Source organism: Typha angustifolia, chromosome 5 (genome assembly GCF_048772165.1).
Source record: "Typha angustifolia cultivar Huaian chromosome 5, ASM4877216v1, whole genome shotgun sequence".
NCBI lineage: Eukaryota > Viridiplantae > Streptophyta > Magnoliopsida > Poales > Typhaceae > Typha > Typha angustifolia.
The window spans coordinates 4,382,046-4,503,941 of record NC_133243.1 but is presented as its reverse complement, the minus strand read 5'-3'; the positions used below and the strand labels follow the sequence as shown (position 1 = coordinate 4,503,941).

Below are 121,896 nucleotides of genomic sequence, written 5' to 3'. Positions count from 1 at the left end.
TATTTTAAAAAGTCACAAACTAGTACAAGTACTTATAACCAAGGTGGAATCATTATTTTTCTTCAAATTTAACTGAGTGTCATAGTTATTTTGATTATTTAGCGATATTATTTTAAAAACCTGCATATTTTGTCGAATAAACACGATAGGGTATTATTATAACCCAATTTGGAATGGATCTAATTGATTTGGTTAGGTCCATTTTTATTTTTACACTTAGTTGAGTCTAGTCATGTATTAGTTGAGTCTAGTCATGTATTTCTACACTTAGTTGGTTTCGGTTACTCATGTTATAGGTCTTAGAGTTAGTTGGCTAGTCATAAGTAGCCACCAAAAGAGTGTAGTAAGCACTTAACATGGGACATTAGTGATTTTACTTTAGTTTTTTTTTTCCTAACTAGCTCTATTTACTCTTCTCTTATTCTCTCTAGCTCTTCACCCCCCTCATCTAGCAGTCAGCGGCACCCAAGGACAACCAGAGCTCTAGCAGCTGCTCCTCACCCTCTCTCATAGGAACTTTATTTTACACCTAAAATCAGATATCTTCCTCCCACCCTTCTTTTAGAGTAATAAATTTTTCTTTCGTTCTACACCTTAGCTCAGCTCTCATCATCTACAGTCCTACACCGTAATTATACCTAACACTCCACCACCACCTACCCTACCGGCGCCACCACATCACTATCGGCCTATCATCACCATCCCACACATAGGAGTTCGTGCCTTCATCCACGGACCCCTTAAAAATCAGTTTTAAACTTTATCCCGTGGCTTTGTTTATTTTAACCTCTGACCACTTATTTAGCAATATCACTTTATCTAGCTATCTGATTCTAAGATATTAGATTCGTTAGAAAGCTCTTTTCCATAGCTACAATAAAAATATCAAAATCTCACGTCAATCCAATAATTAGATCCTCTAAAAAATCTCTCAAAAGCTACGTCTTACTTGTGAGCTGAAACAGGTTGTATCGAGAAATAACAATAAATTATATTGTCACTATCTAGATAGTGATATTGACAATTCCAAATGTTTATTACACGACAAAATTAACAAAAAAAACTTAAATTTGCTATTAAATAATATTTTTAGCAATAATATATCATAGTTTTTACTTATGTTAATGACTAAAAACTATAATTTTTACAGCGTAACTTCATGTAGGTTGATTTGATTTAGTCTAAACATATTGCTAAATGTGGGTTAATACATCAATCATATGTATCCGATGACTTTAATTACACTAAAATCCTATATTCTCATATATTTTCTTTTAGTTGCAATTGAAGTCATCAGATGCGTACAATTGATACATTATAACTCATCTAATAGTGCACTTAGATAGACTCGTACATATCAGTCTCACTAAAATCATACTCTATTTTGAGTATACATATGTGTTTAAAATATAATTTTAGAAAGACTGACAATAATATTTTTTGATTAGTTGTATTTCATAATATTTTATTTATAATATAAGTGTTTGGTTGATTATATTTTATAATAGTATTTGGTTAATTATATTTCATAATATAGTTATATATAATAATATTTTATATCATCTTTATTAAAATTATATTTATTTATTTATTTAGATACCTATCTCTTTCACACTTAAATAATACATTTTCACCGAATTCTCTCTTTTTTCCTCTTTTCTCTCTAAATTCATTCTAGGTAAGAGCTCGTATTGTTTCATAGTATTAGAGTTTTCCAATTTCTATGAACTCTTTTATCCATTAAATCACTTCTCATTTAATAATTTTTTTTTCTCAAACAATATCGAAAAATACAAAAAATCAAGAAGCCTACATAAATTGAGTGATAAATTGTTTACTTCATCATGAAGTCTCTTCTTTTTTTCTCTCTTTAACTATCTAGTAAATAAAATCTCAATTTATGATCCATCGTGAGTTTGAATAGGAGAGGTGGGTATTAAAGTTATATAGTTTTACTAGTCAATTTTTACATCGTGATATCAATCTTAATTTAATTGATGATTATCTTTTTTAATTTTTTATTGAAAAGTATTTTATATTTGACAAGTCATTAGAAAAATCACTAAAGTAATATATCTGAATCACGAGAGAAATATCTTTTATATAAAATTATAATATAAAGAACATTTATCATGTGTTTGCTACATCATCTTTGATGAAAGTATCTATCATTTTAACACAAGAAAATAAAAAAATTTACGCAACAGATATTCTTTACATTATTATGAAAAAAGTATTACTCATCTAAAATAAACTCATACGCATTATTGAAATTTTACTAATAAATAAGATACTTTAACAAAAAAAATATTATCTTTATCTTAGTAAAACTGTTATAATTTTTTATGCATTTAAATTTAATTTAATTTAATATTTAATATTTTTATTTTTATTAATTAAAATTCTTTGACTAAGTAGACGGAATAATATAAAGTCACTTTTCTTAAGTAGAAGGCCATGTCTTAATTATAGTTCACTTATAGAGGTCTTAATATACTCATATTTTATCACTAGGGTGTTAACTTTTAAATATCTTGATAACATAGTTAGAATCAATTACATAAAATGTTTCAAGCTTTATAAATTTCTTACTTCAAATTTTTGTGACATGAATTTTATATATAGGTCCTTTTTTATGACTATCAATACCAATTATATGATGGAGTAGACACATAAATTAGATATTTTATAAGTCAATCACCCTAAGAAATAAACCATAAATGAGTTATAATTTATTATCTTCTATGAATGAATTTACGTTCACGAGTATTCGAACCAGTAGCCTCTTACCGCTGGTTGGCACATCTCTACCACTACACTATAATGATGAAGTATTTTTTTATTTTTCAAATATCAATATTGTCGTAGTATATTCCTTTAAAAAAATTTATATAATAACTCTTAAAGAATAAATAATGATAAAGCTACTTTATGGCGTCCAAAATACAAACTTAAAGCCATGATTTTTAAAATATAATTAAAATTTCATTTATTCTCTCTCAACTTTTAATTCAAATTTTTTATGTGTCAAATATATATATATATATATATAAGCTAAACACTTTTGAATAGTCATTCAAAATTTATGTTAAATGATCTTGAATTAATAGAAGCATATGTGAAATATAATTTATAGAAAAATATAAAATTTCTTAAAGAAAATTAATAGTCATGAACAGTACAAAATTTTTAGCACTATAAAGAATTTATATAGTTATACAAAGAATTTGATAATCTATAAAGTAGAGAAAGGAATAGTGTTACTTAAACTATATTTTCATGGAGATAATATGAGAGAAAATGAAAGAGAAAATGAGAGAAAAAAAAGTTGATTGCCTCCTTTTAGATATGTGAGAGAAAATAAAAGACATCTTTAGTCTAATTTAAAAAATAAAAGTAATCATTGAACGATCATTTTGCTTTCACTTTATTTGCTCTTAAAAATTTTCTATAAGAGAAAATAACTCTTATAATTTTATATTCCTCTTATTCTCTTCACACATAATTTAATCACGAGGATAAAAGTTATTTGTTGCATTTAAGAGCTCATGAGTTCAAGTCTTCTAATAACCTCTTATGAAATGATGTAAAATTAAGTATATATTCACTCCTCATATTTACACTTGTAGGAGATTTATGTAATAAAATATTCATATGAGGATATTGATACTTAGATGATGATATGATGAATCCTATTAAGATAGAACGGGGAGATCTTACCTTTATTTAATTAATTAAAAATCTTATATTATCTTACTAGAAAATAATTATGAAAATATGATAATATGCTAAAGGTAAATTTTAAAAATATTTTTCTCTCTCTTTTTTACTTTTTAAAAGATAATCATATAAGATATATAGTTTGGCACTTAGTTTGCGTTCACTGAATGTACAACAATTTATTCTTTACTATGACTTAAATCTCAATAAAGATTACACTCAAAATTTTAGTTAAATTTTTTTGTGCATCTCTTTACTATTATAAACCCATTAAATTAAAAAACTCAAATGATGAATGATTATAATAATCTCACATTGTTTCATGAACTATCCTCCTTAATTTCTATAAATAATATTCTATTAGTTTAGTTAAAACTTACATCTTTTATATTACATATACAACACTATGCAAATAGATGGTTCATTTTATAATTGTAATTCTCAAAAGTTTAGAATTTTATTATCTATTGAATAAAATCGAATTAGTATTTAAGGACAAATCCTATAACACTTTGTTTTCTAGTAAGATATTTTTATATTAAGAGATGAGATTTCGGGGCTCGTTATTTATTTCCATATGCTCCCCTATAAAATCTTAATTGACATTTTCTCTATTTGCTCTCATCACATTCAATGATCGTTAGCTTCGGTGAGAGACATCGTTCTTCATTAGGAGGAGGTGTGTTTCTTTCGCATCCTCTCTTATTTAGGGTTCGATTTTTTAGTCATAACTAATGTCCTATCTTCTCATATGAGTCAGCTATATATATGGATAACTAGAAAAGATTTAAAAATGTGTCCAATAATCTTGCCAATAATATTTATATATTAGTATCAAAATGTAGGTACAAAAGAAAATAACAATAATTTTGAAAAAAGGGATTAAAAAATTTAATTATTTGACATAAAATTATATAATTTATTAACCCAAGTGACTAATAGTATTTATTTCTTTATCTAATAAAGCATATTTTATTACTCACCTATTCATATGCACTAAGATAAATAATAGTTCAAAAGCTTAGTAGCCTATTTGTTTGTGTCAAACACAAGCACAAGTTATTATACTTTATTTTTACAATAGTATATGAGCATAAAATTATTTAAATCAATATTTAAGAAATATTTGAGAAAGCTAAATTAGAATCCATATAAAAAATAGTAAGAAATGATAATATTTTGATCTGTTAAATATAATGATAAATATACATTTTTATTTCCTAGACATGAATATGGGTTTAAATTTAAGTCAATATCTAGCAACTGAATATAAAAATCATATTACTTGGATGAAAATATACTTTCAACACTTTGCAATGTTCTTATAAATGCTACCAATATATGAAATATGCCAGATTTATAATAAACAATTTTACTTAAACATTAACCACAACTTTTTAATATATTGTTATTTTTAATCATATTATTTACAACAGTCTAATGCATTATATATTTACTTCTGCCGCATATGATATTCTACTCAAATAATATCCTTTCTCTAAAAAATTAGTGTGCTAACATACTAAGTAGCCCATCCTTAAATTAAATGTTGGCTATGTCGCTGATACAATCTAAATAATTTTTAGTCCTAATGAGTATCTATTGCACTTTGAATTTTAGTTGACTACCAGCCATGTATAGAAGTTAAATAGATCCATACAATTTCTTCTTATCTAATTTGCAACTTGATATAAGCTTCCAGATCTATTAGATCGTATCAATTTCCTACACAGCAGATCTGGAGCGGATCAAAGTTCTTGTACACCATTCAATCTTCCACATTGGAGGTGACATCACATCTGGCCTTTTCTAACTCATATTCGTATGGCCAAGACTGGAAACAGCATTTATGGCCGAGATTCTCGTTTTTTTATCCGTTTTAGATACGATATTATCCGTTTTAAACTTCACGCGTACGAGACTTTAACCGGTCACGGTATCTCGCCGAGTTCATCATAAATAATATATCTCAGTAAGACCTTGACAGCATGGAGCAGCGAGAGAGTTTTCTCGAAACTATGTGTCGATATATCGTACTATATATCGCGCTAGAGACAAAACTAAGTGCAGCAAAAGGCAAGCATTTCTCTTTCTCACGACTCACGAGTAGAGAGAGAGAGACGTGTCCCGTGAAAAGAGATGCTTTTCTAATATTTTGGAATGGAAGGCACGGGAGAGAAATTGAAGATATTGACATATCTCGCGAATAACTCGCGGACTTGATAGCGAAATATCACGTGGAATTTGAGAGAAAGCCTTCGCGATGTCCAGCTTCTAGACTTGCGATAAGGAATGTCTCGATTTCAACGAATCACGGGATTATCATCGCTTATTACCAGTTTAGAGCAGGAAAAAACCGCGCTATGTTTCGAGGAGATAATTTCTCGTAGCGCGAGTCAATTACCAAATCATCACCTAATCGCGTGTTTACTAACCAATTGTGATATGCAACCTCGATGATCCAAAATCCTCTCAGACCGGACAGGCAACACCGTAACGTCCACGTGTCGAGTTAGTAGTGAAGAAAATGATACCTTTGCGTTTGAAACAAGGCAGCCGATGGACATATGCTTATTAGGCATACCGATAATGGTGACAAAACGTCGCCGGTACGTGGGCTCCGCCGAGGGTAATAGGCTTATCAGTTTGAATGATAGCTTATCAGAATGAGCTAATAAGTTGTACGTCGTATCGCATTCACGACTTGCTCCTCTCCCTATAAATTCGACACCGCTGCATCGCTAATGGGATATTTTTTTTTTCTCTTCTATTTCTCGCTATTATTCAAATCCCACCAATTAATTATTCGTAGAGCTCGCCGCTTCCTGGTCTTCGCATCTCTCCTCTCTCGACTTTTCTCCGATCGATCTCTCTTGCCCTAACTTGAGGTAAAGCTTCGACCTTTCCGTCGCCTTTTCCTCGAATTTTCGAGTAAAGATTCGTCTCCTTTGTCCTCTTTCTTGCTTGGATCGCTCATCTTTTCATCGGAGCCCTAGATTTTGGGCACTGGTTCCAGATCTCGGTCGTGAAGCGAAGAAGAGGTTTCTCGGGGGCGTTCTTTGTTCTGGTTTGAATTGGGATGTGGATGATGAGGAATTCTTGTTTTTATTGTGATTTTGATCTTCGATGTGGTTTAGTATAGGGACGCCTGGTGAAAATTTTGGAGCTTTTTGTTGAGATCTGCTGATTTGTATCCTCTCCGTTTGAAAATTTAGGGTTTTGAGGCGGCAGGATGTCGTCTCTTAGTAGGGAGCTGGTTTTCTTGATCCTGCAATTCCTTGACGAGGAGAAATTTAAAGAGACGGTTCACAAGTGAGGTTTCTTTGCTGAAAGTTTGACGCTTTAAATTGTAATTTGCTTTTCCTTTTGGAGATGGAGGTTACTTTCTTGCTTTGCTAATGTCTTGCAGGCTTGAGCAAGAATCGGGCTTTTACTTCAATATGAAGTATTTTGAAGATGAGGTGCAGAATGGGAACTGGGATGAGGTGGAGCGGTACCTCGGGGGTTTCACCAAGGTTGATGACAACCGGTATTCAATGAAGATCTTCTTCGAAATCCGGAAACAGAAGTATCTCGAGTCATTGGATAAGTAAGAAAAAAACTTGAGCTTTTATGTTGTAAACACCTATAAGTTTCTCTGTTGTAAAGGCCTATAGTTTTCTCTTTTAAACTTGTAATGCATAACGAATCTTCTGACCCTGTACTTATGTGCAAAATGTTTATTGAAACTCTTTACTCTAGGCATGATCGGGCAAAGGCAGTTGATATTCTTGTAAAGGATTTGAAAGTCTTTGCATCGTTTAATGAGGAGTTATTCAAAGAAATCACACAACTTTTGACTTTAGAGAATTTCAGGTAAGGAATAATATATTGGCTACATCCCTATTGCTTCTTTTATTGTATGGCTGGTTGATGTATGGTAATACACGCTGCCTTGTTCAGAGAAAATGAGCAGCTTTCCAAGTATGGAGATACGAAATCAGCAAGGGCCATAATGCTTGTTGAGCTAAAGAAGCTGATTGAAGCGAATCCTCTATTCCGTGACAAATTGCAGTTTCCTAATCTAAAGAGTTCTAGATTGCGTACTCTTATCAATCAGAGGTAATATTTGAAGGAAGCTACTTCAGATTTTGTATTCTTAGGCCTCGTTTATTTTTTGAATAAGGTCAATTCTAGAATAATTATTCCTCTTTGTTATTCCCAAATGAGGTCTTTATTCTACGAATAAATATTTTTATGTTCATTTGTATTCTGAAATAAGGGTGTAATAATTATCTTTGATGTGATGTAAAGTGAAAGAGAAAAATAAAAAAATGTGTTGTTTTTTATGAAATTACCTTGATACAATTTGATTTGATATAAAGTAGGTTGATGTGATATATGTCAAGAGTAAATTAGTAATTGAGTTAGTGTGTGGTATAAAATGTTATTTTGATGAATAGTATTCGTATTATAGAATAATATTATTATGATGTTTAGCTGTTATTATGAAATAAGGAATTGCATTCCAAAATAAGAAAAAAGTTATTCCTAAAATGAACGGGTACTTAATGCTTTTAGTGCTTTCCTTTTAATTATCTGATGATAATCTATTTCTTGAAAAGCAGATACATGTTAAATTAAATATGTTCAGACTTCAGACACGACAGATAGAAAACTGATCTTAGTATTAGAGTTGTTTTGCTTATATACTCAACAAAGAAAATAGGTCTGGGAGAGATTGAATTTTTTTTTTCCAGAGTTATAGTATGCTGACAATGATCAGCTAGATTTGGCTTGTCAATTTCATTTTGAATCAAGGAAGTTCTTCCGCCATAGTTGAGAGGAGGTTTTTTAATTACCAAATCACTTTATTACTTTTTACCCTGATTTTCTTTTTGGAAGTAACTCTCTGATATTGTTAAGCACACATCTCTACTTTTCAAGCTATCTTAATTCAATTATCTAATTCATTTATACAACTTATTCTAGATAGTGAAATAAATATGCCGCTGGAATTGTCTGTCTGGCCTATTTTCCTCATATAACACATTAACACATAGCACATACTTGAATTCATTTCGATGGAAGCTTAAGAAGGTCTGGTGTCCATTGATATACTAAGTGACAAAAAGAGAAACTATGTCATATCTGCATGTTTTTGATCTGCTCAAAAGGCCTTTGTAAGCCAAATGTCCATTTGGGAACTGAATTACTAGGTCAAATGTTACCTATTTAATGGAAAAGTGGAAGCATGAGAAAAGTTTTGAAATAGCATTGGATGAAGGAACTGAAAGGACAAACATATGCTTTGAATTTAACTGCCCAATTATTATTATTTTTTATTCTTGAAACAACTTCCTAACTTGGCCCTATCTTTTGCATTATCTGGGTGTCTTAAAACTTCATCTTTAACTAGGCTGATCTAGTTGCTCCATATTCTTTTGCTTCCCTGTGGCGAGCCTGACTTGCTTGTGGTTAATTTGCATAATAAACTGACTGATCACCCTTTAAAAGGGTCCACAAATATTCTAATACTGGGTGGAAATGGGGCATCTAACCCATGGAGAGAATCCCATTTTTATTGGGAGTCCTATTATAATTTTTATTGCTTCTGTAAGTGACCCCATTCATGTCCTGTCTGAGTTGTAATCCTTGCCAATTAAGGCTCCCAATTCTTACTCAGTCCAACACCTCAAGAGCAGATAAATACTGTACATCAATGGTCCTAAAATCCAGAAAATTTGAGCTTGAAATCTCTAAAGGACTCACTTTTCTCTTTTTGTCTGTCCATATGGCCTATTCTAGGTTCTCTATACTCTTGTTTCTTTCTACTCTGCCATGATCTATTTTCTTCCTTTACTCTATTGTCCTATTCTCTTTCTTCTGCTTTCTTCTCCTCTTGCCTCGTGCTGCTTGCCTGCTTCTCTTCCGCCCTTCTTTTTATCCAATAACTGCTGTTTCCATCGTGCTGACATTCTGGTGATATTCTGGGGAGAACCAAGTTTCTTTGATTCCTCAAATGTCGAGAGAGAGGTTTAATTAAGTCCAGAAATTACCCATTACTAAGCCCGATAGCCAAAATCTAAACCCAAATCATTGTCTTTTGAAGCCTTCTTCGTGACATTAGCAATTTAGCATGCCGTAGTTCTAAAACTGCAGGGAAGGCTTTCTTCAATCCCGAGGGCTAACACTCAATTTTATTTTAATAGTTTCTTCAATCTGTTGTCTTTCCAATTTAAACTTGTTTTTCTGTTATGTATTGTATTCTGAGTGTTTTTCTTAATCTATTATCTGTGGCAGTTTAAACTGGCAGCATCAGCTTTGCAAAAATCCTAGGCCAAATCCAGATATTAAAACCCTTTTTGTGGATCATACTTGTGGCCAACCAAATGGTGCCCTTGCTCCATCACCATCAAACAACCCACTCCTTGGACCCATACCCAAAGCAGGAGGTTTTCCTCCATTAGGTGCACATGGGGTAATTAACATGATTATATGTATAAACTAACTTGTGCTTTTTCCTCCTCGATTTCAAGATTTTTACCTTGAGTACTTGATTTATGGTTGTTTCAGCCTTTCCAGCCTACACCTACACCAGTTCCTACACAATTGGCTGGTTGGATGACGAATCCTCCAGCTGTAACTTATCCTGCCGTTTCTGGTGGGGCTATTGGTCTTGGTGCTCCTGCAAATCCTGGTAATTTGATTTGCTTATTTGGATTAGAATTTTTTGTCAGACGTTGATATAAGTTAACATCATCTGGTAAAATGGGTTAGTGGTTGAATTTAATTGTTTTTGATGATTCCTGAAGCTGCTATACTGAAGCATCCTAGAACACCAAACACCAACCCTGCTGTAGATTATCCATCGGCAGATTCTGATCATGTATCAAAAAGAACTAGGCCTATTGGAATTTCCGATGAGGTATTCTTACTCTCTGTTCCAACTTATGACCATTTTAGTTTGCCTGACCAGTTATTCTTATCTAATTAAGTTGATATGGACTTGATTGAGCTGTTCTGACGGTATTGTTGTATCAACACTTAATTCAGGTAAATCTACCGGTAAATATATTGCCAGTAACTTATCCTCAGAGTCATGGTCAGGCTATGTACACACCAGATGACTTGCCCAAAACTGTTGCACGGACACTAAACCAGGGATCAACCCCCATGAGCATGGATTTTCATCCAATGCATCAAACAATTCTTCTTGGTATGATTTCCTGAACTAGCATTTGTTGCTTCACTTCACTATATTTGGTTCCTTGAACACTTTATTCAACAACAGCTTGTATAAGCTAACATTCAGCTTTTGTTTCTGGCATGCTTTAGTTGGTACAAACGTTGGTGACATTGGGCTATGGGATGTCGGTACCAGGGAGAGATTAATCTTGCGGAATTTTAAGGTTTGGGAACTTGGACAGTGTTCTATGACTTTCCAGGTTTGTCAAATTACTTTGACATGTTTATAATGAAATATGAAACTTCTTTATTGCATCATTTCTTTTATATTAGTCCAATAAAGATAAACAGTATGCCATGGAACTCAGGCTGCTCTTGTCAAAGATCCTAGCGTGTCGGTTAACCGCATAATATGGAGCCCTGATGGCTCCTTGTTTGGTAAGCTTATATAAAGTCAGGCTTCCTTTTGAGAGACTACCTCATTCTTACAATAACAGTTCCTCCGCTACCCTAGGTGTTGCTTATTCAAGGCATATTGTACAAATATACTCTTATCATGGTGGTGATGATATAAGGCAGCACTTAGAGGTAAACCTGTACCAGTCACATGCTGATTCCTTCAAATTCCCTACTGCTCTACAGTTTGATAGCTTATTCTGTTGTTTGATTGCTTCTGCAATGTTAATGTACAGATTGATGCTCATGCTGGTGGCGTCAATGACATTGCATTTGCTCATCCCAATAAGCAGCTATGCATAATAACCTGCGGTGATGACAAGACAATTAAGGTTTTGTTTTGATATGTGATAGACTCAGTATAATCTGCATACAATTACACTATGACAGCGTTACTGATGTACGATTGTAATTATGTTAGGTGTGGGATGCAACCAATGGAACGAAACAGTATACATTTGAAGGTCATGATGCACCTGTTTATTCTGTTTGTCCACATTACAAAGAGAACATTCAGGTACTAATCAATGAATTATCATATTATAAGTTAGAGACCAAATTTGTTTTATTGCAATATTAGCTTTTTAACATTGGTTGTACTTTAAAGCCCCATTAATTTTTCCCCATGTTTATGCAGTTCATTTTCTCAACTGCATTAGATGGAAAGATAAAGGCATGGTTGTATGACAATTTAGGATCTCGAGTGGATTATGATGCTCCTGGGCATTGGTGTACTACAATGGCTTACAGTGCTGATGGTTCCAGGTTCTATTCACATTGTTTATGCTTGTAGTCTTTTTAGGAGATTCTGTGATCCCTTTACATTCTTGTTTACTTATATTTTCGCTTGCATATTGCAGGCTCTTCTCCTGTGGAACCAGCAAAGAAGGAGAATCATTCATCGTGGAATGGAATGAGAGTGAGGGAGCTGTGAAGAGAACATATCAAGGATTTCGAAAACGATCTTTGGGTGTTGTGCAATTTGATACAACCAAAAACCGATTTTTAGCTGCTGGCGATGAGTTTTTAATCAAGTTCTGGGATATGGATAGCATTAATCTTTTGACAACAATTGATGCTGAAGGTGGCCTACCAGTAAGTATTTCTTTTGTGAAAGACCATTGTATTTTAATTAGCTTCCATAGGAAGCAGGAAAAAAGTATGACCTTTTGCTTTTCATTGTGGCCTTCTCATTATTAGGCAAGTCCAAGAATACGCTTCAACAAAGAAGGTACACTGTTGGCTGTTTCTACACATGATAATGGGATCAAGATCTTGGCCAATGCTGACGGACTTCGTATGTTGCGCGCATTTGAAAATCGTTCTTTTGATGCTTCCAGGACTGTTTCAGAGGTAGTGTCAAAGGTAAGCCATTATTTTCATCAAATTGTGCCTGACCTAACACATAGGAGGACAAACATGATCTATGTTTCGTCATGCAGCCTATAATAAGTCCAATGACTGCTGCTGCTGCTGCTGCTGCTGCTGCTGTCGCAACAAGTTCAGGAATAGCAGATAGAGCTATTCCTCCAGTATCTATAAGTGCAATGGTCTGTTGACATTTATAATCTGTTATTTGCTAAGTTAGTTTGAACTATCTTTGCTGCATCTTTGTACACTATTTTCTTATACATGTTCATGAAGTTCCACACACTCTGCTGTTCACTAACTATGAATCAAATCTACTAGAATGGAGACAACAGAAATTCGGTGGATGTGAAACCTAGAATAACTGATGAGTCAATGGACAAAGCAAGGATCTGGAAGCTCACTGAAATCACTGAAGCAACTCAGTGTAGATCATTAAGGCTTGTGGATAACTTGAGGACAAGCAAGGTAATGCTTCACTGATGCGAATTTTCTCTTTTCCTTTACCACATGTATCTAATCTGCAGCATAGTTTCTACCCTTCATGATGTAGTGCAACACATAAGATTGAACCATTTCTAACTTTCTCTTTACCTTTCATTCTTACATATTTAGGCATTTCTTGTTGAAAGTTGAATTTTGGTCCCCAATTATATTTAGTGGTAGTTTTAATCTATCATGCATAAAGTTCTCCATGAATATTTGCTACATATATGTTTAATTTGTTTAATGTGTTTACTTCATATTAATGAACAAATGTATTTAGAAACTGGGAGCAAGTGAACTTTCAGCAATAGTATATCTTATTATTAGAAAATTTTAACAGGATGAAGCTCTGATCCATTATAAAAATGTTGATCTCAAACCTATAGTTGAACACTTGAAATCAAAGCAGAAAATAAGGAGTATTCAGGTTTAAACTAAGAAAGAACTTGTTAGATGTTCCATATTCAGCTTTAGTATTGCTGATCAATAATTCCATTTTCTCTCTTTTGGGTCTTTTCCTTTTCACAAGGAGTCCTGCCTTCCGTGATTGTTGGTTTTGTGGTTTAGTTCAATTTTTACAGTGTAATGAGCTTCAAGTTTTCTGTAAAAGTTGTTCAATCAAATTAGAGTTTTATCTGTTCTCATAGTGTTCTTCAATGAAATGCAAACACATAAATGGACAATGATACTATATATATGAGAAATTAAGCTGGAGTTCTGTAACTTCTGTTAGCTAATTTTCCCTTTCTCACTTCTCTTCTTGTCCATCTCTCTCTCTTTTCTTCTATTTGTCTCTGCCTCCTCCTTTTTCCTGTACCTGTTTTCCTCTTCCTGTTCTACCATTGCTGTTTACCTTTTCTTCTTCAAAGTAGTGGGGTATTCCATTTTGGGAAAACCATCTAAATTATTCTTATGTGTGGTGGGAATTGACATATATAAGTTGGAACACTTTTTCTTTTTCTTTTTCAATTTTTATTTTTATTTTAAGCATTTTGTTAACTATATTGGATGACAAATGGCATAGGAGAAAATAAAGAAAGTGATATTTGTTAGAAGTCTAGTTCAATATAACTCACTTGGACAGAATTACTTGGAAGATTGTTCACATAAACTATTATCTGATTGGAGAATGATTTAGACTTGTCTTTAAAATCATCTTTCCAGCCTTCACCTGAAGTCAATAAATCCAAGTGTCATAATATAATCCCGCTTGCGGCAGTATCTGTGAAACATATCTAACTGTTGGTCCTCCTGCCTGAATTCTGTAATCAAAGACATCTGGTTTCTGGCCATATCCAATCAGTTTGAGGATGGTCTTTTTATTATTGGGATGGGCCTACCAATTCTTTTTTAAGGTGATGTAGCATTTTCTTTGGCTAGATAAATATGTTTCATCTAAAATGTTTCATATCATATCTGTTGTGGCTTCTGCTGGCCATATTTCTGTCTGCTCCTATATGAAGAGGCCAATGGATAAATTTCTTATCTTAAATGACAGATTGCTGATCAGTTCTGTGAGTTTTCTGTAGCAAGTGCAAGATTTCTTGGTTGATTTTGTTGAATCAACATTTTTGGTTTTATTCTGGTTAACTCCAGGGTTATCAAGTCCCATGTGATGTAGGACTCCGGGGGTATCAATCCCCATGTGATCTAGGACAGATATAGGGAAGAGATGATTTCAGTAAAGAGCAACTCAAGAGAAGAAAAGATATAGATTTCAATAGTAAAATCGGAACATAGATTAGAAAAACAAGGAAGGCACACAATAAAATGTTTCAGATCTTAAATGTGATGAAAAGTTGTTCATGCAGACTGCTATGGAATCATACTGACTGCTACAGTACTAATGGTACTTCTACTGTTCTACAGTATTGAAACCCAAGTAAATCCTTTTCCTGGTTTTTACAGTGAAGAATTAAAGAAAATAATAGCAAGGAAAAAGATAGGTAGTGAAGAAAGAGAATAAATAAGGAACAAAAGAATGGAGCCTCACACTAATAAGGTGTGGATAAGAAACTCTAAACAAACTCAAATTCCTAGTCAGATCAGGTCAAAAGAGACCTTACCCATATAGGTACTAACGAGACCTAACTAAGTTCTAACTTATTGATTCAAATTGAGCCTAAAACATACTCATATAAAAGCTACAAAAATACATGAAATTAGGTCAAATAAATGACATAAATTAGAAAATAGCTCATACAAACTTGATCGTAACTAAACTTGACTCCGAAGACATCCAAAATCAACAAGACCTAACTAACTTCTAACTTACTGGTTCAAATTGAGCCTAAAAAATACTCAAATATAAAAGCTACAAAAATACATGAAATTAGGTCAAATAAATGACGAAAATGAGAAAATAGCCCGTACAAACTTGATCGTAACTAAACTTGACTCTGAAGACATCCAAAATCAACTATAGATTCACTAATCTGGAATATGTCATCTGCTTTTATGCTCTGTGTCAGTGACACTATGCTGCTGTTTTGGCCTTCAGTTCGATTGCTGTAACTCCTTTCTCATCAAGTACAGCTTTAATTATTATATCTTGAGATGCATCATTGGTATCAAACATGTTATGTATTATTTAAGGTTAACTTTGTCTAGGTAAGACGCAATGTAAATTCACATATGAGGCTATACAATTTATTGGTTCAGTCTAAGTTATGGAAAGTCCATCTTTAGGTTATTATCTTGCTTCTGTCTGAATATTTGGATCAAGTGAAACTACATAGGTGATATATTTCAGATTTACTAAACTTCAAAAGATAACTGGGGCAATCAGCCAATAGCCCAATATTAAGACCACAGCCTGTTATTCAAAGTGATAATAATGTATTCATTGCCCTTCTTTTCTGTGTGGATGGCTCCTTAATGCTCAGAGATGATCAAAAGGACATTTCCTCTTAAAATCTACCGTCTTTTTTATTCGTATTGTAGATTCTTTCCATGATCCAGTGCAACATTAGAGCTTTTGCTCAGAGATGATCAAAAGGACACTTCCTCTCAAAATCTACCATCTTTCTTCTTATTGTAGATTCTTTCCATGATCCAGTGCAACATTAGAGCTTTTGCTCCTTTGTTACACTGTTAACTATTTTTTCAGTTAGATTACTTTACCTGCTAATTAGCCTGAACAGATCTCATGACAGGCAGGCCCTTCATATCTTGATTTTCCTGGAGCCAGGATTTTACCATCAGGATTTTCACAGAACAGACAGTAGTTCGAAAATTTTAGGGATATCAGCAATTCTCTCTGGAAACATCTTGTGGCTAGCTAACTCCATATTATTATGTTGGTTTAGATTAAGATTGGTTGATACCTTTCTCATTTTCTTGTAAACTTTAATCTGAAGTTTTAGCTGTCATATACCTATTTTCTAATTAAAGATTTATTGTCAATACTCAATACATCATTTCTGTAAATGTGTTTATTGACTTGTAAGACAAAGCTATCAGACTCAAAGTACTTCATATATTTCTTCCTTAAATATGTCTGTTTTGTACTCTAGCACTCCAAAGCTGTCCTGCTTATTCCTAACCATGTATTCGCTGTACTATATATTTTGATTAATATGCTAGGTAAGGATTGCCTTGCCAGAGACATGGGATGTGTCAACCTTTGGCATTATATGTACTGGTAGCTAGTTGACATGTCGAATAAATAATATTTGACATTTTCAGGGCCTTAAAATAGGTATTAAGAACTAAATGAAAATTCTTCACCTCTAGATATTAGTTAGCACTTAGCACATGCAATTGGATTCTGATCTCATGGTTTTCCCTAATCGTTTTTCGATTTTCTAAGTTGGGCAAGAAACTTAGGAAAAAACGATTTTTCCCTTTTATTTCTAAAATTTAAAGAGATGAAAGAGGCCTCAAGTTAGGTTTATTTAAAATAAGATATGCTCAATTCTTAGTGGCACTGATCGGTATGAGTGGCCATGGAGTATCTAGATAAGTACATGTGGTTTTGATTAGTCAATTTGGTCTTAGAAAATGAATATCTTATTCTTTCGGCATGTTAGCCATCAAAGTTTGAGTTTCCTATCTTACTCTAAAAGAAATGTTTGACTATTCTCAAAAGAATACTATAACTGCAGATATCGAGATTAATTTATACAAATTCTGGTGTTGCAATCTTGGCTTTGGCGTCGAATGCCATTCATTTACTTTGGAAGTGGCCTCGTAATGAACGTAATTCGAGTGGAAAGGTGAACATTTATTTGTTTGTATAGTTGAGATTTACATGGCAAAGTTTTATGTAATACTGATCAAAACTTCTGTGTCCTTTGTTTACAGGCAACAGCAAGTGTTTCTCCTCAATTATGGCAACCACCGAGTGGCATACTAATGACCAATGACATAACTGACACGAATCCTGAAGAAGCAGTTCCCTGCTTTGCTTTGTCCAAGAATGATTCTTATGTCATGTCTGCTTCGGGTGGAAAGATCTCATTGTTCAATATGATGACCTTTAAGGTATGTAGAACTATCAGGTAACATGTTAGGGTTTTGTATATAAGATTGCCTTCTGATTTCTGCTTGGCGAGTGCAGACAATGACAACATTCATGCCTCCACCACCGGCAGCAACATTTCTTGCATTCCATCCTCAGGACAACAACATAATTGCCATAGGAATGGATGACTCTACGATCCAAATTTATAATGTTCGAGTTGATGAGGTATTTTGGAGTGTCTATGAACCAAGGTTGATATATCAAGTGAATAAGCACCAGTGAAAATATAAACTGGACATCCTTTTGCAGGTTAAGAGCAAACTTAGAGGTCACTCAAAGAGGATTACTGGTCTTGCCTTCTCGAATGTGTTAAATGTGCTGGTCTCTTCTGGAGCTGATGCTCAGGTTTTGACTGAACCTTCAATCAACAACCACCTAGATTATTATTAGCATTGCTTTGCTGTCCAGCCCCCGATACAAGCATATATCTCTGATTGTACAGCTACTATGCTGAGTTCTCTGATAGGTACTTAATCATATTTCTTGTTGCAGATTTGTGTGTGGAGCACTGATGGGTGGGAGAAGCAAAGGAGCAGGTCTTTACAGATACCTTCTGGTCGTACCACTTCCAACATTTCAGACACACGAGTTCAGTTCCATCAAGATCAAATACACTTTCTTGCTGTTCATGAGACCCAGATTGCTATATATGAAACAAATAAGCTGGAGTGTGTGAAACAGGTTGTTTATTCATCCATGCAAGTTTATAATAAGAACTATCAACTAGATTTGGCTGACCAGTGGTACTTTTTTTTTTCTTCTTTTCCTTCAGTGGGTTCCTCCAGAGAATGCTTCACGAATCTCGCATGCCACATTCTCATGCGACAGTCAGCTGATATATGCCAGTTTTCTGGATGCTACTGTGTGCATATTTAGTGCATCAAACCTCAGATTGCGTTGTCGAATTCTTCCAGCTGCTTACCTTCCATCTAATGTCAGGTACTTAATCAACATAAGATTGATATTCATAGTAGTTATTAGTTACTAGGGTGGCGGTGCTGTCTGACACTGCTTCTCCAGGAGGGGCAACATTGATATTGGGCCTTGCCCCCCTAGTTTCCCTCTAGCAGTCTTGTTACTGATTTGCCTGTTTTATTTGCCAGAACAACTGTTCATCCACTGGTGATTGCTGCACATCCGCTGGAGCCAAACCAATTTGCATTGGGTCTGACAGACGGCGGTGTCCATGTGCTGGAGCCGTTAGAATCTGAAGGGAAGTGGGGAGTAGCTCCACCTGCTGAGAATGGATCAGCAAGCAGCATGTCAACACCGCCACCTGCTGGGGCATCAAGTTCTGATCAGCCGCAGAGATGACTAAGCTGCAAGCACGATCTTTAACCCCTTTACCCTTGTTTTTACCATTAGTGGTTAAGGAGTTGCTAACCAAGGTATATGCTGAAAATGTCAGTCAAGTATATGGAGTTTTTATCAGTTCTCAATTTTAATGACAACCTATATTTCCTTCTTTCTCAATCTGCAGTTGGACCTTGAAACATATAGCCTCTCGAAGAGCAGGTGTAGATGCAGATGGCTAAGATGATTATAATGTAGCAAGGTCTTGCTCATCTAGGTGTAGTTGGATTTCTTTTTTTTCTTTTTACTTTTTTCTTTTGTGGATCAGGTCGAGGAAGTAAACGGTGGTAGTATCATCATGTTTTTCTGTTTGTTTCCTGTGAAAAATTTCCTTTAGCATGAAGAAGAAAACATTAGCATGGAGTTTGTTTAGAAAGTGTGATTTGTCCTAATCTTCTAGCATAAAATATTTATAATCTTTATATAGCCCTCTTGTATTGTCTCTTTTGTTGCATTACAAATCATTGCAAAGAATTCTTGTGCAGCTAGATGATGTTCTTCAAGAGTCGGGCAATCTGTTGCCTTGTTTTACTTTTGTATTCCTTTTCCCTCTTTTGCCATCTCAAGTGGAAAAGGATAATAGCCAAAGGGAATGTGCAATTGATGACCTATATCTAGATAACTCGACTGTCTCACTTGTGGAGCGTTTACTGTGTTTCTCCTTGAATTTATCTCTGTTTTGACTTCAGAGACCTTAGTCTCTCCAATTGGCCTTTTTTTAATCCCTCTTCTTTGTTCTCCTTTTGTCAATGTTAGAACATGCCTAATTTGAACCCTCTCCAATCAATTAATTAGGGTTCAAATTTTTACATTCTTTTTTGTCATAAATTGCACCAAGTGCACTTTCATTATAGTTTGTCTAGTTGTTCAATCTAATTATTTGTGATTATTGAGGAGGGTTAGCCTTACTATCAAATTTATAGCCTATTAGCTCTTGAATTATATAAAAAAGAAAAAGAAAAAGGAGGAGGAAATATTTCTTGATTGGAAGATGTTGATCAAGTAGAACTTCCATGAAGCAACTTAAGATTCCATAGAGTATGCTACTTTTCCTGGAGCATACCTTCTCTTTTGGTGACTTTGAGATATTTGTGTTGGAAGACTCATTAAAATGGGGTTTTGCGCTTCTACTACACTTCATTTTTGCATGGATATCCTTTATGGAGCATTTGTACTGGTGCAAAAATAAATGTATTCAGTTTTAAAAGCTCAATATTGTCATTGCTAAAATCTTTTATGTTTCATTTTGACTGCTTATGTTAGGGTGTCAAAATATACGAGCAGCTTGGCTCAAATAAAAAGTAAGACAAAACTAATTCTGAGAGAACCTGATCCGAAGTCGGCTCGCTTAGACGGACTTAATAAGTTTAAAAATATTATATATATAGTATATACTATGTATAATTTGTAATCATTAGATCAAGCCTGAGTTGAAGCCGGCTCATTTATAACCATTAGCATTAGCTTAGCTCGAAATGAGATCAGCTAATTTCCTTTTTTTTAAATAAGAAAAAGCTTAATATGAATTTTCTATAATATCCTGAAAGCCCTAAAAAAACATCTAAAAGCTATTTATTTCAATGATTTGGAACAAACCAGTCCAATATGCATTGAATTTTTGCTGGGTCAGCAGACAATTTGAAAAGAGATCTATGCCCCAAATAATCTAGCTGACTAAGTGCTATGAGCCTATGGCACATTCAGGTTTGTTTGCATAAAAGGAATGATAAAACTTGCTTGAGATGGTCTAGGTGTGCAAATAAGTTGAAATGTAATATGTCATAAAAGAAGTACTGGAACAAACCTCCTAATAAAAGGCTGAAATTATGTTAAAAGTAAATTTTTGTAAACAGGGATTAAACTATATTTGTACTAGAACAAACCTTCTATAAAGTTTAAGATTTCAAAGGAAAATTGATGCGAACCGATTCAAATCGGATCACATCAAAGGGAGATTAGGCTCAATGGATTGAGTTTAATTATCTTATTTGGTTATTTGGTTTAGTTAGAGTCTTAGCAGATTAGAATTTTATTTAATTAGCTAAATTCAGCTCTGTGCAGTTTTGAAAAAATATTCACAAAATATTTTATCAGATATCGAAATTATATCAAACCAGTTAGATAAGATCGTTAATCTCCAGATCTACAACTTTGGTATTCACGACTTCTCCAAATTTAGGATTTATCTGTGGCAAAACGAAGGTCCATTTATTTTAGACTTTTTGATTTAATCTCTATATATAGGGTCTTGTGACTTGTATTTTAGGCATGCTTGGAATGAAAGATTAATTGGCTTTTGGCCACGGTCTCGTCTAGCTTCTAATCTCTCTCTACCGCCGATCCCCCTAATCCCGTAGAGCAGGCCTACTTCTCCTTCTTTGTCTCTTTATCTTAAACTGTCTCTACCTCCCGTATGATTTTTACCACAGTTACTGAGCAATCATAGTCTTCAACCTCTATCGCATCTACATCCGCAAACCACCATTATCTATTGCCCAGCCACCTCCATGAACTACTTGGCCTTCACTCCATTATCACCTCACCTCTATCCTATACCTAAGAATCTGTGCCTTCACCTGCAGATCACAAATCCTATGCCAAACCGCTACGAATCGGATTAGGTCGGTTCGTAACAGAATTATGTAAAAAAAACAATAAAGCCACCTTATCTCTCTCAACTTTTATTTTATATCCTTAATCTATCTTAAGACTTTTTCTCTGGGTACATATCTATTTAACAAAAATATGATCATTTAAGTAATTTTATTATCTCTGTTAATAACATTTCTATCTGCATTCTAGTCAAAAGTGACAGGAAAGCCCATGGAGAGTTTTTGACCATACTAACTCCTCCCTTATAGTTGACTTATAAATATGAAACTAGATAGTCTTTGCTAGTCTAGTTAGGATCATCCAGCTCAGCAAAATCATTAAATCAAATGGCTATTTTAATTAGTAAATTGCTAAATGGAATAATGAGTTATATGAAAAATGCTTTCCTAAATAAGTCGCTTAAGATTGCTTTTCTTAATAAGTCAGTTTACTTGGTAAGTGAATTATATTAGTTACGGACTAAGTAAGTCGCTTATACGTAGTCAGGACTAATTATTTTAACATAAGTCACTTATCCGATCAGCAATTTATTGAGAAAAATAATTTCTAAATGAGTCGTTGACTTAATACATAATTTATTAGTGAAAACCGAATGGATCTCAATTCAATTCGACACCATAAACATTCACTTAAGTTTATATTAATGTTTATAAGCCAACTATTGTTGTTCTAAATTTTTGAGAAAAATGTAGTATGATTATAAACTTGCTTATATAAATAAAGTTTAGGATAGTAATATAATTTTTATTTAAATATAGGAAGTAAATATATTTGATGTAATTATATAAAAGCTCAAATCAAATGGCCTTGACTAAGCTCGACAACCCTAGGTCGATTTAGTAACGGGCTATATGGGCTAGGGTTTTGCTTGCCCATCTCGACTCGAGCGCCCAGCCCGACTAGCTCTCTTGTAGCTCGATCCATCAAGCTTGCTCATCTGTCTGTCTAATAGTTATTTAATTTCACATTTGAAATTTGGTAATTGAAGATTAGTTTATAAGTGTTTCCAGATGAAAGCTAACCAAAATGTTTTACTAGTATAGTAACATTGTTAATATGTTTTTGAGAAGACCCGTGGTCAGTATGTTCTGCTAGAGCTCGATATCTCACGGATTAGTGGATAACATATTGAAATATTCTAGCCCATCCGAATTTGCTCCGACTACACAGAATGATGGGCAAACTGACAAAGAGAAGCCCGGTTGTCCCGAAAAATCCGAAAAGTCCGACCCGAACCTAGCCCTAGCCGAGCCATGCGAGTTCTATGATCAAACTTTATAGGGCATAGAACACCATACACATATTACCCTATTACACCCCTAACTTCTAGACAAAACCGTTAAAAGGACTTCACTAATTAGGATAAGGTCCCTCTAAAACCCTCGCTCTCATTTCCCCCCATCCTCTCACTCGCTTTCTCTCTCGTCTTCTCTGCCATGGCCGCAGTCTCCTCCGACTTGGCCACCGCCTTCTTCGGCTTCGCCAAGCGTGGCGCCGCCATCTCCCTCCGGCCCCGCTCCTCGTTCCTCCATCTGCAGTCGCGAGGCGTCTTCGCCGCTGTTCCTTCCCGCGCCTTTGCCATCGATGTGGCCAATCGGACGGCGGTCATCGGATTCGACCGGCTCGTTAGGTCTGCGTCCTATTCGCGGCGGTTCGCCGCGTCCGCTGCCGCGACGGAGGAGGGCGCCGACCTCACGACGAAGATCCCGCCCGATGATCGCATTCCGGCCACCATCATCACCGGTTTCCTCGGGTCGGGAAAGGTGAGTGATTTTGCTCGTAAAGGATGTGTGATGAATGTTTTACTATGGTGTAAGTTTTGATTTGAGGTGAAAAGGCGACAACTTTGATTGGATTGTGATTTTTTTTTCCCTAGTCCTATTTCTTGTGTAACGTGATGCTTGGGTGCATTGGCGCGTTTGGGCTAGGAATTAGTATTAGTATTTTGTGTATCATTTTGAGCTTGCAAATGAGTTATTACGCTGTTTCTTACCTTTTCATGTGATTAGTATTCCGATGTAATTTATGTTTCTTCATTGTGCTAACTGATATGCTTCTCCATTGACAGACGACTTTGTTGAATCATATCCTGACTGCTCAGCATGGAAAGCGCATAGCAGTAATTGAGAATGAGGTACTAATCTATGTGTTTCTTAAATTTTGAAGTCCAAACTTTATGCAATATATTGCTGATCTCTCTCTCTCTCTGTCAATTAATTAGTCGCATGATTTTTTTTTTGTTCTGATTAGTTGCATGAATAGCTAATGACTTACATGTGTATTAACAAACATCAGAATTTTAAACCTACTTTATTTTATACACTTATATTGAGTAATGGCCGATTGGCATCTAGTCATCTATAACTTCCTGCTACAACTTAGTTTACTGGACAATAATAAATGGCATTGTTTGCAGTTTATCTGAATCATGCACACAGCATGATAATTATTAGCGGTTGGATCTTAATAACAAATAGGAGACAGCAATGTTAGTAGAAGTTTGTAAAATATTTGAAATCTTACCGTGTTACTTGCTAGTCACTACTAAGTCAGTACTCAGTACAATCTTTTATAAAATAGATATAGTCAAATATGAGTTTCTTCAATTGACTCGAGTCTAGAGAAGAAGAAAGGTGGTGCAATGCTTGTCTGGTTATAGCAATCACCATTGCCAAATAAAGGATGAGGAAGAATGATCTCATGAAACATTACCTTTCCCTTTTAATTTGGGTAGAGTAATCTTTTTCGCTTTTATTGGAGGAAGCATGGACTTAAAGCAGTTACAGACTGTTTCTATAGTTCCTCTCCATTCTAGGATCCTCCTAAAACACTATTGTTGACTTCAACAATGCATTGAAGGCATACTGACTTCTTGAATAATAAAAGATTAATATAAGAAACTTGGTACTCTTTTACTATGGCAAAGTCGTAATTACTGTAGTTTTCTTTTCTTTTGTGGGATCCTTCCAAATCACGATCATTTAGTTGAACAGTGAATTGAGGGCTGATGTCTTGATAGAATAGAAATAGTTTCATACCCAAGGACTCAACTATGGTAAACGTGCCATCTTACTCTATCCTTTTTTAGCCCTAGTGAATGAAGGTCAACATTTTGATTCATGTTTGCCATTGTGCTTATTTATTTTTGCTATGGGATCTGTAAATGTGCTTTCCATGTTAGACTAGTAGATAGTCTTTATATTTTATTTTAACTTCTTTGTTTCTTTTACAGTATGGAGAAATTGATATTGACGGTTCTTTAGTTGCTGCTAAAACTACTGGAGCTGAAGATATTATTATGCTAAATAATGGTTGTCTTTGCTGTACTGTGAGGGGTGATCTTGTACGGATGATTGGAGAATTGGTTGACAAGAAGAAAGGAAAGTTTGATCATATTGTCATTGAAACTACAGGTACATCTCACACATTTCCTTTTGTTGCAATATCTGATTTACATATTTTGATTGATTCATTTTTGCTGTTCCTTTTAATGTATGTAGTTTTTGTTTCTTTTTCCAGCATGTCTATATCATCAAAATCAACAAAGCAAGTGATTGACTCTTTTTTATGAATTTTCTTTAGTCATCATGTTCACGTATCTCTATTTGTCAGCTTTTTTATTATGCTTTTTAAATTTTGTTTACTAGATGCATGAACCAGTAGGGCGGCACATGCTTTATATATCATTTCAGTTGCACCTTGCAACAATCCCTTCTATGCAGTTTTTTTTACTGCAGTTATCCATACTAAAATGAAAAATTCTGAGGCTATTTTTTATCTTGAGCCATCCTTTGTCTTCGTTGATTTCTCACAGACTTGTTGGTTGTAAGTCCATAACATATATTAATAGAACTTCATGTAGTAATGTAGTTATCCTTAGCCCTAATAGGGTCTTCAGTCTTCTTGATTTTCTTCCTTCAGCCAGTTTGTTCTATATTTTTTTTTGCAAAGGCAGCTAATGTTTTTTTTTTGGTGACAATTAGGTTGTACTGCTTCAGATATGTTAATAATGAGTTTTTATCTTTCCTCTATTTGCATTTTATTCTTCGGGATACCCGTATGGACTTAAGATCATCAAATGACTTAGAAACATCTTTAGACTGTTTTCTAGTCATTAGTTACCTACTGTATGTGTATGATAGGTGATGGTGTTCAGATGGTGAATACGTAGTGTGAGACAGAAGTTGTCAAATGAGCTGAGGAGGGTCCCCTTTGGGCAATTTTCTTTCATTATCAATTAGATTTAAGGACTACTTGCTAATTATTCTAATTATTCCATAAAATTTGAAGGTCAAAAGAATTTGCTTTATAAGGAATCATTAAGACCTTTTACCTAGTGGTCATAATATTTGACCAACCAATTGTGATGTTAAATTCAGATTCAAGAAATAAGAAAGACTAATAATCTAGGTATCAACAAATAATGCAAAGGAAAGTGAAGCATATACAATCATTTTCTTATGCGGCTCAAACATAAGCGTTTCAATGGATCCTATTCATCGTGTAGACCAAGATTATAGGGGAAAGTCAATGAAATTTCTTTCTGCTTTTGTTTATCAGAGACAATATGCTTGAACCTTCTGTCTAAATCTGAAAATATCTAAGAAGTACAACAAGTACAAGAAGCTCTATTTAGCCATTGAACAAATAACAAACATGATGAGGGCCATTCTAGTTGTTTTTAACTTATATATTTCTGCAGCTTTGTTAATTATTGTAGGCCTCAATCAAGTATCCATTGTTGTACTAAAGATTATATGATGGTAAGGAAGTACATCCAAACAAAAACTCTTCCGTATGTCATTTTCCCACGAGAGCCCAAATACTTTATCTAGAATGTAATTTTGCAAAAAAGGAAAAAGAAAAAAAAAGAGAATTTAATTTTGCAACTAATCTGGGAGATATGATGGGTCCATCTTGTCGTGATATCAGTGCTCTTGCTTGTGACACATTACTTTGCTTTTAGATTAGGAATTTGTTTTTCCATATTCCTTTTGACGACATCAAAGAATATAAATATTACTCTTATTTTCGTTTTGCTACCTTCAAGTGCAGGATTATGATCATGGTTTTCTTTTTCCCTACAAATTTTGGCCATAGTGCTGTTACCTTGAATAGATTTTCTAATGCATAATGTTGTACTTAACATTTTACTTGGCTAGTGTGTTTCATGGACTTTCCTTACTATGAATGTTCCTCACTAGTGCATTTTTTAAGTTTTGCAGGTCTAGCAAATCCAGCACCTATTATTCAGACATTCTATGCCGAGGATAAAATTTTCAATGATGTGAAGTTGGATGGTGTTGTTACTTTGGTTGATGCAAAACATGCAGATTTCCATTTGGACGAGATAAAGCCCAAAGGCATAGTCAATGAGGCTGTTGAGCAAATTGCATATGCTGACAGAATTATAGTGAACAAGGTATATTTTAATTGGTAATTGTAAAATATTTGTTTCATGTGCTTATTGGATTGAGGTAACTCATTTACGTTTTTGAAGTGGCCATAGTTTAGCATGATTGTCATGATTTCTTGTTGCTGCTTGTTGTAATGATGGGTCAGTCTTTTGTTTATAGTAGGGCCCTATCAACATTTTGATGTATGAGTATTTGTAGGATAGCCTTTTGTGCTATAGATATGTAGATCCTACTAAGCAAGAACTTCATTTTGTCCAATGACTAAATCACTTAATGTTAGCATTGACTGGAATTCTAAAATATGCTTTACGAGTTGGCTTTGGAAGTTGTTTGCTAGGCAACTATTACTGAAATCCATCCATTTTTGCCTCAATCTTTATAGTTTATACTCGTAACTTTTAACAATTTTTAGCTCCATCTATTGTGGTGCACCTCGAATACTGGAATTATTCAGTGCATAGAGGTCAACATTAATACAGAATTCATGATATGCATGATGTACTGATATTGTGCTTCTGGTTCACAATATCCAAACCAGTGATTATGTGAAAGCTAATTGTTTCTTGAGTACTTACTTTCTTTTCTTGTTTACAAGTATTACTATCTGATAGTCATACAATTTTTCTCAATTCTCATATAACTCAAACTTCTATATTTAGCTTATGAAGAGAATGCAAATATGCATTATATATCCAGAAGTTGAGGTATTATGACTATGTTCTAATTATTATGCAAGTTAGGAAAGTATTCATGCAGAGCTGGTTTGCTTTATATCTTAAAATCATATAATCTACATGGTCGTTGAAGAAGCTTTATAAAGCTACTTAAGTGCCAAAAGTAATGGAAGTACCATGTATATGTAGATATCATCTGGAGTAGATTGAGGAGATATTTGTTAGGGAGATCAAGAGTTGTGACTTGATGCTAACAACCCCTTCTGCGCTAAATCTGTTTGAGCAAAGAAATGCTGGACTAATTGAAAGATAGATATTCATTGTTTTGGAGCTACAATTATGAGAACTGAAGTTGTCCTTTTCAAGGAAAAGAAGTACACAATGGCTGTGTCATCAATCAGTTGCTTATCCTTTCCACAAAGAATCAAACCATCATCTAGTAAAGAGGTTGGCATAAGGTGCTGAATGTGCTTCCTACTTGATGCTAACTCCTATCTTCTTGAGGACACTAAGAAATAGCAAAAATTTCAGAACCAAACAAATTTCTTCTCACAGTTCTATCAGTTCCTATCTTGACCTTTCTTATGTTGATAATTCAATTAGGTTCTTTATAAAGCTTTTGAGTGTCAACATGCTATATTATGGTGATCTGACTCTTTGGTTTCTGTTGCTGTAGATTGACCTTGTCGGCGAGCCTGCGGTCTCCTCATTAATCCAGCGGATAAGGGTTAGCTACAGCTTGCACCGGCTTGTGTTTCTTTTATGGAATTTCATACACTTCATATTAATTATCTTGCTTTGATGAATTCAGAATATCAATCGCATGGCTCATTTAAAGAGTGCAGAATATGGTAGAGTTGATTTGGACTATGTTCTTGGGATTGGAGGCTTTGATCTGGAGAGGTTTTATTCCTTATATTTCTTGCTTTTACTATTCTACAGAGAAATAAGTTTTTCTAGCTGAATTTATTGTCAAGGCCACCAAACTATTAGATATTTTTTGGCCTTTGGCTTCTCTTATGCCCTAATATGTGTTGTTGATACTTGATAGCATATGTATATAGCTGGCACCAAGTAATTGTTGGGACAAGAGGTTTGTTGTTGCTAAACATATTAATGGCTATATAGGTTCTGTTGTTGCCAACACTTTTCTTCGTAAAAAACCCTCTGTTGCCAATACTTCATAAGAAACCCTGTTGTTGCCGACACTTTTCTTCTTAACAAAGCCTTGTGCATCGGACAGCTTTAGCATGTTGTGCCACAATTATTTGGAGGTTCTTATTATTCTAATTTGAAAGGTGAAACGAAGTCATCAGTGAAGAAGCTGCAGTAGTTCTAGTTATTCCTATCGTGTATCCCAGTTTTATAAATCTGATAAAATCTTTTATCTAACATGTTTTATTTCATGGATATGCATTTTGAATTTGATGTGACCATGATTTCCAAAAAATAAAATAAAAAATAAATGAATTCTTTATGGCAGTCATTTCTTAATTTGTGACAAAGCCAATGAGGGAGTCAGTAGTTTCTCCACATGGGTGCATGTAGAAGCTGCATCCCCATTTTCTCTGAATTAGAACTAATGGTTATTCCATTATGTATCCTGTTTTTGAATTCGTGGCATGAGTCAATGATTCGGTAAGTATTTCATCCCAGGATTGAGAGTGTTGTCAATGCTGAAGGTTCACATGAAGACCACCCAAAGCATGAACATGATCATGATCATGACCACCATCATGACCATCATCATCACCATGAGGATCATGACCATCACCATGGTAGGTGCATCTTTATTTATTTAATGAACTATTTGTTATTGGATGTGAATGCAACTTGAATGCATGAATCTCTTTAACTATGCTTGTGCTAACTATGTTAGTAACTTAGTATAGTGATTTTCAAGTTGCAATTGCATCATTTATGTAGTCATCTAATCATTATGTGCTGTTTCTTCATGGCTTACAAGTTCTGCTATGTTGTGTGATATCAGTGTTATTACATTATGAAAATTTATGATTGACAATAGTAATTGTAAGAATGATCTTTAGGAAATTTTCTTTTGACTAGGCTTTATGTTGGCCATTGTTTTTGTTAATTTTGGAAGTAGTTTCCTTAGATTCTCTCTTAGTGCAATGTTTTACTTAATCTTTTGAGTTTCTTTCTTCTCAGTTTTTGACAAAATGAAAATTTATCATTTGATGAATGACAAGTTACTCTATGACTGTAACACTTGCGCTTCATCAAAATAAAACCATAATACTTGCAATGACAAAATCTGTGTAGACATGGATGGGCTTATTATACGTAATAGCTGACATAGTTTCTATATGAAATTTGTTTCTCCCCTCTGCTTGTACTCTTTCAAGTATATTACCCTGTTCTATGAACAATAAACTATTTTTCAATCTCTTAATATTTCCATGACTTTAAACTGGAACTAAGAAGGTTAAAGTGGATGCTACCAACTTAGCTAAACAAAATTCCATGGGAAGCTCCACCTTTTTGTAGTATTACTAAGATGTCAATATAGCTGATTCTTCAGGTTTAATCAGTGTCGTGTTTGTTCTGAGAAACCCTTAACCTGCACAAGGAAGCTAGAAAAGTGACTGAAGTTATCTTAGACAGTCCAACCCACAGAACAAAACCCTTAACCTGAACAAGGAAGCTAGAAAGTGACTGAAATTTTGTCTAGACAGTCCAACCCAATCTGGCAACTTGGTTCAAAATGAGTAATTATTCAAATAGGAGGCTTTTTGACAGGGAAGGGAAGGCCAAAAACATGGAAGTAGTAAGAAACAGAATCGTAGCACTTATTTGATGGAGACTCTTGTATTAGATGGAGTTGAATGGAGGAAAATGATCCATATGGCTGGCCCAGAATAGTTGGAACTTGGAACTGAAGGCATGGTTATTGTTCATCTGTTTGTTTCTTATGTGAACATGCAAGCATGGCTTAAGTCTGATTCCCACCTCATGACTCCTATAGCTGGTCCCAAATAGGACTGAAGGTTTGGTTGTGTATGCACGCGTGTTCTCTTTCTTGGGTGGAATGGCAAGCACAGTATAATTCTCAACCCATTTTATCATGCAATAATAGTCTGATTAACTATCTTAGAGTTAGGTTAACTTCAATCTTGTCTGATTTATTTACCGTGAATTGATTTTGATATATGATTTTAACCTAGTATTAGAAATGCTGTGGCCCTATATTCTGTTCTGTCTAGTTTTCTGATATGAAGTTTGTAAATCCTACTTGGCAGCGAGATGCTTGCTATCTAGGTCCCTAGGAAGGTAACATGAGTTGGCAGCTGATTGTGAAACTATGCATGTTCTTTGATGGACTTGCTTGCGTTTTAGCACTATGTAATAACTATGTAATAACTATGTAATAAAACATGATATTTTGGGGAAAGTGTGGCCTACTAGCCATGGATAGCGACAGTCATGCAACTATTCATGAATTATTAGCTCAGTCATGGTTTATTTCTTCCACTTGGTTGCTGGAGTAAAATCTTGACTAGCCTATAATAATTACATGGAGAGTACATTTTTAGCTATTGCAAGTCTGGAGAATATTTTCATCCAAATGTTTTATCCATCTTCAGCATCCAGCCCTGCAGTCATGTCTACCACATTTTCATGCATCGGGTTGATAGCAACAAAGGACAGTTGAACCTTCTTGAATGCAATTGCAAGCCGATGACTAGGGAACTAATATCAACTCTATAATATTCCTAGCTATTCTGTGAACAAGTCCATCAATAATTGTACTTGGTCTTTGAAGAAGGCCATGAGATTTCATTTTATGCAAGGGCCTTGTACTGTTGACTAGAAAGCTGATCATATAGATGTCTGAAGCATCATTGTGCCCCTACAGGCTATGCTAGATATCATTTGCCTATATACAACCACACTTTAAGACATGCAAACACTTCATTTTTATTAGTAGGAGTGTGGGCGGCTAGGCACAATATATTTCACAGACAGATTCACTGTAATATTATTTAGTACCATGAGGCAATGCTTATCATATCATGTAGTTGTGCAATCACCTCACACTTATATAGCAAAATGATTCAAATATTTGTTGCAGATCATCATAGTGGTTCTCACGAGCATGATCATATCCATGATCCTGGTGTATCTTCTGTAAGCATTGTTTGTGAAGGGAACTTGGATCTGGATAAGGTACCACTTTTAAACTGTCTTCTGCTGCTTTAGTTTTTGCAATGTCATGAGAAAGAAATTTTATTTAGGTATAGTATGGAGAAGTGTGCATCTTAGCTGACTTGTACTGCTATATTGTACTACATGAAACTTATGTTACTCTACCTCATCTACTGCAGGCTAATATGTGGTTAGGAACATTATTGATGGAACGTAGTGATGACATATATCGGATGAAAGGGCTCCTATCCGTCAGTGGCATGCCTGAGAGATTTGTCTTTCAGGTCAGCTTTATTGTTTATTTTTTGTGATTTGTCATTGGTAAAGGCTACTTTTCTTTTGCCTAGTTGCTATATTGTAGGAGAAACTGTTTGAAATTCAAACAGAGATCTCTTTGGTTTTAGAATATCTTATTTGGTTAAAATTGCTAAACTCTAGGAGACCCGGTTGTTGGTTTTTGTTAGATTAGTTTTGTTATAGATTAAATTTGGAAAGATTCTAATAAGGTTAAGTTGCGATTTGATGGAATTCCGAAAACAAGGAGAAAAATTATGAATCTATCTTGTAGGGGATTCCATGTTTATCTCTTCCTCTCATTTTCGTCTCTTTTTCTCTTCCCCTTCTCCTTCCTCTTTTCTTCCTCCTATTCTTCTCCTTTTCTCTTTCCTTTCATCATATTATCTTTTGTGGTGGAATCTACACCTTCTCTTATTCCGTAAACGAGCCGGCTCAAGCTTAGACTCGGCTCGATATTAATTTCGAGCCTTAGAATTGGGCTTAGGCTTGGCTCAGCTCAACTTGAGCTGAGCCTTCTGCTCGAGCCTGAAATGAGCCTATCATTAAGCCTTATTTAAGCCAATCCAGATCAAGCTGGACCAAGCTAGATCGAGCCTAAGCCGGGCCAAAGAAGAAGAAGAACAAGAAGATCGAAGCCCGCGGGACGGCGCCGAGAGACCCGTCGAAGAGTTGCGTGGCGAAGGTGCTGATCCACCTCGATCCGCTAGTAATTTGCCGGCACCACGGCAGCTTGACAAGGCGGCACTACGACGGCTTGTCGTTGCCGAAGGAGGAGGCAGCACTGGCAGAGGAGGCGGGGATGTGGAAATGGGATTTGGGGATTAGGGATTTTTCGCACTCCTTTTATACCGAGCCTATCGAGCCGAGCCTGAGCGAGCCGGCTTCAGCTCAGACTTGGCTCGATATTAATTTCGAGCCGGTTTTGGCGGCACGGGCTCGGCTCATCTCTAACTGAGTCGAGCTGGACTCAAGCTTCAACCGAGCCAGAGCTGAGCCCAAGCCGCTCGTTTAAATTGACAGCCCTACCCACAAGTCTAATGGATTACCTCCCTTTCCCCTATAGCCAGGTGGTTTGTCTTCTATCTCTCTTATCACTAGTGATTCTAGTATGGAGAAACATACTTGGAGGCAGAAAAGAGATTCATTAAGGTTGTCTTTTTTTCTTCGACATGATCTATGTACATCTTTTATTTTTTCTCATCCTTAAGGCCATATCAGTATTTTAGTGTGGTTTTGTGATTAGTAGGGCTGCCAGAATGCTGAAACATTCATTTCTTAATGTGAAACATAAAACATTTGATATTTCTGCATTTTTATCCGGTACACTAGTATGCATCCAACATAGCTTATGGATGCCTAGAATGTACAAATTTTGGCTGCACGGATATTCCAATAATTACTTTTGATGTAGTTCAAGGGTGAGAGAAAAGAAAATAATCTTTCCAGTCACAACCATATCTTTTAAGCACTTAACATTGTTGTCAGATTCATGTTTCTGAGCCCAGCTCTCTGGATGAACTTTTCTATTTCTAACTTGTTCTTGTTTCTGATGCTAGATTTTGCTTATTAAATGCTCGAAACCATGTTAACTAGGTCTTGGAACAATTTTCATTACGTTGCAGCCCAGGTAGGCCTAGCTAGGCTCTTGTTTTTTTTTGAACCACACACTAGTTTTAGATATATTCTGATAGTAAGAAAGCTTCTTTTGAGTGGCTAAGGGTGTGAGTTCATATTAGGGGGTTGCAATTCACAAGTTCTTGATATGAGAGACAATGAGAGTGGCACGTGCAATCAATGGGTCATTGTGGTACTCCGACCAAATTGCACGGCCTTTCCTTCAAACCATGGTTTCCAAAATCGGCCGATTCAGATCCTGACCCGAAATGGGATCGGCCGGATCAGCCGAAACAAATATTTTTAAAGATTTAGATCGAGTCTAAAATAGATTTGATCTAGGAAACATTAATCATTGATATCTCCAGCTGTTTTCTTTTTAAGTTTTTAGTTTTTACTCTCTATCTCTTACACTTTCTTCCCACCCTTCACACTTCACTGAGCTTATCTAGTGGCCAATCTAATGAGTGCTTTTCTCTTTTTAATTTTGTCTCTCATTTCTCTACTCTTCTTCTCGCCCACTCTTTTAACTCTTCATTTTTTTTATTTCTGCAAAATAATTGTGAAGAAAGAGATCTCTCTCTTCATCTCACTTTTGTAGTAGTAATTTATAAGCATAAAAACTTATCAAATTTAGTTCATAATTCATTATAGTTTTAAGTGAGTTTCTTTTCTTTATTTTATGACTCCATATATAACTAATTTTAAAATTTAAAATTTTGTTACTGTTTCTAAATTTTTAAAATTTTTCTGTATTTTAAATAATATCTAAAATTTTAAGTAATTAAAAAATAGTTTGATTTAATATGGATAGCTGATATGACCGATACAATCGATACGATTAATATGTGAAAATCCGCATCCTACATAACCTAAATAAGTGGCAGCATTAAAAAAGTTTCATGTAATATGCTGTTGATGGTGGTTTGGAGAAATATCAGTCTGCTGTGCTCTGTATAATTTGTTGCACTACGCAAACTTGCGTAAACTATTTATGCTGCTATGATTTTCTTCTTTTCATCTATCAGATTAATCTGCTTGTGTCATTCAGTTCCAATCTTTCTTCTACTATGTGCAGGGAGTACATGACATTTTCCAGGGATCTCCTGATAGATTATGGGGAGCAGATGAACCTCGAATCAACAAGATTGTATTCATAGGGAAGAATCTAGATGTGCAAGAATTGGAGAAGGGGTTCAAAGGTTGTTTATTGTGATGAAGACGCTGTACCAGAAGCTTCAATACTTGAGAATGTAAAGCTTGCTGAATTTCGCGCAGCTAACACTAATCCAATTAGAACCACTTTTTGGGATCTCTCTGCCACTCAAAACTACATGAAGGAAAAGCTTAAGACATAAGATGTATCTCTCCTTTTGATCTATGTTGAGAATTACAATACAACTTGTATACAAAGAGGCCACTATGATCATAACATGCTGATTTTGATGTCATGCAGAATGATCTATTTACGGGCTTCTTATTAGGCCCAATAGTGAACATACACATACAATTAGACCTTTTTCTTATTTATGTATCAATCTCTGGCTTTCATATTCAATTTAGCATGTATACTTATTTTATAGTTGATACATATTTTGTTATAACAGAGACAAGGGGGAAAAAAAAGACAAATGACTTTCTTTTAGGCAAAAGTCAGATGAAATGCTTATTTGCACTGAATTTTTGGGTTTGACATATTTTAACAGGTCTAACAAGTGAAATTCAATCAGACAGGTGGAGATTTTATTTTTTGATGAGATCAAAATATTGGTGGACATGGACTCAAAAGTTTTTTTTTTCATCATTCAAGAGCTCATATTTTAGATACATATTGTACAGTGAGTTATACTCCAAATTGATATATTGCTGAGTTATTGTTTCAAACTAAATGCTATGATATATGCAGAACTATTTTTTTAAAATTTTTTTTAACTTTCCTTCACTTCTTCCTGCATAAGGTGGGGATCAACTATTGCACAGCTATGATATGGCTGAGTGATCAAGCTTAAACTATTGAATCAACTAGATTTGGCCACTTAATTGGCTCCATCACTTACACTTAATGTGAGCCAACAAAGATCTATGGGGTTGATACAATCAAAAAGCTGAGAGTAGAGAGTAGACAGGTCAAAGTAGACATTTATTCTGTGACATATATTATTATCTTTGATCTTGTTGAAATTAAAGTTACCAACTTGGGAGTATATTAATAACCTGTAGCAATGATCATACAACTAAATTAAGTGCTATTGCTTTTGTAGACAATTAGGTTGACTGGGCACAGAACTCAAATCACACTTTTGTACACATTTAGAACTATGTTTCCCAAATGCTTAGTAAAAGGTATAAAAAAGAGATTATTATATTTATGCCTCTTAAATTATTTCCATTTTCACAAAGACCTTTAACCCTCCAAAATATCTCTTATGTTAATTGCCCATTAGTTTTTTCTAATAAATATTACGCGACGGGCACTCGATCAATTTTAATAAAAAAAATTAAAGGTAAAATATTTAGATAATTGAGGGTCAAAATGTTAATAAATAAATTTATAAACGGTTTTATATACTTCAAAGATCTAGGTATAATTAACCTTAAAAAATGGCAAGCAAAAAGAGACCATTTCCTATTTTTCGACCTGAAATTAAGCTCACTGTCAAGCATAAATAAAAAGGTGGTCAACATTTGGACCACCCAATAATTAAAGCTTTCCAAACTCTGATAACATTATTGTGTCTAGTTTTTTTGACCAAAATAGCCTCATTTTTTAAATACCGAAATAGATTACCCTTAAACTTATTTACCTAATGGGGTATAATTTACTGTAGCTCTAATAAAAACGGCTCATCAGATAATTTTTTCCCTAAATTATAGAAATACTAAGTTATTTATATACATAAAACGCTGAACAGATCAGCATTTTAGGATAAGATAAAATAGTTGAGCTGATCAGCGTTTTTGCCTAAGAGAAAAATGCTGATTTTAGAGCTGCAGCAAATTATACTTTGTTTGGTAAATAAATTTGAGGATAGTCTATTTTAGTAAAAAAATTTTAGAAGGGCTAGTTTTGTCAAAAACTCTTATTGTGTCAACTATAAGTAATATATATATATATATATATATATATATATATATATATATATATATATATATATATTTGTTGAAATTAGTTATAAGTACTAATTAATAATTAGTTCATACAAGTTGAGAGATTGGACAATAGATGTCGGCCTTTTTGGTTAATGACATGATGGATTAGGCCATCCACTACATAAGATAGAAAGGATCTCAAGCCAAGAATCTTTGTATATATAATAGTGATTATTTGAATAATTTAATAGGAAAATTTGCAAAAAAGAAAAAGAAAAAATCTTTGTATATATTAACTAGCTTATACTTTTTCTTTAAATTTATCAAAAATATCAACAAAAAGAAAAGAAAAGAAAAGCTTGAGTAACCTTAAACTCACATTAGCTCAATAGAATGGAAATATTCTGTATCTCACCATCTTATTATATAGAAATAGTTTGATTAACTATAGAATTTTAAACATATTAACTTAAATAAAATGAATTATTTTTGTTCAGTTAAGTAATGTGAGTCTTAGTTAAGTTAAATAAAATGAAATGTTTGTCACCGTCAATTTGTTATTCATTTTTCTCCATATTTTATAGAATTATTTATAATTAAATAAATCGGGTGCAATCCAATTATGAGATAATAGAATAAGTCACGAAACATTTAAGAATAAATAAACTTTCAACAGAAGTGGAAACTTAACGGTGTTCCAACTAAAACGGTGTCGTTGAGATTTAAACATGAGTATATTAATAGGAACCCTTTTAAGTACTATCCTATTAGCAAAGAATTGATATATTTGGTTTGTTGATCTAGAAAAGTTTACAAGTAAATCTAATCAATAAACTAACCCCATGATCCTAACAATCTCTTACAAAGATATTGATACAAATTAGCACCTAGTAGACCCTTATGATCTGATCTCTTATAATCTCTTGGCAGATTAAGACTTATAGCATCTCAAATCTAATTACTTTTCTTGCAGGCCACTTTGTCTTTCCTGATGGTTTGCAAAGAGAGATGCATATGTTTGATTAATAGCCTCAATGAGGAGATCAAGCAAGATAACTTTTCTCCATTAAATCTTGGGAGAGGTTTCATGGAGGAGTATTCACTTTAAGCTCATGATTGCTGCTTACACCCAAAGGAGATTGTTTTTTTTTCTTTAAAATCTCTCCATAAATTAAGCTTGTGATTCTTTTGGTCAAGGATACTTTTGGGTATTTGCCCATAGCTTCTTTCATTTGTTTGGCATTGGATTTGCCATGATTCTAGCCTTCATATACAATTAAATTGTATAAATATTGTGCCATTAATTTATCCTAATGTCAAAAGGAAGGTTCAACTTAATATTATTCATCTATGAGTAAAGTATTATTTTAAAATATTAGTTAGAAGACCATGCTTAAAATCATGACCACTTGGATTGAGAGAGCACCATAATAACCATTTAAATGCATGTGTAAACTTTACATCACATAACATGCCAAAGTTTTAAGTTTAGATCTTGTATTCACCTAGATCTGTTATAGTCTTATAGATCACCATTTAATATCATATGTGGCTTCAAAAGTGGTGGGTGGTCCAGGATTCCCTAACCACTCTGTTATCCATTAGGAAATAGACAAGAGAGAAGAAGAGACTTGATAACAACCATTGCCACAATCGTTCTGCTACAGAACTAACATCTGGCTTTCTAAGCTTTTATTACCTTCTAAAGTTTCCCACAAAGAACATATACTCTTTCTTCTCTTTCTTCTTCTTCTTCTTCTTATAAATGTACCTTTGGAAGCCTCTAAAGTAGCTGCTTGTTAGTGAATAGTTATTAAAACTCAGTGAGCATTTCTGTTGGGAAAACTTAGTCTCTAGCAATTAAGCACCACCAGGATCTCTCCAATTGTCAGAGGAACTTTTGAGTTGGATAAGGGATCAAATCAAACTCACAGGAGAGGATATAATGCACATCCTTATCCAATCTAAAAACTAAATTATAATATGGGTCCCAATTCCAAAAGAAAGAGAGAGAGAGAGAGAGAGAGAGAGAGAGAGAGTGAGGGATTAAAGAAAAAAGTTAGATGGCCTAACTGGAAAGAAAAGAAGGCCACCAAGTTTGGTTCTTGGATGGACATAACAATGAGTGTGACAGATGTGGGGGAGTGGGGAGGATCATTTGCTGCTTCAAGAAGTGGTGGTTGTTAGGCTCTCAATTGTTCACCAATGTTTGCCATAGGGTTTCATGTCCTCTCCCAGATGACCCCTTGGATTCAATTAGAGTTGCTCTTAAGCATTTAAGCCATGGCTCTTTGGATTCCCCCCAAATGTGAAAATAAAGGAGGAGAAATTAGAATGCCTTACCAGACAGGATATTGAGTCAGGCAGGGTCGGGTTACTAGATTATTGGTTCAACCGGTAGTTCACGTGGATTACTGATTTTTTTTAAAAAATTTAAATAATGTATAAATAGACCTAAATAATTCTAAAAATAAATAAGTATATATAAAAGTAGTATAATTGTATGTATATCCCTCAAAATAAATATTATTTATATAGATAAACCTCATGGTTATTTTTAAGTTAAGTTATTTAATATAAAAAGATAAAAATACTATTAAGATCTTGAAAATAAGAATAAGGATATTTTTATCTTTCTATATTTAAAATGTTCAAATTTTAGTGGTAGTTTATTCCAAATAGTATTCACACAAAAAATAAGGAATTTAAAAGGCATATATGCAAAATATTTGTATTTTGAGAGATAAACATGTAAATATTAACTTTAGATATATAGAAACTTTTCAAGAGTATATGTGCAAAAAATACTAATTTAAATTAAATATTTTTAAAATTTTAGGGCTAAAATACTATTAGGATATAGATAGAATAATCAAATATTAAGGATAATGATGTAATTTTACAAAAATAGTTAACCCAGCTAGTTTGCCAAAAATCAGTTGGGTTGCACAATTCACTGTTTCAATCACCGGGTCAATGATTTTTACTAGGTTAATTGCTTATCCGGTGTAATAACAAAAACGAATTAATTTAGTGGTCGGTTCATCGGTCCAACAACCCGATCTAATCCGATTCTAATAACTATGTGCCTTACTTTATCTTGCACCCACATATATCTTGGAAAATGATTTATATCATTAGGTTTAGAGCTTCTTATGGGAAATTAGTTCTACAATAACCTTTTTGCATTATGCTCATTGCTTGCTTGCTTTTAAGTGATTGTTCTCTTAACTTGTAGAGTGACTTGAGCTGGATTAACAGCTATATGAGAGCTTCTATTAATAATATAACAATTCCCAACTGTCGTTCTTTTAATACATAGATTTAAGGTACATATTACTGAATCATTATCTAACAACTTAAGCTTTTGAATAAATTCTTTATTTAATAAATAAACAGCTAAGAAAGCTCTAAGTTTTACATTTGGTAGGGAATAAAGACCTTACTATTTTAATTTCCTAGGATTGTTGAAGAATGTAAAGATAAGTTGCCATCCTTCTATAAAGAAGTGCACATAGATTTCCTTAGATGTGATTTACCCAAGGTTTCTTCAATTACATTAAGTAGACTAAAAGTTATTAAATTACAAGCAAGTCATCCAAACACACACATTAATTAATGATCACAAATATCCTCTCGCAATCTTAAGTTAAAAGCCTACCTAGGTAGAGGAAGATCACTTTTTTCATCTGGATATTAAAATGATGAAATGACTTGAATAACTCTACTCCCGCTGAGTAAATATAAACCGGAAGAGAAATTTTAGAGCAGTTTAACGGTATAAAAGTAAATTCCGGGAGGGTAAAAAGTACCGGGGCATCGTTAACTTTGGATGAAAATTCTAATAATTGCAATCCAATCAAAAGTTCGCAAGGTCTATTGATATTAAAAGAAAAGTTCAACGAGTACACTGATTTTAATTTCCATTTTACGTCGCCCTACAGGAACCTTCAATGTAACAGTATTTGTCGCCCTAAATCTACTTACTACTTCATCAACAATGATAATAATTACACATCAAACAGTACTGCAAGAAAGAAAAGGAAAGGAAAGGAGAATCTTTTCTTCTAGCTATCACTCATTTATGATCAAACTGGTTGCTAAACAACAAGCCAACACTCTTAGATGCCCTCCAAACTATTCTTCTAACAAAACAAAACACTAGTGGTTGCACAATGCTGAGATTGCTTAGTTGTTGCTGGTCTTCTTGGATCCTTCTGGTTGGTATCAAATTCTCAATGGTGGCTTAGTTTGCAAGAAAGAGAGAATGCTTGTAGTTTTTAGTCTTTTTTTTGGATTAATTACATTTAAACGCGCAAATTATCATCATCTTTCTAACAAGTTAAAACGAAGAATAACATCAAATGATCATCTTACTATCAAAATTTCCTCTCTTTCAGAGATATTTATGTAGTTAAAAGTGAAGTAATTTAGGATGTTTTTGTGAACTTTGTTTGCACGCATGGTTTTGGCTTTGTCCATTTCTTGGAATGAAGGAAGGAAGCTTAGATTGCAATCCAATTATAATGATGAAATGCTACAGAGAATATATTTTATATATATATATATATATATATATAGATTGCATGCAAATCTTTCATTCATTCAGTAGTATTGATGTAATGAGTTTGGTATGATGTCTCCTTCTCTTGTCTACCAATTACCAACTCCCTTACTCTGCACAACAAGCAACTCATTAATGACACCAACTGCTCTGAATGCTATCTTTCTCGAATACTACATCAATATGTACTCCTCCTCTAGGTGTTGATTTCTTGGGGAATTTATAAAGAAAACCTACTTTATTTTTTATTTTATTTTAATAATTGTCATAGAATAATTATTCTTGGTCTCAATTTTCACCATTTTCTATATAAATCATCTGACTTTTTTTAACACATAGACACTCTTGAATTATTGAAAATATCTCGTATCCTGGCATCGTACATGGAAAAATTGAGAAAACTAAGCTATCTCCCTAAGAAGATCAATAATATTCTGGTAAATTAAACCCCCGAAAATTGGAAATAGAAAAAACTAGAACTGTCACCTCCCGGTCTGCTGTAGTCAGCCTCACGATGTGCCTGACTAGCTAGTTTGCCGTCTCCATGGCTTTCCCTTATGCCAGCCCCTCCTCATCAAGGCTTGAGAGTGCCGATCTTCGCTCGGGTCGACTCCGAGGCTCTACCCTAGTTTTTCATTAGTTCCTCTTTTATTATTCTTCTCTCTAAAATGTAAGGGTAAATATGTCATATAGCTAGCATCTCATGTGACTTACACGTGATAATTAATGGATGCAAAAGATAAGTCTATTTTGCATTTATTTCCTTAAAATATCCGAATATTAGTTTAATTATCAATTATCATATAGATGATGAGTTAATGTAACCGCCCGCCTTTTCTCACCCCTCTCTCCCTCTTTTTCCTATCAATAAATATAATTAGGAGGGCTCTTCTGATAAAATTTATATAGTAATTAAATTAAACTCAAAAGTGTTCTTAAGGAACAAAAGCAAGGATAAACGATTAGGGTGTATTCTAAACTTCCCTAATTTAATTCTAGGGGGTTTTGCGTATATATTTTTTAAAAATCTCTTATTTACTTTATACCCCTTTAAAATTGATATCAAACATATTTACTCGGTTACTTATCAAGTTAAATCTCAACAATTTAATATAAAAAGATAAATATACTCTTAACTAAGAGAAATTGATAAATAAACTAATAATACTTTTAGCTTTTTATGTCTAAATTATTAAAATTTTAACGGTAAATTTTTTTAATATATTTTGAGGGGTATATGTATAAATATCAATTTTAGAGGGGCATCTAAGCAAAAAAAAAAAAAACTTTCTCTTCTATATCTACTCTTGATATTTTAATCTCATTGAGATAAAATCCAAGTTATTTAAAATTAGAACCTTCGAACAACCTCTTTATATATATATATATATATTTATAAATATATTTCTAAATAAATAATCATTTAATATTCCAAACTATGGATCGAAGAAGATCGAATCCTCCATAAACCTTCTTATAAGAAGTTTCTAGAAGAGCCTGTCAGAATACTTTTATTCCGCAGTTGCCAGGGCTGCTGCTTATTCTATCCGGAAAACTTATCCGTTTCATAATATTATAACAAGATTAAAATAATTATATAAAATAAAATGAGGGTCTATATGAAAATAAGTAATAGTTAGAGATCTAACTACATACAATAAACTATACCTTATCCTTATTCCGATTTTTATCCAACCTTCTCTCCAACCCCACACCTTCACATGCTTCCCACTGGCATCCATTAGTCCTCGTAAATGCCAAGCGCTATTCATCCCTCTCTCTCTCTCTCTCTCTCCCACATGCACCGCCTGAGAACTTATTCTTCTATCTATGTTTATCCGGGTAATAGGACGAGAATAACTATTCCCAATATTTATTACCCCCCCTTGTCCTTATTGATAGGTACCAACTACGTTACAGTGTCCCAGAGGTACACTTTGTGGGCCAAGCTGGGGGTGCAGTAACCCCCAACCGTTACCTCTGTTCAAACGCCGGTTTCACTGCAGGCATTGCATTTTACACCTTGTATTTTAGGAAATTACGATTCATTTTCTTAGAGAGATAGAAAAAGGGCATTTTTTTGAACATCAGACAAAATAATCTGTCGTTGATATCTTTTCATTAGTTGAGGATTAATTTAGAATGTTTTGGGGAATAAAGTTTATAAATATTAAAAGGTGGAATGCGTATTGTAAATTCTTAAAAGTACAGGGTGTGGAATGTAATTGTACCATTAAAAAAAAGCTAGTAGGTCCGGTGACCGCCGGTTGGTATAATGGATAAATGACAGTAGTGTAGTTTACTCTTCTCCTTCACCTCACCCAGAGTTCTTCCCCTCTGCCCCCCTCCTTTGCCAACCTCTCTAGATTCCAAGCTTTCCCCACCAAACCAAATAAAGCCCATTCCTTTCCTCCCCTTTCCTACTCTTCTTTAGAAGGTGAGATTGGTTAGCTTCAACATGGTGGTCTTCGTTCTGGGCGTGTTTTGGCTCTAAAGGCATTACCTTTTTGACTATCTTTCTTGTGTCGAAGAAGAGGAAGGGAGAGAGAGAGAGAGCGAGAGAGATGGGTGGGCTTCTTCTCCAGATTCTGGGCTTTTGTTTCTGGGCATTCATGTGGTTGGCTGGGTCGGTCACCGTGAACCCAAGTGGAGGTGGAGCCAACGATGCCGGCGAGGCAGCCGTCGTCGTCGACGGGAGGTACACCATCGCAACGACGGACGACGACTTTGTCTGTGCCACATTGGATTGGTGGCCGCCGGAGAAGTGTGATTATGGGACTTGTAGCTGGGGACTTGCCTCCATGCTCAATTTGGTATGTTTTGGTTAATTTGAGTGGTAGAACTGATTGCAGGAAGGAAGTAGTCATCAATTTGAACAAGTTTTGATTTTTTCTACTTCATTTTCTATTAAGCTGAGATCTTTATTACAAGTTCTGATAAACTGTGTGAAATTTTAAGTTTCTTTTTACTAAGATCTGGGCATTTCATTCTGGAGGTGTTACAAGGTTAATGCTCCTTTTTGTCTGATACCATCATATGATTATCCATTTGTACCTTCAATTCCAGCTTGTTTCACTTATTCCTTGTTTCTTTTTCTTCATATGTATGGCAATTTCCAGTGCATTGGTTGGGATATAGATAACTCGCAGAGGATTAATTCTGAATAACTTATCCGATTTAAGATTGATAAAAGAAAATTTTGTGGGGCCATAACTTTTCCATGTGTCTAGATCTGCTAAATGATAATGTCCATTTGAAATAATTAATGCATATCTTTAACCATATGAAAGCTCATGTTCATTTTAATTAGTCCTGATTTATGTTTCAGTTACTGAAAAGAAAATGCTGATAGAACTATATACTGCTCATTGATATGGAATACTTTTGACCATGGTTCTTCATTTGTAATATGTGAATTCACCATTTTTTCTAATAATTAAGCTGATAAAGTACGCGGATTTAGTCTTTTCTGGCACACCCTCACATCTATGCTTGGTAAATTTTAATAGGAGCAGGATGTAAATTTTAGTTAAGCTGGTGGAGGTTTTGAATTCTAGTTGTCAACCGACTCGACATGATTTGAAGCTAAAAGTCTCATGCTCTCTAAGCCATCTTAATTCACTGTCTTCTCTGAAAGTTTAAGCTAACGGAGAACGGTGGCTTTTGACCGTTTCTACTCCATCATTCTCATTATATTAGTCTCTGAGTTCTACAGAGAAAAGTAATTTAAAACATGGTGATTGACACAGGTGTTTCTTTTCTTTTATCCTTCCTGCAGAATCTTTCCAGCAACATTCTACTGAATGCTGTCAAAGGCAAGCAATCTTTCGATACCACCCTTAATGCTCCTATGGGTTTTGGTTGTTAGCTCAAGGTATGAGCCTGACTAGCTTCTTTTCTTGGCAAATTCTTACAACTTTTGCAGCATTTTCTCCTCTGAAGCTTCGTCTTGGGGGTTCTTTGCAAGATAAGGTCATCTATGGCACAGGGGGCCAGCCATGTACTCCATTTGTGAAGAACACTTCTGAGATGTTTGGGTTTTCTCAAGGTTGCTTACCTATGAAAAGATGGGATGAGCTCAATGACTTCTTCAAAAAAGCCGAGTACGTTAGATGCATACCTTGTAAAAATTTTCTCATGAAAGTTTAGTTGCCAATTTTTCTCATGGAAGTTTACTTGCCAATGACATCTAAACAACAGGGCTGTAATTATCTTTGGTTTGAATGCTCTAAATGGACGGGTTCCTATGTCAGATGGTTCACTAGGAGGGCCTTGGAATTCCACCAATGCAGCATCTTTTATTCGATATACCGTTAACATGGGTTACTCTATCCATGGATGGGAGCTTGGTAAGATTCTTATGGAATTTGCAGTTCTTGCTTTCATCCAGAAGTTGTGGACATTACACTTCTGATTGATCTTGGCTATGCATCTGCAGTACTAAATTCTATAGTTTTTTCTTCCTTTTGTGAATATGGATATGTGCAAATACTTAGAACTCCTTTTCGTCTCAGGAAATGAACTCAGCGGGTCTGGAGTTGGGGCTCGAATTGGCGCAGATCAATATGCTGCAGATGTGATCGCCCTCAAATCGATCGTCGATGATGCTTACCAAGGCTTCCCCTCTAAGCCATTGGTAATAGCACCAGGAGGATTCTTTGATGCAAACTGGTTCAGTGAGCTTGTCAACAAAACAAAACCCAACTTGATGGATGTAATCACTCATCACATCTATAATTTGGGTCCAGGTACTCCTCACTATGATCTAGCATTTGGTGGCTCATTTGGTTAAAATTGGCAAAATACTGAGTCTTGGAATTTGTCTCAGGTGTTGATAGCCACCTGATAGACAAAATTCTTAATCCCTCTTATCTTGATGGTGAGGCAAGCACATTCAGCAATCTGCAGGGAATACTCAAAGGAGCAGGAACTTCAACTGTCGCATGGGTTGGTGAGGCTGGTGGTGCTTACAATAGTGGCCACCATCTTGTCACTGATTCATTTGTTTTCAGCTTTTGGTAATTAAGTTCAATCTTACCAACTAGTAAAATTTCGAGTTGGCGGTAAATTATTTTACGTCGAAATGTTTCATAATCATCGGAATGTGGCAGGTACTTGGATCAGCTTGGAATGGCAGCAAAGTATGATACAAAGAGTTACTGCAGACAGAGTTTAGTTGGTGGAAATTATGGCTTGCTCAACACTACAACCTTCATGCCGAATCCTGATTACTATAGGTTAAATCGCCCACCATCGAATCTACTACTGATCTGATTCATATATAGAACAGAATGAAGAAACCAGACTGGATGTCATTTTCTTTGAAATGCTAATCTAAGTTCAGATTTGCCCATGTTCATATCTTGTTTTCATCCACGCAGTGCTCTATTATGGCATCGGTTAATGGGACGAAAGGTTCTTGCAACATCCTTGACAGGCACCAACAAGACACGGGCATACGCACACTGCGCAAGAGAATCTGTAAGTAAACTTCGGTCATCATTTGCCAAAGTTATCATGATACAATTATTGGATTTATCTCATTTATTCATCGCTTGATAAATTTTTTATTTTTCAGCAAGGGATTACGCTTCTGCTGATCAACCTTAGCGGCAATACCACGACTCAAGTGTTTATCACAACTGGAAATGCTTTCGCACAATCTATGAGGCGGCGGCACCACACAAGGTTCAGACATATACCTCATTTAGGAAGAAGTCTTGGATTTGTAAGAGAGGAATACCACCTAACACCCAAGGATGGAGATCTCCATAGCCAAACCATGCTACTGAATGGCAACATCTTATCAGTTGATTCAAGTGGAAACATTCCAAAACTAGAACCAGTTCAAGTCGATGCGACACAGCCTATAACTGTTGCACCATTTTCAATCGTCTTTGCGCACATTCCATACTTCTTTGCTCCAGCATGTAGGTAGATGTCATTGTTGCACTATGTCAATAGGGTGGGCTACTAAGTAGTTCATCCTTTACAAGCTGCAAGGCTGAAAGGTTTGTGATTCAATTTTAAAAGAAAATGGTTGAGAAAATAATCAATCAAAAAGGGGAAAGAAAAGAAGAGAATTTGTAACATTTGAGCCATCATTTTCCTTCATGCACATTTTTGGATTATGGTGCTTAGAATTCTATTATGATTTGGGAGGCACCATCAAACACCCTTCATAAGTATACTTAGAAATTAGAACAATATCTCATGTCTCCACTTCAATAACAACATCATTGTCCAAGTGAGTAGCTCTTCAGATGAAAAAAGGAAAGAAAATCATCAGTATGATAGAAGAGTACAGGTTTCCATGTCTCTTGTACTAGTACCTTAATAGTTTGAGAGACCCATACCATTGGAAAGTTTGAGAGTTTTGACTCTCCTTAGTGTGGCTTAGATAGTGTTTGGTTGGTGCATCTCTTTCCCTTCTTTGCACACTAGCTTGTCTTGTTTGTAGATAGCATACCAAACATCACTTTCCTTATAATTGTGCTAACTGTGGTCAATGTGCATAAACCCTTTACTCGTGTTTAAGACTTAAACACCAACCAAACACTGTTTAAGTAGGCTAAGTAGAACAACCAACATAAAAAAAAAATAAAAGAGTACAAGGGCATGTGTATAAGGCTTCACCTGAATGATTCCATTTATGCTTATAATTGCAAGATCCAAATAAGAAAGCTGCAAAAGATATCACACAGCCTGAAATTGATTTTGATTGATATGATAATTATTGTAGCAAAGCGTTTATTATTGAACAGGAGTCTGAAATTTTGGGCCTTGTATTGCTAATTCTGTTCTCTAAACTACTAATTGGGGGAAAAAAATGAAAGAAGAGGAAAATTTATAAACAAATAAAAGAGCAAAATGTAAATTCAGAACTGCATTTGTCTTCTTCAATAGGGTGTTTGAGTAATGTCTCGATGTACTCTTGGTAGGCTTTACATGAGTGAAGGTCACCCTTAGTCGACTGGTATTTCAACCTCCATTCTCAAGCCAGGATTGCCCAGAATCTGAAAGACACAAGCAATGATCATGAGGTCTGAAAGACACAAGCAATGATCATGAGGACAATACATGTTGGAAATAAAAGATAAAAAAACGAAGAATCACGCGCCATCTCCAAATCCATTTAAGTTTTTAATTCTTCAGGAAGTCAAATAAGTAAAGAAGTGCGTGTGATTTGCAATTATCTTTGTGCGCACTTGTGCTCGTGTCCGTGGAAGGTCTTCAGTCTAAAGCTGGATGAAATGGAGAAGCTAGAGCAAATGAAATAAACTGAACTCTCTCTCCCTAAGAGATTACAAATGATGCCACAGGAAGGCAACACCAAAAGCCTTAACTTGTCAGATGACAGTGAAGGGGACCACATTAATGCACACTAGAAAGCACTTTTTCATGTCCTTTGGATTGATGAAAGATTTTCTTTCTTTAAGTGAACCAAGGATGCCATTGGGAGTATTCTGTTGGTGGGAAGAGTTGGCAGTCACAAAATAGGTTGTGATAAATCACCTTTTTTCCTGCAAAAACCCTATCTATCAGTAATCACCCTGGATTCTGGTTGGGTGGGATGGAAAGGGTAGCAGGAACTGTCTAGTCTATGCAGGTAATTTAGAAAACACAGACCCATAAGTCCATTTACTAATCCTACACTCATTAGGTTTGCCTCGACCATGAATTGTGTCCGGGTAGCACTACTTTACAGCCTAGTACTAGAGTTGACACAATTTTACTTAACTAGCAACTATTATGACAAAACTTGATGAAAATAATATGACATGTTTGCTGGTCAAATTTCTTGAAGGCTGAGAATTGAAGGATATCTGGAGCACATTACTGAAAAACACAAGAATAAGATCAACACATAAATGTTAAATATAGTAATTACTAAGTAGCGGTGTTCTTGAATGGGTAATTCTTGTCGAAACTAGAAATTTTGACGTCACAATACTGCTGGGCAAAGAATAAACTGACTATTACAGTAATGCAGAAGATAAAGCATGGGTAGAAGTTGATTCACCAAATCTGTAGTAAATAAGGACTCATGGTTCAAACAAATATGTTAGGCTCTAAGCAGTATTATATTATTACGAAAATAAAATTCTTTCGGTATGACCTTCACATACTACTTGCATGATTCTGGGACAAGGTAGAGTTGGAATAGTAGAACTTAAGACTATGTTACATGCTTCATTATACCACATGCCAAACATAGCTAGACACCTGCAATATTAGATTTTAAGACCATCATGTGACATATATGTGCAACTAGCCAATTACTGAACTAATAAAAAATGTGAGCTTTTTTACAAGTCACAGGAAACCATTTACTTCAAGAAACTTGTGAAGTGAATCAAGAGTTATCACTCAAACTGAACATATGCATGAAGAAATGTAGCCTACCAGCAATTAGAGAAAAAAAAAAGTACCTTAACAAAATCATCCAACAAAAGTGGATTATTTCTGGAGTAACCAGCTTCTTCCAATAGGTGGACCAAAACTTGCTGAACAATATATAGAAAAATAGGACAATTAGAAAAATTGAGCATGCATTTGAAACATTATACTTCTTTTATCTATGCTCGAATTGAGTTATTAGATTTGTGTGAGATTGCTAAGGCATGGAAAGTTCAATGACTCTATAACAAGTAATGACCAAGATGTATTTCCACTTAAAGTTGGACAACCAATGAGAAAATTAGAGAGCTACAGCTCACAGGAATTTTAAGTGCCATTAGAACTGCAAGTGGACTGATGGGGTGCTGTGACTGACAGAACAGACCTGTTTAGCTCTTTATTATTGCATCCAAAATTGAAACCTAAGATGAATCAACTTCCCATATAGTCCACAAATAAACAAATCATTAAACCCCGAAACAGTTGGTCTTTTTCTATCCATATATTCCTTTTGGGCTGTCAGGTGATAAAAAGACAAGTATTCTAAATGGATTTCACTGATCTCTTTGCAATAACTAGGTTTTTGAAGCTAAAAGCTAAATTCAGATCAAGCATGAAGGAATTGATCAGACTATTGCAAACTTGAACCAGTTGACTTTCTTGAAAGTTTGAACCGAGTTTCTCATAATTCATATACTACTATATCTAAAAATATTTTTTTGCATGCATTGAACTCACATGCCTGTTAGAGACTTGATCAGGCACATTCACACATCTTTGTGATCGTTTAGTTCATGTTAGAGTTGCCAAACACTAGGATGTCCTCTATTATGATTGGTTGCTTGATTCCACCATGACAACCACCATTGCTGCTTCTTGAAAATTGCCTCTACCTCAAGTGCATTCCTCATTAAATAATTCGAGTTCAGTTGATCTCAACTTTCAAGCAAACATAATCTAGATCATCTCACAATAAAAGACATCTTCCCCACATGAATGATCAACACATGGGAAATCATGGTAAAAAGGGATGATATGTATATGCAACGTTTCTGAGTTCATTAGGAGTACTTGGATTAGCGTATTGTATAGCATAGGATTATGAAACTTAAACAAGAAAATGTATGTCGAAACCAAGCAGGTTACATTAACTTATGAAATATATGGGTAGTAATACTAAGAAAACTACTTCACATTTGAACCTGTGTTCTTCAATAGAATTATTTGCATATTTCCAGGGTGAAAAGATTAGATCATTAAAATAGATTTAGGCTGTCTCCTTTTATGCTGAATAGGGTGGTCATCAACTAAATAAATCTCATTAGCTGCACCACATTTTTCAGGGCCCTCTAGAATCTTTCTATGTCCCTACGCTACTAACTGATGAAAGATGAAAGTCTAGGGGAGTCTATACATTTTGCAAACTTGGGGTCGTTAGATATATAATACATTATTACTATTATTTTGAATTTACTGCAGCAATCACTGTAGCATATACTATTTGCAGTCCTGTAACAGGTGGCATAAAGATCAATAGATTCTATTCTCTTTTCCTATTTATTCTCTTTCTTTCTAGAGTAATGCTCTCTCTCATTTTCTACATATCCGACTATTTCTTGTCTCTTCTCCACTTGAAGAAAGGTCCATCCAGAATCATCCTACATCACAGAACTAGTCTTTTGATTTCCTCTTGATTTCTGCTATCAATTTTTCATGCGGACAAGGTGCTGGCAGTTCCTCTGATATTTTGTGAACCTTCATTAAATCTCAAATCTCCTGGCTATTCCTCTGATAACTAGAAAAATCTAAAAAATGTTTGATCTTTTCCAAGAATGATCTTCAAATTTTGGTTTCTATACTTAAGGTCCTCTTTTCTTAGCATAATAAAGGTGGGCAGATTAATAAGAATTTCAAAATATACAATCAAAATCTAAATAATCAAATTGGGAAAGAAAGAAAAATTAAGAAGAAGAATACCTCTCTCTGCTCCTCCGATATGAACGAACCCGTCAAATCCCGAACCACCTCCAACAAGTCCTTGAAGGTCACCCTCCCCTTTCCATCAATATCATATAATTTAAAGATCACTGCCTCACAAACAAAACCAACATATGGGTCTTAAAGAACATATAAAAAAAAGTCCATAAACTGACACCGATTCTATTAAACATCACATCTTGATGCAATAATTGACAAAATTAACAATTGGGTATTGGGTTTTACACTCTATCTTCTGCTGCAGGCTAGCTTTCGAGCTGAAGGCCGAAAGGAAGGCAACAAAGTCCTTAAAGTTCAATCCATCAACCATCTTAAGCAGTCTCTGCAACGAAAACAACAGTATATAACAATCCAAAAGGAGAGAAAAAAAAAATTCACAAAAGGATTTATGGGTCTCACCTGGGAGAGCGGATTGAGCGAGAACTCGGGTATAGACAAGAACTCATCGGCCGAGATGAACCCTTTCGCGTTACGGTCGAGTTGGCAGAACCTCTGGTACAAGGCCACAATCTCATGCTGCGAAACTGAAGGCAAGGCAAGAGGAATTCAGATTCCAATACAACAGCAAAAAGAAGACGATAGGAGGAGGAGGAGGAGAGCGAGATGGTTTACTCACACAAATAGCCGCAGTACTCTTGGACTTCCTCTATGTCGTATTGGGTGAGCATAGAAGAAGCGTTGCCCATCTCGTACCGTCGTTCTCTATCCGAGGAGGGGAGAAGGATTGAGAGGAGAGGAGATAGGAGACGGATTAAAAACCGATGCGGATGGAATCGCGACGATGAGTTTGATGGAGTTGGACGTTACACGATCGAGACGAAGATATATAAAGAATTACGGTCAAGCTATGATGGCTATCCTGGAGTTGGTCAACCTATGCTGCCGTATATTATTAACCCGAGGAAAGCATGAGAAGAAGACCTGGAGAATAACGGTTAAGGATCCGATAACCCGATAAGAGGATGTACAAATGCTAAAAAAAGGTGTCATCTTATCAGTTTTTTGTATTCTTTTGTTGGATATCTTATACCTCTTTTTATATTCAAATTCATCAAAATTCGGTATGAGTTAATAAATATGTGCGGATCTCGATCGGTTACCGTTAAATACGTGCCAAAACATAGATCCCGAGGATCTTACGTTCTATATTCGCTGTCATATTGACCGGGATGAATCAGCTCGTACTAAATCGTTGCCCTGATATAAATAAGATTATCTGATATACGTACGAGTTAAGAAGACCCGGAGAATAACGGTTAAGGATCCAATAACTCGATAAGAGGATGTACAAATGCCAAAAACAAAAAGTGTCATCTTATTAGTTTTTTGTATTCTTTCGTTGGACTTATACCTCTTTTTATATTCAAATTCATCTCAAAGTTCGGCATGAGTTAATAAATCTGTACGGATCTCGATCAGATATAGATCCTGATGGTCTTACATTCTATATTCGCTGTCATATTGATCGGGATGAATCAGCTCGCACTAAATCCCTGCCCCGATAACATGTATGTTCATATAATTTAAAATATTATAAATATAAAAAGACATAATATAATAAAGCATGTTTTCTTTATATTGTTTATAGATTTGAGTAAATTCACACATCTCATAGATTTATAAATCACATTTGATTGGTCTACTTTTTGTATTAGTATTCATATCCTGAGTAGTTTTGTGATCTTAGTTGAAGAGTTTGATGATGGATTTCGGATCGTGTGGGTTTGTGGGATCCGCATTGGGTTTGTAGTTTTAGTGAGTGACGTGGTCAAAATATAGTGGGTGTGAGAGATAGAGGAAGAATTATAATAATTTAGAGTAGGCTGTGGTGCAGAGGAGACTTGGTATAGAAATAAGAAGAAGCAAAGAAAGAAAAGAATCTGAGTATAAATATAAACCTTAGATGAGAAGAATTGAAATAAAAATTATGTGACTGTAAAAAAATTAAACCATTATATGCGAGCTTATTGTGGCTATTGATGAGTGTTAAAAGTATCAGTTAATAAGAGTGTAAAGGTGAGATGAGTTGGCCGGATCCCGTCTAATCATGGTTGGATTAAGTTTAACTGTGATGGTTCTGTGGACTAATTAACTAACAAAGGAGGAGGGGGGCGGATATTCAGAGATTCTGATTGTGGCATTTTATTGGCAGGTGGGTTGCTGGTAAAATGTAACTCTACGATCATGGCTGAAGCGTGTGCTCTGAGAGAGGCTTTGATTCAGGCTAAGAGTTTAAGTATTCAAAATATGTACATTGAATCCTACATTGAATCCAATTCGCAAAATCTCATTGGCTCCATAAAAAATAGTGCAAACTCTTGGACCTTGCGGAACCTGATTATTAACATTCGAATCTTACTTTTAGATTGTGATAATTTAATTATCAAATACAATTATAGAGAAGCTAACTTGCCAGTTGACTGGATTGCCAATCATACATGAGTAATGGCTACTAATTTTTTGTGGAGGGGCTCAAATCACTCTGAGTTCACTTCAATTTTGTGTAAGATGCCAGTGGCACTTTGTACTATAATTTTTTAGGCTTCTTGCCTTTTGTTTAATGAATTTATTTTTACAATAAAAAAAAGGGTGAGATGAGTTAAATAAATATTTTTAATTAAAAAACGGAGGCTTTTAGGAAAAAAAAGAAATGAGAAGAAGGGACTTGAACCTAAAATAGATTGGAATTTTGGTGATTTCTTACAAATGTTCCTAATCTCATTATCACCTTCTGTTCTGGATAGCTGATGGAACCGATAGTCGAGATCCTCAAAAAGGAGGCTGTGCGAATTTTGGCGTAGAGTCCTCCTGACTTCTCCGACTCGTCTTCCCAGTCGACTCCATCTCTGTTTCTTGATCTTCTCCGGCGTTCTTTTCCTTCAATCTCCTCCGCAAAATAAGTAGGCATTTTATTTTGGGAAATCTCAGTCTCAACTTGTTGCTACTCGAATTGAACTCGTGCTTTGTATTCTTTCTTTGGAGTAAGAGATTGAAACAATTTAGTATTAGCTACGAAAGATAATTTATGAATTTTGTAGTTAATTTACGAATTTTATAGTCATATCTGATTAATCTTCTTTCTCTTATTTTTTTTTCATTAAAAATAATTTTATATAAACGTCTTATATAATCTTATATAAGAACAATAAGACGGTAGAAGAGTAAGATATAAATGAATAAGTAGATAGAGAGTAGAGTAGATAAAAATATAAATTGGCCGTAAATTTTGTAAATATACTACGAATTACAGTCATAAAAAAGATGGTGAGGAGAAGTAAGAGATATACCGCATAATTCACACATTTAGAAATATTTCAAAATTATTAATACTTTTTTAATGTAGCTAAGCACTTTCATTTATATAATATGATTTTTTAAATGCTAGAATTTTTTTTTTACCAATTGAAAGATCTACAATCAAATGCTATACTATATTCAACTTTTCAAAAAGAGAGAAGATTGGTTCTATGAGTAGCTAAATAATAATGACAAATATTTATTTTATTATATAATTTCATAATAATGACAATGCCACTTCTCTTTGTATTACAGTATTATATCGGTATTTAATAAGGCACTAAATAATAGTATAACAAACTTGAAAGGAAAAATAAAAAATACCTCATCCGCAAAGGAACCGAAAATGAGCATGACAAAATTAAAAACCTACTGTGCAAATTTCCTATACTCTATTAATATTATCATTAATATCGATAGTTGAGGGTCTAATGTGTAAATAGGTTTAAGTATAATTATACCAATAGGTTAGTTCTACACTGTTCACACCACATGAGATGTATATAATATAATATGTCGTTATGTCCGAGCTAAGATTGATAGTGAGAAGCTTTTGATAGTCATGGAGGAGATGGAGGCACTTAGATATACTTTATTAATTACTTTTCTTTTCATATTTTCCTAAGTATTCTTTGGAAATTTTGGAGTGATCAAATTGTAGCAATGTGGCATTTGATCATACTCATAGTGTTGTTGTAAAAACTTATCAATCTCATGAAACATTTCGCCGTTTGGTATCATGTATCTCAAGATGTTGCATCCATAGTGTTAAATAAGAAACTATCATAAGCTCTCGTCTACTTATAGAATAAGGATGGAATAGACATAAGTATTCTAATTTTTAAAATCAGAAGAAGAGGACTAATACTAGTATAAATTATTGTAATGTTTAGTTCAATACTAGCATAACGTATAATAATTATATTTGATATGATATAAAGTTGATATTAAAATAATAAAAGTGTATGAAATCTATAAATTAAAAGATGACTTTGATATTCTACTCTGTATGTGTATATGCAATTTGTTTATATACACTAAAACCAAACAGCCCCTTAAGGTTTTTTGGTTGATTAATATATAAACGCATATAAAGTGTTGCATTCAGAGAGTTATCACAGCAGAAAGTCCATAGTTTGAGTCTTAAAAGAGTATAAAACAATAAAACTAGGCTTAAGCTCTTTAAAGATGATTGTGAGATGCAACAAGGCAAACAAACCCTGCAAGACTATTTTTGATTTGAGAATTCATAATACAATCAATTTATTTATTTATTTTTTCATGCAGATTATGAGCAATGGAACTTTCAAGGGCCCTCTTCATAGGGCAGTGATCAATGCAGAGAGGGAGAAGATTTCCCTTGCTATGTTCTATTCACTGGATAAAGAGCAAGATCTGGGGCTGCAGAAGAAGAGCTGGTAGATGAGAGGAGGCCAACATTGTACAGAACTATGAAAACAGAGGACTGACTACTTTGAGACCCTCTCTGAAGTTTTTGAAAATGATAGGGCAAAGATCCAACCATAGCATCTAACCCTTTCAAATAATTGAGAGCTTCTACTGTTCAGGATATATGTTCAAGAATAAAGACTTTTACCTGCATGCAGAACTTAAGGTCATTTGAAGATATTGGAGAGTAGCAAACACCGTAGGAAATAAAATGTTGTAGACTCCAAATCACAGCAATAGCCTCCAAGGGTTAAGAAGTTATATACCCTGGGAAATATGAGAATCTCCTGAAACTTGTTTCACTTCATTCATATGCAATGCCTGCAGACAGATACTACTCAAGATGAAACAATAAAGAACAAAACCAAGGTTAAGAAGAAATCTCAGTTGTGCATCTCAACAGTGAAGAACTCGTTAGTTTTGCAGACCACCATGATATTATCAGAAAACTTTATCCTTCTACCAAGGTTAATCATAACCGTCAACATCAAACATGTTGCTCATCAACCATCAAAAACAAGTAAAATTTTCTAGCCCAATGCCTGTGTATGGGCATCCGGCCTCAACTACACGACACTACAAATTGGAAATATCAAGAAAGAAATAGGATAAATTTAAACAAAAGAGGGTACGATGGAGATGGTCATATGATATGATGAAGGGGCGAGGTGGTCTCGCAGTTCCCTGTTCTTATTAGAAGATCTTGAAGAGAAGGCCTCCATGAGTGGCAAAGAACGGCGCGAACACAAGAGATTCGACTGCCATGAGCTTGATAAGGATGTTAAGTGATGGGCCAGATGTGTCCTTCAGCGGATCCCCGATGGTGTCACCGATCACAGCGGCCTTGTGGGGTTCTGATCCCTTTGGGCCGAGAGTCCTAGCATGCTCGGAAGCCCCAGCCTGACCATCAGAATACACAACTTAATGGTGCAGTCCTTTTGGGAGGTTCTAAGAATTATGAGCTCAGGGAAGTGATTAGGAAATGTAAATTATTCTTCTACTTGAAATCTTAAGATAATAAAACATTACCTCAATATACTTCTTTGCATTATCCCATGCGCCGCCAGTGTTGGATGCAGAGATAGCAATCTGGGGAATTGAGAAAAGAAAATCATAAATTTACCGAAAAGCTATCCTCTTGAAACTGAAAAAAAAAAAGCCAAAGTTGCGTTCAAACCTGAACTCCGGAGACAAGAGAGCCAGCAAGAATGCCTGAAAGTGTCTCTACACCAAATAATGTTCCAACAATAAGGGGTGTGAGCATAACCAAAGCACCAGGGGGGATCATCTCCTTGATCGAGGCATCTGTAGAGATCTTGACACAGGTGGCGTAGTCAGGTTTAGCAGTTCCCTCCATCAGACCAGGAATGGTGTTGAACTGTCTTCGCACTTCCTCTACCATCTTTAGAGCAGCACTCCCAACACTTTTCATTGTCATGGCTGAGAACCAGTAAGGGAGCATTGCACCAACAATCAAACCGATGAAGACTTTCGGTGTTAGAACATCAACAGTTGAAATGGCAGCCCGACTCACAAAAGCACCAAAGAGAGCAAGCGACACCAGGGCAGCAGAACCAATGGCAAAACCCTGAAAAAGCAGGAGGGTAAATAAGAGAGAACTCGCAAATAATTTGAGAGTAGAGAAACAGCGAGTGGAATATGCTGAGTACTACATAGAACAAAAAAATCCAGAAAGAGCAATTACTTCATATATTTATTGAAGAGTACAAGAGAAAGAATACCACCTAGTTATTATTTCAACCATTTGTTGTGAAATTCAGTAACTATCCAGAATTATTGTCAAGAGAAAGAAAGTTCACATGTTATGAGCGATCTAACAGGAAAACTTCAGAACGACCAAACTTCACTTTTGCAGGATTCAAATCATACAGAAACTACATATTATAAATCGGAGAAAAGAGAAGAAAATGAAACGCAAATATGACCCATCATACCTTTCCAATTGCAGCAGTAGTGTTGCCTGCAGAATCCAGTGCATCAGTTCTCTCGCGAATTCTGTGGCTCATCCCAGCCATCTCAGCAATGCCTCCAGCATTGTCACTTATTGGGCCATAAGCATCAATGGCCAGACCAGTGGCGATTGTGCTCAACATGCCAAGAGCAGCAACCGCTATACCATACATGGCAGCAAAACTGAAACTGACAAATATGCTGACAGCAATAGCAAAAATTGGGATGATAACAGATTTGTATCCCAAAGCAAGGCCGAATATAACATTAGTTGCAGCACCTGTTCTGCAGGAGTCAGCAACATCTTGCACAGGACTGAAAAAGAAGAAGAAGATGAGGTATTGTTAAGACAGATACCAGCTCAACTGTTTCGAAAAAAGGACCCAGTGAATTATAATCCAAAAGTATAAAGTATTACGATTTGAAAAGATAAGAAGAAAATCTTAAGCATATCCTGTCATGTCAGTATAAGTTGGTCGCTTACCTGTATGCATTGCTGGTATAATATTCTGTGACAAAACCAATAACTAGACCAGCCCATAAACCAATCGCAACACAGAGGAATAATTGCCTGCAAATCCCAGTCAAGGTAAATTAGATGCCATCAAAACCTCAAAGATCTAAAGCAAAACACTCACCAGCTAGTTACTTGTTTCTGGGTTCCAAAATTGAAGATAGTGAACTGATATGGGAGTGCTAGCCAGCTAACAATTGCAATACCAATGGTCATAAAAATAGTTGAGTATATGAGCTGCCACTTCAATTTTGGTTCTATCTGTTTCACTTCCTTTATTTCAAATTCAGTTGCAAAGAGTGTGGTAATCAAACATGCAATGATACCCATGGAGCTGATAAGTAGGGGGTAGCACATGGCAGTAAAATCATGGTTGATCCCAAAAGAGGAAATAGATGCAACAACAAGGGCAGCGCAAGAAGATTCAGCATAGGAACCAAAAAGGTCTGACCCCATTCCAGCAATATCCCCAACATTGTCCCCAACATTGTCAGCAATCACCTGAGAGACATTTTTTTTAATCTTAAACAGGAATCCCAAATTGATGATCTTATAAACAAATGAATTATATGATATCACTCAGCTTCATGAAATTAAGATTGTCGATCATAAATCAGACATATACAAGAGGTCATAAAAGCTATGCTATCTTACTGCTGAAAATTAAAAACTTACAGCTGGATTTCTAGGATCATCTTCGGGAATGTTCCTCTCAACCTTACCAACAAGATCAGCACCAACATCAGCAGCCTTTGTGTAGATACCTCCTCCTACTCTGCCAAAAAGAGCCATAGAAGATCCACCAAGGCCATAACCAGTAATAGCCTCAAAGAGACCTTCCCAATCATCACCATAGTATAACTTGAATAAGTTAATGGCAATGTAAAGCACCAGAAGTCCATTTGCTGCCAGCAAAAAGCCCATCACTGCACCAGAACGGAATGCAACAATAAAAGCTCTTCCAACACCCTTCCTTGCCTCCAAGGTTGTCCTTGCATTAGCATATGTGGCAATTTTCATCCCAAGGAAGCCAGAGATCAAGGAGGTGATTGCACCAAGCAAGAAAGATACAGTGCTAAAGATTGCATTGGCAAGGGCAGACTTGCAATACTTATCCTTGCTGTAGGTGCAGGGCTGACTCTTTGTGCTGAAGCCCTCCACAGAGCCAAGGAAGAGGAAGATCAGGACAGCGAAAGCAAGCATGAAGATTCCAACATACTGATATTCAGTGAAGAGGAAAGAAGTTGCTCCTGTTAAAAGAGAAACCGATTGTAAGGTATCTTTTCTATCAATTGACTGTTACCCTTTCTAATGCTAACTACATTTCTTTAAAAAATAATACAGCTAGTCCCAGCTATTTGGGAACAGCTAGGATTTTTCTTTCCCCCATTCAGCTCTTCTTCAAGCAAAATGTTCATGCCTTTGGTCCTCTTCCTCCTTTGTCAATACAATTGAAATAGCATCTATCCTCTATCAAACATGTCCACACTATCCAAAAAAGGTAAACAATGCATCTCGAACAAAGCTCATATCTTGTTAACAAAAACATATGCAAAAGTAGCACTGCACATATGGTTACAAGCAGGGTTATTAAGGAGCGGGAACCAAGGCATTGCATAAGCTTGGTTGGAACTTAATATTAATAATTTAACTAACACTATCTCCGATCAAGATGACAATCAAGTGAAAATTTGCTAGCTGGTGTCCTGCTGAAATATTTCAAACACCTCGTTAGTAGTCAAGGTGCTTGTTCATACTCAAAAGCTCATCAATTGTTGAGGAGTTTGCTTATGTGGCTTATGGGCTAGTTTGTAGTTCTCTAATGAGTTCAGTTTTGACTCATCTTTTTAGTATACTAATTTGTTTAAAAATTAATAATAGCAAGGCTGAAAGTATCAAAAAAGGTTTGAACATAAACTGTTAAACAGAGAATTATATACAACACATGCACGCGCGTGCACACACACATATATATATATATATACATGTGTAATCTTTTCAACTTAATAGAAATATATAAATATAATATTGTAAGATATCTACATATATGTGATTTTTTATTATAAACTTAGTTGAATGATAACAAGCCTAACACGAAACAAACTCAACCTTGCTCGTGTTTGGCTCATTTTACATTTCGAGCTCAAATTTTAGCTCATTTTTAGCCTGTTCCTAAATGAACAAGTTCATCTCGAAGAAAATAGTGATAGCCACAAACTCAAATTGCTCGTGAACACCAAGCTAAATTGACAGTCCTTGTCACATGTCACATTTGACTAGTTTAAGAGCAGGGTTCATAAGAAATGACATTAAAGAAATATACTTAGTATAAACAACATTAATGCCACCACAGTCAATGCCAAATAATTCTGCAACCAAAGCAGGAAATCCCATCAACCTTGTCAGAGCTGATAAACTAAAACAACCAGAACACTTTTAATTAAAAAAAATCAATTAATGTCAATCATCATTATTCATGAGCTACACAAGTTCCAAAGAAAGATTACACAAGTATCAAACTATTAAATAGAGAAAAGCAATATAATATCAGACAAAAGGAGAAATGAATACCCCAATGTGATTTGACTCCATTGTACAAAAGTTTCTGTATTTTCAATGATAAATTTTAATATCATATCTTTGTTATTAAATACATAAAAAATTTATCAAATCCTCTATAAATTTATTTATAAGAAGATCTTTAAATTCGACCTTGATCAAATATGAAGGAAAAAAATTTATTCTATTTTAGTTACGATCTAAGAGGGTTAAATGTTTTAAGTTGAAAATAGATAGAATTTTATATTAGATTTCGTGCAATGGAGCGAAGCCATATGGGTAAAGTGTAATTTCCCATCAGATTTTTACTCGTAAGGACATAGGAAAAAAGTACAATGTTATAAGAAAACGGATCAAGGAGGAGGTAAAAGAAAATCTAATAATATAGCTTGCCTGCAAACGATCTGATGCAAGCGACACCATCATACAACATAGGAAAATGGCTTCCAATTCGCTCAAAAGCAACAAATCAAATGGCTAAAGCAATTTGATTACTTCAATCAACTCAATTTGGTTATTTTTCAAGCACCGGATTCCTTAAAATCTTTTCAAGTAGGACGGATAAATAAAAGCCTCACTGAAGTTTACTTGACTACAATAAAACCTTTCAGTTTGTATGCTACAAGGAACAATCCTTTGCAACTATAATATTATCATATTGTCATAAAAAAATGTCAACAGAAGCTGCAATATACTGCATAAAAAATAGATCTAAAAGATACATAGGATAATCGAGAGTCACACTACATGACTTCATAGCAAATCTAAAATTAAAAAAGAAAAGGAAATGTGGGGACCCAAATGCAGCAACTTTAAGTCATCAAAGACAAATTAATCCTCTTCTAGAAATAAAAGTACGACCATAAAAAGTAAGCCACTATCCCAGATCTACAAATAACATATTTAATTTCCCTTCTGAAAACCGATAACACTTGAATAACGAAAAAAAAAAACCCCAGGTACCAAAAGAATATAGCTCAAGCTTCTTAACAGAAGGAAACAGATAAAAAATTAAATCTTTTCCCAAAAAATCGCATCTTTACTCGTTTTATCCAAAGGATCTAAGGAAAGCAGCCATTCCAGAGATCTAATCACCTTCGGAGATGGCGGTCTGGATGTCGGCGCACTTGAGGACGACGTTGTGGTCGTTGAGCCCTTCCTCCTCCTCGATGAGGTAGTCGGTGTAGTCATTCTTGCTGCCGCCTGAGCTCGACGGCTCAGGCGAGACCTTGACCCGCGACACCAGAAGCCACTGGACGAGCGCGAAGACGATCCCAACGACGGCGGCCGCCGGGATCAATATCTCCGTCAGGAGATCCGTTAGAATTCCCTCTCCCATTGCCGGATCCCGCAAGAACTCCCACCAAATCCTTGACGGCGAAGGCGAGATGGAGAAACGAGGGTTTGGAGGAATTCGCTTCTCCCCTTCCCGATGCTTCTCGCTTTATATAGAGTAACTCTTCACTTCCTCGGACTCACTCTTTTAACAGTAGAAGAGAGAGAGAGAGAGAAAGAGGTGTAAATAAATGATAGCGAAATTTACATTTAGCTCAACATATTGTTTGCTTATTACACTTTACACCTTTCACTCGTTTAAGTAAAATTACGTTAAACACCCTGAACTTTAATTTTCTAAAATCTCAGAGATATTTTTCCTCTGGACCTAACTAAACCACCATCACTTTATTTTGTATATAATTATATCTCCTTAAAACTTCTCAAATTTTTTATTTAAATTTATAAAATTATTTTATCTTTTTATAATTTCTGTTTTGTACCACCAAGTCATTCTAAACCTTTTATCCAGATATATATTTATTTAATAAAAATAAAATTATTTAAGTTATCTGCCATTCTTATTTATTATGTTTGCATTTATAAGGAAAAGTAACGAAGGGCTTGGACTTCAAAAGGAAAAGAAAAAAGGTGAAGGGCTTAAATGTTAAAGAGTCAAATCGGTTCGAAAAGAAGGAATATGCGACACGTGAGCTGGCGTTAATCCCACGCTTAAAGCGTTTTACGTGTCGCGTCTTGATTGGTGGAGATCAGAGGGATACGTTAAAGGGAACTGATCCGCAGGAGGAGCCGGTGGCGGAGCGGATAAGTTGGTAAAAGCGAGGCGAATAAATTACGGGCCGTGTTCGGATAAATGTCCAGAGGGGGAAATGTCTCGATAAATAACGACGCAATGCTGACGGTGGAGATCGTCAGGAGTGGGAATGGACGGTCGTGATGGGGTGGGGGGGGGGGTGGGAGGTGGAGTAAGGATATTAGGGCTGACGTGGGTGGCGTGAGGGAGAAGCTCATCGAGTGGCGTGCCTCACCTTCCCTATCCGGGAGAGGATAACGTTATGTCGGATTTCTTATCCTTTATTCCGTTTTCCTTTTCAAGTGAGAATATTTCCCTTTTAGCTTCGGGGGTATAATTGGAAGTTACAAAAAGTAAGGCTACGAGTAATAATTAGGGTTAATTTTATTTAGCCCCCTGATACTTTTTTAATCACGTAGGCCCCTGTCCTAAATATCTTTTTAGTTCAGATAGTCCATCTGAGTTTTTTTTTTTAAATTATATCTTAGTTTAGGGGTTTATATAGATATTTTTTTAGCTCGATTTATTTTCAAACTTATTAGAGAAATAAGGTAGAGAATAATTAAAATAATAATTGATTGAAGTAATATTTTTAAGTGCAAAATAATAATTATATTTTATTAGTAAATATAAAATATTAGGTGGAAAAGAAGACAGAGAAAAGGAGGTATTAAAAAACTGTGGCTTGGATACTACTCCTGTATAGCTCTCACTGTGCCAGAATAAAATTATGCCTATTCTTTACCCAAAGGCATAAAGTATTTTGCATTTAAGTTCCTCGAATCTCTTAAAATTATAAAATAAAAGGAATATTTGCATATAACACTTTACCTTATAATGAAATTATGATTCTATATTTTTACTATTTATAAATTAAGTAAATAGCGAATACGTGAAGAAAATACCCTGGATTAGATTTGAACTAATACGGTCAGAATATTTTATTAATTAAAATTATTTATTTTTAAATAATTAAAATACCCTTAGTATAGGTTGAATAAGTATAATTTGGGTAAAAGTATTTTCATAATCTTCTTAGTATAGTTAACTTAACCTACATGTTTAGTTAAATTCAGCTAACAAATCTGACGGCAGAGAATTTTCTACACATATTCGCTAATTTATAGAATATAAATTATAATTTCATTAACCGGCAAGGTGTCGTATGCAAATTTTTCTATATAACTAATGTCATTGAAAACCACCTTAAAAAAAATAAAAAAAAAATAATAAGAACACAGTGATATTGACACCATAAGAGAGGCTTAGAAGATTCAATCAACCAAGCAAAGATCCAAGCAAAAAACCCTATTGGAAATCTTAATCATAACAAAATATAGTTGCTTAGCTAGATATTTGCAAGGTGCTTGCAAACAAACAAAGAGATCTTGGATTCTTTCTCTCTTTTTTTATTAAGTTTATATTTTGATTGAAGGGAAGGGAGTGATGGGAGGAGAGTGAATGGGATGGATAGGTGGGAGATTTGGTATGGGTGGTCATGGGTTGCAGGTGAAGTACTCCTTTTGTTTGGTTCTGGCCCTTGTGGTGGTACCAATCCTTGTTATCCCTCAAATCCAAGAAATAGATGATGAGAGGTTTGAGGTTTATAATGTTTGGGGGTGGAGAGGGCCATGCATGTTTTACATTTAATATTTTTTTTTAATAATTAAAGAATAATTTTACTTAGATCTTCTGAATTATTCTCTTATTGCATATATTCTTGAATTAAAATTTTTATATAGGCCGTCTTATTTACTTATTGTTAACAAGTATCAATAGAAAACATCGGATGAGCATCTTATTGTCAACTTATTTTTATCTTTCTTTTTATTCTAAATTAAAAATGAAATATTTTTTCTTTACGATAAAAGAAATTTTACATAGTTAAAACAAGAGATGAGAATGTTTACATGAAAACAAAACAAGTTCATTGTAACAAAGAAGTATTCTAAATAGACTCTCTCTCTCTCTCTATATATATATTGACTTTCTCTTATTTTTGTCTCAAATTATTAGCATAAATGTCAAATCTCAATCAATTTATAGATATTGGGCAATAAACCTCAAAGGTGGCTTGACAAGAGAAAACAACCAAACAAAGTTGGATGGCAATCAAATCCCCCATGAAACATTATCTCAGTCCATTGTAGAAGAAGCAAAATTGGATGCATCTTTAAAATAAAACATGGTATCTGTCCATCTACATCATTGATGATGCTATGATAACACAACAAGATGCAAGTGAAAAGAGCAAATGAAAGCAACAAATGAAACCCTAGGAAACGAGGAAGACCAAGAACAAAACCAAAGGGGGAATAGAGATTGGTGATCTCTTATCCATTTGGACTTTCAGCTCGGTAAAGAGATTGAGGATTGTGATGTTGGTCTGAGTTAAGTCGACTCAATCAGGCTCGACTCATTCGTAAAAGAACAAAGCTTGATTCATTAGCTTCGGCTCGAAATTAATTTCAACCCTAGCATAGCCACCCAGACTCGATACGATAAAACTCAAAAGACAAATGTCAATCAAGCTTTGAATCAATTCAAACTTAAACTCAAGATATGCGTGATTGTGTTTACGACTCATTTAGGCTTTAGCTCAGCTCGACTCAGAATAGGTAGGAAAGCATAATAATATATGAAAGAAGAGTGCAACTTCTTGTACTATATCTTCCTTTCTCTTTGCAAATTGCTATTTTACACACAAGAAAACACCTATCAACATCCACAATATGTCTAAGTTAGATCAAAATCCATGTACTTGGCAGTTAGTAGACAGAGGCTAGATAGGAACAAAGAATGAATTACTTTACAAGGCATCCACATGCAATCTTCTTCAATTCCTTCAATTCGTGACATAGGCCTTTCAATAAGCAATTGTGGAAGTTATGTGGTACATATCATAGGCTGGTTAATTAGTTTAAGAAGACCTTTCTTGTGGTTGAGTACATACTTAGTTGGTAGGACCATTTTGATAGTAATTGCTATCCTACTTAGTAGTTAGGCTTAAGAAAATTATTATTCAACTAATGGTAGTTTGAACTCAAGCATCCAAGGCATGTACTTTATTATAAACCTCGTTTACTTGTATGATAAGAATATGCTTATTCTAATATAAGCATCGTTATATCAGTATAATTAAGTAAACAATCGCTTAGTCTAATACTAGTGTAGTAATACCTATGTCTCTATCATTTCTTTTTTCATTTAGATGGCGTTTAATTTTTGCGTAAGTAATACTTATTCAAATACTAAGATTCTCTTAAATACATCTTATACAAAACACTCAATTATCTATATTTTTATCAAACTTTGTAAAAAGTAAGTCACGTGATAAGTTATGCACAAAATCTTATCACAGGTAGCAGGTGCGATAAAGTTATGTATATTTTCTAAGCAAGATTTTTAGTATAATTAACATACTTATTCATAGTTAGTAATCAAACACAAATTATTGCATAAACTTATTTAAGTTAATCATTACATTTTACAACCAAACAACAAAATTAAGTTAGTATAGATGTACCTAATTTACATTGAAGATATGTATATAAAGTTATCATTGAAAAACTTTATGTACGAATTAAGCGAGGCTTTAATATTTTTATATTGATAATTATTATTTTACTCTTGAAAAGGCATAAATCAATCAACTATTATTTCAATCGCTATCTCTTTTCTCTTTCTCTTCTCCCTCTTCTCATCATCTATCCATTATAGTAGGTATTTTGGTTATTTATGGAACTATCATTTTAATTTTATGTCATATTAATTGTAATTGATATACAACTAAATACTAAAATAACTTATACTGGTATAAGCTTTCTTATACTAGTAAAAAAAACTAGCTAGAATAAAGATACTAGGTATTGATTAGCAAACGAACGAGGCCCTAATGAACTATAATTACAAAGGTCTAATCAAAGATAAACTTCGTTTGGATTGGCTAAAAAATATAGCTTCTCAAGATCTAAAGAAGATTAATCTAGAATAAGGAGGTCAAACTTCGCTCAACGAAAATGACAAATTGAATAAAGATTTCTCATTAAGCTCGAATTTTACTATTTTATAACATAGCACAACATAAATAGTAGACATTCATTTCATCTTAGTATATAACACTAAAAGGAATTCACTTATATGCATAGGTAATACATTTATGTTTATAGCCAATGAACTTAGATGGTAAAAATGACGCATATTATACGATTATTCCTAAATTCAAATCCCAGGGTCACCAATTTAATTGAGATAATATTAGGTTGGTTTTCACTGCCCTAGAAATAATATTAATGCAAATATATAGGTGCCAAGTTTCGTGTTAAAAACATGCTCTATTACGAATGTACAACTTTAGTTACTTATGTACATAGTAAATGAATACTCTACATAGATTATTCGAGTATTTCAATAAAGTTACGATATTTTTGAAGAATCTAATGATAATTATATTATTTGAAAAGTCTTCCATAATAATTATGTAAAAAATCATATTTCCAAAATGGTCCTTAAGGTTCTTCTTCGTGAAGCTTTTGCTCATATGAAATAAGATGTCACCTAACATAATTAAACAAGTCAAGCTCGAGCTAGCATAGTTATTATATATTTCGGGATTGACCTCATCATAGTGAGAGCCAATTGGTTGGTTGTTAGCCTCCCTCTTGGAGGCACTTGCCTGAACTCCCTCGTCTAGAAATCAGTTGATCTCACTTAGTAACCTCAACTTGGTTGGCAAACTAAGATATAGTCATTCTCCTCTTCTACTTGGTTGGTGGTGGGACTAAGATATAGACATTCTCCTCTTCTACTTGGTTGGTGGTGGGGGTAAAGATACAAGGCTTAGCTCTCTAAGGTCACACTGGCTTCAAAGTAGACCTATGCAAACAACTCGTTAGGTTAGATCCTGGTTAGGCCTAATTCTAGCCTCAATTATTTTGAAAAGGACAAAGCCCGAGCTCACCCAATATAATTTTAATTATTTCTGACCTAAATTCAGCCCGTTAGCATAGTAGAGAGCTCGAGTCCAACCCAATGACCCGACAAAGACCTAATGAGATCAAATAAGCTTCACGAAACTCTATTATATCAAGTCGAGACTATAAAAATGTCAACAAGTCCAAACTCAACTCGGAGTTCAATTGGGCTTACTTACACTTTTTAGCGCATCCTAGCCCATCGGGTCAAAACTTAATTTTGTCTCAGTTAATGGTTAACTAACGGTTAACTATAGTGAGTTCAAGTACTTAATTTGAAATAGAAAGGGCAAATTAAAATCAGGTCAGACTACAGTAAAGCAAACTATAATTTCATATTTTTCAAAGAAGAAAGTGGCAACTATAATATTTAAAAAAAATTGAAATCAATTTATGTAATTAAAAAGAGAGAGAGAGAAAAAAAAAGAACCCTTTCCAACTAGGCCCTCTTGTGTTAGATGGTCCTCTTAATTTATTCCCTTCTTCAAAAGTGGGAATAAAGAAGAAATTGGAAGACCTAACAAAAGAAGTATATTTGACACAACAAATAAATAGAAGAAAAACTACTTTCCACCTTCCACCCTCCACCACCCTCCCCCTCCCCCACTCCACAACCTCCCATGCAAAGACAAAAGCAATTTGATAGTGAGGTTGATTGGTCATGCTCTGAAAATAATTGTGAAGTTAGTTGCATATTGTCTCTGCACAAACTTCACATCATTGTCATCCACAAAGTTCCCCCTCCTTTGGGACTTGCAAACTTGCAAGAGGAGATGCAGTACTTGCTCCTCTGATACTTTCCACCTTGAGAAGTGTATAAATGTAACCTAGTGGAAGTGTGGAACCCACAACACTGCTTTCCAATGAGATAATAAATTGTTGGTATGATGTAATCTAGTGGAACCCATAAAGTGGTTTCCAAGACATGCTATTGCTAGGGGTTGATATTTAATTTTATTTATGTTTGAAATTTCATAATTTAAATATGAATTTTATATAAATTTTGAGTTGGAATATATATAGATTAATGGTAGAAAAATTTCTGTTTCGATGCTATTTTACTTTGTTTAGCCTGAAGAGGTGCATCCTTCTATATGAAATGATGCATTGGTTCATTCTAACATAATGTACACATTTTTTATTATGGTCATTTATTTTTATAAATAGGACATACAGAAGTTAAGGAGTCATTCAACTCATTCTTGCTCGGTAGAATTTCGATTCGAAAGTTAACTACGATTAGGTCTGAAGAGGTGTGACCTTTTAGATGAGCAGTTAAACAAGAAACATTGCATAACTTTGTTTGGTCCGAGGAGATGTATCATTTCATTTGAGATAATGTGTCATTTAGTCTCAACCAAATGAGCAACCCTTTGCCTTGACTATTTATTTTTATAAATATGATAAAAGTCTGTATAAGAATTCATTAAATCAATTTTGAAAGAAAGTACTGCATTGTCCTCGTTAACTATTTTTTTCATATACAAAACAGTCGTTGTATCTTAAGAGACCGATATTTACTATTTCAAAAGCAGGTAGATAGACAGAGCTATTTATTAAGTCATATAGATATCAGAATTATTTTTGAATTATATTTATGTCAACCTCTCAAGGAATTAATTTTTTTGTCTTTTAAATGTGTGTTTATTATCCATTTATATATCTGATGTTTATTTAATAATCAAAACAAACATACATATTTTTCTTCAACTAAAATATATGATCACACATAGTTTACAAGTTACAAGATTGAAGCAATATAATAATCATATTAATTAATCAAAAAAATTACCGTGCATAAACAAAGTTAAAAATGGAGCTGTTTTTAATTCAATTATATTTTATTTTAGCTAGCTTTTGATTAATTTAGTGTAGCATATTTTAGATAAGTTTATAGATTAAAATAATTAGGGATCCCACTTGATATAAAAATAAGTTTTAATGATGATATGGAGACCCACCGAATAATTCAGGAAGAATACCACCGTCCATGCCAACTCCTCTTGAAAGAGAGTGATGGGAAGAGTGATCGAAAACAAACTAAGATTAAAATATAAAACATACCAATAGTTACAAAAATTTGTCACCCTCCACACTGCCAACTCTTGTTTGATAGAGAGTGATGGGAAGAGCAGTGGAGAACAACAAAATTTAAAACATGCTATTTGAAACACTTACTATCAAATACATATGTCTATCGCGTAGGTGGAGCTGAGATAGTTTTCACATAGTTTATTGGTCAATGTTTTAAACCAATAATAATGTCGCATATAAGCAAAAACATATCTGTATAGCTAACCAATAACAATATCGTACATCAGCTATAATCCATTTAGTTTAATTTTTATAAATAAATAAATAACTAAGATACAAATAATCCTCGCTAGCACCTCCACAAATTTGAAAATCATCTATTAATTTGAAAGTATTCTACTAGAAGATGGTGAGCGTAAAGCCTAATAAGTATGCATCTTAATAGTTTAGAAGTGCTATAATTAAACGAAGAATGCAGCATGCTACATATATAGAATTCATTAAAAAATAATGCACTCATATAGCATTTGAATTACTTGCTCACCTAGAGCATCAAATTAATATAACATCATAGGCTTACACACTCCCTTGTCTTTACTTTCTTATTTAGTGTAGCGTTGGGGTGCATTGGCTGCTTGTGGCCGTCGGCGTTGGGCTTGAATGATTGGGCTAGTGGCAGTGGTCGGTTGGCCAACTTTGGCGATTGAAGAGCTGGGCAAGAAGGAGACCTAGTGGGGCCTTGAGGAGGGTGCGCAGTTCGGCACTGGTGAGGCCCACCAGTGGCCCTCGTTAGGCTGTCGCGACCCTGTCTCCACCTTCTTTGTCCTTCGCCATGCCAACTTGGCACCTCGTCGTGGTGAATGGCTTTTCCCTAGTGCCAAACCTATCTCCGTGATGCTTGTCACCTTCCTTAAGTCACCGTTGGGTGGCCAACAGTCGCGGGTGGTCATCGGAGTTGAGGGACCCTTCGTGGTTACCCCCTTAATAGTTCCCCACTCTCGTCTACGGTGGTCTAGTAGTGGTAGGCCGTCAATGGGTGGATCCCCTTCATGGGTGCTCTCAAGTGAAGGAAGGGGGAGGAAAACCCCCCTTGGTCTTAGCCCAACTCAATCGAGCTGGGGTGGTAATGGACCAGGGTGAGCCCATCTAGCTGAAGCCCAATTGGGCTATGGCTAGCTCGTCGGGCCTAAGCCCAAGCCTTTGTTGGCCTTTTTCTCTTATCTTTATTTAATTTAATTTAATTTAATTTAATTTTTATTTCTTTTGAATATCGAAACATAGTTTTTTGATCAAATATTTTACCACAAAGCTCCTTAGAACTAGGACCCGCCCTGTAGTAGATAGGGATTAGTGTGACATAGCTTATCGCTAAGGAATTTTAGCGAGTTCAGGCAAGTGGACTATCAACCCATCTTTGCTATTCACTTGATGTGATTTGATTTGTTAGAATCAAAATAATTGTCTATGACATGATAGACTGAATACCATAATGATACATGCTTGTTTTAACATGTTTCCCAGCATAATAATTATTATTTGATTATTATGCATTAACATGCTTAGACATGATAACACATGCGATTATATGATGTTAATGCTATTTCATTTGGCTTATTTATAATATTATGCCACTAGCACATATGCATTGTTATTAAGTAAGTGATTTTTACATCTTGACAGTATCCGACACCTCTTCAACTAGGGTTAGAAACGCGGATACATATTATAATTATATAGTAGGTTCTATGCTTGAGGTCTTAGTTTGTAGATCTCAAATAATTAGGTAATTGTTTCATCGTGTGATGAGTGATTTACTATCAATTGATGCAAGTCAAATCCTTAATGGTATTTAAGTTGGAAGATGACATAGATTTGACAATACCTAATGACATAGGGTAAGAGCGTCTTTGAGCGATAGCTCAGGATTTGCCGCACGGTGGTGCTATGGAGCTAAGGGCTTGGAGGGTAGTATCGGCGTTTGATACTAACTCATGTGTGGGCTTACGAATAGGGTTCTTAGTTTGTGGTGACGGATGACTGATTATATTATTGATTGATTATATTATTGATTGAGTGATGGGCAAACGCATCAACTACTAGGATCTATCCTCCTTTGTGGGCATTTATGTTTGTGGAGTATGGATGGTGGCCTGTGGGATGCATGGTGAGGTGCTAACTAAATACATGCATGATTTATTTTACTATTATTATGATGATTAGTTATGTAGATGTTCATGCATTCTCCATATTGGGATATTGTTATCTATGATACTTGACTAGTGATAGTGTCACTTGTTGAGTGTTAGGCTCATTTATAGTTGATATATAATGTAGATAGATTGATACTCTGGTGGGAGCTCGGTAGTAGTTTACCTAGTAGGGCGGTAAGCCTCTTTCTTTTCACATTCTTTTTGTACTATTTTGTGAAGGGGTCTTATGTTGACCTCTTGTTGTAACACCCACCACTAAATATATGTGCTCTTCACATGGGTAGAACCTACATAGTTTCTATGTGACATGTTGGTCAATATATCAATACAATATATATGAAAAAACCTAATAAATCTATAAATAACACAAATGAAAGAAGTTCATAACACCAAATACCATAAGAAAACCTAAAATATATATTCATAAACAGATCCTAATGTCGGGGCAATAAGCCATCTAGCTTAGTTTGTAAGAATAACTAAATAACATAATTATAAGCAAATCTTTGCCAACTCTTTCGCGGACTCGGAGTCATCTATAAATTTGAAAATGTTTTCACCAAATGGTGGTGAACATAAAGCCCAGTAAGTATCTACTTCTATAGTTGATAAGTAGTGTAAATAAGGATGCAACGGTAAGAAAATATGAATATGCTCCTCATGATTACAATTAAGGTATCAATATCACATATTCAACATGTTCATCTAATATGCTCATGCATTAGCAACCAATGACTATCAAGTCCTCAAACTTGAACTCTACAATAGGCCATGTCAACACTACACCACAGATATGCATCATCTTAGACCATCAACTCTATAACTCAAGCTCATGTAGAGCTACGCCCATAGGCTATATCAATATTCATACCTAACCACACAACTACCACTAAGAGAGGGTAAACCCTAGAGGTAAAATCGCTAACTCATCACCCGACAAGCAGCATGACCGGTTGTCCACCATCGTAGACTAAGGGTTTCAGTCATAAGCCCATCACATGAGTTAGTATTGTACCCAATACTACCCCTTGAGCTCTTGTTTCTACAATATTACACCACTATGCGAAAAATCATGAGCTATCACTCACAAACACTCTTACCCAACATCATCGGGTACCGCTAGGTCTACGTCATCCTATTCTTTTCTATCTTAAATACCCTAAATGGTATATGTAATAACCCAAGTAGGGTTAAAAAAAAAACTACTACTAAAGCTTGCTGGGCATGACGCAATTGGCCACGCTGTGGTCGGCCTCGTGCCTAGCATGCCATGCATGATGTGGCGCGGTGGGGGTGCCACGCACCTCCACCGAGCCACTTCTCTCCAAGCCGCGGCGACGTGTGGAGGTGGGACCCGGTCCACCGGCCACTGCGCCGCTGCCGCGTGACTCGCTCTTTCTCTCTCTAATATTCTTTCTTTCTCTCTTCCCCGCATTCTCTCTCTCTCTCTCTTTCTCTCTCTTTCTCTCTCTCTAGCTTACTCTCCCTCTCCCTCTAGTGCACCAGTAGTCACCGGCGCTGGGAAAAGTCATCGTTGGCCTTTCGGTCCATCGGAGAGCTTCTCTCTCTCTCTCTCTCTCTCTCTCTCTCTCTCTCTCTCTCTCTCTCTCTTGCCCTTCCTCTTTGTCAGTGCCATTTGAGACATCGGAGGTTTGAGCTGCCAGCGAGAGGTCGGTCACTGAGTGGCCACCAGCGGCTATACCCCTCTCTTGCGGCCCAACCCTCTTCCCTGCCTTCTCCTTCTTCTTCTTCCCTTCTTTCCTCTTAGACTGCACCTTGCAAGTGGTGCTAGGCTCGGCCCAACACCCTACTGCGCATGGTGCTGGGCTGAGCCCAATACTGTGTATAATATATATATATATATGCATATTATTGATTTCTAAGTATATTTGATTATGTTATATATATATTTCTAAATTTATATAAATTAAATATAATTATATCATAGTTAGTAAATAATTCTAATTATATCATGTTTAGCAAAATACCTGCAATATAAATTACTATTTTAATCCTAGGTAGGTAATAGTAATTATTAGGGTTATGTACATATATTCTTATGTAATTATTTGCAGTAACTTAATTCTTATTTTCTTAATTATCAAAGAGAATAATAGGCAGATAATTATGTTTCAATTACACTATTAAATAATATAATTATGGTTAATAAATAACAAAAAAAAAATATAGAAATGAAGAGTACATGATTACAACGAGAAATTATCTTCTAGCCGGGTTAATTTTAATTAATAGAAAGATTGGCATTATTTGTTATAAATAATTTCAGTTTCGACCCCCCTGTTCAAGACCCCGTGGACTTAGCTATCGAGGCTTGATCGTTGTCGTAGCACCATGAGCGAGTGATTGTTTGGTATTTGCAGTGGTGGTGAGTAGTCTTATCCCCAAGACGCTTTTCTTGAATTAGGTTATATTATATATTATGTACATGCATGTTTTGGTTTTCATCATGATTATATGACTTTATTTAGAGATGATTTTAGTCAAGCATATTTTATTATGCATTTGATTAAGCTAATTTGGGATATGAGTGCATTGGTGATATATAGAGATAATTGGAGATGATTATTCTGTTATTATTTTATACCGAGATGATCTCTGACATGAGTGTGCATGTGATAGACTAGCAGGAGTATGCATGTGTTAGATACATGGTTGGAGACTACATTGCATCATTTTTCTCTTAATTCCTATTCCACCTAAATTCCTATTATGTAGTGACTTGTTATCGTATTGGATATATGCATATGATCTGTCATTTAGAAGGAAAGCATGAAATGTGATTGATAGGATAGTTAATAGAAAGCGTGAGGATATCCAAGTGGACGTGAGGGTTAGGACGCGCTTGGTGGATGATTGATCGCTCGACATAGTTGCAATCTTATTGACCTTACGTCCGAGGTCGTTAGTCTATGTGCGCAGTAGATATTCGGACACATGTCGTTCGCCAGTGCATATATGACGAGTTATCCTCACGAGATTTCTATCAGCTAGGAAGGGTGCCCAGTCTGGATGAATGTTGATACCTTAGCGGGTGGTAGGGTATAAGATTATATTTGAGATACTCTTGTGGGTGGCGGAGTATGCTTTGAGTCTTCGGGCATGATGTTGAGACCGGGTACCGGGTGTTGACTGTGCACAGTGGTCTAGTATGATGATGACATATAGAGATGACATTAATGACTGAGATGTTGAGAAATGCATATGATTTTATTATCATCTGATTACCTGATTATCAAGTGGTCAATATATATCATATATGGTTGCATTTGATATCATAATATTGTCATGGTCGGCATGCATCATATATCATATTTGAGAGAGAGTTATGATGATCATATGACGTGGTGACATGCTTATTTATTATTGAGGATTATGTATTCTTATCAGTTATGACATGTTATCTATATTTCATTTATGTATTATTGAGAACACATTCATTTACTCATTCATGATATGATACTTTTTCTGATTCATATTATCCAGTATTTGATTTATTCTCTGGTTGGTTTCACTGATTAAGGGTAAAGTCTATTTACTGAGCCTTTAGCTCATGACTCTCTTGTTTTCTCTTTTCTAAAAACGTAGGTGAACGAGAGGAGTAGGATACTCCCTTAGAGGTCTTGCCAGTGAGTGAGGAGTAGAGTGTGGTTAGTGTTATATGCCAGATGAGTTATCTTATCTGATATATTAGTGGACATCCTTCAAAGTATGTTTGTATCCTTGTCTTATATTTTAACAGGTGGTTTTGTACTTGTATAATTATGTATATGCCACCGTTGTGTATATGTAGTTGTGAAAACCTCTTGATGATGTGTTGTGGCCTGTGTGGGGCCCATGTATGGTTATTTGTATATTGTTGACAGTTAGACTTGAGCTATCTTAGTTTAGATGTTGTGGATAAAATTATAATGTTGCTATAGGTTTATTTGATTGTCAGTATCTAACCAAATGGTCAGGTGCTACGCACGTGTCGTGTGGGCACATGCCATGCACGTGTTTAGATTTTGAGTGTTACAGTATAACTCTCATTGATCGATAATAAATTACTCATTGCCCGATGAAATGGTTGCTTGATTATTTGTGATTAACAAACTAAGACCTTAAGTGTAGGCTCTAATATATAAATATAATAATATCCCCACTCCTAACCCCAGTTGGAGAGGTGTCAGGTATCGTCGAGATGTAGAAGTCACTCCCTTTGTGATCGTCTACGTGTGCAATTGACATAATATTATATAGCATAATAAGCATAATAGAAGACACATCATTATCATGTATTATGTGCAATCCTACATAATAATGGCAATAGATATGCATAGTATCATGATATATATAATTATGCCAAACCGTAAGTAAAGCTAGCAGAGACTACTTGCATTAATAATAATAAATAAATCTATACACTTGTATGATATGAATGTGATGATGTCATAAAGTATAATATTGTGTTTTCTATACTGCTCCTAGATTATAAAAGTTTCACTTATCTGATATAACTTTTCAGATAACTGATTGTAATAGTGCCGTGAGGTCATCCTCGCACGGTAAGGATTCCACCTCTATAATAAAAGTAATATAAATAAGTACCAGCCTACCCAAATTAACTAGTTAAATAATTTATGGATAACCATTGTGGGTTTAGGGGTATGTCCATCTAAAGATTCTTGCATTTAATCAGATAGAGTTAGTATATTAATTACAACGATCTAACACGTTAATAAGAGTTATTAATATCATTATCGTCATAATTACCGTTGCACTAATTACTGTCAATTCATGGTAAATAAAAATAGACCACATTTGTTAACTTACTTTATTGGATATTAAAGCATGTTTAATATATTACCAAACTCTAATCGGAGCTAAATCTCCTTTGAAAACAATTAATAGTGGTACTCTCCTACCATTGCCTCATCTATTAACATTGATTTATGACAATTATTATGACTAACTATATTGTCCTTTAAAGATGATTAATAATTGAGGCTCAAACTTGCTAACGATAATTAAATGAAAGGACTAAAGCAAATTAAAATACATTAGCGAGCAATTAAGCTATTTGGTCCTACATAAGGCTCAAAGACCCCAGCACACACTAAGAAAGCCACTTGGGTTGGACCATAACCCAACCCACAACACCACGATGGGTTGGGCTGCACCCAACCCAAACTAACTTGGGTTGAGCTGACCACAACCCAACCCACCAAACTAGGGGATGGGTTGCACACAACCCAAGCCTAAGATGGGTCGAGCCATACCTAGCCCAGCACCACCCAACAAGGGGCTGGACTACACCCAGCCCAAGCTCAAGATGGGCTAGGCCAAACTCGACCCATCACCACCACACACCCAACTCTCTTCTCTCGACTAGAGACAGAGAGATAGGCAATGCTATTGGTGAACATCGCCGCTGGTAGTCTAGGCCAATACATTGGTTGGCACCAACGACCGATAGAGCACACAAAGTGCAAACCCAACCAGAGGTAAGCATAGGCCTACTACAACAATGGAGCTCAATGGTAAAGAGGGGAAGATGTTGCCGACAATCCAAGCCACCAACAATGCTAGTCGACCACCTAGAACCTCCCACAGGCACACACATAAACCACACAAGGTGGCGAGAAAGTCCTTCACCTAGGCCGCCGGCTAAGGTGAGGAGTCACTCGACTATTCCGGCCATGAGGGAACCAATGGATGCCACTAAGGGCATCCACACAAGGAGGGGAAGGTTTCCCACTGATCGTGGAAGGGCGACGTTGACATGGATGGTCAGGAAAACAACAAGTTGGAGAAGAATACATGTAGCGGCAAGATCGATTAGAGTAGCCAATGTTGAGGGACTCCCCTACATGGATGACGGTCATGGTAGCTGCCAAAACCAACAACTAGGCCACGAGAGCCCTCATCAACGAAACCTAAAGAATCTATATGAGAAGACAAAGATGGTAGGCTAGAGGGGGTGCAATTGGAGTCACCAATGATGACTGGAGATACATAAAGAAGTCCATGATGGGAGGCTACGAGGTGTAGCCTCCAGCGAAAGCCTAAAGTACCCGTGTAGCTTACCCATGACACGATGACACTAAGGGAAAGCTCTCGGATCAGCATGGGGAGATGCAAGTTCACCGTCCGACAAAATTAGTCAATGAAGGTGGAAACTAATAAAAGGGAGTGGACGACACCAAAATCATTAAATAAGAAATCAAATAAAGGGAAGGAGATATGACTCACTAGAGGTTTGAAAGACAGATTCAGCTCACTCCTGTAATGAGATTGACATGATGAGAAAAAGAAAGGGGGAGGGTTTGGATAGTTTGCTCACATGACTAGCATGTTTGCATAATTCTCTCTCCATTTGTGTGTGTGTTGGGGGGTAGTGGGGATGTTACACGAATGGTTAAAAGTTTGTCAACAAGTGCGTGGTTGTGTGGTGGAGAGTATTCTTCTAATTCAACCATCGGTTATTATAGATATCTACATATCATCTTACGTGATATCTACTTGAATAAATAAGTTTGCAATTCACTTATGTAGGAATATCGTTTGGTGTACCTACACAATTCAAAAACTTGAGTTTATTCATCAATAATCCCTGTTAATAGTGAAGCAAATAAAATTTACTATAGTATGAAAACTTTAAAAAGTGTCATTTCAGATAGATGATCTCTAGAATAAGGGCCTAATTTAGACAAATGATTTCTTAGACCACCTCATGTTTTCTTTTATAGCTCAATAGGCAAAAGAGAGATATTTCTTGAATGAGAGACAATTCCTAATTAGCCCACTATTTTGAGCTATTAATTCATGTTCTCAATCTGAAATAGATTTGGAAATTATAGCTTTCTTGAATCAAAATTTTTCCTATACTGTCCTTTCATTTTCTTTGCGGTCTGCTCTGTTTACAATTCTTTTTCATTGTTTAAATAGAATTATGGTATAAAATCACTTTCGACCTCCGTACTTTATATTGTATCACTTAACCACCCTCTAATTATGACTAATGTGAAACTTTTTTTATATCTTTTAGGCAAAGGTGAACCTCGAATGCACTTATTTGCATTCGAAACATGGATTTGTGACTTATGTGCTTATATTGAATGGGATTTTACACCTTTGAAGATAATCTACTACTTCAGTTAGAACATGCTGGATTAGTAGGGGTGCAAACGAATTGGATGCAGACCGGATAGTGCTCAACTCATATTTAAATCTATATTTTTATTCTGGATATAGATTTGAATACGAATATTAGATCGATAGCAAAATTTGAAACCGAATCCTAACTAAATGTATACGGATAATTTTCGGATAGAGAATCAGATCTTAAATGGATGTTGATCGAATTTTAAACGAATTATGATATATTATTTAGACATAATTAACACAAAAATATTAAGAGTTTCACAAAAAATAATTTTTTTTATGTCAAATACATATAAAATTAGAGAAATTAATCTCTACAAATAATATCAATATTCACTATTTAAATAAGCAAACTAAAAACTATAAATCATTCAAAAAAATATGTGTTTAAACGAATATCCGATATCCGATATCTGATATCTGTATTCAAATCCGAAAATTATATTCAACCCATATCTGAATTTGTATCCGGAATTTTTTTCAAAAAATTTATCCGTATTCGGGATTTTTCAAAAATTTTATCCGTATCCGAATCTGTATCCGAATCGAATAGAAATTTGTTATCTGAATTCGATCTGAATTAGGTCGGACTATTCAGGATTAGACTTCTACTCTTCTCATCATCTTCTGAACTTGAAGGATATCATCACAAGAGTACAAAGCCGTTAGCATCAATCTCAAGGGTTAATAAAATTGAAAACCAATCATAGGAAACAGTAAATCCTAAGGTCTAGGGAGCAAAACCAATTCTAATGAATTGTGTGTATTGATGGATGTTTGTAAGCCATTCTTGTGAATTGCTGCAGTTTGATTAATGATTGGTTCTGACCTAAAAATAAATCTGTAGATTTTAACATGGTTTAAGGGCTTTTCCACATAAAATCTTCTATGTTTGCCATTCCTTATTTGTTTTTTTATTATTCCACATTGCTATCATAATAAGGAGACGTTCCATAAGTTGTGCCTAGGGTATTAATTTTTCACCTTAAAATATTTAAAACAATACACTATCCATCCTTATAGAAGGATACTTAAGTGTAACATTTTAGATAATATAATGAGAGGGTTGGAGCGAGGGCTGATCGAAATATAATTAACCCTTAACGATAATCTACCTTCGAAAACAATTTCAAAACAATGTGCTCTCATTAGAATGTAAGACCTTCCACTGATGCCACATCATCCCTCTCATCCTACCGGTAATGCCATGTCAGCCCCCCGCCGATCCTCTCTGCCGCCACCTCACCAACGGCAAAAAGGGGGAGTGCAGAATACTATATGATTCTCCTTTATTCAACATTAGTCAATGAAATTCTTTTTCTATCCTCAAACACTATATTTTCAAATGAATGCATCCAAGAAAGATCGAAACCAGAATGAAGTATAGTTCTGAATGATCTCTTTCTCTTTTTCAGGGAATGTTGCATTAAACTCTGCTTTCCGCAGTCTTACAATGAATCAATCACCTTCATCTCAAGGAAGAGAATATAAAAGAGAATGACCATTTGGATAAACAAAAACTGTGAAATCCTCACTGTACAATAAAGATAATGAATCCATCAGAGCCCTCTTCACCCATTCCTAGCTGTATTTCTTCTGGACTTTAATTTCATTCGAGCCGTATCTTACAAACAAGCAAAGTAGAGCACTTCCATCAATAGCCAAAACAATTGTCAGCAACAGCACAATGTATTTTTCTCCTTAAGCGACGGAACAGACTTTCTCTGCGAGCAGAAATGAAATTAGCGGATAATAAAAGTGTAACATGATAACAATAGCTTGCTTCAGAGAATGACCACCTTGTCTAGAACTGCTGCAGCAAAGACGGTCATCATCAACATAAGTTGCATCAACACCCATCATCCATGAACCAACAGATATATCGTCGTGAGCATAAGTCTGCAGAGATGCACTGCACAAAGGACAGGAGAGTGAAATACAGGTTTAAGAGAATGACACTGTCTTACAGTATACAAACTGAGACCAAAAGGAAAAATCAAGAAAGAAAGAAGAATGATCATGAAATTTTGATTCATACTCTGGTGAAGAAAGTCAAGTGCATTCAGGATTATTCAAAAGAATGAGTCAAGCTGGAAAATATACACATACAAGACTTGTGTTCCATGAGAACACTTCCAAGACGATGTAATACTAACCACTGTTCTGTAGGCCAAACTATTCAGGAGATAGCTGGAATTAAGATTTTAAAACCCAGAGACTTATTTTATTTAAACTTATGGCATTGAGTCATCAGTAAAACTAGAACCTAATAACTTGTACAAAAAAGAAGAAGCAAACACTTGTGACACAATAATATAATAAATACTTCAGCTACAAAGGATATATGTCATGTATGTTTTGCCAACTGTAGTAGCTGAAGCTTCCCAGTTGATCTAAATTCAGTTGCCACTTGAAGTGTCAACTTAATTTGGACTACTTTGAGCTGCCTAGGAAATAGGAGAAAAGAAGGAACAAGCGACAATGGATTCTCTTACTGCCTCAAAGTTTAGACTGGTTATTTCTTAGATTTCTCAGCTTTATATCTGCTTTAGCTTAGGCATGCTAGTAAGATCCATAGATCATCTTCTCTTTTATCTGAGTCTTGTTATGAAGTCTGAGTTTCATTACCTGAATAGTTGATCAAATTGCTTTTGAGTGTAAGTTTCACAATCAAACTCTTGAACTTGAATAACTTAATCTCAATTCACGCTTCATTTTTGTTGTTAATCCGAAATTGAAATTGAAACTACCTTGTTAATTATCTATCTAGTGAATGCAGATATTGAAATTATTGAAAATCAACACTAGATTACAAACTTCATCTTCTTGATACCAGAGCACTCTTAACACAAACTAATAAAGAATTCCAAGTCTCTGAAAGAATATTTAGAATAATCTTTCTCCTTGTATTTATAAAATGTTAATGCAAAAGTAAAGATCACATGTCAAGTGTCTCATGTTACTAAGTGGTTAATTTACAAAAGTCCACCGTAAGAACTATGTTCTTAAGACCAATCTCCCTGGCAACAATGGTTCTACTAGAGGTGAAGTTAAGATGTGGTCCCAGGTAACTTCGTAGAAGGGCAAAAAAAATTTTTCATAAAAGTTTAACGGCCTTAGTTAGCAATAAAGTGTGACCAAATTACATGAGCTGCTTGATTTACAGACATCCTGAGGTCTGTTATTGGACTTTTACAATATATCTGTTTTAATGGAAAGAAAGAAAAGCCAGCTTGTGACTTTGAAAACAGCCATGTAATGGAAGGTGGTGTGTGAAGTTGCAATAGTTCCAAATTGTAAAACATAATCACGAATTGTAAAACAAGGAATAATCATCAAGTCCAAAAAATGTACCTGTTTATGTTGATGTAGTGAGCCAAATTATTTGATAGTATAAACAGAGAACCAGTGGCATGCCTAAAGTACCTGTTTCACAAAAGAATCAGAAAAAAAATTAAAAATCACAACTTAGAACTTCAGTAGTATATATCCATTCTGAGAAAAGAAGGAATCACATCTTAAAAGTTTGACTAGAACAGACCACATCACCCTCTTTTCAAAAAGTAGTATGCAACATCAATTCAAATAGGAAGTCTAACTTCAATCAAGAATCTGTGGATGCGAAAATTCCAAAAGTCATGCAGAACAAGTAAACAACATAGACCACAATGGTTGAAACAAAAATCTATGAATGTGAAAGTTCATACTACCAAGAAATGTCTAGCAGCTTCATCTTTAGGCCATTACAAATGATGGTACAAAGCAACATGTTCGATGGAAACTAAGACCTCTCATGTGTATAGAGAATAAAGTATAAGAGACAAGCAAAAAAGAATTGAGGCATATACTCACGATTTTGCATCTCCAAACTTCCACCATTCAGGTTCATACCACTGTTTTCCCCTGAAAAAAAGAAGATCAGAAGTTGTTTCCATGATCAAGAAGATAGATTCACATTCCTCTTTGTTACCTATATAAAGATGGTTTACTATAATATATCAAGATTATTATATGAATGAAAGTAAATCTACTAATAACCTTAACTATAAGTGGTCGTTATCTCAGACGTCATAAATATCATTGCAACTAAGATTGTTTCTAGTACTGAATGATAATGGCAAAGTTCATAATGAATGTACAATAACAAATAAAAGTTTCCAAGGACATAATACATGCCTAAAGTCAAAACATATCAAGAAGCTGTAAATTAGTTCTGAGTCTTCTATCTGATTCACATGGTGTTTAGTGGGTCAATTTGATTGTAATTAATTGCCAAACAAGAAGGAACCCAGTGTATGCAACATCATAATGACTGACCATACTTCGGGATGTTTTGATCAGTAACAAAGCCCTACGAGATGCTCCAATGAGCTGTATACCTACTACTTATGCACCGAATGGCTTACTAATCTTTTGGCATAGTTGGCCACATTTAAAAATATAGGTAATTTGCTATGTAATTCTTTATCTTTCCACTGGATATATATAATGAAACCTAAAACATCTTATATTCTATATATATAAGGTAGGTTACAAGTAATAAAAGCATGTCAGGTGTTTCTCGTGATAACCTTGGGTCTTTATCCCTTTCAAGGATGGATATGATGTAGGCATACACTGTGCTGGCCACCAGCCGGCACGGCACATGCCTCCGTGCCGATGCAAGCTCGACCAGCACCGCAGACAGTAAGAAAGGAGAAATAAGAGTGAAAAAGGGAGGAAGCCTATTACACACCCTACCAATTCTGCGTCATCACCGCTGTTGAGATCTTCTGCTTCCTCGCATGTGGTGTGCCGTAGACCGGAGAAGCCGTTCTTCTCCTCTTTCGATTGGAGAAGAAAGACTCTAAACAGATCGTCTTAAGAGACAATCTGCTTCAGATTTTATAAAGGCATCCACCTAAGCGGATCTCACTTATTACTATCTGCTCGAAGCTGATCATGATTAAATCACAATCTGTTTCAAACAGATTGTCTTCTCCGGCAAGTGAAGAGGCAAGTACCCTAGCCTTCTCTGATTGACACGGGAGAGCTTGAGGGACCTCCTATTGCTGTTGAACGCTGTTAGGAGCCATTTCAAAGCTAACTAAATTGATTTTGATGGCACCCCATGCCATGTGCCAACCTGGTGGCGACGAGGTAAGTGCTGGCCAGCACGGTCAGTTTTGATCCCTTTAGTGAACCAGAATAGGGCTAGGTGGGTAAAAGTGCTAAATCCCTGAGAAGTGAGTACTTTGTTTAAACTATTAAGTGTCTAACTAACCAAAATAAATCTTTTGCTCTTGTTGATAGCATCAATGCTGAAAGGGAAAATATTTTGTTGAAGTATACAAAGCAAATACAATGTACAAATAGCAATTATCACTTGAAAGTTTGTGAGAACTGAGGACATACTCTTCACTTATGACACCTCCTGACTTCATGCAGCCCATGTACACACCTTGACGACCTCGGCGACTTTCAAGAATCTCAATTAACCCATCTAATCAAAGATTTATATATTAGAACTTCTGGAATATAAAAATATTATCGGTGCAAGCAACCATAACATGTAAAAATTTCTTCTTCAGCTCGATTTAATACAAGTAAAGAAATTACTTAGGTCAATATTGATATCATCATCAACTTTGACATAGAACTCTGCATCCCAGGTTTCAACTGCTGCACCAAAGAAGAATTTAGCTTTTCTAGGCAACTCTTCTGAAGCTTCTTCATGAATTTCCTGGAAGAGAGAAACAGTATAGAAAATGAGTACAACAGAGCAGGGCAACAAATTTGAGACAATGAGTATCCATGGAAAAAATTCAGAGAAGTTGATTATTCAAAGTTATTGGAACCATAATTTCATAATATTTTTGATCAAAATAGTCTTCACACCAAATATAAATGAACAATCAATCTTTAATCTTTCACACCAAAATTTCAAGATTTTCCTAAATCACATGAAGGTAACTCTACTATTAATCTACTGTTACCTCACATAGTTAGAAAAGGAAGTTATCCAACAACCAAAGTTCAAGTATGCATTATCCTGTAAATCAAAAGTAAACAAATTAATCCTTAGTCTTCTTCAGTTGGTTCTAGAGAATTAATCCTAATTATATGCATCCTACCAAAATTCCAACTTCATGCTGGTTTGGATCAAAGGCCATGCTAAATATAATAGCTTCCTAGTCAAATTAAAACTTCTCATGAAGCCATACAACATTCTTTTTAAAAAAAATTGAATACAATAACTGTCAAAACTTTAAGAAGCTCAGGTACATTGAGGGTTTTTTTTTCCTTTGATATCTAGAGTGATGATAGTAAAGGCATACTCTCATAGTTCACTTACGCAAGCTCTAGTTGATACAAATGACACTGAACTCTTTGAAAAAGGTATTTTAGAAGACATCTTATTCTGCTATATCTGTTGGGATGAGAACTCCTTTCATCGAGAAAAAAAAAGAAAAACTCAAAGGATTGATTGACACAGTATGCAATCAACTTTTTACTAATAAGATTAGCAAATGGGTTGTTGTGCAGTACCAAAGTCTTGTAATTTTAGAGCTTTATTCATGATTTATGGCCTTACAAATACAGCTATTCAAAATTTATGGATGCACACTTGCATTGAAGATGTGGGTGAATTCTTGATGGACAGATTAGGATGCTCTTAACATTAGTTATCATCACATGTTTCAATATTTCTAACAAACAATATGTCTATACATATATTTCTTGTTTCTATTTTAGCAGTTAAATGAAGACTCTTCTCTTGAGCCCGAACCACTTTGAGAGCATGAATGTCATCATTGTTTATAGAATGACCCCCTTACTACCTAGGAAAAACTTGCCTTAGATGGAGTATACTTAGGCTCCACTTTATTCTGCCTAGGTTCAGTTTTATTAAGCTTTCTCATGTTTTAGTATATGGGCTGACCTTACATTCAAATTTGTTGTCAGAGTAGATTGTAATAGCCAACAATTGTTCTTAGTAGAAAAGAAATAATTTATTTGATTGATTTCATGCAATAATTGTAGCTTTTGTTTTGATATACATTTGCTCCTCTTTTTGTTTACTTTTGCAACACTTTGATTTTTAGGCATCCCTTGGCGTCTTGACATCAAGAGGCCCCTTGGTGGCCTGTTTACTGCCTACAGTCTTTCAAATCTTTGCATGACATACAGACAGAATCTAGCATCTATTTGTAACTATACACTATATGATTATATTATATGCATGTAGTGGTAAATTTGTATGCTTTCTTGGGCATCCTTCAAAGTATATCATTATATTTTTTTGCATAGGTATAATTGAGAGTAGAGTACGGTAACATATTTGTATGTCCCATAGAGATGTACAGAGTAACCAACTACATGGTTTTATAACTTACCAAACCCTAGCGTATGTGTAATCATTCAATGAACTACAACAATTAAATGCAACACTATCATTTCTTCACAGATAGCAATGATATGAAGGATGTCTTAATAAACTACAGTGTGCCACTTACTTCAACAACTTTGATATTTTCTGACTCACATTGGATCTAGCTAATTGGAAGTTACTATACAAAGGCATCTCCAGGACACTATCTGGCTGGTTTGACCAACTAAATGAAAGATCATAATCAAACAACATTTTGTGCTAGTACACATGAGATCTAGCTAGTCAGGTTGCTTAAATCATGAATTGTCATGCCCATCGACACAGTTGGCACGGCTCAACATATCGTGCCAATGAGCTATTAGCACCAATACATGGGAAGTATCTCAATACTCATCATGGCCACCCATGCCAATGCGTGCCACTAGGAATTGAGCATGTCTTACTTTAAAAAAAAAAATCTAATTTTGGATCTCTTTTATCCCTTTTTATACCTCTTAACATTGAGGTGCTTAATTAATATAGAATTTCTATTTCAAATTTTATAAATCAAAGGGAAATTTTGATTTCAAAGTTACTTGCCACAACTTAGAAGATCTGGGAAGAAAATGGAAAAAATTATGAGATTGGAAATTTAATTGCATATATTACACTAATATCTAGTGTTGAAGGACTTCATATTAGCTCTTAAAACCTATTTTAAGGCTTTAAAAGGGCCTAAAAATTATTATTTCTAAATATCATGACTATTAAGTGTGCCAAAACAGAATTCTTAACTGAAGCGTGCTAAAGATACATACTGCGCCCAAGCCAAGGTCGGCAAGCCCCGTGATTTTGATATGACAAGCCTTGGTTTAAATTACTCTATATATCTATAGTATAAGTCATGCAGTTCAAAATGTTGGATTGAATGAAACCCAAATTCTATACAACATGACTACTGAATTTATAGGCCAACAAAGTTGTAACCATGGAAAATCACATAAAGATGGTTAAAACATATGACCTATAATCATTAATCAGCAAACTATGTCTATAACTTTATGCAACCAAAAGCTATCACCATCAAATGGTGCACACTTATAATCTTATTCCAGTTTCTTCTCCCAGTTCAACCCACTATCCTTGTAAAAAGAATGGAAAAAATAAGTTTTCATCATACTTGTTGGAGTTTATGAAGTAACATTTACTAGAATAAATGTCACACAAACCAAGATAGATATGCTTATTATCAGTCCTAATCTTTCATCAGTTTTCCCATCAATCATCCAATTGTAAACTAACAAATGATATCTGGATTCAATTATGAATTTAAAATAGGGTGAGAGATAAAGAACATCAGAAGCTCTATCACAGTCATGTGATGAATAAATTTGTAAGTGGGACAAATAGAAGTTGCTGGTAGAAAATTTACCAAAAACTTACGAGAATCAAGAAATCCTTTGTCTGGCGATTTTCATCATCAATGTTACGATCTAAGCTGTCACCTCGATTAGCACTGTGTATTCCAAAATTTTCAAATAAGAGTGTGATATTGAGTAGCAGTCTCCACTCAAACATACATAAATAGATAAAACAAGACTGTCATAATGCACATTAAATGACCACAAAGACAACATGATAAAAATCTATAACAAAGAACTAGCAATGTGGTAAAATAGAAAAAAGAATTAAGATGTTCGGAAGAAGACCTCCGACCAATTACAAAGCGGATGACCACACCCCTTTCTTCAAGCTTCCTCAATGCATCACCTGCAAATTTACAATAAATTAGTAGCATCTAATTAATCCAATGAGTCAGACATGTAAACTTAAATAACAAAGATTTGCTAAAATGTCCCAGACCAATGGTCATTGTATCTTATCAACAAAGATAATACACAAAAGCTTTTCTTCACCGCTAAGTTAAAGTCATAGAATAGACATGACACTTAATCAAACATGATATGATGCATAATTGCAAACACCATAAGTTTGAACTGGGGATGGTAAAAAGGTCTCCAATTTAAATTCCAACAATGAGGAATATTGGCAGAAAAGTTCTTTCTTATCTCAAGAGATATAATAAGATTAATGTCAGCTTCAGAGGAACACATGAGGGCGTATAAAGCAAAACTCCATAGAGTCACTCAAAAATTCCATTATTTTATTCCTGTACGCTAATTGTCACTATGAATAGAGAAGCCAAAAAGAAAATTTTACAAGATATATTAAAAATGAAAGAGAAAAATTAGGTTGTCTAGCAAAGGAAGCCAAAACCAAGTCGTTTTAGAGTCGTGATCTGAAAAGCAGTGTGGGCTACTGCATATGCAGATCCGCTCCTTGACTGCCAGGTAGACCACATAGGTAATGTTGGGTTCCATAAGCAGTACATGTCAGAGCTACCAATTTTCAGACATTAATATATTACTAGGTAGATAAACTGGATTAAGCATCAAATTATGCATATAGATATTTGCATTATTTATGTGCCAAAGTTCTTGTTTTGATTAGAAGATCATGACCCCAACCATGGATGAGGATTAGGTAACACAAATCAACCCTTTCTTATCCCATTCTTCAGTTGTCCCTTTAAACAGTGGTCGAAACTGCAATGCAATAATATTTCATCTAGACGCATCATTAAATACTGGTTTACAATAGGCTAGTTCTTTGAAGAAGCTAAGCTAATCCAAAATCTTAATAAAAAAATAGTATAGTCTTAAACTTCCAAGCAATCTTCACAACAAAGAATTTTACGAAATATTATTTCTAACTGTACTATCTTCATTTAAGAAAATACAACTTACCTCTTGGCATCCATGATCCCCTAAATAAATTCCTCTTGAGTCGACTCCCAAATCCAGTATAAACTCCAATAACAGCAAGAAGCTTCTTTCCTGAAGCAGACCCATTTCCCCACAGGTATCCCTGGCTCTTTGCCATGGTCAAGTCCATCTCCGCCTCCACAATCTTCCTCCCAATCTCACTACAAGAAACCCAATTCAAAATTTTCCCCTAAAACAAAAATTAAAAGAAAATGCAATCAATTCGGAAAATTACTTGCACCCAAGATTCCTCAACTTATCTTCCACCGTAACAACCTTCGGAATCTGCATGCAATAACCCTAATCAGCTCCATATCCTAACCATAATTAGAAGGAAAAAAAAAAATTTAAAACGAGATCAAACAGAATTAGATCCCAACATTAGCAGAATTCTTTTGAAGAAGGCTGGACAGCATCGTCCGATTCTCCGCGTCCTGCCACAATCTTCGGAAGAAAACAAAAATCGGGAATCAAAATGCAAACTTGGAGCAAAAGATAGAATTATGGGAAAATGGAGTTAGGTGAAGAGATCAAAACCTGCCAGCAATGTAGAGCCACGCGAGACAAGACAAGAATCCCATGATTAGAGGAGCTTTGCTCGATTGTGAGGAGAAAGAAGAAGAGGAAATGGAGGATTTCGGGTGCGACTTCCAACGCCGTTCTTGCTTCATCGCGCTCGCGAGGGTCTCGCGGATCGGGATATGGACGCTGTTCTCCATGGCTGATCACGACCACGCGAGAGAGCGGAAGGTGGATCGACGGAGGAGGAGAGGGAGGTAGGAGAAGCAGAGCTGTTGATCGGGAGGTAGATTTATGGCTGCACAGCCATGGCCCAAAGGCCGAAGCCCACTCAAACGCTGCCTGGCCCGCACGAGATCCGAAGCCCGTAGCCCGACCCGTTTCCCTGCCCGAGGCCTGACCTATTTAAAAGAAAAAACGCTAATAAATCCCTCCTCTCCTCCTCGTTCTCCCTCCCGCCACCTCCTTTCTCGTCCTCGCCGCTGATCTCTTCCTCCTCCAGTCCCCCGCCTCTCCTCTTCCTCCGCCGCGCCTCCGCTGCCACTACCTCTCCTGTAGCGCCTCCGCCGCCACAACCCTATGGCTCCTAAATCTGGCGATAGACCACCTCCGGCGCTACCGGAGGAACAGGAAGATGATGATGAGGAGTTCGGGTTCTCGAGGAACTACTTCTTGGCCAAAGAGGTCGCCTCCGCTTCCGGGAAGAGATCCGCCGGCAAGAAGCTCTCAGACATCAATCTCGTCGACGAGCAGGTCTTTAGAATCGATTAATCCTCTCAAAACCCAAACTGTTTCACTATGTCAGTAGTACTTGGATGTTGGATATTTCGAATTCTCTGTTATAGCTGCGTGTTGGATTAATGCCAGGTACTGAGAGCATCAATGTCTGAAATTTCTCTGAAGCATGAGAAAGAGATCGATGCTTTAATGAAACGCTATAAAAAATTCTACCCTAAGTGGCTCTTTGAACTAAGGTGTGTAAACCCGTGTGTGAAGTTTAAAATGTTACTTGAACTTATTATACTATGTTATTTATAGTTTTTACTCAAGAAATCAATCTCTTACCACAACATCAATGACATGACATTGTAGCCACTTCAGAATTCAGAAAGATAATTTTAGTGCATATGAGCTCGTAATGTGATCTAAACATATCTAACTAATGGAATTTTCCCTTTCAAGTTATTGTCTGATGCAATCTTCTATCAATAGACATGCTTTTATTTTTAAACTTTTGCTTCATTGTTTTTCATATCCTTCTTGTTATTTATAATATTTTTTAAGTTATGTTTTATGCAAAAGAATATTGTCCAGTAAGAACCCTTCTTGCAGTAACTAGTCCAATTTCTTCAGGCATTTATGATGCTATTTAATTACATTTATGGGCTTAAACATGGAAGAACATTTTGGTGGCACACAAGGTATTAGCCTGACTATTGTCATGATTATCATTTGTGTTCTGCTTCTGCTTTAACTATGCTATAATAGTTTTAGATGCTTAGCAAAGCCTGAATTTTCTGCATATATTTTTGTCGAAATGCTACTATTGTGGGTATTTTATTTTTCTTTTCCTTTTCAGGTGTGGCTTTGGACTCTTAATGTATGGTTTTGGTTCTAAGAGAGTTTTGCTTGAAGACTTCGCTTCTACAACCTTAACAGATTTTGGTGTAATCGTTATTAATGGCTATCTTCCATCGGTCAACATAAAACAAGTATCATCTTCAATCCTCATGACTAGTAAATGTTGTGATGTTTTGCTGATTATTATTTTATCGGTTACTTAGGAAAAAGTTCTTCTAGGATCAAGATGATTCCTTGTTTGCCCTTCAATGCCTGATAAACACACCAAATCTTCCAATTGTGGCCTCCATTAGTACTTTCTCTTTCTTATTCTTTTTTTCCACTTTATCCTTGTTATCTGCTTTAGGTTTCTTATACTCATGCAGCAAGCATTTGCTTCAGCCTCCTCATGAAAGAATTAAGGTGAATAGAATGGAAGGTAGGAAAAATTTTTAAGCTATGGAGGAGGAAGAGCATTAGAAGAAAGAGATGGGAGAGAGGAGAAAAGAGATTTAGGAGAATTGGATTCTAGTTTACTATTGTGAACTTACATAATTGTTTGAACTTTGAACCAAGGATATAGATTTTTTTATCAGCTCTCTTCCTCCATCAATCTACTGGAAACAGTCTTTTGTTAGCTCTGTTCCTTAAAGGCTTAAAGCTATTCCCTGCCATCCTAACTTAGCTATCTTCTTGTTGCTTTCTTGTAGGCTTTGATAGCACTGGTAATTGTTTGCATGGAACTGTCAATTTATGAATTTGAAGTTCACTTTTTTAGGCTGGTAGACTAGTTATTTGATGTAGTTTGATATGATTGCAACCTTTTTTACTAGTTCATTGTGAAGAGAACCTATTTTTTTAGGTTGTAGTCGCAATGGCTGAAACTTTATGGGACCAATCAAAAGCAGTACGGAAGTGTTCTGCAGGGAGCAAATCCAAAATACAAGTTCCTTTTGCTTCCCAGACGATCGAAGATCTTCTCTCATTTTTGGACAACCAGATCTCAGATAATAGTGATAGCTTTATATGTCTTCTAATTCACAATATTGATGGACCTGCTTTGCGAGACTCTGAATCGCAGCAGCATCTTGCTCGGATTGCATGCTGTTCTCATGTTCGTGTTATTTCATCAATTGACCATGTTAATGCACCTTTACGTAAGTTCTCTACTGAGAAGATTGTTATGTTGTTTCCATTAGCATTCATCTTTGAAGCAACTATTTGTTCTCGGCCCCTTCTCTCTTTTCTCTGTTATTATTGATCTCATAATTTATAACTTTTAGTATTCATCAACTTCCAAATGTGAACGCTTAATGGCTTGTACGTGAATTTTCAGTTTCCTTTTCTCTTACTATGTCATTGTAAAAGGATGGAGATAAAGCTTGCATCCTTTGCCTCTTAACATAAGATCTGTATTTTCAATTCTTTTGATAGGTTATTTTTCTACCTGTACCTAAAGTGTAGGGAGTAATCTGATTGACAACCCTTCCTTTTTAAAAAAAAAAATTTAGTGGTAAATGTCACAATCAATTCTACCATTTATACATTTGTATATGCATGTTATTCTTAAGACAAGATGCTGGATTTGCGATCTAATTACATTCATCTTGCTCTGCAGACTATTCTCTTAGTACCTTTCAGTGAACTGTAAATCATTATTAAGTTGAACTGTATTTCTTAGAATCGTAGTCCATTTATTCTTCACTATCTATTGATAATATGATTAGTACCTAAAACTTTGGAGCCATATTGTGAAGATTTCAATGTTAGAATTTAGATGAATGCAAGTCGTCCATGCAAGTCATCCCCAAGGACATGACATCTATTGCTGTTCTAAAAAGTGGTGAGGACACCACTATTTGTCACGTTTACTTTCGTAGGTACAAGAGAGCTGCACCTGTGGTTTTTTGGCTTAATGAGAGTTTTGACTATTCTTATAAGGCTATTTTCATTTTTTTGTCTTTTATTATAACCCTAATTATATATGCCTGAATGAATATTGAGTTAAATTAAGTTAAGTTTATTTATCTTGCATTACTTTCAAAAGTAGTCGTCCATTTTTACTAGGAGTGGATCTAAGTTAGAAACTCTATCTCCACTTTCAAACCGTCGTCATCTACCTCCAGCAGCCACCCTAGGCTGTCTGCCACCCTCCGACGACCATCACAACGTCGGATATTTACCGTTCCGTCCTGTTCTAACCTTGTTGTATTTTTTTATTTATATCTTTTCATCAAGATCTTCAATTTAGGTGAAACTAGAGCACTAGAATCTTAACTCACGAGGCTATTACTATTTAAATTTTATAATTTTTCTTACGTTCGGATTGGTTCAGATCTGGTTCACAACACATTTGGGCAAATCTAACTCTTCAGTTTTTCGGCAGATCATACTACTCAAAGAAGTGGTCTATCTCAAAGAGTAGGATCTAAATGATTGTCAAAAGTGGGTGCATCAACCTTAATATTCTTTATAAGTTGATCATTGTAGTTTTGAAATTCTCTAAAGGTAGCGTTGCCTCTAAACCCTCTATTATTGTCAAGATCAAATGCATCTTCACGATAATTTTGCTCGGGGAGTTCTCTTTCATAACCTCTCTCATGGTAAGGATAGTATGGGATTTGTCGATGGGTGTCGACATTAGGAGCGGGGTACCTAGCACTCATGCTGGATGCACTGACGTCACTCTTGTTCTCATGTTGTTCACAACCCATCTTAATAGCCTCAAGGCGGGCATTAAAGTCATTCAATCTAGTCGTAATATTTTCAATACTCTTATAAAAATCTATGAAATTTTTTTCATAACATTGGGTTATATAACAGACTGGGATGGAGTGTTAAAACTACTCTACCACTACGATGATTCATGTAATGTGTTTTCACTAGTAAGGGAACAAATGCAGAAAATAAATAATGAAATGCAAATTAGGAGATCAGAGCAAACAATAAGAGAGTAATAGATAGAATAACTTACAACTACTTATGAAATTTCAATAAAAGCCAGTCAGATTTAGTAAAAAGTTACAAACTAGTGGTACGCGCTCCCATGATGGAGATAGTTGTTTAGATCAACTTATAAAGAACATTAAGGTTGATGCTCTCACTTTTGACTGTTGTTTAGATCATGTTGTTTTACTGACTAGCTTCATGAGATGGACCACTTCTTTGAGTAGTATGATCTGCCAAAAAACCGGAGAGTTAGATTTGCCCAAATGAAACTAGTCGGTCGAGCCAAATTGTTTTGGCAAAGTATAGAACAAATTTTAGTGCAACGAGATCAACCTCCAATCATTCATTGACATAAAATGAAAGAAAAATAGATAAAAAAATACTTGCCATATTCTTATCTTGGTGACCTTTTGGATCAATGGAATAATTTTAGATAAGGAAATAAGTCTATGGGCTATTATGTCTCCTAATTTGAGGAGTATATGTTGAGGTGTAATGTTGTGAAGGATGAGAGGATGATGCTGAGTCATTTTAGGCATGGCCTTAATAACGACATCCGAAGAAAGATTTCCAGGAGGTTACCTTCTTGGATCAAGCTTACACTTTCGTGTTAAAACGAGATGGTTAGTAGGAAATATTTGCCTAGCAATCAATTGGGTGCACACCTCCCAATTATGCACTTGCTGGCATAAAAACTCAAACGACAGCGTTACCTTTTAAAACTACCCAAATTGCCACGCTTATCCAACCTAACAAAGGAAAAGAGCTCCTCCATGAAGCTGTACCTGTCAATAACCTCCGTCGATGTTACAAATATAGACAGGTTGGTCATGTAGCCTCGAACTGCCCTCGAAAGGCCCTTTACCTTAGGGAATAGGATGACACTATAGGAGAAGACGAGCTCAATGAGTAAGTTTATGAGCCTAACCTCGATGACATCTAAGATAGTGACGACAACCATAGCTACGAAGATTATATTGTTGATGTCATTTATTGCACTTTGATGCAACCCTGAGAAACCGATAATTGATGAAGGAATGCAATATTTCATACTTACATTAAATGTAGGACCAAAGATTGCAAGGTGATCATAAAAAATGGAAGTTGTATTAACATCGTCTCTTCTAACTTTGTCTCTCGCTTGGCGTTAAAATTCACACCTCACCCGAACCGTTATAAAGTATTTTGGGTTAATGATTCCTCGATCACTTTAAATGAGAGATGCCTAATTCCTATCACTTTCCTTTCTTATAAGGAGACTTGTGGTGTGATATGTGTTAATGGATATAAAGCACATTATTTTGGGCCGCCCTTAGGTTATTTGATCGTGTGATCATATTTGGGCGTTCTAACTCACGCTCCTTCACTTTTGAAGGCATAAGATTAAGATAGATTCTATGCGTCCAAAAATAATTTACAAAGATAATAAAGAAAATGCTCCTATTAAAAGGGTTTGCACATAATAAATTTTATAGAATTTGGAAAGGAAGTAGACCAATGCTCTATTGTGTTTGCCTTAGTAGCTCGTGAAGTTAGGAGCTCTACCCTCACACTGTCAGCTAAAAAAGCTGCTCTTATACTACATGAATTTCAAGATGTGTTTCCGAGTGATCTTTCAGATCGATTGCCTTCTTTGCATGATATCCAACATGTAATTAACTTAGTCCCCCGGGCTTCTCTCCCAAATTTGCCACACTATCAAATGAGCCCCAAAGAACATGCTCAATTACAATGTCAAGTGAATAAATTTCTTACAAAATATTTTATTCGTGAGAGCTTAAGTTTTTGTTCTGTTCCAACCTTGCTCACGCCGAAGAAAGATAAGTCTCAGTATATGTGTGTCAATAGTTGAGTCATTAATAGAATAATAATCAAATATCGTTTTCTCATTTCACGACTTGATGACATGCTAGATATGATGGCGGAGCTTCAATTTTTTCCAAGATCGATCTCGAAAGTAGTTATCATCAAATCTGAATTTGCCTTGCTGATGAGTGGAAGACTGCTTTTAAAACGAAGGACAAGTTGTATGAATGGTTAGTGATGCCTTTTGGTCTATCTAATGCCCTAAGCACTTTCATGCGTGCTATGACACAAGTGCTTCGACAATTCATGGGAAAATTTCTTATTGTCTACGTTGATGACATTTTGATTTAAAGTCGGTCGAAGGAGCTTCTTTTGGACCATTTGCATCAAGTCTATCTTGTGCTTTGTGCTGCTCAACTCTATGGTAATACATTTGAAGGAGTCCACGCCAACCCTGAAAAGATCAAGGTAATCATTGATTGGCCAAAACTGCGAGACATTCATAGTGTGCATGGCCTTGCTATTTTTTTATCAATGCTTCATTCGAGGGTTTAGCACTATCATGTCTCCAATCACTATTTGCCTGAAAAAAAGAGGATTTTCATTGGAGTAAGTCGGCAAGTAAAGCTTTTGAAGAAATTAAGAAAAAAATGACAGTGGCGTCTGTAATTCTTTTTCCTGACTTTTTTAAAGCCTTTGAGGTGAAATGTGATACCTCAAGTATCGGGATTAGCAATGTTCTTAGCCAGGAACGCCATCCTGTTGCCTATTTCGGTAAGAAACTAAATGAAACCAAACAAAAACACTCCACTTACTATAAGGACTTCTATACAATTATTCAAGTTTTGTGCTATTGGCACCATTACTTCCGCATGAATTTGTCCTTTATTTTGACCACGAAGCTCTTCGATTCCTAAATTCTTAGAAGAAGCTCTTCGATTCCTAAATAGGGCAGCTAATGTGCTTAATAAGCGGGTTAGCCTTCTATTTGCCATTGGCATTAAAGTCACTAGCTTGAAGGAAGAATATACGTCTTGTCCGGACTTTGGAGAAATTGTTCTCACTTTGATGAGTCGCTTGAACGTAGCTTTAGACAATTATTTTCTCCAGGACGGTTACCTATTTAAGGCTAACAACCTCTATGTTCCCCGTACATCCATACGTGACTTCCTAGTTTAGGAGATCCATGTTGGTGGCCTATTAAGTCATTTTGGACGTGATAAGACCATCGAAGAAGTTAAACACCAATTCTACTGCCAAATCTCAAGCATGACATAGCAAAATTAGTTGGCAATGTAAGATCTTCAACTGGTAAAACATCAAAAATAAAACATTGGACTTTACACTCCGTTACCTGTGCCTGATCACCCGTAGCAGGACGTGAGTATAGATTTTGTCTTTGGATTACCTCGCACCTTTGGAAAACATGATTTGATCTTTGTGGTTATGGATCACTTCTCTAAGATGGCTCATTTCATTTCTTATGTCAAGACCTCTGATGCTTCACATGTAGCAAAATTATAATTTGCCGATATAATTAAATTATATGGCTTTCCAACAAAATTCATTCCTTATGCCAAGACCTCTGATGCTTCACATATGGCAAAATTATAATTTGTTTATATGGTCTTCTAAAAACTATTGTATCAGATCGTGATGTTTGTTTTATAAGCTATTTTTGAAAAACCCTATGGCACATGGTTGGCACAAAGTTAAAGTTTTCTACAACCTATCATCCTCAAATCGACGGTCAAGCTGAGATCATCAATCGTAGTCTTGGAAACCTTTTGCGATGGCTTGTAGGTAATTACAAAAGAAACTAAGATGTCATTCTTCCTGTAGCCCAATTTGCATATAATAATTTTATTAATAGGTTTATAGGTATGAGTCCATTTGAAGTTATTCATGGTTTTAAAGCATGCAAACTTTTAAATTTTTTGCCAATATTATCTCATGCTAGAGTCTCTGAATCTGCCAAAGCATTTGCATACCATGTTCATTTTTTGCATCAGAAAATCACTAAGCGAATTGAGGCGAGCAATCTTCAGTATAAAAAGATATATTGACTTGTACAAGGGTACCAAGGAATTCAATGTAGGAGATCATGTTATAGTTCGTGTCAGACCCGAACGATTCCTTTCAGAAACTATTCGAAAGTTGCATGCTCGTAGTGCAGAATCTTTTCAAGTTCTGAAACATGTAGGGACTAATACTTATGTCATTAATATTCCCTCTGATTACGGCTTACCAACTGCCTATGAACATCCCTATTGAATTATATGCTACATTCGCTACTATTCTAGACATACCTGATATACCACCCACCACTTCACCTTTTCCATCCACACTAGCAGAAAAGATAGATGCTATTTTAGATGATCAAATAACATCTACTATAAAAGGAGGAGTTTACTATTTTCTAGTTCACTGGCAAGGTTAACTAGAGTCTAATTATACGTAGATCACTCGCAAGGAATTACAGCAACTTGACTCTAACATCTTGAAGTACTATCAAAGCCGTTCACACCTCCACTCGATCCCGGGAGAGTTGGTGTGGACACCACTATTCATCACTTTTAATAGGCATAAAAGGGCTGCACCTGTGCCCCTTTAGCTTAACGAGGGTTTTGACTAATCTTGTAGGGTTATTTTCATCTTTTTGTCTTTTGTTTTTCTTTGTCTATATAAAGGTTTGTAATTTTCTTTTTATTAGTTAATAAATATTTAAGAGTTTTTACATATTGAGTGTTTGTTGGTGAATTCTAACGTCGGTGGATTCCAATATCCCGGTTGGTAGATTCCCAGAGTTTAGTTACTTTTTTTTACTTATTCTTTTCAAATCTGCAATTGAGGATTTTGTCTTGCATCAAAAAGACATTTGTCGTACCACAAGATTTTAGAATTTGTACTCAAAATGAATTCATCACATTCAGACATGTTCCAGCTGAATAAAACAGTTATACTTTTACCACAAAATTTGGCACTCTTACTGTCAAGGTCTCCAGGCAGGCCCAAATAGTTAACTTTTCAGTTGTTGAACTGACTTGAATTGTAGTACATGTCAATTCTATTTCTAAAAAAGTTTAGTCTAGAATAATCTCTAATGCATGATATGTTAAAAAAATCTGCCTTTTTCCAATATTTGCTTTATGATTGTTGCTGATAAAGTTCTAATTTCACAGTATGGGACAAGAAGATGGTTCACACACAATTTAACTGGTGCTGGTACCATGTCCCTACATTTGCATCTTACAAAGTCGAAGGGGTCTTTTTCCCTTTGATTCTTGCTAGTGGAGGGAATGCCCAAACTACAAAGACTGCCTTAGTTGTCTTACAAAGTTTGACCCCAAATGCACAAAGTGTTTTTGAAGTTCTAGCGGAATACCAGTTGGCTAATGAAAAAGAGGAAGGCAAGTTCCTATAAGTTATCTCATCTTTAACTGCCCATTTACTAATTGTGTTATTTTTCTTCAGGTATGCCAATCAGTACTTTATATACAAAGTGTCGCGAGCGCTTTCTTGTCAGCAGTCAAGTAACGCTTAACTCTCACCTGACGGAGTTCAAAGATCATGAATTAGTGAAGACAAGAAGGCACTCTGATGGCCAAGATTGTCTATATATTCCTCTTGCCGCTGAAGCACTTGTGAAGTTGTTAAAAGAGCTTGGTTGAACTCAATTTTGAAGAATTCATAATTTGTTTGTTGTATTCTTTCTTATTCAAGTGACCATCCTATTAATATGTTCGCGTTATTTTTATGGGAAATTACTGTTGAACATACTTAGTTGTTTGACAATTGGCATTTGTGCAACACCATTTTTCACCCAAATCATTGAGAACTCTGCAGTTTGTGTTTGTTAGCAGACTATTATTTCTCAGTGTTTACTAGTATGGTCCATGGTTTATATAGTCAGACATCGCATTGTCATACACTGTTTGATACTCGATAGGTTGAAACAAGGTTTCTTCTCTTTGAACAGATTGATAAAGATACTGACTTATATATCAGAATGAAAATGCTTGAAGGTCATATCTCGGAACCGTGCTGTATAATGCAAAGATAATGTCCAGAATGAAAAGGAAGCATATGTTCTTCACCTTGCCTTATCGCATCATGTGAGCTGCCAGTTTCATATAGACAGTTTGTACAATATATTTTCTTATAGCTGAATTTGTCTTTCTAATCATTATCCAGATTTTTCTCTGAGAAGGCTACAGCTAGATCACAGTGTTCTTAAGGAGCTTGTAAAGATTGGTATGTTTTTAAGCAGTTTTTCTAATGATGTCTCTTATAATATGCTTATGTGCTTTGCATGTAATTGTTTAGTTCTTCCTTATTGGCACTCAACTAACTTATTTTTTTCAGTAATATTATCATGTATCTGTTTCCATCTTGTCAGATGATCGGAAGAAAATGTGAAGGACAACTTACTCTGGTATTGCTATATTCTTTTTACTTTTATTTCTGTTTCATTTCATTTCTGTGCTTTGTGTCTTGATTGTCATATCAATAGTTCTTCCATCTATCTTTGTTTAAAAAATTATTGGAAAAATATTCAGAAAAAAAGAAAGTTTCTGGAGTTAATTCATTTTCGAGTGGATGCATTGATGGGTTTACCTCTCGTAAGGGCAAAATGTGATCTTGTTCTGTACTACTAGACAGGTTAACCAAATAACAACAATTTCATATCCTTATCCCACCCATAGAGAACTACTAAAATAGCCCAGGTATTTATTTCTACTGTGTTTAAATTACATGTGTCAAAATCAATTCTTTAGGGCTACAAGGAACCATGCTAGCATTAGGAGTTGGAAGACAATTAATTAGATATACTACAGTACTTAGTGTATAGACCCAAAATTTAGGTGGAACAGATGACTCAAGAAGCAATGTTACGAACCATCAACCAACTCTAATAGAGTTAGTAAGTACTTTTTCTATGACCAGAAAAGTCATGGGTTCAACTTCAACCCCAAACAATATTGTGATGAAATTGTTTGGTGATTTGGTGGCTTAACACGATTTGTTGATGGCTCAGCAATGCAATTAGCTTGGAGAAACAATTGACTGCGCAACGACTTGTAACAGGTCACGGTGGCATTTGGTTCGGAACAATTGTTCGGCGACGCATATGGCTTGAAGTTTAAACTAGGTAGCTAAAAGCTCGGCGGGGCCTAAGTGCCTCTGTATCTAAAGAGGGTTAGCTTTTTGTCTAGTTCATATCTAACTTTCGGACTCACAAATGATCAAAAAAAAAAAAAAAAAAAAAATTGTACGAACCTCATTGGAATACTTTTCCGTTCTGTTGGAGAAAAGTTTGGAATTCATGAGACATATATTCTCTTCCTAAATCTGATCTTAAGGTCTTGATGCAAGTGGAAAATTGAGTTATACCTGTAAGTCCAATTGCTGAAAAAGAAGATTAAGATCATCTGCTAAACCATTCCAGGTGTTAAGAGAACCTGAAAAGGTAACTGTAGAAGAAGAAGGATGTCAAGAATCCACGAAATCACTACTAGTTGGATTACTAACTGTGGCTTGAAATGCTCTTTGATATCTGTTTGTGGCCTCGTTGGACTCGTTGGACAAGTTGCAACGAGCTACCCTTTCTCTCTGCAGTAATCACAAAATTTTCCTTTTGACATTGAGTTGCAATGAGGTCAAGCTCCTTACAACCGTAGCATTTAATATTCCTCATGACTCTTTGACTTCTTTGGTTCCCAACAGGAAGCCTTCTGTTGTTCCATAGTCGTTTGTGCAATGGAGCACTGCTCCTCTCGCAGAAGTTCACTCAAACAAGTATCTAGTGATAGTGAAGGAGATTGGCTCGTTACATCAAACGAAACAGTTTTAAAATCTGGACGCAATTTCTTTGGGATTTGTTGAATAGCAGACAGGGATTCAGTAGGTGCTTTGGCATACACAATGTCAGAGTATTCAATCCACAAATTAATGAAACCTGAAGAGTGTTCTTTAATAGACAAAAGCTCCCTTGAGTGTAGTTTGCAATATAGAATTCTGATTGAAATCGTCTAGCATTATTATCCTGATTGCAATAAGAATATTTTTTTTTTTACAATCTGTTTTCACAGTTAAATATGTGATGAACTAAAATGTGAACAAGAAAAGAAACAAAAGATCTTTTAAAAATAATCTTCTAACACAATGAGACAAGTCAGGGATACTGTTTGTTTACACGTACCAGTCCTCCTTTGTCTTGGCATTAGTACATTTCATAAGAGATGCCAAATTGCCAAGCTACCCTAAATTAAGAATAAAAGAAAAAAAAATTTAAGAAAGGAGGAAAATAATTAATTAACTCCCTTAGTACAGTAAATGCCATTGAGGTCAACAGCCAAAGGAGGGACAAGGGAGAGAGGGAGAGAACCCTCCTAGGTGCAACTGAGAGCCAAATTCCTGTCATAATTTGTGAGCCAATCAACAGACTGATTAGTCTTACGATAGATATGGTTGATAAACAAAAAAAGAGAATTAGATAAAAAGTACAGGGCAGTCATAAATGATAGCAGTTGATGCCCAAAAAGTCCGATGGTAGCCCTTCAAAATGTTGACGAGCATAATAAAGTCAAGGTGAGTAATCCCGCATTGGTGAATGAAGTAGAGAGCCTCTCGAATATTAACAGCTTCCGCAGCTAATGTTGAATGGAAGACACCGTGCTGACAGCCCATACAAATCAAGGAACCTAGTAAGGTGCGCAAAATGAAGACCCCTCTAGGCTCGTTAGGACCCGAAAAGGAGCCATCTGTACTGAGTTTGAAAAAGCCCGACGGAGGTGGCTCCCAATGGATGAGGCGAGGAGGGGCTAAGGGCCTATTACTAGGAGAGGAGAGAGTTTTGTCATATTCATAGGCAAGCACGATCATTTGATCCCAAATGATACTAGTAACCTCACAGATAGAGTTGAATGGAAATTGTTATGGTGTTTCCAGATATTCTATAACATAACCCCAATGACAGCTAAAAATAAGGCACGAGAGCTCTTAGGCAGCAAGCTAAACTCAAGGAGCTAGGAGCCATCAGCCCAAGCTAGGTCCAATAGCCCAATGGGCCAATGAACCCTGAGTTCAGCCCACATGGCTTGAGTAAAGGAGCAAATAAAGAAAAGATGAGCCACGGATTCATCATGGGTCCCATAGCTCCGATCGAAACCTAATCCAAGCTTGGCTAAATTTGGTAGAGTTGGAGTTGGTTCCAATCAACATTTCCACAAGAACATCTTGACTTTCAAAGGGACATGTAGGAGCCACAAAAGCGATCAACCTTTCTATTTATCAAGAGGGAGTTCCTCTGAGAGCCGCAGAAAATGGTAAGCTGACTTGGCTGAGGCCTGGCACGAAGGATAGGGAGCCCAGATCTAGTAGGCAATGCCATCTCTAATGGAGATATTGATGTTTAAAGTGCACTCACAAAGAGATGGACTAAATAGATAAAAAGCTCCTCAACTCTAATGGCCAAAATGTACTTAAAAGGATAAGTATCCCTACAGAATGGCCAAAATGTTAAGGAGATCGACAGAGATGCAAGGTTTAATATTAGGAGGGAGGAAAACCTCAGATTTAGACATATTGATTTAAGATTAGTAAGTAATTTGTACTAATTAAAAACCTTTATCAACGAAAAGCAAGAAATAGAATCAACTCTAATGATAACCATGAGGTCATCAGCATATATAAGATAATTGAACACGAAATTACCTATCTTAAGAGGGTGAACTATACCACAGTCAATCGCATCATTAAGAATTGCAGTAAAAACTTGAGTAACAATAATAAATAGATGCAAGGAATATACTCTTATAAACAGTGAACCATTGAGAGGGGGACACGTTGATCATGACTGTGTAAGAGATCGAGGACAAGCAAACTCTAATCCAATTAATAAATTTTAAAGGAAAATTCATATAGTTGAGAGCATTTAAAATAGTATTCAGGAGATTCTATCATAAGTTATTTCAAAGTTAATTTTGAGAACAATGTAATCATTCGAACTAGAATACTTGTACATAAAATGAATAATTTCCTAAGTAAGAAAAATATTATTGTGAATGTGCCTCTCAACCACAAACGCGAACTGCCTAGAGGTAATAATTCCAAACAAGTAATGTTCTTTAACTAGAACCTTAGCTAAAGTATGATAGGCCATATTACAAAGGGAGATCGACCAATAATTTATCATTCGAGTGGGGTTAGGGCTTTTAGGAGGAAGATATTCACTATGATGAAATTTTGAAAAAACTGAAGTACGATCTAACCCAAGAACATTACAGTAGGTATGAAAGAATTCTGCTTGACAACCATTAGTTACCAGGGGCCTTACTTGTCGGCATAGAATTAACAACCGGTCTCACCTCATCCATCCCAAAAGGCTTGAGGATCTCATCATGGTAGTCCGAATTCGGGGCAAGTGGGAAAGACTAAAACAAAAGGGTAGGACCAGAATTAGCAGGAACCTCCAATGACCAAAGAATCGAGTAATACTTAACAAAAACCTTAGTAATGAGAATATGGTATGGTCATTGTGATTGAGGGTTTTAATCATATGTTTTTAGCACAAATTTTAGTTAAAAGCTAAAGAAACTGAGAATTAGAATCATCATCGTTGATCCAATTGACCCTAGCCTTACTTTGCCACACCTTCTGTTGAGGTAAGTCAGGTCTCTTCTCTCCCTGTCAGGGAAGGGGGAGAGTGATTCTTTGAGATCAAGCTCACATATGGCAGCCTAGACCTTAGCCAAGATATCTTCTCGGTGGCTGAGGCCCAAATGATTCCAGGTGAAAAGATTACAAGAAACACATGAGAGGTTCAAGAGGAAAATCTCCATTAAAGATTGGGTAGTCTGGTGGCTCGATTGGCACCACGACTTCTCCACGATCTTGGTGACCTCCCAGAAATCAAAGCAAAACCATTCAAACAAAAAAGGCCTGTATTCGGGCTTATCAAAAACATCTAGAGATATAAGGATAGGATAGTGATCCGAAGCAATCCGAGGGAAATAATAAACATTAAGAAAAGCCAAAATAAAGAAAACTCTATTTCACCAAGTATAAGATCTAAAAAATTCTCATATCAACAAGATTATTTCTAGCAACCGTAGATCTAAAAGCGTTAACCAAATAGCTACAATAACCCCCATCTTGTCCTCAGGGCCCATAATACAGTTAAATCCCCCATCATAATCCAAGGTAAATCAGATATTAAGCAAACTAAGCTCATCCTGGAGCTAATTGCAGATCAACAAAGTAGTACTAGCATACATTGCCGAAAGGATAAGGGAAAATCAAAACATGCCTAAGTGGCCAAATCGAAAAGTAAGTGATTTTTTTTCATGCAAATCACCCTTTTATTAATAAATTTGATTAAAATATGTAGTGCATTTTGAATTTTAGAGATCTCCACTTTTAGTTTCCTTTACATATCAAGTTATTTTTAAATATTTTCTTTCTAAATGAAGAAAGAGAGAGAGTTATGCAATATACATTTATTAGATGCATTAAATGTCCTTTACAACCGATTGGATATTCATTCCATATGAATTCATCAATGAAACTTGGATCTAATTGTGATGGAGGAGATCATTTTGTTTGTGGAAGATAACACTATTCCTACTCAAAATAATCTTTGCCTAATTAACATGCTAATGACAAATAAATCCTTCAATGTTAGACTTAGATCAGCTCTCTCAAAAGCATAGAATCCAAGAGGTACTCTAGAGATAATTGAAGCTAGGAAGAACACTTTCCCACTTGCTTTTGAGCTTGAGATATATAAATTGAGAGCCTAGATTAGTGCTACTTGGTCATTTAATAAAGACTTGTTTGTGCTAGCTCAATCCAACCCTAATCTTCTTGTCGATTTGTGGAGTTTCATCCACAACGAATTCTTGGGGCAATTTCATATCCTTCCTCTTGAACATATGTTAAAGAAAATTTGCTCAGATGCTAGTTTGTAAGTGTCTGAGAACCACTAATTGGTTTTAGACTCTTGTGGATGCTTCTAGGTGGACTTGGTTTATTTGTACCAAGATCAATGTGGACATCTCCATCAATCGAAGCAACCATGAGGTGGAATGCCCGCTTCTTCTTCTTTTACAGGCTAATTGGAGCTTGCTAAGTGCATGCATAAAGAGACACACTTGAAGTTAAGGTGAAGCAAGATTTTCCTCCATACATGCAAAACCGACTCTTTGACATGCTTAAACGTCACTTCAAGTGTTAAAAATAAAATATAGGGGTTTAAATAGAATATTTATATGAAAGGTTGTGGATGATAATAAAGACGAAATGAACATGTTTATAGTAATATTAACGACACGTAAATGCACAACCATGCCGGTGAATGGGGTCTGCATGGTAAGTGCTAATGGTTCTAGTGGAGGAGAGGAACCCCTTGGAAAGGAGGGCCTGGAGGGTGGTACTGATGAACATAATCGTAAACCTGAGCAAGAGAAGTTTGAAGGGGTTAGGGACATCCAGGACCTTAACCAATCACCATTGCACCAATCGGAGGCAAAAATCTAGACTTTAGCTGTGGGTGGTGTAGAATGCAATAAAGCGCAGGGTGGCATGGGTCTCATCACTAATGATGTCCTTGAGAAGACCAAAGAGAAGACTAATGATTATGTTATCTTGGAGCTTGAAGTGTTTGAGAGATGCTAAGCTAGATGGTAGCTTACCCTTTTCATTCGATTCTTAAGTAAATCCCTACCTCTTGAAAACTTTAGAATGGTTCTGGCCAAACTTTGGTTTGGTATTGAAAGCTCAACTTGATTCATTGGAGGGATGATTTTTGGCCTTTGCTAAAAACATTTTGTGTTACTCTGATTTAGATATAATTATATGGCTTGCCTATGGAATGGTGGGAGCTTGAAGCCCTAATTTTGGTGGGGGCTAAATTTGGTAGCCACCTGCAACATCTCTTCTTAAATATAGAAGTCGCTATGCGTGGGCGTGCATTGAGATCGACCTAGCCAAGCCTATCAAAAAGACAGTTTGGTTGGCAAATAAAGAAAAGAGAGTGCACCAAAGAGCCATTTATGAGAATATCATGATGATATGTTATAAGCACAGTCATTGGGTAGCAGACTTGTGCCCTTTCTCTCTATTGAGTAAAAAGGTGGCATAGAAAAGCCAGAAGAACCAAGGCTTTATGCCTAGGCATGTTACAAAGGGGATACCGGAGAATAGCTATGACTATGCTAAGAGAAGGCATACTCATTTGGAATACGACCAAAGTACCTACGATCCTTGGGTTGCCGTCCAGCATAGAGGAAGGGTGGTGGTGTGTAGTTGGCCTCCTTCTAGAGACGCAACCCAAGGGGTAACGAGCATGTTGGGGGACCTAAGTCTAGTCAGCCTAATCATCATATTAGACTAGGTGAAATTAATCAACATAACAAGTCTAAGCAAGATAAGTGGATTCAGCCTGGTCTGCATGATTTTAAGAACTCCTACCAGGCTAATCGAGCCAGCCTCACATTGGATCTGCTAGGATGGACTCAACTAGAGTTCTTATCAAGGGGGACAAATGACTTATAGCAATAGAGTCATTGTGTTGGCTCCTTTTTCAACGACTTATAGCAATAGAGTTATTGTGTTGGCTCCTTTTTCAACGACTTATAGCAATAGAGTCATTGTGTTGGCTCCTTTTTCAAGGCAACTCATCTCACTAATAATTTTGCCCCCCTCGGTAAAGAAGGCCATCCCATGAGCAATGTAGTTCATGCGGCCCAAGTCACGTCGCACTCATGGGGGTTCTCATAGATCTCAGGATCCCTCGGATGTGGCGAGTGACCTCGAGGGTAACCCTAGCGTCACTTCACTTACCAATAGCATTAACTTGGGTCATGTGAGAGACTACATGAGAATTGAGATGATTAATTTAAATGGGTATACCATCCGCTTAGGTTCCTATGCTAGTAAATCTCGCTAGTCCTTAATGGTGCATACTGCTGGAGTTAAGTAATGGAGGAACCAAGTCTCTACTTATCTTGCTTCCTCTTATCAAGCATCGATTGTTGGTGGCTCTCAATACCTTTCTAATGAATCGACCCCTTCTCATATGGAGACGGTTGAGAAATGTAAGAAGGCTTTGGTGAGAGAAGACCCAAGTGAACCAATGGAAGGGTTAGTGGGCTTATGTCTAATGGGTATTCAAATGACAACCAAATAATGGATGCCTTTGATCCCACCTTCAAAATTCCATTTCGATACTCAGGGTTGGCTTTTGGAAAATATATTGATTTGGTGGCCCGACCTTAAAGGTACAATAAATGCTAATGTTATAACCTATGTCCTTGAAAAACAAAAAAGAAGAAGTATTATTGGGCATGACATGGCTAATCATGTTGTGGCCGGCCTTGCGCCCATCATTTGCATGGCTAAAGAGACGTGCGAGCACTAAGCACCCCCAACGCTGGCCATGGCCAACCAGTCATGGCCACTTGGAGGTGGGCCTAAGCCCACCTCCCATCTCCTCCGTGGCCGTGTGGCCTTCCCCCACCGCCACTCTCTCCATCTCTATTATCTCTTTCTCTCTAGCTACGTCATAAGTGTGGACCATCATGATATCCTACTCGAAAGCACCACTCGACCCTCTCTCACTAATGAGATCTCCTCCTTCCTCTCTACCCCCTCTCTTCCCTTCTCTCCTCTCTCTCATTTCTAAGCTTAGTTTCGTCGAAAAATTGAGCCACTAGTGAGAGACTGTCAACTAAGCGGCCATTAGCAGACATTGCTCTCCCCTTCTCTTCTTCTTCTTTGGGGATTGTGAGAAAAAAACAGTTAACAGCAAAATTTATTTTTATTTTTATTTTTGTAATTAATTTAAATCAGAGTTATCCACAATTAATTCATTAAAAAATATTGTATACCATGTAAAGTGAAATGCACATAATATAAGTATATAACTACTATACTAACATTAGCTAAGTACAATTATTGTAGGTATTAATTTATTTTGATTCTAAATATTTATACACAGTTATATCTATATATTACATATACAATATTTATAGATTGATTTAGTATAATTAAATTCATATAGGTTTTTATTTATGTATATATAGGTACTTGTATCAATTTAATGAATATTATTAGGTATCAAATGAATAATAGGTAGATCTTTATAATCATGGGTAATGACTTTGTTATATATAATAAATGAGTAGTAAAACAAGAATAGTAATACTAGTAATATGAGAATGAAATGTAGATAGTAAATCAAGATATTTAGGGTAAATCGGTAGCATGTGATTATATTGAGAACCTTATCATTTGTTCAAAATAATTATAATTAGAGAAAAGACTTAACAGTATATGCTATAAATATTTAAGAACTCGACCCGGCTATTCAAGATCCCTAGACCCTTCAGTGAGGAGTTGTCATTAGAGTAACAAATATGAGACGTGGTTGCTTGGTACTTTATAGTTATATTGTGAGTAGTCTCACCCCGCATTCCCAAATTATGATATATTATATATTATATGTAGAGTTTTGGACCAAATTAGCCCTATTCCAAAAGTTTTTTGCCGAAATGGACTATTTCTTAAACTTATTACCAAATGGGGTCTAATTCATTGTAACCCTAACAAAAGTGCTAATCAGTTAAGCATTTTTTTTATCCTAAAACGCTTAACTAATCAGTATTATATATATATATATATATAACTTAGCGTTTTCAACATATTGAGAGAAAATTTACCTTCGTCTAAATATACTAAACTAATCAGTGTTTTTACTTAGGGAAAAAACGCTAATCAGTTCAGCGTCTTTGTTAAGGCTACCGTAGATTTGACCCCATTTGGTAATAAGTTTAAGGTAATCCGTTTTAGTTAAAAAAAATAAAAAATAGGTCTAGTTTTGTTAAAAACTCTTTATATGTCTGCATCTTGCTTTAGATTCCAGTATGATTGTTTGATCGTATATAGAGATAATTGCATATAAGTATATTCTTCATACTTCATTTATTGAGATGATCTCTAGCATTAGTATATGTGTGATAAATATAAAATCGAAGAACTTATAGCAACATATTTTCTTTGACTTCTTTAGCACTTAGATTCCTAATATGCATGATTTGTTATAGTACTGAATAAACACATATAATCTATCATTTAGAAGGAATGCATAAAGTCATATTAATATGTAGTTGATAAAAGTATGAGGATACTGAAGTAGACGCTAGAGTTAGGGTGCTTGGAAGGAGTTTGATTGCTAGAGATGCGATCATATAGCCCTGTCTGAGGTTAATAGTCTGTGTACACAGCAGAAGTTCGAATATATATTGTTTAGCATGGCATATATGGTTTTATCCTCATGTGATTTCTTTAAGCTAAAAGTTATCCGGTCTGGATGGATGTTTATACCCTTAAAGATGGTAAGATATAATTATAACTAAGATATCCTTAATAGATTACATAGTATGCTTTGAGCCTTCATGCAAAATTATAAGACTGAGTACAAGGTATGGACCGTGCACAGTGGTATAATACGATTGTGCCATTTAGAGTCAGCGCTAATGATTGAGATATTGAGAAAAATATGATTACTGAGTGATTATCATACATCATATATATTGCATTTGGAATTGTTATAGTATGATTATGGTTGTCATCTCATTCATGACACCATACTTGAAACCCTAACAAATGGATACTTGAAACTTAACTTCGACGGATGGTGGGACTTGCTTGATAGGAGTTGGGGTCATTGTAAGAGACGACGAGGCTAAACTTCTCCATATCATTGCTGGGCCTATCAAGGTGTGCTCAGCCCTTGAAGTGGAGGCCTAAGTGCTCCTCAAGGCTCTATCTACTACTGTCCTCTATAAATACACTCACATCATTATTGAAAGGGATTCTACCATTATTATAGATGCATTCAACAAACCTAACAATATCTATTGATCTACCTGTGATATCATTTGCAGTCAAAACTATTATTGCATCATTTTGTTTTCTTTTTCTTTTTCTTTGTGTATGCATACAGAGTCTATAATAAGATAATCGATTGAGCTAACCATGTGTACTCCTCACCCTGGAGTTTAATTAATCGGGTAATTTAAACCCAAGGATGACTAATTAAATATTAGTTAGTTTACCAACTCTCTTTTTAATTAAAATAAATAAATAAAGGCAAAGTAGAGAGCCTTCTTTTTTTATAAATTTCCTTATGAAAAAATATATTCCGGAATTATTCGGAATATACCTTCCGCACCTCCCTCTCTCTCTCTCTCTCTCTCTCTCTCTCTCTCTCTCCAAGTCGTCTTGCTGGTATTCGCTTTGCCAGCTCGGATTCCGTCACTCCCGACCGTTGTTTTCAATTACCAAAACATATAGCCCCTCCGTCCTCTCCTCTCTCCCGCTCCCCTTCGCCTCTCTTCCTCTTCTCGTCCACATTGGAGAGAGAAAGAGCGGAGGAGAGAGAGACCATGGTGGTGACGGTAGACTCACAGCGGAGGTCGATAACCGACACGGTGCTGCAGAGCGTCCTCGCTTACAAGCAACTGCAGGAGGAGTACAAGAAGAAGAGGAGGCTAAAGAAGAGCTTGTCGTATGGTGGAGAGGCGGGTCTTGGAGTCGACGGCGTAATCGATGACGACGACGAGTTGGGGTTTTGGGAAGAGGAGGAGGGGACCATGGAGCTCGTCCAGATCGGGGCCGAGCGGACCAAGAACGTGTTGATCTTGATGAGTGATACTGGAGGTGGGCATCGCGCGTCTGCGGAGGCGATCCGTGATTCATTCCGGATCCAATATGGAGACGAATATAAAGTGGGTGCGCGCGATTTGTGGTTTCTTTTTCTGGGTTCTATTATTTAGATTCTTCGACTTTTGGGTCGTTATGGATTTTTGGATGTAAAGTTGGCTCCTTTATTGGGATTTTGTTCGCTATGGATTTTTTTTTTTCCTTCTTCTTTTTCTATGAGCGAATGTGGTTTATTTTGTCAGATTTGGTGAGTGGATTTGTTGGGATTTTGGGATGCTGGATAGCAAATTTTAGCAATCTACGTTTGGGGAGCTCAGATTCACTCCATTTCTTACATCTTATCAGGCTCTTATTTCTTGATCTCAGATTTCGTCGGAACATTTGAATTTTATGCTGCTTTCCCATTTGCATTTCTTGTTACCCACCAATTGTTTCCTCTCTCTCTCTCTCTCTTGTATTCTTTTACTATCTTATATGCGCAAAGAGTAAACAGTATATTATTGGGGTAATTGAATTCGGGGAGCTCAGTTCGCTCCTCCTTCTCTCACCTTACTTCGTCAAGCATTTGTATAATCTTTCTCGTGCAAGTATCAGAGAATGGTATCTGGAATTTGTTCAAATGGCCACACTCGGAAATTTACTTTAAAATTTGCAGGTATTTGTTCAAGATTTGTGCAAAGATCACGCAGGATGGCCGTTGAACAATATGGAGAGATCCTATAAGTTCATGGTGAAGCATGTCCAGCTCTGGAAGGTGGCCTTCCACACAACCTCTCCCCGATGGGTCCATTGCTTCTACCTTGCTGCCCTAGCAGCCTTCTATGCCAAGTATGGATTTTTCCTATGTTGCTTCCTTCTCTTTTCTGGTGATTGTATAGACAAATACAAGAAGCTGTAGGCCCCTCTTGAAGAATATGTTGTTTTAATAGTTATTTATTAGTCGATAAGGAATTGAATCAGAAAGACAGAAACTATATTATGTTTTCCAAACTATTATACTTTCTTAAACCTGTGTACTGGTTCTTGAATCTAATATATAATAAAGTAAAATGTTGCTGTAGTATGTAGGGTGTAAACGAACAGAGCTTGAGTTTTGCTAAGCCTGGCTCCAGTTCAGCTCAATATTACTAGTTGTCCAGCTTGCACTGAGCCAAGCCTGTAAGTACTGGCCCGAGCTCATCTCAGTTCATCTAGCTCAAGTTACCAAAATATTTGAATGCTTTCACTGCTTTCTAAGCTAAATAGCTGCACCTAAACTAGTGGAGGAAATTAATAAACACTTTCCGATGTGTGACGTAAAGTTTGCATGAAATTAGTAAAATGGAACAACTTGCTACTTGAACCGTTGACCATCTATAGAACTGAAGGGAGGAGAGAACCAACTGCGCTTGCGAACCATTCTTAAACGAGCCTCAAATGGTACACAATATATATAGTATTTACCTAAATGACATACAGAGCTAATTCAAACCAATCTCAAGCTACCCGAGGCTAGGCCAAGATCAGCTCATTTATTAAACAAGATCGAAAATCAAGCTCAATCTCAGGTCATTTAATAGATGAGCAAACTCAAGGCGAGCTTTTTTAATCCCTTGGGGACTGATATAGCTTCCTTAATTGTCAGCTTCTGGAAGATTGAAAAAATTACCTGACATGATAAGCTATCTTATTAGTTTACCATGTCATCACTTTCTATATTATGGTTAGAATGTATGGATATGAAAGTCATTTGATTGCTGGTATTCTGGTACTGTGATATAAATATGCAGGATTTTGATACAGACTGTTTAGGCTAGGGTTGTAGAAATTTTTTTCTAATGGTAAATCTATTCACCATAAGTTTGACTTGGGATTTTGTTTGTGACTTTGTTCTGACTGACTTAATTTTTCTGCTGAAGGAAGGTTGAGGCTGGTCTAAAGAAGTACAAGCCTGATATCATAATTAGCGTTCATCCCCTTATGCAGCACATTCCTTTGTGGGTTCTGAAATGGCAGGGCCTTCAGAGTAGAGTGCTTTTTGTCACTGTTATCACAGACCTCAATACTTGCCACCCTACATGGTAAGCTTAATCATTTGCTGAGAAATTTAAGTGACATTTCATATAGCATTGGGGAGGAATGCTCTATGCTTATGACATTTAATTAATAGAAGAATCTGTTCAGGTTCCACAACGATGTCAATAGATGCTACTGCCCCTCAGAAGAAGTTTCAAAGAGGGCGCTGATTGAGAATCTTCAGCCTTCACAAATTCGTGTCTTTGGTTTGCCCATTCGACCATCCTTCTGCTGTGCAGTTCTTGTCAAGGTCCGAACCATTACTAACCTTTACCTGCAATATCTGGTTCAATCTGTAATTCATCTTCTTTTTTTCTACATCTAAACAGGAGGACTTGAGAAAAGAACTTGAGATGGATCCTGATTTGCCAGCAGTATTACTAATGGGAGGTGGTGAGGGAATGGGTCCAGTCAAGAAGACTGCAAAGGCCCTTGGTGAATCATTGTTCAATCATGAGCTTGGTAAACCAATTGGGCAGCTTATTGTAGTTTGTGGCCGTAATAAAAATTTAAGCTCCACACTAGAGGCTATTCAGTGGAAAATCCCTGTGAAGGTGTGAAATGCTGACAGTTCATATCACTTCTGTAGTTTGTAGGACTGGCTAATTGTATTTACTTCAATGTCATTTAAATGATAGTTATTATCTTTCTCATTCAAAAGATGCATTTTATTTTGTTACGGCAGATTAAGGGATTTGTTACTCAGATGGAAAAATGGATGGGAGCCTGCGACTGCATTATAACAAAGGTATCTTCATCTTTGAGTTGTTATTTTCCAATTTCTGTTACAAGTACCATGCTGATATTTTCCTTTTTTATCAATACCAATAGGCAGGACCAGGTACCATAGCTGAAGCATTGATAAGAGGGCTTCCCATTATCCTTAATGACTTTATCCCTGGGCAGGTTTGTGCTCGGAAGCTATACGTAGACTTATTAGTTTCTAACTCTATGAAGCCATTGAAACTTGAAAGCATGATCATGTTCTTTGCGGACCATATATTTGCATAATTCACACAAATAAAGGTGGAGATTAACCTATTGCGACCAAACTTACTGATGATATTTGCATTAAGCAGCTATGGCATTTAGTTAGAGAGATGCTTTCCTAATGGACCAATTGTCCATCTAACATGGACTTCTGAATAGGTTGCCATTTTGGCGTATAATAATTTAATAGGAAAATTGTATTTTACACTCTTATGGTTTGGTTTAATTTTACAAAGCCTACATATATTTTCAACTTAAGCACTTAACCTTCATGTAGTCTTAATTAAAGTATAATTTTTTTTCCATTGTATGTAATCATATTAGAGGTCAAATTTGAAAATCCTTATTAGAGAAAAAAATTGTAGAGAATTGGATAGGCTTTCAAATGTATTAAAATAATACCAATCAGATTTTAAATAATAAATATATGATAAATATATTAAAAAATATGTATGCTTTTGTCATATCCTTATCATCTTAAATCCTATCAGTATTATTTTAAATGCATGGAAAAGTATATCTAATTTTTTACGACTTTCTCTCTAATGAGGATTTTTAAATTCGATCTCTAGGGTGAACAAATATGACGAAAAATATACGATTGCACTTTAGTCAAAACCATATAGAGGTGTTAAGTGCTAAAGTTAAAAATACATGGGGGCTTTATAAAATTGAGCCAAACCACGAGAGTAAAATGTAACTAATCCTAAATTTATTCACCTCTAAGCATCTATATAGAATTTGACATGCACATCCATCATTTTGGTGTTTGATAGAGAAACGATGAATCCTGTTACCTCTAGAGAAAAGTTATAAAACCATCTGGGTATGAACATTTTATATAACTTACTCATGGAGCTGTTCACACCAATTCCGTCAGCAAGATGCTTGATTTTGGTGGTCTGCACAGTGTGAGCTCTATGCACTAGTGAATGTTCTGAATGTTTGTAGCAGTCATGTGCAATAGGTTACCATCCTATAATTTTTTCGATTTCTCACTCACTGCTTCGTGATAGAATATCACTACTTATCCTTGTGAAGGTGGGGCAAACATGATCTAAATTATTTTTGTGTTGTGTCTCATAGGAAGTTGGGAATGTCCCTTATGTTGTTGACAGCGGAGCAGGAGTGTTCTCCAAAAGTTCAAAAGAGACGGCTCGACTAGTTGCCCGCTGGTTTGGGCCCGAATCTGATGAACTAAAAATGATGTCACAGAATGCTCTGAAACTTGCGCAACCCAATGCAGTGTTTGACATTGTTAAGGACATCCATGAGCTTGCAGAGCAACAAGGACCTATGTCTCGCATCTCCTACTCCCTCACTTCATCATTTTACCAGCCAATATAGCAGCCAATTAATCTGTGCTACAGAAAATCCAGCTTTTGCATGTACAGCTAGGATTGACATTCTTTGACCTTGAGAGTGGTTGTTTTCGCCCGGTGAAGTTCCCGAAAAAATCCAAGCAGGGTAGATAACTTGCACTTTGATTCCATGTCATCTGGCACAATAGTGGGACTCAACTACACAGGTCTGCTTCAACCATTGTTTCTTAGTGCTAGTCTTCTATTCTGATTGGTATCTGTTTTTGTTTCATATTTACTTGTTTTTTAGTTTGAAACTATCATTCTTTAACTCAAAAATGTCCTCAATTGATTGTAAGTTCTTGGTCAATTCAAATTTTATGGCATGGTTGCTACATTTTTGTGTATGCAGATTGGTTGTATATGTATATATGTTGCAGTATCTAAAGTTTGTACTTTTCAAAAGTGATGTATGTGAAATGAAAAATGCTGGGAGAATGAAGATATGATGACACTGTTGACTATGTTCTTCCTTTTATATATAATTTATATGTAGACTTTTCTTTATCCAGGTATATATGCAGACATTTACACTTTTTTTATAAAGAATATTCTCAGATAAATTCTACATTTCTCATGGAAAAGTGCCCATCATTTCTTCCTTTATTTTTTTTGCAAATGTAAACTGAGGGTAGGAAAAACAAATATTTTAGTCAGAAAAATGATATATTAAGAGTAATCCTCATCAAGGTTGGCTTATATAAATTTGAGCCAAAAATCTTGCAGAGCTCCTTGGCTTGGTTATTTTGACAGCTCTATTTGTTAGACTATGTTTGAAGAGCATATTATTGATCAGTAACTCTTTCTTTCCCTATTTTTCCAACAAGTTAAAACAAGGGCCAAGTTTTACTCTTTTTTAGCTTGACTTTGTGGAATACTTAAATACAAACTTTAAACTTTTTATTATCTATATACACTTCTTCTGAACTAAGAAAAATATTCACAAATGCCGCCTTAAATTAAATTAAAGAAAAGAAAAATTATACAACCTTGTAAACTAAAAAACTTCTGGTTCAAAAGGTACATGGTAATAAAAAATTTAAAAAATATACATAGAAAATGAGAATAGTTTAGAATTCCTTCTTTTTATTATCTATAATAAACACGAATTAAGAAATTTATATTTATGCAACTGTAATCCAAATGATTCAATTTGTTTAACAAAAGTGTGTGTATATATGTATAACCCAAAAATATTTGAATAATTTACACCATAAATCAAAATAATTTATGGTTTTGCACAATTGCACTCCTACCTATTTTGGTTTTACTTTGCAAGTTCACCTAAATTTTTTATAAATACCAAAATTACTTCGCACCAATTTTCAAAATATCACCTTCTATTAAATGTAGGGAATCTCATAACTTTACAAAGTATAAATTTTATTTACTTTTCTAATTCTCGCCTTTCATAGGTGGGAAATATTAAAAGATATTATTTATTTATTTATTTATTTATTTATTTATTATCTCATCTTCTTTATCCTTCCACAAATAACAAACCACAAGAAGCTCAAACTTGTCCAAATCTCTCAAAAAACCTTCATTTTTTTCTCTACAATTTTATTCACTTTCTCTCTCCAGTGACAAAAAGCTCAAGCATGACCCACTAGAGCCTCACTCCTGCATCTTGGCATCCTCCCTTCTCATTCATGTTGATGGCTTGCCTTTCTTAAAAATAAATACTAGTTTTTTGGTGAATCATACATCAAACCTAAAGGTAATCCTTCAATGCAAATTGAATCTCTCTTCTTCTCTCCAACTTTGTTAACAGTCTTTTATCCTAAGAATTGGCAAAGCACTTAAAGTTTCCTAAAAAGTATGACAATTTATATATATATGTTATTTACTTTAGCCTATCTTTATGCTTGTATATTTCATCATATGTAAGTATAGATTCTAAAAAATATATATTATAAATATGAAAAAAAATCTATAAAATCCAAAGTTTTAGCTATGAAATTCGTAAATATATCTGCATAATCTATATATATGGAATCCAAAGCTAAAATTTTTACATAATCTAAAATTGAATATTTAAAGGTATATCTAGAAAATTCACAAATATTACCTTAGTCCGCTTCTACATTCTAATCTCAAATAAATATATTGTTTTTTTTTAATACAATGCGCATATTTTAAACATTGATGAGAATATTTTTATCATCAACAATGTGGATAGTTTAACTTATTTTGATGGATAAATATATTTAATAGTAATTAATATTCATCTAGATGTTATTCTATCATAAGATTTTGCATTCGCCACTATCATGATGAAATTATTTATAATGCGCGAAAGATTAGTACTTTCATTTTCATAACAAAAGAATATTTTATGTTCATCTACTATTATAACACTTTCTATGTGGAAACAGCTGTAGCATCGTAGGGTAGATGTAAAAAAAATTAGCTAAGATTTTTATTAGAGAGGTGAAAGAGAAAAAAAGTTTCTTGAAGAAATCTTTATTGCTACTTAAAAGAAAACGAATAGAGTATTATTATGTTGCTACGGGAGAAGAATAGATAAGAATAAGAATATTAGAGTACTTTTAGAGTTGAAATGGGTAAAGATGTAAAGAAAAACTGAAATAGATAGAGATGCAAAACTATAAATTATATTGATTTATGGTGCAAATTGCCCAAACTATTTTGTATTATTTCATGCAAATGCTCAAAGTTAAAAGATCATTTAACTTATTTGATAGTTAATTAGAAATTACACATAATCTACTTGACTGTTCCCAAATGTTGAGAAGCATTGGATGTTGACTAAATTGGTACTCCTCAATAATTTATTTTTCAAATTTTAATAGGCAAGACTCTTGGCAAAAAAAACCCAGACCTTGTCAATGTTTTATGTAAGTTATGAAGCTTTATCTCAAATATAAAATATTGATCTTGTCACTTTATTCTTATTAGGAATATAGATCCTAAAAATAAAAAGATTACTCTTTAAATTATATTTATCTCTTAATTAGATAAATTAGAAAAAAAAATAACTAGACAGATCTTCTAACATTACTATTGGATAAACTTAGATAAGATAAATAAAAATTAAATCTCTCACCCTACTCACTCTCCTCACATATCCTTATAATTAGTACACAATTCTTATGTAAAGTATTAATTAGATCAACATTCCATTGAATATGAGGGCAGCAAAGACCCACTTATTTGAAAAACAAAAAACAAAAAAAGAGGGGTTAAAGTTTCATTCTAAACAAAAAAAGAAAGTGAGATTAGAGAAAAAGAAAGAGAAATCTTGATGCAGGAAGAAAATGGTTTTCTTGAAAGCTTGTGAAATTCATATTAAGAAAGGAGGTGAACATTTAACCAAGTCATTCTCAAAGGGAAGCACTTTGTGAAACTCATCATTTTTAGTAGGATTGTTCTCATTCTCTTGGGAAGTTTTAGTCCCCTTATTTGATTATTTCTCTTTAGTTATGATCTACTAAAGTGATACTTAACTTGTGATCTTCTAACTTTGCCTAAAGAACTTTATTAATCTATTATTTTAATAAAGAATTTTTAGAAGTTAAATTTTAAGTAATAAAAAGTGAGTTATCTTAATTCTTTTTTAAAGATTATCTTTCTTTTACATCAAATCATTTATTATTTTCTTATGTTGCTCCTTCATTTTGGTATTTTTATCTATCGCTGCTTTGAGTCTTTCTAAAAGCTTCACATTAGCCCTTTTTTTTACATTGTATAATTCTTTAAATAATTCAACATAGGTGATTTGGATGTTCATCTCTTGTAATCATCTAAATCGTATACATTTTGTTCACCGACGCTTCACATCTCACAAAAATTAATTATCAAGTTTTTTGTATCGTGAGACTTGCATAACTCTACTTTTTTTCTTACGATTTCAAATTTTTAGCTATAGTCATTCATAATATAAATTACTCCTCCTTTGATTTTCGCTATTAGGCTTATTGCCCAAGCTATAGAATCAATAAAATTATCATCACCTAACTCTAGAAAAGCACGCAACTTAGTTTTCCAAGATGAATATAAGAATCTTTTTTAGAAGGGAGGTCTATTAGTAGATTGATTTTCTCTCAAAAGATTTATCTCCCAAAGAATCTCTCTAAAGGGGAAGATATTTGCTCCGATACCGGTTAAAATTACGTGAAACTAAGTATGCTCTAACACTAATTAAAACATGTGAATCCATATTATGCTCTAATACCAATGAAAAATTTTAAGCTAACTCTAATTTAGGAGATAACTAACTAACGTAGAAACATAAATATAGGTAAATAACCAGAAATAGATATCAAAGCAAACACAAATAATTTTTATATGGGAAATCCTTAACTTGGGTAAAAATCATGGACTAATAATGTGCAAATGCATAACCACTTACATCGCCTACTAAATTCATAGATATATCTGAAGTTTTCTTACTCTATAAATTTCAGTGACCTTTAAGATCCAACGACCTGTCTTAATGATCCTCGAGGCAGCAACTCGCTCCAAAGAAGCTCAAACATTTCATCTTCTCTTATCACCAAAGAACCCCCACAAAGTCTCATTTAGGGCTTAAAAAAATGTTCTCTTGTCGTATTCATGAACT

The 121,896-nt window shown here is 35.3% G+C and overlaps 8 protein-coding genes across 12 annotated transcripts; 5 read left to right on the top strand and 3 right to left on the bottom strand.

Moving 5' to 3' along the window:
* The first annotated feature begins 6,457 nt into the window (after positions 1-6,457).
* Positions 6,458-19,501, top strand: LOC140759905 (protein TPR3). Of its 2 annotated transcripts, none has more exons than XM_073096598.1 (27): positions 6,458-6,608; positions 6,936-7,032; positions 7,130-7,309; positions 7,462-7,575; positions 7,663-7,821; positions 10,003-10,180; positions 10,276-10,399; positions 10,515-10,627; positions 10,756-10,918; positions 11,038-11,147; positions 11,256-11,325; positions 11,402-11,475; positions 11,580-11,675; positions 11,765-11,860; positions 11,981-12,108; positions 12,204-12,438; positions 12,544-12,708; positions 12,786-12,893; positions 13,033-13,179; positions 17,304-17,414; positions 17,503-17,682; positions 17,759-17,887; positions 17,972-18,067; positions 18,215-18,403; positions 18,495-18,661; positions 18,826-19,110; positions 19,203-19,501. In XM_073096598.1, the coding sequence occupies exons 2-26, from the start codon at positions 6,953-6,955 to the stop codon at positions 19,034-19,036; spliced, it is 3,423 nt and encodes a 1,140-aa protein (XP_072952699.1). In that variant the 5' UTR covers positions 6,458-6,608; positions 6,936-6,952; the 3' UTR covers positions 19,037-19,110; positions 19,203-19,501. The 2 variants fall into 2 exon arrangements, with proteins under 2 accessions (XP_072952699.1, XP_072952700.1); XM_073096599.1 differs by having other exon boundaries at positions 6,486-6,608; positions 6,717-7,032.
* Positions 19,502-23,049: 3,548 nt separating this feature from the next.
* LOC140760290 (uncharacterized) lies at positions 23,050-35,414 on the top strand. Its single transcript, XM_073097196.1, has 10 exons — positions 23,050-23,451; positions 23,757-23,822; positions 24,921-25,101; positions 26,914-27,110; positions 28,456-28,506; positions 28,591-28,682; positions 29,436-29,557; positions 31,873-31,967; positions 32,126-32,230; positions 34,936-35,414. Exons 1-10 carry the CDS (start codon positions 23,125-23,127, stop codon positions 35,071-35,073), a joined length of 1,374 nt encoding a protein of 457 aa, XP_072953297.1. The 5' UTR covers positions 23,050-23,124; the 3' UTR covers positions 35,074-35,414.
* Positions 35,415-43,826: 8,412 nt separating this feature from the next.
* On the top strand, positions 43,827-47,603 carry LOC140760414 (heparanase-like protein 3). Of its 2 annotated transcripts, XM_073097345.1 has the most exons (9): positions 43,827-44,324; positions 45,290-45,326; positions 45,437-45,614; positions 45,712-45,860; positions 46,026-46,259; positions 46,340-46,529; positions 46,623-46,748; positions 46,893-46,992; positions 47,090-47,603. In XM_073097345.1, exons 1-9 carry the CDS (start codon positions 44,076-44,078, stop codon positions 47,447-47,449), a joined length of 1,623 nt encoding a protein of 540 aa, XP_072953446.1. In that variant the 5' UTR covers positions 43,827-44,075; the 3' UTR covers positions 47,450-47,603. The 2 variants fall into 2 exon arrangements, with proteins under 2 accessions (XP_072953446.1, XP_072953447.1); XM_073097346.1 differs by lacking the exon at positions 43,827-44,324 and having other exon boundaries at positions 45,290-45,385; positions 45,484-45,614.
* Positions 47,604-48,187: 584 nt separating this feature from the next.
* Positions 48,188-52,762, bottom strand: LOC140760415 (uncharacterized). Its single transcript, XM_073097347.1, has 6 exons — positions 52,526-52,762; positions 52,309-52,433; positions 52,135-52,231; positions 51,889-51,998; positions 49,944-50,018; positions 48,188-48,527 (listed from the first exon to the last, which is right to left on the bottom strand). The coding sequence occupies exons 1-6, from the start codon at positions 52,593-52,595 to the stop codon at positions 48,477-48,479; spliced, it is 528 nt and encodes a 175-aa protein (XP_072953448.1). The 5' UTR covers positions 52,596-52,762; the 3' UTR covers positions 48,188-48,476.
* A 4,331-nt stretch (positions 52,763-57,093) lies between these two features.
* On the bottom strand, positions 57,094-63,178 carry LOC140759861 (pyrophosphate-energized vacuolar membrane proton pump-like). Its single transcript, XM_073096530.1, has 8 exons — positions 62,795-63,178; positions 59,816-60,390; positions 59,265-59,641; positions 59,111-59,197; positions 58,611-58,941; positions 57,833-58,243; positions 57,685-57,744; positions 57,094-57,555 (listed from the first exon to the last, which is right to left on the bottom strand). Exons 1-8 carry the CDS (start codon positions 63,036-63,038, stop codon positions 57,349-57,351), a joined length of 2,292 nt encoding a protein of 763 aa, XP_072952631.1. The 5' UTR covers positions 63,039-63,178; the 3' UTR covers positions 57,094-57,348.
* Positions 63,179-81,546: 18,368 nt separating this feature from the next.
* LOC140760564 (hydroxyproline O-galactosyltransferase HPGT3-like) lies at positions 81,547-91,138 on the bottom strand. Its single transcript, XM_073097568.1, has 12 exons — positions 90,883-91,138; positions 90,726-90,789; positions 90,581-90,630; positions 90,328-90,506; positions 89,230-89,290; positions 88,964-89,036; positions 85,768-85,891; positions 85,564-85,651; positions 84,022-84,072; positions 83,524-83,595; positions 81,969-82,081; positions 81,547-81,893 (listed from the first exon to the last, which is right to left on the bottom strand). The coding sequence occupies exons 1-12, from the start codon at positions 91,062-91,064 to the stop codon at positions 81,871-81,873; spliced, it is 1,080 nt and encodes a 359-aa protein (XP_072953669.1). The 5' UTR covers positions 91,065-91,138; the 3' UTR covers positions 81,547-81,870.
* Positions 91,139-91,300: 162 nt separating this feature from the next.
* Positions 91,301-102,413, top strand: LOC140759888 (origin of replication complex subunit 2). 3 transcript variants are annotated; one of them, XM_073096570.1, is made up of 9 exons: positions 91,301-91,617; positions 91,732-91,838; positions 92,444-92,576; positions 93,287-93,581; positions 100,362-100,589; positions 100,654-101,294; positions 101,374-101,433; positions 101,579-101,614; positions 102,268-102,413. In XM_073096570.1, exons 1-6 carry the CDS (start codon positions 91,444-91,446, stop codon positions 100,848-100,850), a joined length of 1,134 nt encoding a protein of 377 aa, XP_072952671.1. In that variant the 5' UTR covers positions 91,301-91,443; the 3' UTR covers positions 100,851-101,294; positions 101,374-101,433; positions 101,579-101,614; positions 102,268-102,413. The 3 variants fall into 3 exon arrangements, with proteins under 3 accessions (XP_072952671.1, XP_072952674.1, XP_072952673.1); XM_073096573.1 differs by having other exon boundaries at positions 101,545-101,614; XM_073096572.1 differs by having other exon boundaries at positions 101,545-102,413.
* Positions 102,414-112,453: 10,040 nt separating this feature from the next.
* LOC140760227 (probable monogalactosyldiacylglycerol synthase 3, chloroplastic) lies at positions 112,454-117,751 on the top strand. The gene is made up of 8 exons (XM_073097092.1): positions 112,454-112,970; positions 113,561-113,733; positions 114,804-114,965; positions 115,069-115,210; positions 115,290-115,514; positions 115,646-115,708; positions 115,792-115,866; positions 117,037-117,751. The coding sequence occupies exons 1-8, from the start codon at positions 112,629-112,631 to the stop codon at positions 117,295-117,297; spliced, it is 1,443 nt and encodes a 480-aa protein (XP_072953193.1). The 5' UTR covers positions 112,454-112,628; the 3' UTR covers positions 117,298-117,751.
* Positions 117,752-121,896: the final 4,145 nt, after the last annotated feature.

Bases quoted from the DNA above. Each gene is read 5' to 3' on its own strand.
- LOC140760415 (XM_073097347.1), bottom strand. From the start codon at position 52,595: ATGGGCAACGCTTCTTCTATGCTCACCCAATACGACATAGAGGAAGTC. The intron at 52,434-52,525 runs GTGAGTAAACCA...CCTTGCCTTCAG, and splicing joins AGAGTACTGCGGCTATTTGT to TTTCGCAGCATGAGATTGTG. The intron at 48,528-49,943 runs GTACTTTTTTTT...TGTGTCTTTCAG, and splicing joins TGTTGGATGATTTTGTTAAG to ATTCTGGGCAATCCTGGCTT.
- LOC140760227 (XM_073097092.1), top strand. From the start codon at position 112,629: ATGGTGGTGACGGTAGACTCACAGCGGAGGTCGATAACCGACACGGTG. The intron at 115,211-115,289 runs GTCCGAACCATT...ACATCTAAACAG, and splicing joins GCTGTGCAGTTCTTGTCAAG to GAGGACTTGAGAAAAGAACT. The intron at 115,867-117,036 runs GTTTGTGCTCGG...TGTGTCTCATAG, and splicing joins ATGACTTTATCCCTGGGCAG to GAAGTTGGGAATGTCCCTTA.
- LOC140759888 (XM_073096570.1), top strand. From the start codon at position 91,444: ATGGCTCCTAAATCTGGCGATAGACCACCTCCGGCGCTACCGGAGGAA. The intron at 91,618-91,731 runs GTCTTTAGAATC...GATTAATGCCAG, and splicing joins TCAATCTCGTCGACGAGCAG to GTACTGAGAGCATCAATGTC. The intron at 93,582-100,361 runs GTAAGTTCTCTA...CTAATTTCACAG, and splicing joins CCATGTTAATGCACCTTTAC to TATGGGACAAGAAGATGGTT.
- LOC140760414 (XM_073097345.1), top strand. From the start codon at position 44,076: ATGGGTGGGCTTCTTCTCCAGATTCTGGGCTTTTGTTTCTGGGCATTC. The intron at 45,861-46,025 runs GTAAGATTCTTA...TTTTCGTCTCAG, and splicing joins TATCCATGGATGGGAGCTTG to GAAATGAACTCAGCGGGTCT. The intron at 46,993-47,089 runs GTAAGTAAACTT...TTTATTTTTCAG, and splicing joins CACACTGCGCAAGAGAATCT to CAAGGGATTACGCTTCTGCT.
- LOC140759861 (XM_073096530.1), bottom strand. From the start codon at position 63,038: ATGGGAGAGGGAATTCTAACGGATCTCCTGACGGAGATATTGATCCCG. The intron at 58,942-59,110 runs GTAAGCGACCAA...CTTCTTTTTCAG, and splicing joins TATACCAGCAATGCATACAG to TCCTGTGCAAGATGTTGCTG. The intron at 57,556-57,684 runs GTAATGTTTTAT...TCTGATGGTCAG, and splicing joins ATGCAAAGAAGTATATTGAG to GCTGGGGCTTCCGAGCATGC.
- LOC140759905 (XM_073096598.1), top strand. From the start codon at position 6,953: ATGTCGTCTCTTAGTAGGGAGCTGGTTTTCTTGATCCTGCAATTCCTT. The intron at 10,181-10,275 runs GTAATTAACATG...TGGTTGTTTCAG, and splicing joins CTCCATTAGGTGCACATGGG to CCTTTCCAGCCTACACCTAC. The intron at 12,439-12,543 runs GTAAGTATTTCT...TCTCATTATTAG, and splicing joins ATGCTGAAGGTGGCCTACCA to GCAAGTCCAAGAATACGCTT.
- LOC140760290 (XM_073097196.1), top strand. From the start codon at position 23,125: ATGGCCGCAGTCTCCTCCGACTTGGCCACCGCCTTCTTCGGCTTCGCC. The intron at 28,507-28,590 runs GTTAGCTACAGC...TGATGAATTCAG, and splicing joins CATTAATCCAGCGGATAAGG to AATATCAATCGCATGGCTCA. The intron at 32,231-34,935 runs GTCAGCTTTATT...TACTATGTGCAG, and splicing joins CTGAGAGATTTGTCTTTCAG to GGAGTACATGACATTTTCCA.
- LOC140760564 (XM_073097568.1), bottom strand. From the start codon at position 91,064: ATGGAGAACAGCGTCCATATCCCGATCCGCGAGACCCTCGCGAGCGCG. The intron at 90,790-90,882 runs GTTTTGATCTCT...TTTCTTCCGAAG, and splicing joins TGGCTCTACATTGCTGGCAG to ATTGTGGCAGGACGCGGAGA. The intron at 85,892-88,963 runs GTAAGTTTTTGG...TCTCTCTTCCAG, and splicing joins CAAAGGATTTCTTGATTCTC to GAAATTCATGAAGAAGCTTC.